Source organism: Phodopus roborovskii, unplaced genomic scaffold (genome assembly GCF_943737965.1).
Source record: "Phodopus roborovskii unplaced genomic scaffold, PHOROB, whole genome shotgun sequence".
NCBI classification, from domain to species: domain Eukaryota; kingdom Metazoa; phylum Chordata; class Mammalia; order Rodentia; family Cricetidae; genus Phodopus; species Phodopus roborovskii.
The window spans coordinates 3,696,310-3,840,488 of NW_026126434.1; the positions used below are offsets into that span (position 1 = coordinate 3,696,310).

The 144,179-nt window shown below is 45.1% G+C and overlaps 1 protein-coding gene and 1 non-coding gene across 2 annotated transcripts; one reads left to right on the forward strand and one right to left on the reverse strand.

The window, feature by feature from the left end:
- Positions 1–16,897: 16,897 nt before the first annotated feature.
- On the reverse strand, positions 16,898–94,234 carry LOC127223886 (protein-cysteine N-palmitoyltransferase HHAT-like). Its single transcript, XM_051186578.1, has 6 exons — positions 94,133–94,234; positions 82,780–82,974; positions 81,634–81,849; positions 72,564–72,735; positions 51,484–51,634; positions 16,898–16,937 (listed from the first exon to the last, which is right to left on the reverse strand). Exons 2-6 carry the CDS (start codon positions 82,954–82,956, stop codon positions 16,898–16,900), a joined length of 756 nt encoding a protein of 251 aa, XP_051042535.1. The 5' UTR covers positions 82,957–82,974; positions 94,133–94,234.
- A 1,621-nt stretch (positions 94,235–95,855) lies between these two features.
- Positions 95,856–95,973, forward strand: LOC127224426 (U5 spliceosomal RNA). The gene has a single exon (XR_007834705.1). It is a non-coding gene; the product is annotated as a U5 spliceosomal RNA (small nuclear RNA).
- The last annotated feature ends 48,206 nt before the right edge of the window (positions 95,974–144,179 follow it).

Below are 144,179 nucleotides of genomic sequence, written 5' to 3' on the forward strand. Positions count from 1 at the left end.
AATTTAGTGAAATGAAATTATCAAATTCTTGTTTTTCCTTCTAGAAAGAGACAAAGATATCAGAAGTCCATAAACCATCCAATTCAATCTCCTCATTGGCATGACAGCAGGGCCCTCTCAGAGAAGCCAGGTTTTAAACAGTGATTGTGTAGGTGGACTCATTGATCTTCACAATTATGAGAACATTGTGCATAAATGGTAAGACCCTGTCTGATAAGCTCACAGGTTAGAACGAGGTAGATGTCATCTGTCAACCTCACCTAACTACAGACACTCCCAGTCACAGAAGCCCTTCTCCAGACAAGCCAGAGAGCAGTGCCCAGGGATGGAATCTTTTCAGACATGCCTGCTTTCCTTGGGATGACACCCCAAGGAATGTGGCACCTGAAGCAGCCATACGCACATGACTGTGTGCAAGCCATGGAAGGGACAGCCAAGCTTCTTGATGCCACCATCTCTGCCTCATCCAACTGCTGTTCATAATCATGCCAAAAGGCACAATCTGGGGACCCTGGGAGGGCTAAGAAGTGAGGCTCTAGCAGCCATCATTGAAGACATCCACCTTTTCTTGGAGAAGTCCTAGTTTATCAGCTCCAACTCCCAGTGCCATAATAGCAAACAGATTCAGTTCAGCTTCTTGAGTGTCAAGGATGGCTCTGTGGTCTGTCACTTCAGTTGCTACTCTCCTTTTTAAATTATTATTTAAATATTTTTCACACAATATATTTTGATCCTATTCTTTCCCCTCCACCAACAACGCCCGGCTCCTCCCCACCTCCCTACCCACACAGGTTCATGTTTTCTCTCTCCAGAAGAAAAAGAAGAGCAACCAAAAAAAGCAAAAAACAAAACAGACAAGCTAAAAAGAAGAAAATTAATAAGACAAAAATAACCAAAGCTAAAAGTGTCCCCCTTTAAAAAAAAAAAAAAAAAAGAAAGAAAGAAAGAAAGAAAAGGCAAGCAAACAAACAGAAAACATGGAGTACATTTTATGTCTGCCAACTATTTCTGGGCATGAGGCCTGCCCTGCGGTATGGTTGATATGCCAGTGACATTTCTACTGGAGAAAAGTAGTTTTCCCTCTTTCCCAGCAGGTATCTATTACAAATGGCTTCTTGGTTAGAGATGGGGCTTTGTGTCCACTTCACCTTTTAATGCTGGCATTTTCAAAGTTATTTGACTTAAACAAAGTGTGATCCTGGGAGCCATGGCCTGTTAGACAGGAAGATGGCAAGCTTCAGGGAGGAAGGACCCAGCCAACTAGATTAATAATAATAATAATAATAATAATAATAATAATAATAATATGAGAAGAGGGAGAGGAATAGGAAGAATGAGGAAGAGGAGATGAAGAAGAGAAGGCGAAGAAGAAGAGAAGGAGGAGGAGAAGGAGAAGGAGAAGAATAAGAAGAAGAAAGTCAGCCTAGATATTCTGGCTCAGCAAATAAAAGTCAACCCGAAGTCCCACTGGTTGACTAAACACAGTCTTTAGCTATCTCTCATATGCCCACTAGCTACCTTCTTCCCTCTGCCTTCTATAAGAGATACAGAGGACTTGGATGAAGGCACGACTGTTTGTTTTCCTCTTTAATGACTATATGGAGCTCTCTAGAAGCCCCCACCATTCTATTCTACCGCTAGCCTTCATGGTACTCTGCCTGTAGCCAGTCCACAGTACAGGAGGAAACTCTGGTCTGGGATCTGGAGAAGACCACAGTGCTAATGAGAACTGGTCCAAGTGGGTGAAGATGCAAGAATCCTACAGTTACTCTCTGGCTACAGAGCCAGAGATAAATTGTAAAGCATTTTACAGTAAGTAACAAAAGCCTAGAAACCAGAAGTAACATGTCCAAGAACAAAGGCAGCCTAGAAAAGTCAGTCTAGACTCTCCAGCTTGTGAACATTGGGTGAAAACATAAACACTACAAGACCTAGAGATGAGTTAGATCAAGCCTTCTCTCCAACACCTAGCAACCCTAGAGCAAAGGGAGATAATGCATGTTTGCGTCTCGTTCCCACAGAATCATCGCCCGTGTAATCAGATGAGCTTCCTCAGCTAAATGTTTTCCAGCTCATTATTTCTGCTTTGAAATGATTTAAAGGTTTAGAAATAATTACCTATTTTAATTTCCAAAATGGGTTTCACTGCAATTGGCTCAGTATTAACAAACACATACAAACTGAACTCTGTGAAAATGACTACAAGTAACCTTTCAATTAGAGACAGATACCAGGGGCTCTCAGGTTCTGAGTGGTTCTATTTTAAATGGCCCGGTCCAAACGAAGTCAGACCCAGGGCTAATTGCTCTTTCATTCTATCTGCTTCATTTTGTAGGTCTGGCCTTCCCTGGGGATCCCATTGATAGCATCCTAGGGACCCTACTAAAGGTGCAGAACCTGCTCAGGACTCCATCTTTTCCATAGAGACCAACAGCCCCTGTCACTGACTGGGAGTCAAAGACCACACACAGAACATGACTCACTATGGTCACATCTGCAAAACATGGCTAAATGTCTATGCAGTCAGAACCTGAGAGCAGACTACTGTCCTAGAAGCACATGACACTACAGACTGATGGACAGGAGACCAATAACAGAAGCCATCACTTAGGGAACCCTCCTGGGTATTCATGCACTTTACCAAAGTTTGCAATGATCTGCATAGTGGTGTGCACACGTAACACCAGCGGTTGGGAAGTGATCTCCAATTGACAACAGCTCACAAAGGAAACTTTAGTTTTTCCAAAGTACTCTCAGGCTATGCTAACCACACTTAAGGGCAGGCCCCATGACCAGCAGTAGATAGACAACACAAAATGAACTCAAATGTATTTCTTTTTTGGAGATTTTGTTTAGGTCTTTTTTTTTAACCATACTGGTCTTGTCCTTGTATATCATGGTTTCCAATTTTGTGATTTCTATGGTTTTTATGTATGTATCTTTATGTCTATGTGAATATGTGATGCTTCTCATGCTTTGTTTCTTTTTTGTTGTTGTTGTTCATTTTGCTTTATTCTTGTTTTATTTTACCTCTTTGTTTTCCTAAGAGAGAAAGGACACGGCATGGAGTTGGAAGGGTGGGGGTGGGGAGGATCTGGAGAGAAGATGAGGGAAGGGAAACCATGATCAGAATATATTGCATTAAAAAATTATTTTCAATTAAAAGAAATGAGGAAGTGGAGACAAAATGATCAAGAGTTCAAGGCCAGCCTCAGCTACATAGTGAGCTCCAAGCTATCCTGGGTTACATAAAACACTGTCCCAAACAAACAAAAACAACCAAAGCTTGACATGACCAATAGCAAAACCAAGGTTCAGACCTGTGTGTGGTAGTCTGAGGATTCAAAGTGTTTCAACTCCACAGCCCATGTGTCTACCTGGTAGGCTCTTCCCTCTTTGGTAGCTTGAGTCAGCATCCACTCCTCAGTGTGTCTCACCTCTCTCTTAAACAATGCTAGGACATCTGAAGCCCACAGCCTCTGTCTAGACTAAAGAGCCTCCATATCTTTGGTCTGACAAATACTTCTGAATACAGATATTCTAGAGTAACAGACACCACTAAATGTCATAGTTCATATATGATTGGGTACATGAAGTTTTATCAGCCCACATCTGCTTCTCTAATGCTTTAATGCAGTGTTCCATAAAAGCTTCTGAAGCCAAAGTTCACTAGTGGAGTGTTTTAGACGATAAAATCCATTGCCAATTTCTGTGGACCCAGGAGCAGCACATTCTTATCTAAGAAGTACAGGAATCTCATTCTCCCATGCTCTGGTATAAGCACCATTCTCCCACACCCCAGTGTGAGCATTGTCCTCCCAGACCCCAGTGTGGTCATCCTCCTCCTACACCCCAGTGTGAGCACCATCCTCCCACACCCAGGTGAAAATACTGTAATCACACACCCATGTAAAAACACCGTCCTCCCAAACTCTGATGTGAACACAACACAAAGCAAGGCTCCATCCACTGTGGTTATCACTCAAGCTCAGGCAAACTGTTCTAGTGTGTCCCCCATTTTCCATCTTGAAGACTGGGCAGTACACACACACACACACACACACACACACACACACACACACACACACACACAGAGAGAGAGAGAGAGAGAGAGAGAGAGAGAGAGAGACAGAGAGAGAGAGCCCTTTTGTCAAATTACCTGTACTATTAAAGGAAATTCCTAGCACTTAGGCATTTACTAACATACTTATTTCCTAGGAACTTGTAACTTGTCAATTGTGCTCACACTAAGAGAATTGTTACCGCTTTTCCTTGTGCTATGGACAAAGCAGCATGGGTGAGTGTTTGCCCATCTCTGTCATAAAGACTATCATAATCTGCATGCGATTTTACATAGCTTGAGTTTTTCCAAGTTTGACTGTCACTGAGCATCTGGCAGAGCAGAGTGACATACTGCACCACCTCATGTATATATTTACAGTCACACATTATCCAGGAGCTTTCAGTTAAAGGCAACAGAATCTGCTCTGGCCAACAAAAAGCAAAAGGGGGCAGGGAGTAAGGAACCTCAGCTCACAGAACATCTGGGTGAGGATGAGCAGCAGCTGGGCTGTGACATAATCATTCTGCCAGATGGCTCCAGTAGACCCAACTCTGGGCAAAGCTCCCATGAGCACTTGGGCTCCTATTGCAAATCCCTGCCGCCATGCTTGCCACATCAAAGCTGCATGTCTATTCATTCCTGTGTCAAAGTCAGGTCCCTGGGACACCCTCTGGTGAATCTAATGCATTCCTCTGTTGTGGTTAAATGTATGGTGCCCTTTGCTCTTTCACCGTGGGCTTTGAATATGCTTTTCCTATACCTGCCATCCTAATAGTCCTCCCCAAGGCCTGCCCCAGCCCCAGCCCCAGCTCCAGCTCTAGCTCCATCTCTTAGCCAGCTGCCCTATGACATAGATGCTAGGACCTTTATAGTCACCTGACAAAGTAGGAACAAGAGAAAAGAAGGGAGCAGTCGTGAGGGTTTGTCAGAGAGCAAAGGATGTGTCCTGAGACAGCTGGGGGAGGGTTAGTTCCATCTCCAGATGGCAGCTGCATCATGGTGTGAAGGCAGGCAGTAACTAGAGCCAGCTTTGTGTTTGCTTTTAATGTTCCTACGAGTGGATTGAAGGAAGCCCCAGGGATAAGGAAGAAACTACAGGTAAGATTCACATTAGAGGACAAGTGAAAGATGAAAAGGGCCCGGGTTAGGTGTTCCCAACAGAATGAAGAAAACAGGGGGATATGAATAACAAACATTGGGAGAAATGCAGTAACTACAGATACAACGGGAGTGGTAGTTTGTGATGGTTAACACTGATGGTCATTCTGGTGTGGTCTAATATAACCCAGATAAAAAACTGCAGGCCGTGTCTGTGAGGGAATCTCTGCATTGGGTTAACTGAGGGAGAAATGACCCCCTCTCTATGGGCTGCCCCTTTCCCCAGAATGAAATCTTGGACTCAATAAAGGGAGGAAGTGAGCCGAGCACCAGCATTCATCATTCTCTGCTTCCTGACTGAGGGTACAAGGTGACGCATGACAACCATCCTGCAGTCATGACTTGCCCTGCCAGGGTGGATTGTATCTCCTCAAACTATGAGATGAAATAAGCCTCTCTTTCTTGGGTTGCTTTTTTTAAGCAATTTGTCATGGTAACAAGAAAAGTAACTATGTAAGTTGCTAGAATAATCCCAAGGTGCAGCTTTGGTGTGTGTTCTTGAGCTAGAGTTGTTGAAAGAGGAAAGGATGGGATTGGGGAAGTTGGAGGGTCTGTGTAGGCATGTGGGGTGATTCCCAAGTGGTCAGTCAGGGTATGAATGGCTGCTGCATGAGGCACAGAACCTCAGCATCTCTGGGGGATGTAGCAGCCTGCTTTGCCACCTGAGACTGAGAGTCAGCAGTGATGACACACAAGTCTTATCTACTGCCCAATAGAATAGGCAATAGTTGCTATGGCTATAGAGCACTTAAAATGCAGCTTCACATCTGAGATTCAGAGTTTGCCCTGCTAAGAGAGGAACCATCAACTGGGCATCCATCTGTGACCAGATATGGAAGAGGTCCACCCCAACACCAGGCAATTGACTCTCCAGGACCCGGCCTCTAATTCGGTTCTGAAACTAGACACCCAGAGGTAGTGTATCCACAGGCTTGGGGCTGGGTCCCACAGGGCAGGCCCCACATCTGAGACTACAGACAAGCTGCTGCCTGATTGACTAGTGATTCTGAGCGACCAGCTAAATGCTAACAATTCCCAAGACACACACACATGTCTCAGTTGATTTTCCAATGTGACTCAGGATCAGGGAAGTACTTACATATGTTTACTGGTTCACTGTAGGGCTCTAGGGAAAGGCTCCATAGACAAATCACAGTGGGTGGGGCTGAGAACTGGTAAGCCTTTTCTGGATACTCCACCTCCTAGGTACCCCCTCACAGTGCCCATTCTTAACATAGAAAGCCCCCGAAAAAACACTTTTCCTCTGGGCTCTCATACACGTGTCACAGCTGCCATGAACAACAAAATTCCTCCTTTTCTTCCTTCCTGCCTGCCTGGTTTGGGGGTGGAGATGGCAAGATGAGCCTAGATAGCCCAACCCTCTATACTCATGGCTGGTTCCCCTGGCAACCGGTCCCCATCCCAAAAGACTGTCTGTGGGTCTATTAAGCTCTGCCTCATTAGAGTGAAAGAAGCTTCTAAAGGATTCAGGGACTGAGTCCTACTCCTAATGCCCAGGGAGTTACAGAGATCTCAGCAGATCCATATAGGGACTGAGCTCAAAGATAAAACCTTAGAGCAAAGATCCTCCTGGTGTCTGAATCTCTAAAGGCTTTAAGACCTTCATGCTAGGAGCCAGGAGCAGAAACCAAGTATCTATTCCATATTCTACCACAATATCATAGTAGCTTTACTGAATTGTAATGAACTTGAATTTAAATAGCCACAAGGGATTAAGAGCCAGTGTACTGGCTGGCACAGTTCTGGACAGATGCTAATATTAGACATACCGGCACCACTCACCAGAGGCTGATCAGAAGGGACCTTACAGTTCTCTCATTTCACAAATAAGAAAATTCAGGCCCAAGTAGAAGTAATTTGTACAAAACCACCACAGCAAAGAGATGTCATGCAGCCCTGAGCAGGCTTCCATGCCTGACCTCGTGCCCTTTCCATCTCACAGGAAGATCTTGAGCTGGTGCAAGAAATCGCTGCAGTTCTGGTGTGTGGGATCAATGCAGCTGATGGGCAAAGCCTGCCGAAGATCGTGTGCTCCCCCTACTGAACACATCATCCCCTGCCCATCAGGTAAGCAACTAGTTATCTTTGCTATAAATAATAGAATGCACTCCAGCTAGACCTCAAAAGGAGCTCATTAAGGAAGCCCAAGTAGCTTGTGCAACCTCCAAGAGCACCTCACATACAGCTAGGAGACAATGCAGTCAGGAACTGTTCACTTATAACCCCACCACAGCTCAATGGTGCCCTTTCAGGACTGAAACTGGGCTTAGACCCAGTGGATCCCAACCATGCTGGGCTAGATGTGGGGCTCCAGTCCAGTACCTCTACTCTTAATAAAGTGGGTGTCACACTTGCCTCTCGGGCTACACACTGGGTGCCACCTCTACCAATACATGACTGTTCAGAGTCTTAAGTATCAAGATTGGGGCTCTAAGATCTATGGTGTGCAGAAAGACAGAATATGTCTGGCTTCTGCCTTACATTGTGACTCTCCAAAGACACAAAAAGCCTCAGACATAGGAAGCAATTAAAAGAAGGTGACTCCAGTGACACTCAACAAACGACCGATCCAACAAACAAGCCATCTTCACTGGCTTGGTGCCAGGGATCTTAGAGCCTCACTTACTAAGGGCATCTCCCACTCCAACCCCTGCATTTAAAAAGCACCTCTGCATTGCAAGTATTTCCATCAGTATAGTAGGAGCTATTTTTAACTTACTAGCATGTACACTTACCTTCAGCAATGTAAAGTTTCTTTTGGTTTGTGTCACCTTTAATCTATATTTTCTAATTAACAAATCCAAATAAGTACAGTCATAAAGGTAAAGCCACAACAAAACTCAAGCAATGTTTTCCTCAAAAGCAACAGCAGCAGAAGTGGAATGAGCAACGGGTCATAGAATCATCCAAGAACCAATATCACTGATATGTGGGCTGTGATCAAGGTCCTTCCACCCAACAAAGGAATGAAAGGCATTGCAAGGTATGTGCAGTGTCTGAGCCTGGGACCAGAAAGGCAGTCCTGGCACGAACTGAGATGGAAGACATCAGGCAAAGATTGAGGGCAAGCCAGAAGTAAATGGTTTCTGATAGCTCAGGGAGAAAGCCTGGCCCATGCTCAGGCCTCTGCATTCCAGCATGGCTGACATCTAAAGTGAGAGGGCAGGTGGCTACCTGGGCCATCAACAGAGGCCAAGAAGGAGTGTCGAGCCAGGGAAGGAGCTGGAACCCAGGCTTGCTGAGAGGTCAGGAGACAGGACTTTGTTCTCTTGCTATGATAACAAAGTCCACTGTGTGTCCAAGCCCAGGCACTAGGGTAGCTGTCCATGTCCTAGAACGTGCTTCTGTAGTCCACTGTCAGTCAACTGTCTCACATGAGTGTTGATAAGTCTTTACTCCTATGCAAGTAAGCAGGGCAGTGAGACAGCCGTCCTGTGTGACTGCTGCACAGCCCCAAGTAGCTTCAGGGAAGCTGCTACCTCCTTAAGGGGCAGGCACCAGTTCGACACAGCAGCACCAGCTCCTGGGAGGGAGACAGAACTTCTCACAAAGTCTGTCAGACTGATTTTGGAAAACTGCATGTCAGACCAGGCCCTTCCCTTCCTCAACACCCTCCACCTCCAAAGCTCCTCTGGCATTTTTGTTTTGTTTTGCTAGTTGTTTTGGAAAAGAATCTCCCTCACATAGTCCAAGCTTAACCTTGAACTTACTGTTCCCCTACTTCAGCCTTAACAATGTTGGGATCACAGGTACACACCACCAGACCCAGTTTGGTGTTTAAAGTGGTTCCCCAAGCCTTATCACTCCAGCCACACTTTCTTCCTCCAGATCAGGGTAGACTCCAGGTTCTTCCATTCCCATCCTATTCCCAAGTTCAGTCCTTTCCTATATAGGGCTTTGGGGTGACCTTCCCTCTGCCTGGAGTGGTTGAATCCAGACCACCTCCTGCCTATACTCTTCCTTGCCCATCTCATAGCCTAAGGGCTACCCATTGCCCCAGGGAGGACTCAGGGTGTTCAGGCCTGTGCCCTCCAACATGTCCTTGTTACATTGTTGCTTGCTTGCCTACTTAGTGTAGATTCCCCATTTTCAAGGTTTTATTGGTGTAAAAGCTTTCACATGAATTCTACCCTCTCAATAGCTTATAACACAGAGCTGTTAACTAAAAGGTCCTTGGTTGCAAAGCAGATCTCTAGCACTCAACTCATCATGTAGCACTGAGCATTCTACCTGCTGGTCAGTAACATGTAGTTCTGGCTTCTGCTGGCCCCGGCAACCACTGTACACTGTCTGCTTCTGAGAGTCTAATTCATATTCTCCATATTGAGCCACAGGGCACCACTGTGCCTTGTCTCAGTGGCAGCCCCTGGATCGCCTCTGTTGCAACATATTGCTGAGTATTTGCTGTATGGAATGGTACTAAGATGGGGCAGCTGTCTGTCTTGTCCCAACCTCTCCCATGGTTACACAAATAATCAAACTGAAAATAAATAACTGCTTAACACTTTTATAGTTTTTAAAGCTAAAATGTATCCAAACCATTTTGGGGAACTTGTAGACATTGGGCATTGAGGGGACTGGAGAATATACAGATAAGTGAGACCTCACTCGATATCTAGGAGGATATGTGACATGTACACACACACACACACACACACACACACACACACACACACACACACACACACACCACTACCTATATTTAAAAGTATAGATTTTTGAGCACAAAAGTCACCAAGGCATTAACATTGACCCCTGCTCCACCCAGCTCTGTAGGATCTAAGGTGTGCTGAGGGTTCTGGGGTCAGAAAGTTGTGCAATCAATGCCCACAGGGACATGGAGAGAGGCTGAATGGAGGAGTCATATAAGATGGGTCAGAGTGGAACAGGATAGAGACACTTACACCAGTGACTCTCTAGCAGGAAAAGAAAAACCAGCCTTTGCCAAGTCACACTGCCTCCAGGCACAGGACTGAGTGACTTGCATACAATCAGCTCTCAGTATTCTCAATGTTATGCAAAACTGCCCCCCCAAATGCCACAATCAAGAGATGTTCTAGACCCCTATATAATGGCGTAGTGATTGCACATGGCTTTTGAACACCCACACCTTCTGTCCCCTCTGCCTGTGCCCAGCACTGATCCAGAGAGCTGCAAAGATATAAACACTGTTTTAATAACACCATGTTCTACACCATTATTTAAAAACATTTACTAACACTAAAAAAGAAGGTGTTACGTTTGCAAAGTAAAAGCGAAATTAAATCCAGTAACCAAGCAAGTGTTTTCCCTCTGAGTTGTCATCTCCATGTGTGTTAGAAATAGATACGCACAGCTTTTACTTCACATTACCCCCTGGATCTTACCGCAGGGATGAAACTCCACCTTTCTACTTAACCTCCCTCTTGGTTTCCATCTGGGAACCCAAAGGAGTCCCAAGAGACCTCTGAACATGGTGGCCATCTCCCATCTTCTCATCCTTTACCCTGAATGAATCCTTCACTTGACCACCAACTTCTTAAATATGCAAGGGAGACTCTTCCCGACACTTTGGACATCACACAATCACAAACAAACTCACAATGATGGTGAGCAGACATCTTCATCAACACCATGACCCCACAATGAACTACAGTAGCTCACTGTGTAACTGACACCGACTATCTTAAAAGGGGAGGGACTGTTGCTGGCACAGTGACCTATACCTGTAGTCCCAGCTACTCAGTACATGGAGGCAAGAGGATCACTTGAGGCCAGAGTTGAAAGGCCAGCCTGGGCGAAGAAGCAAGACCTGTGTTTATGGTGCGAGCCTCAGACATTGCTGTGACTCCAAGTCAAGCCCCAGTTTGGCTTTTGAGTCCAATTCCTAAGGTAAAGAACTAGAGGGATGAACCAGTCAGCAAGGGAAATCAAGGTGTTAGCTGGTTCAGTTTGACAGTCCCTGCCCTTTCAGGACTTTGAGATACCACATACATACCGAAAATGCTGGGGCAAAAAAAAGATAGAATAGAATGAGAAGCAAACAGCCTCCTGGCCTACCTTCGCTCCATCAGAACAAATCACATTTTCAGAAGGGTGAAGTGTGTTTTCATAGAAATGTCTACACTTGTACAGGATCGAATCTGCACTAAACACCATGTGGTAAGCAGAATCTGTCCACATATGTGAAGAATCTCTCTAGTTTTGTTAGTTATTGTGAAAAAAAATCCTGACAAAAACAATACAGGAGGGGGAGGGACTTAGTGAGAGTCCTTCATGAAAGGGAAGTCAAGGCAGGAATATAAGCAGTTAGTCACACCACATCCATAGCCAAGAGCTGAGAGAATAAAACCAGCCTTGCTCAATCACCTAGGGAATGGCGCTGCCCACAATGGACTGGGTCTTCCTGTATCAATCAACAATTAAGACAGCTCACAGCCCCTGCTGCCCCTGCCCCACCCCTGTCTCCACCCCTATCCCTGTCCCCACTCCACTCCTGCCCCATACAATTCCTCAAAGGGGGTCTTTTCTCAGGTTGTGGGAAGTTGACAAGTAAAAACTAACCACCATGGGAACTTGCTTTCTAAAGGCCATATCAATTCTACAAACCTTCTCAAAAGCTCTAGAACCATCCTGGATGCTCACAGCCTTTCCCATCCATCTAAGTACAACCCAAGGCAGTATTCTCACTTTGTACTTTTCGGAGTCCTAACAAGATATCAAGTAAGGGCTTGGATGTGGCAAACACAGTATTTCAGAGAATTGCAGAAATTTTGGTTAAAAACAATTTATTTCACTATTGAGGGGAGAAAAGATACCTACTCAAAATGCACATTTGAAATGGATTAAAAAGTTAAATATATGCAACATTTAAAATGAGGAAAGACAGTTTTAATGATTTTATATTTATAATCATTTAAGCAATTTTTAAAAATCACACAAAAAAAAGTGAAATTGAAACTGTTAACGACAAGGGTAATCCAGGTTTTCTTTTAGAGGATTGTGATGCTCTGTTTTAAAAACTGTCTCCCCATGAAAAGATCAAAGAAGGGGACAGCATGCTACTAATTAGTTACTATGACAACACACCTGACAAAAAGTCTCAGAAACAAGGAAGAGTTTATTTAGTCTCATACTTGGAAGTCACACCCGTCACGGCAGGATGGCGAGGTACTGGGGATATGGGTACTGGGGACATAGCATTAGCTTTTAGAAATAGTAAGAAATGAGTGTAGGTGCTTACCTCTTATCCTCCTTTTTATTCAGGCTAGGGTCCCACACCATAAGAGGGTGCTGCCCACATGCAGGGTTAAACCCATCCCTCCACCTAGAGGTGTGCCTCCAAGGTGACTACATCCAATCAAATTTCCAATGAAAACCCATAAGTCCATCCCTTGTCACCTGAATACCCCATGTCACTTTCAACCATAATATTCCACTCCTAGTCCTCTAAGGTTTATGGCCACCAATAATGAAACATTTATTTCATTTTTAAGAGTCCCCCAAACAAGAATTTCTAACATTTTCAATGTTCTAAGGGTCAAAGTCTCTTCCACAACTCAAGGCAGAATCTTAATTCAGAGCCTTTATATAATTAAAGAACAAATTACATATACAATGCCATGAAATTCATTCCTATTCCAAAAGGGAGAAGTGAAGGTTGGCGAGGAAAACCAGACCAAAGCAAAAACAAACCCAAAAGCAAATAGTCAAACGCTGCAGCTCCCTTCCAGCACAGACCAACTCTAAAGATCTAAGGGCCATATGACCAGGTCCACCACAGCAATGTCCCCACCTGTCAGCATTGGATCTCTGTATTTGATAATTTTCATAGTATGACAATAAAAAATACCTGATGAAATGAAAGGAAGGAAGGACTTAACTCTGGCTAATGGTTTGAGTGTATAGTCCATCCTGGCAGGGAAGCTTTGGTGGCAGGAGTGTGAGGCAGCTGTGCACACTGTACCCAATTTGGAAGCAGAAAGAAATGGATACTAGAGCCCAGAACCCATGCCCAGGAGGTAGCACCACACACATTCAGTGTGGATGTACCCTCCTCAGAAAGACATCCCTGATGACCACAGATGTGTCTCCTAAGTGTTTCCAAATCCCATCAGTGAAGAGGGCAATGAATAAGTAGTGTGTATCATTTGCCTTGAAGGGGTGAGCTATAATCCAGAACTGAGGAACATATCTGTAGTCACAGCTAGTTGGGACCCGAGGCAGAAGGATTGCTTCCATCCACAGATTCACAGGCAGCCCAGACAACATGACGAGATCCGCAGGGCTGGAAGAGGGCAGGAAAGGGGTCTATCTATAATTCTAGGTGAGACAAAACTGCAAGGCTAAAATATTTTAAATACAAATCTTTTTTACTTTCTTGCCAAAGCTAAATTTAAACATGCCAGTCTATTATCCATAATGAGACAAAAGCAATCTATTCTATGATTTTTTTTTTTTGGCCAACCCAGTCAATTTTCCTTTTTCTTTTGTATCGACACATGACGCATGAAAAATTCCAGCCAGTGTCTTCTGAGGTTCTCTGATGAGTGGTTGTTCCTGACTCAAAAAAGTCTTTGATTTTTTGTAAGACGAAGAAGAATGGAGCCCATTGCTTTCCTGCAGTCGTCATAAAACACCAGACAGAAATACTCACATCTCCCATGTGGCTGCCCCTTCCTGCCTGAGCCCTGTGCTGCACACACTTGCATCAACAAGGAAGCTAGTCCTTCAGCTTTGAGATCACAGAGTGGGCTCCGGGGAAACTTACATCACTCCAGGGAAGGCAACATTACCGCCATCAACGTCAAAGCCACACTGACTAATCAGGCAGGCTGCACTTTCTTTTATGCCCGCACTGAGCATCTGAGAGAACCTGACAACCCAGAGAACACCCCTGGTGCTTGCTGGAGCCAGCAAATAGCTCTTGGAACAAAAACAAACAGTAGTAGTGCCAATCCCTTTTACACATCTTTTTACACATATTTTCCCTCAGAAAGAATCTTTAAGTGTATGCTCTCTCTCTTCTAGATTTCCTTCGGGGCCGTATTTACAGAAAAAACGTCACCCCTCTCTGGTGCACTGCAGGGCTATAGACCACTGTGAGACGTACCCAGCTGCTCTACAGCCTCTGTGTCTGGCTTTAGCATCATTGGCATTGGTCCACTGAAACAGATCTTACCAGTTCATCCAACCTTGAACATCCTTGGTTTCTCATGCTTAACCTCCTAAGCTAGGAGAATGCAAGTTGAGGGATGCCATGTAGTAACAATCTCATGTAGTGGATGATGAAGACACCTGCTCACAGAGACTGAGGTACTGACAAGAAGGACAGCTGTCACTCATTCCATAACCATAAGAAACACATGTTATTTGATCTGGCTTGTAATATGAATAATAAAAACCCAGAGACAGATATTGGGGTCCCAGCTGAAGATCAGAGAAGCAAAGTAGCCAGCCAGTAGCTCTTACCTCTACCAAGGCTGAAATGGAGATCCTGTCCTCCCTGTGACTGGAAACATAAGACCCTTTGCTTCTTCCTTATATACCTCTCTTGTGCTGGGATTAAAGGCATGAGCTCTGTTATTCTTTTAGACTGATTCATTCTTGTGTAACCCTGGGTGGTCTTGAACTTGCAGAGATCCATACCTGATCCTCCCTTGCATTTCATTCATTTACTCCCACCACAAATGCTTGTTGAAGGTTAGTCCCATACAAGTTTCTTGACTTGAATATTAGTAAATAATTAAGATTTGACCCCTGCCCTGAACAAAGGTACTAGAGAAAATAAGTACCAACTTGTGTCTACCACAAGGCATGTAGGAACAGTTCCTTGACAGTACAAAACACCAAAACATCAAGTACAAACTCCACAGTAGGCTGGAGGTATAGGTCAGCAGTGAGTGTCACCTAGCAAGACCCTGGGTTCCATGTCCAGATGAAGGTGAGGGGTTGCTATTCTGGATGTCTTCCCAGACAGCTTTTTATAATCCACTTAGATCTGCAATTCTCCTGTCTCTCTGGTTCATTATCCTTCCTGCTACACTGTTCTGACCCTTGTCCTATTTCAGGTTCACAAACTATCTTTTATATTTACCATCTTGGAGAAAATCAAGACATTCCACATTCCTAAACATGGGGCAGACTGAAGAAATTTCAATGTGCAACCTCCAAGGAAGGCTTGAAAAAGAAGCTTGATCCCTTCTGGATACTGCCATATGCAGCCTGGCATAGAGGTTCAATACAGGTGACATTTCCCATCAGCGTCTTAGCAGTAGGGAAGAGGTCCTGCCTTGTGGCAAGCTACCACATGATAGAAACAGAAGCCACAATGACTAGAGTTTAACAAACTTTTGGAATCAATTCACATGAGCCACATATTTATAGAAACACAACTCTCCAGTTGGTGGTTGGTTCCCTTGAAAGCTTTCATCTACAGTGGTTCCTTCAGTAATCATTCCCTCATACATTTTTGACAGACATTTAAGTTATTTTTTAACATTATTAGAGCAATGATGCTCACTATGAAAAACGTGGAAAACACAGAAAAGTTATTTTTTTGAGATTCATTATTTTATATGTATGAATATTTTGCCTGCCTGCCTGTATGTGTGTGTACACCATGTGTGTGCCTGGTGCCCACAGAAGCCAGAAGAAGGCTTTGGATCCAAGGCTTTGGAAGGAATTGAAGTTACAGATGGTTGTGAGCCACCATGTGAGTGCTGGTAATCAAACCCAGGACCTCTGCAAGAGCAACAAGTGTTCTTAAACCACTGAGCCATCTCTCTAGTCCCACAAAGTTGATTTTCAAAATCATATACCTTTTATAAGCATTGCTACTATTCTGATATATTTATTTCCAACTAGTTTGTTTAATTTCATAGCTAGGTGAAATTAATATGCTCCATAACACAACTCTGGTAAAAAACCACCAATAAACTAAGTTATAAATTGCTGTCTATAATCTCAATTATGTACTAAGTCATACTCCATGACTGTAAAACAAGATATATTTAGTTTAAAAGATTAAACTGAATGGGAGAGCATTGGTCAATTAGACTACTGAATGTCTAACATAGAGCTAATTTTTTCTATTTACCTTCCCATTGGCCTAATAGATGGAAGTGAGACCTTGGTAAATGTAATGGCTAATTCTGGTTGTCAACTTGATAGTCGTGAGAAGACTTATCAGATCAGCCTTGGGGGTATCTATAGAACATTTTCTTGATTGCTGATTGCCATAGGAATACTTAGCCTATAATGGTCAGTACCATCCTTGACAGATCACCCTGAGCTGATAAGAAATCTAAATGAACAAGGCAGAAGAAGCAAGCCAGGAAGCTGTGTTCCTCCTTGGTCTCTGTTTGGTTCCTGCCTCAGCTTCCTTTGGTGGTGGGACTGCAAGCTTAAATAAACCCTTTCCTTCCCCAAGTTTCTTTTGGTCAGTGTTTTATCACAGCAATGTAAAGCAAACTAAGACAGTTAACTATCACTTCCGATGTAACCAGATCTGAGTGATTATTTATGTGGGGTTGTGGAGAATGCACACATAGTGTTAGCAATGTTTTCTTGGCAAGTAACTCAACTACTAATTCATTCATCTGCTATGGTTTTCCCCTGAGCATTCTTCCATAATAGATGCACTATTCAGTGAGAGCTAAAACAAAAGGCACTGGCTTACCTGATTAAGAAATTGTGTAGTCCAACATCAAAATACCTGTTTAAAAGAAAGAAAACAGGCCTATGAATAAAACATGTTTACAGCCACAGTGGACTTGATAATTTACATTCCAAGCACTGTGAGGATGTAGCTACCCTTGGGTACTAGAAGTATGGCCCTGCAGCAGCAGCAGAGGCTTGGGCCACACCTCCAACGTCCCCCACATGGTTCTAATGCACAGGTGCCTGCAAACCTGAGCTTTCTCTAGAATAAAGCCCAAGCGATAGATGCTCATGTACGCTCCACACTGCATCAGGAAGGTCCTTTGATGACACTAGCTACCTGCAATGTTCATACCCAAAACTAAAAATGAACTGTGTTTGAAAAGCCCAGCGCCACACAGAGGAAGGGAGGAGGGGTTAGCACTGCCTTCTAAGTCCAACCCTGTTGTCTTTCCTGCCACTTTCCACCTGCAAGCACCCTGTCCTACAGTTGGTCTGCCCAGTCTGTAGAAGCACTTTCCTGTGCTACAGCCTCATATAGGCCCTCCATGAGCCCTGGACAAAGCCTTCCCCAGGCCACTCAGCTGCTGAGTCTATATGAACTCCCCTGCCTCAGTTTCTTTAATGGTCATGTTTCTTGACTCTGAACTACCGGGACTAAGACAGAGCCTTGCTCTTCCTTTGCCTGCTGTAGAGATGTTGGGGTGCCCATGCTGTCTACAGCAAAGGATGCCTGATGCCATAGACTATGAGACTATCCTCCTGGATACAGGACGATGCCCCCCCCAAAGCAAGGAGCAAAACTGCTTAGGATCTCACTGTTTCTAGGTCCTGCCTTTGCCCATGCATGCAACCAGCAGACCCGGCACCGTAGGCCACCTGACCGACAGCTAGGGATGACCAATACTATACATGATTTCTGTGTGCTACCTTCCACCCACAAGGGTCTTCTGTGCACATAGCTGCCCGTTTACAGACTGGGCTCAGGGTAGTTGAGAAGAGAGAAACTCAAGGTCAAAATACAGACAGCATCAGTCACCACATCATTCCCTGAAACAATTACAACTTTCAGGAAGACTAAGATTCAAGAAATACAAATGCCACCGACTCTTAAGACATGTCTTCACATGACCAAGAATAGCTATGAAAACAGCCCAGCACAAAGTTGTGATCCTGCCTAAAACATTATGAGGGCTTTGTTTTTGTAACTTGATTGTAGTTCCTCAGAATGAACTTTGCAAATGACTGGGACAGTATTATGCCACAATATCAAAAGATTGGAGCTGTGTGACAGTGGCCTACGCCTTTATTCCCAGCACTTGGGAGGCAGAGGCAAGCAGATCTTTGTGAGTTCCAGGACAGCTAGAGCTGTTACACAGAAAAATCATGTCTGGAAAAATCAAAAAGAAAAAAAAGATTGGAAGTGCTGTGAAGGGAGGTCTGCCTGTAGGGACACTGACTCATTTCATTTGATTTGACATTGCCACTGGGTCTTTTCTATAATTATATTGAAGGCAAATTTCACATAAGCAAATTTCCTCACCACAGGGCCTGGAAGGTCAGCCCAGCATTCATGAGCACTGACTGTTCTTGCAGGGGACCAGAGTTTGAATTCCAGAACCCATAAAGTGGCTCACAACTGTAATTCCAGTTCCAGGGGATCTGACACCCTCTTCCAGCCTCTACAGGATGAGGCACACATGTGATACAAATACATACATGCTGGGAAAACACTCCTCATACACATACAATTGTAAAGTGTTTCTTAAAACTTAAAAACCCACACCGCAAATACTGAGTGTAAACTTACAAGCCTAGAGGAAGAAATGCCTGCAGAGAAAGGCCTCCCACTGGGCTGCCTGTAGCAAATATAGCAGATAACTCTTTCGTCTCTAAAGATTCTACAGCCCTCACCAGCAGCACCACCACCTAGAGACCCATCAACTATTCAGACCTGTGAGCCTGGGCTGGGGCATTCCACATTTGAATCACGACACTTTCTGTATATCTAGAATGTGGTGAGTACTGTGTTTGTAGCTCAGCTGTTCACACCATAACTGCTAAGGCCGAGCGCGGGCCCTGTTTATAACTGAAGGAACTATTGCTCAGAGGGGTCAAGTAATCCACCCTGAGCCCACGGTGAGGATTATCCACAGCTGGGAGTCAAACAGAACCTCGAGAGAAACACATGATCGTCAAGCTCTTCCCAAGCAGCTCCTGAAGGCAGTGCTGGCTCATGGCTTCTCAGTGTTAATAGATGGACAGAAGGATAGACAGACAGACAGATATAGATAGACAGACATTTTTGCAGACCATCTTGCCTCATCTCAACCTGCCCCTGACCTCTGCTTCTCCCAATGCAGCTGCCCTGCTCCAGATGGCCTCAGTTGCTCTGAACACACCTGTTCTACAGGTGCCCCAGCAGCCCCCAAAGACATAGCCTCTCACTGTTTGTCACTGGGAAGCACTGTTCGTTTCATAAACTGATCCCTCCTCTTCTCCACCTGATTTTGGCTTCTCTCAACACAGCTGCCCTGCTTCAGGCACCCTCAGTTCCTCTAAGCACAAATGCCCAGCAGGTGCCAGCAGCTCCCTGGGGAGTAGCACGGCACCTGGTACACAAATGTCCTGTTTTCACAGGCATGTCTCTCTAGATATCTCAGTAGGAGAAGCATGCTCTACACAAAGGACCTAAGACATCTCACAATGCAGCCCAGAAAGAGGGCCTGGCTCAGGGCCCAAGCAAGCAGAGCAGCAGGCAAGCTGTAGGGTAGGGGTGGCACGGTGGGTCAGTGCTGGACAGCGGGATCAGGGAGAACTCAGCCATGACCTGGCCAGCTCTGGACGGCCTCTCACACACTGCCAGATTCTACTATGTTTCTTTGTGTCACCATTCACTCACTCAATACTGTATCCATGCCTTCTATGTGACAGGAACTGACCTGAGCCCTGACCATAGGCAAGGGTGAAACAAGGTCTCCAGTTCTCATGGCTCTCACAGTCTGGCTGTAGGAGATAAACAACAGGGGTGTGAACAAAAATTCTACTGGGGACAAAATATAAACAAGGTGCCAGCATAGTGTGGCCCTATAGCTGTGGCCTTTTTTTGAGGAGCAAATAGATTTTAGTTTCTGTTTTTTGTTTTTGCACGATCAGAAAGGGGCAGACATGCAGGGATCCAAAGAGGAAAGTTCCAGTCTGGAGTGTGTCCAAGGACAGCAAGGCCCAAGCTGGGATGGTTACGTGGCTGGAGCTTGGTGGTAAGGGGAAATGAGACATGGCGAGGTTGAAGAGAGAAGTATACACCAGACCTGAAGGGGCCAGGTGTACCAAAGAGCTTGGATTTTATCTGAGCACTGACAGGAAGCAGTAGAGGGCTTTCAAAGACAAGCAGGTGTGGTCCTTAGAATAGAATGTAATTGGCCCCAGTAAGCTCATAGGGAGTGGCACTATTAGGAAGCATGGCCTTATTGGAGAAAGTATGTCACTATAGGGATGGTATTTGACATTTCCTATGTTCTAGATACCACGCAATTCATAGATCATTTCCTGTTGCCTGTAAGATATAGGTAGGACTCTCAGCTCCTTCTCCAGCACCATGTCTGTCTGCACACCGCCATGTCCCTCCATGATAATAATGAACTGAGCCTCTGACCTGTAAGTTGCCGAATCAATTAAATGTTTTCCTTTATAAGAGTTGCCATAGTCATGGTGGCTCTTCACAACAATAAAAACCTTAACTAAGACAATAGGCTTGTTTATTTTATTTCATGCTTTGTGAAGACAAGGAGCTGGTACACTTCAATATGTCAATTAAAAGGATCGAATTGATTATCAGAAGGATCGAATTGATTATCAGGAAGAAACTAGATAGAGGGTAAGAAAGGAGACCACAGGAGTCATTTCAGTCCAGGAGAGCGATGACTGTCACTTCCCCATAGAGGAGTGTGAGGACAGCTGAGGGCAAATGAAGGCAGACGGAATGGCTGAAGAACAGCTCTGAGCGACCCGGATTGCTTCACACCAGGAACACAGGTCTCTAGCTTCCTGTGGGTCCCCACAACAAGGCTTGGTGGCCTGTGTCCAGACCAAGAGAACAAAATGGCCAAGCTGAACTTGGAAAATGGTTCACCTACTGCCAGAGCTATAAATCACAAAGACTATTCCTTTTTATAATTAACTTGGGGTGATAACAGAACAAAATCTACCATCTTTGCCGTGTTTGAGCAAACACATCCACACTGGAGCAGAGGTCAGGAGGCCATTCTCAGCAACAGAAGGGCTTGTGCTGTGAAGCCACTGGCTTCAACCCAAGCAACAAACCCAGTCCCCAAAAACACACTGCCAAAGCTGTGCAGCCATCACCTCCTCTGCCTTCAGCGCTCCATCTTCCCAACTGAGACTCCGTTCCTACCAAACTATCTGTTCTCCTCCTAATCCCTGGCAATCACTGTTCTTCCTGTCTCCTCAAATCTGACTGTTCTTGTTCCCCCATATACATGGAGAAGATCAGATATATCCCTTCTTGGTGTCCTGTCCCAGGGAAGAGTAGTCCACCAACTAAGATCCTCACCTCCTCTCCCTCTACCTGTACCAGGGGCTCATTTCCATTAAGCACTTTGTCCTGAGTGTTCAAAAATTCAAAATCAAATACATTATAATACAGAGCAAACTCTGAGAGGCAAAATTTGTCTTAAAAGGGAATATTCTAGAAAGCTGTGGCATATATCCTAATGAGGCAGCAAGTTTCTGGTCACCAGCTCAAGCATAGGGAACAAAGGACTAACAGGGGTGACCTCAGAGTCTTCCTGAGCCAGGTGTGGTGGCAGGGGCAGGAGGATCATAAGCTCCAGCCCAGCTTGAACTACACAGAGTACAAGACCAGACTGAGCTACAAAGTAAAAACATGTGCTAACAAGGTTGCTCAGCTGGCAAAGTCGCTTGCTACCAAGTCTGAAGACTCCAGTTCCACCCCTGATTCCTACATAGTAGAAGAAAAGAACCAATTCTTGTACATTGCTCTCTGATCTCTACACCTGTGCTGATCTCCCCTAGTTAAGTGCAATCATCTGACATTAAAAAAAAAAAAAAAAAAAAAAAAGATCAAGCACAGGTGGGGTAGCTCCCTAGCATGTGCAAGGCCATGGGTTCAATGGTTTGGGGCTCTCAGGAAGCATCTTCAGTTATGAGTCCTCGCTGGCTCCCACAGCCAGCAGCAGGACTTGGTTGGCTTCCCCAGCAGCAGGCCTACACATCCATGTCAACGGCTGAGTAGAGTGTGCCAGCTTTAACGGCTCCCTGTGATCTGGATGCTTACTCACAGCTGTGACTACTATTCTCATTGGAGCCTCGAAGGGCACACTAGCAAGGCCATGCATCCCAACAGCAGGGCTGCAGAAGCCACAGGGCACACTAGCAAGACCATGCATTCTGACAACAGGGCTGCAGATGCATCTCCCATCCCCCTTAGACGCCCCGCCCAGTAGAGAAAGGGTCTGACAGTGGGTTCACTGTTGAACCAGGCTGCCTGCCTGAAGGAGTTCTAATTCTTCCTCTCAGGTTGACCTTGGCTGTTTGGTATACTGAGAATTAAAACAGCAATGGACTTTGGCCATGCCACACAGTCGGCCTGGTGTGAATCGGAATAACTTCTGTTACCGTCACTCAGTCTGAAACACACAGACAGTACCAGGATCAGACGGCCAGCATTGGCCTCGGCCCCTCTGTTCACAACCTTCATGTCTTTTTCATTTCTTCATCCACTTATTCCACCAGTAGGCTGCCAAAGTTTGGCACCCATGCTCCTGCAAATGTGAAAACTGACAAGGAGCTGGGAATCGGCATTAAACACATCAAGACCCGATTCTGTTTACCTACACTGAAATCCTATTTCAGAGAACAGAAAGCCTGTGCTTCTCTGTCCCAACCTCTGATGAGGAAACTATAAAGAAAATAAAGGCAGGCTTCAGATGGCATCATATGCTAATTGGATCTGGTCATACATCTTGGCACAAAGACCTGAGTCTGATCCCCCTGGAACCCACATTTAAAATCCAGGCACAGGGGCTGGAGAGATGGCTTGGCAGAACACTGGCCACCCTCCCATAAGATCCAGGTTTGATTCTCAACACCCACACGGCAGCAAGCATGTTACTTTCTGTAACTCCAGTTCTAGGGCATCCAGTGCCTTCCTTTGGTCTCCAGGCACAAGGAAGACACATATGATGGCAAAACACTCATATGCAAGGAAGGAAGGAGGGAGGATGGAAGGAAGGAGTAAGAAGGTAGAGAAGGAAAATAGAAGCCACACGTGGCAGCACACACCCCTAATCCCAACACTAGGGAGGCAGAGACGGTTAACTTATGGTGCTTTCCGGCCAGTCAGTCCTGCCGAATCAATGAGTTCGAGGTACAATGAAAGATTTTTGTCTCAAAAATTAAGGTGGAGACTGGAGACATGGCTCAGCAGTTTAGAGCATTGACTGTTCTTTCAAAGGACCTGTGTTCAATTCCAGCATCTACATGGTGGCTCACAACTTTCTTTACCCAGTTCTAGGAGATCTGATGCCCTCTTCTGGCCTCTGTGGGAATTGCATGTATATGCTGCATAGATCCAGATAAAACACTCATTCATATACATAAAACTAATTAAGTGAAAACTAAGGTGGACAGTGATTGAGGGCACCTGATATTGACCTCTGACCTCCACATGCACTATGACAGACATGGACATGCACCCCCCCAATTCACACAAGTTACATGGTGGTTATTTGCTTTCTCTGCTTGTTTGCTTTGAAAGGGGACTTACATCTTATCCACTGCCCTCTAGGGAGACAACTGTCCCTTCCCAGCCTTCTGAGGGGCACAAGTAAGGTGGGCAGGTCCAGTTGATTCACTCTTCTTCCCAAAATGACGTCTTGAGTGCAGAGACAGCGGGGATGAAAAACCCTTTGAGGTTGATATACCCCAGTCATCGAAACTTGATATGAGTGGGATTCCACTTTGCCAACATGGTGAAAAAATAAATTCTAAATACAGCCTTGACTCCAAAACCACTAATACTACAATTAATATTTCAGTGGAGGCTTTTTTGTTTGTTTGTTTTTAAACAGGCACTGCCACATGCCTCTAAGAGACAGTGAAGAAAAGGGAGTCTGGTGTACCCATTCCACAGCTGAGGAAACTGATAGACTACCTAATAGCGTGTGGCTCGGGATAATCAATGCAAGCCACATAAACACTTAACAAATGAAGAGGAAATTGTCATAAGTGGCCCGGCATGAGTTCAGAGCATTTTTAAGATTTGCTTTATTTTTTAACGTGTGTGTGTGTGTGTGTGTGTGTGTGTGTGTGTGTGTGTGTGTGCACGCGCTCAAATGCATATGCCTACAATGTGAATACAGTGCTCAGAGAGGCAGAGGGAGGCATCAGATGACCCCCCCCAATCTAGAGTTATAAATTGCTTGATGTGGGTCCTGGGAACTAAATTCAGGTCCTCTGAAAGAACAGCAAGTTCTGTTGACCACTAAGTCATCTCTCTAGCCCCCATTTTGTTTAATGGCTTATGTATTATAAATTAATACATTAAGTATTAATATACTTCTAATGGTTGTGTTTATAATTTCCAGACTGAAACAGATTTTTCTTTTATTCTTAAGGAGAAACAATAGCTTGGGGAGTGAGGGGTAAAAATAACTATAGATCATACTAACTACTGGAACAGGATTAGAATTAGGGTTCCATCAAGTACCAACTGAGTGAGAAGAGCTTCACTTAAACAATAATTCAGCCAGGTATGATGTCACATGACTGTAATCTCTGCACTTGGGAGACTGAGGCTGGAGGATTATAAATTGCAGCCCAGCATGAGCTACACAGGAGACTGACAACTCTTTAATAAAATAAGGGTGTGAGTGAGTGAGAGTGAGAGAGAGAGAGAGAAAGGGAGGGAGAGAGAGAGAGAAAGGAGAGAGAGAGCATGTATGTGTGGGTACCTGCAGAGGCCAGAAGAGGGTGGAGCTGCAGCTATTGGCAGTTGTGAGCTTCTCATTATGGGTGCTGGGCACTAAACTCTGGTTGTCAGCATAAGCAGCAAGTGTTAACCTCTGAGCCATGTCTGCAGTCAATGTTAACAATGTCATATGCAGTAGCTCATGGAGAAGGGTGCAGAGGGAGTCAGGAGCACACCAGCATGCCAAGTGTTTGAGAGCATCTCACCTTCCTGGGGTGCACCTCAGGGGTGAGAGGGCCCTTCCCAAAGACCCTCTCAGCTGACTGCAGAGTAAGCTCTGCCAAGAACTGAATGCATTCATCTTCAGAATGCAGCTGGGGACTGAACTGAGAGCATCTGCAGATGTCTGACAGAGTTCCCCAGCTCTCACTGCAAGTGTGTAGGCAGCTGCTTCCTGCAGCTACCCCAGGCTTTCCCCCACCAGCCCCTCAAACCACCAGGGGTGCCTTCTGTTCCCTGGAGTTACTCCTCACCGCCCAGAAACCTACATTGTTTCTGACTTCCTGGCCCAACTCCACAACAATCCACAAAAGACAGCAGAGGAGCTGGGGCAAAAGAGAGGAGGGGGTAGCCAAAGATGAACATACAGGCACCAGGTGCTTAGGAAAGGGCAGAAGTTGGTGAGACTGGGTCTATGGACCAGAGTGAAAATAGAAGGAAAGCTTTCGAGTTTGACATCTAGAGTATCAGGCACTGTAGTAGACACTGCAGAAATAAATCAAATAAGTGGGTGTGCAAATCCCTAAGGCCCAGTCTACAGGAAGAAAAATAAACGATGTCCTGTGTCCAAATCAAGGTGACTGGCGGATGCAAATGAGGGATAAGGGCAGCATGCCCCAGGTGCTGGGAGAAAGCCACATGGAGCAGGGATGTGGGGAGGCCAGCAGGAAGGCTTGCCAGAAGAGGTGGCATCCTGGCTGGGTTTAGAAGGGTGAACGGAGGTTGACCTTCTGGTAGGAGGCTCTCCCCCAGGGAGAGCATGAAATCCACTGTAGTCATTCTGGAAACCAGCTGGGAACAGCCCCAAGGAAGGTCATTTAAGTTGGAATCTAAAGTGTGACAGGCAGGGGAGAGCCACTCCTGAGACAGAAAAGAAGGGGTAGATAATCTTCCTCCCCACCCCGCCCCTAGACGTCCTTACAGCATGCAGGCCCATGGAGACAGGAGCAGCAGAAAAATACACACAGTTCACCGATAGCTTCTCTGCCAAATCGCCTCAAATGTTTCCATAGAGAAATTGAGCTCTTCAACTTGAGCCTTTTCCTCCTTGGGGAAAATGGCATTGCAACATGGGGCCCTGGTATTTACTTATAAGTTCAAACAGGCCCAAAGTATCCAGCCTACAGAACAGAACAAAACAAACAAAAAAAAAAAAAAAAAATGAGGTCAGGCCTCCAGGACTGGGGTGTTGGGAGCCAGTCACAGGAACTCACAGAATAATCCTAACAGCCAAATATGTCCTGCCTGTGGGAGTGTTTGTTGTTGTTGTAGTAATTTTTGCTTTGGTTGGTTGGTTGGTTTGGTTTTTTGAGACAGGTTTCTCTGTGTAGCCTTGGCTGTCCTAGAACTCACTCTGTAAACCAGGCTGGCCTTGACCTCACAGAAATCCACCTGCTGGAAATCCAAGTGCTGGGATTGAAGACATGTGTCACCACCATCGCCTGGCTGGGGGAAACTCAGTTTTACTGATTTCAGTAGAAACACTAAGAAAATAGTATTTTAAATGCCTTACTCCACAGACCTTGTTCTTCTGGTGTAAATCCACTCCTGGGAACAAAGAACTTAATTTCCCCCATTTTCACTATAGTGAACATTCACTACAGGCCAGATACCACCAGGGGCTGGGGCAGATAACACTAGCTATGGGTACTGACAGCTTGGAATGGCCTTGCTGTACCAGGCAGCTGGTTTCAAGATCAACAAGCAAGGGGAGCCTTGGTTTAAGGCAGCAGGCAGGCGGGGGAGGGGTTTTCTGTGAAAGGAGTTCCACTGCAACTGCTGAGTGGTCCTCACACAAGACAGAAGTGAGGCCTTCTCAAAGTCCCATCACTTTACATTGAAAGCCGGTGGCCGCTTTGCCTTTGCCCTGTGTTCCCGCTGCTCCTTTTAACTGTGTGAGCAGAGACTTCCTGCTTGGGATCCATTAGGACTTGAAAGATAATTTGTTCTCTTTCAGTCACTCTAGAGAAAGGGATCATCAGGGAAGACAGATTGGCTTTGCACAGCGGGGGATATCAAATTATATTAACAATCATGCTGTAATTATTCTACAAGATTCCTTGAAGTAGGGCATACCTTTATGGATATAATAATCCCTATTCAAAGAATTTAAAAGTTTAATGATACCATTTAACCACAGGTAAAATTTCCTATAAGCCCATTCATTACTGAGGCTACACGCCCAAGCCCCATGGTAATGGCAAGTACAAGCCCTTTCTCTGTGTGTGTGTATGTGTGTGTGTGTGTGTGTGTGTGTGTGTGTGTGTGTGTGAGGCTGGGGGTTCTACAAGATATTTGGGCCCAGCCTCACACTTACTTGTAACAAATAGTCACAGATTTGAAGTGAGAGTGATCAACAACACTTGAGCTAGCACTCACCCCCAGTACTCACTCAAGCGCTCACACCAATGCTCACACCGGCACTCAGGCCTTTTGATTGCTGACACATTTAAGTTACATTTGCACATTGCCCCAGGCATAATCTATCATAGAAATGTTCAATGTACATCTATTGTGTGCATGCACATATATTTGTTATATAAGAAGAAATGGCTAATAGAGGTATACAACTGTAACAAATAAGAAAATGTCAATACATTAAATATCATTATGCATCTTTATGTTACATGTTTATATATTGTAATACATTTGCAAACACTGATTTTCATTTCACCAGCAGTACACCATGTCCTCCTAGCTGGCCCCTCCCTCCTAGCATGCCCTTGCCACTACCTTGCTGATTCTTGCCTGGCTCGGGAAGCAGAGCTCCCGGTCCTAGGCACACACGCCTTCGGCAGTCTCACTACCACTGTCCATGTGCCAAGGCTTCACCACAGGGGCCCTCCGGGCCTCTTGGATCTTTGTCTTCCTGCACTTGGGCACCTCTTCTTGGATGCCCACTGAACACTTAGGAATCCCCAATGAACTGCCTCATCCCCCCTTGGGTTTACTCCCTGTCCCTGTCCCAGGTGAAAGCAGCCACATCCTTCTGCAACTCAGGCCAGGAACCTGTACCTACCCATGGCTCCCCAACCCTCAAATCCAACTCACCAAAATATAAATAAATAAACAAACAAACAAAACACTGTAAGCTCTACCTAAAAACTAAACTCAGACTGCTGCCTTCCCAGAGTCTGGACTTTGATGGCTCTTTCTGCTCTTGGCAAGGCATTTTTCAATGAAGTTAGAATGATCTTTAAAATCCCGTGACCTTTCACTCTTCTACTAAAACCCTCTATGTCTCTCCATTTCACTCAGAGGAGCAACCCAAGTCTTCATCCTTGGCTAAAGAGCTCTATGTGCAAGGGCTCAAAGGCAGAAAAGGTTAAGGTTTGGACTTGGGCCATTAGAGAGCTCAAGAGGAGACTGACCATGCAGATCCTTCAAAGAATGTTGGCCTTGCCTGAATTAATGGGTGCATCTGAAGGGTCACCCTGAATCCCAAGTGTCTGTTTTAGTGAATGGCCAGTGAAGAGAACATACTTAGATGATACTAACCAGAATGGATAAGGGAGTGGGAGGGAAACCATTGGAGCCAGCGGCACAAGGAACAGACAAGTTAAATGTGAACAGTAGCTCAGAAACAACTCCTTCGGGTGGATTTCAATAGAGTTCTGGCTACAGCAATAGGCTCCTTGTAAGTCCTATGAGTACACTAGACTCCCCTGGTGTGCTCAGCACCCAGCACACTGAAAGTGTTTTCTGTAGGTAAACATGCTTCCATGTAACAGACCAGTTTAGCCCTTTCTTGATGGGAGATGTCATTATGTATATATGTTTCTCATACTGGCTAATGAATAAAGTACTGTTGGCCAATAATAAAGGAAGATAGGAGGGACTAGGAGACAAGAAGGAAAGAAGAAGTAGGAAGGAGGAGTCAAGATGGAGAGTCTGGAAAGACTAGGACACCAGCTGGCTGTCTGGTAAGAGAAGACCACATGGAAATACATAGAAATGGGTTAATACTTAAGACAGAACTAGTGGATAAGAAACAAGTACCTGGCCAACAGAATTATATCAAATACAGAGTCTCTGTGTGTTAATTGGGGCTGGCATGGCAGCGGGACAAGACCAGGCAGTGGGAGGAAAAACTGTACTCCTTACACTTTCTCCCATAGTCCAGATCTGTACGGTCAGTTCTATACCTCAACTGGACTAGGCTATGGAACCAGTCATTTAGGTGAGGCACAAGCTTGGAGGTTATGGCAAAGCTATTTTTAAATCATGGTTAACATCCAGAACAATGGACTTCAAACACCTCTGTGAGGCAGATACCCTAATGGCAAAGACAGATGACCAAGAGAGGAAGGAATTCTCTCTCCAAAACTACAATCAGACTCAAAACTTTGTCAGCTCTTCCCCTAAATCTTCAGCCTGCCCCAAAAACTTCACACTCACCAGGTCTTAAAATGTGTGCGGGCACACACACACACACACACACACACACACACACATACACACACACACATACACACACACACACACACACGAGAGAGAGACTGTAATTTGTATGAATTGTAACTACCAGGAGTACCACCCCCAAAGTTGGCTTGGTATGTAGAAAATACTGCTCCTCCCCAACATAGATCTGTGTGGACTCGGTCTAGATCCTACTACAGTATTACAGCACTTAATGGTGCATAAATAAATCATAGTCCTTCTTTTCAGTCAAGGACACTGTGTGTGTGTGTGTGTGTGTGTGTGTGTGTGTGTGTGTGTGTGTGTGTGTACACAAACAAACATGGATGGTTTTAAGACTCGGCTACATGATGGGATACTTAAACACACCTTCGCTGCTTTCCATTTCTTACATAGACCTTTGTTCCTCTGCTCCTTGAAATATGCTATTTTTGTCTTCTGCTATTTAAAAAAGCCACACTTTTTTTTCCAATTTCATATTTTCAATGTTTTTCTAAATTGAAAGGAAAAAAATCTCTGTGCTGGAACACTTTTCTTAGGGGAAATTCATCACAGTCTTTTTCATCATTGAGTCTACACTTGACGGAAATTAAGCTGTGGCACTCAGGTTAAATGCCACTGACCTCAATTTAAAGTTCCAGTACAATGCCACCAGCAAGCCAGAGGGCCCCTGATTCATTGTCCTCAAGACCATTATTTGTAAGTAATAGTCTCATTATGGGGTTTTGCCTGAGGACATGCAGGGATTTGGAGCCTAGGAAGGTTCCTATGGGGTTTGATTTGGCCAGAACGCCACTTCTAGAGTGAACATGATGATTCCTGGGCTGGCTTTTGTGATTCAGCTTTCTGGTCTGCACAGCTCTCGCCTTGGGAATTGTCCTAGGAGCCAAGTCTAAGAAAGGCAACTGCAGATGAAGCTGTCCAAGGAAGTCAGCAGGCCTGCCCCTCCCCTACAGGGCTATACTCACTGTTTCTGGAAGATTAGCTACTGGAGATGAAATGTCCCCTGAGATGCTCAGAAATAGCTTTTCCTTCTTTACAGCTTGAATTGATCCCTTATTTAACAAGTGGTTCTCAATCTGTGGGTCACAACCCCTTCAGGTTGAAATAACCATTTCATGGGGGCTGAATATCAGATATCCTGCATATCAGATATTTGTGTTACAATTCATACCAGTAGCAAAATTTACAGTTATGGAGTAGCAATGAAAATCATTTTATGGTTAGTGGTCATGAGGAACTGAATTAAAGGGTCACAGCATTAGGAAAGTTCAGAACCACTGCTCTAAGGCATCCCTGGGCCCTCACTCCAAGTTTGGTGGCTATGAGCCTATGGTACTGAGCCTGGTTAGCCATTGGAGAAGAAGGCTCAGATACCAAGTCTCACCTGATTCCAAGACCTGGTGATCAAACCTGAACTCTCTCTCAAGGACTCCTTGGAGTAAATGTGTTACTAAAATGGGCTTGCAGTAAGCTGATCTTCCTTCAGGACCTGGAGCTGCAACTAAATTAACACTTACACCCTTGCTTTGGACCATCAGGCTCTTGAGACAATCTCCCAAGGAAATGGGATGAACTGAATGTCCCTAGGAGCATTCAGACCACCTTGCAAGAAAGACTAGGGCTGAGATAATGGTGAATCAGTGATGGATGGGACCACACCATGACTAAACTACTGATTGACACACACTTTTACCTCAAGTCAAGACCCCCCCTAAGATGGACCTGAGGGGCAGCAGCACCAGTGAACCCTTCTTCTTCCTAATGTGGAAGCGTTGACTGAACCCCTTTCTCGCTTTTCACACTTGCCTGTCTCTTTAGCTGTACTAATTGAGGATGGGTGGCTGAGCCTACTTTGTTAGGGCTGCCAGGGTCCAGCAACAAAAACATCCCTAAGAACCAGGCCCCTGTGACAAGCCTGCTCAGCTGGTCTCTTAGTGACTTGCAGCCTTCACAGGGGAATGGCACTAGAGCCCCTCAGGGTTGTGACCTTGTGTGGGCATTCAAATCCCTCCTGTGGCCCTTGGCACTAGAAAGATCCACACTAAAGGAGTTTGTGCCACTCTCCTGGGTTCACAGATAGTCACATAGGAAGCCAGGTCATCACCACAGCTTTACAAATGTGCAGAACAAATACAGTTACTAGGGCAACACACAATACCAACTGCTACAGAGAAGGAAGGGGATGTTACAGAACGAAGACCTGGTCAAGGAGAACTGACAGACTACTTGGGGGGAGCCTAAAAACCAATACAGCGACAGAGCCTTTATCAACTCAAGCCAAGGAGGAAGAAAGTGGGATCCTAAAACTGGATCTGCTGCTTTTTCGTAAGGGTGTTGATCATATTTACCTAACCATTGTGTGTTCGGCCATAGAGAGTGTGAACAAAAACTCTCAAACAAAAACTGTGTCTGGCTGTGGACAAAAACTCCTAGGACTGATGGACTCTGAGACTGATGGACAGATTGGAATTTCACTTCTGTGGGAAGATGGAATTTTGTAGGTTGAGAGGCTAGTTACTTTATCTTGGATTAGTTTTAGCTTCCAGAACGGCCATCCCCTGACCCGCTTGTATCTGAACCAATGCCTCCTGATAATAAATAAAAACCTTTAGAAGCTATTAACTTAGCAGAACACTAGCTTCTACAAATCCAAGAGCTAAGAATGTCATTACATAGCATCTTGGGCCTTCAAATCACTCCCCCCATCCCATCGTACCCACCTCTCTGGTGTATAAAGTTGCCTTGATTTGTGGCTTTCTTTGTCCTATACAACTATAAAAACTTCATGAAATTGCTTCCACGTTGGAACATGGAATTTTGGGTAATACAAATCTGTGCTCCCAGGCTATGGTCATTCAAAATGGCTCCAGCATAAACATATACCCTTTAAGATGAGGGCTGTGTGGGGTTCAGCAGAGAGGTGCCCAGCTTCACTCTGATATCCAGTCTAGTTTTTCTCTTGCACTCGCTTCCCTTCATCAGAGCCAATCCCACCAACTGCCCACATTGAGCTCTTCAGGACCAGCAGGAAATATCATCTATCAACAGCAATAAAAACCTTTGCAAAACCACCTTAAAAATATAGCTCACATTACATTTAAATAAAGCTGTACCAGAAACGGGTAATAGAGGAATAATGGCGACCAGGCTGGATGGTCCACCAAAGGAAGAAGGTCTCTTGGCTGGGATTTTTCAGACCATTAAGTTTGCTGTGAACAATTCAGCCAAGTATAGTCCTTGCCATTCACCTTTTTTATGGAGGCTTCACTTTATTTCATTAAACCATATTTGAGAAGGAGATTCCTTCAGGCTTCCATATTGGCTTTGCTACTAAATCTCCGAATGGTTTACCTCAACTCATTTCATTCATTTATTCATTTAGTAAACAACAACTTACCCCCTTCCTGGGCATAGGGTATTGATTTGGCTCTTGTCACACACCAGTAAATAAAGTCGTATCCCCACTCTCGTGAGTCCAGTTCCAACAAAGAAAGACAGACAAGAAACAATGCAAACAAGGAGCTACAGCAGGTTCTGAGGGGAGGCAGGTGCTACCAAACGTAAGTGAGAATTCCTGGAAAGACACTATCTCCATGTGCTGATGAGTGGGTAAGAGCTTCAATGATTATGGAAAGTTTGTGATATTGATGATCCTAATATCCAAATATAATTTCTTCAGGGATATCTTTAGCACTCATCCCCTAGGGCCATTCCCTACCACTCTGATTAACAAAAATATTTTATTCTCCACCAATGGAATGGCGAAGAAGGCTACCACCAGATAACACCTGAGGTTGATCTGCCTGGCTGTACCCTGCTCCTCTAATATACTCACCAATGTATTTTACAATTCCCTTCATTCTGCCACAGCAAAACGTCATGAAACTGCTTCCACATTGGATGTAGAAACTGAGGTGACCTAGCTCTCTCTTCCCGAGCTTTGGTCACTAATATTTGGCTCCAGAAAAAAACTCTCTTATTCCCTTTGAGGGAAAAGCTGTGGTTTTTTTTTTTTGTGTGTGTGTGTGTGTGTGTGTGTGTGTGTGTGTGTGTGTGTGTGTGTGTCAACAACAATATCAGGGGAAGGGGGTAAGGACAGGAGAGGCAACTGTAAGACACTCAGAAAAGCCTCATCGCTGTCTGAGTTGAGACTTGAAGAAGATGGGGGGACCTTGCTGCAGGCAGATGGGAAGGGGACCACCAGGCAGGAGGAGCCAAGTGACCTTCAGAGGTGTCCCTTGTGCATTAGAACTTCTCCTGGGCTAAGACTCTTTGAGGGTAAAGGAGGGAAACTACTGTGCTTCCAGACCTCTGGTGTTTAGCTGGCCAATTTGAAGATACACAAAACAGATGAACAGGAGAAAAAAAATTATATGTATATATAAGAATCTCACAAAGGTATGAGACTCAATGGTGAGATGATTGGGATGTGTATACCACACTGAGTTGTAGATAAGACTCAGGTTCAGGGGTTTGGGAGGCAAATCAAGGAAAGGGAAGGGAAGGGAATGTATGGTGAATGCATATAGGAGACCAGTCGAGCAGATGGAAGTCTCAGATGACTGAACTCCACAGCTCTCTTTCTGGTACAGATGTCTTTACTGGGAAAAAAAATCCTTTATAAATGAGAACTTCTTGTGCAAAAGGAGAAATTTGCATCTTTTTTTAAAAGTCGGGAAGAAGTGAAACATATTCCCCAGGTTCACTGTGACTCAATTCCTTTTGTATCAAAATAACCAATTTGCCAAAGTGGCAAAATTTGGAATGGATGAGCTCTGGGCACTTTCTCCAATGTCATCCACATGGTTCCTTCCCTGTCTCCCCACTCCTCTCTGGTGATACCACAATCACTCGGGAATGAGCTTCCTGGTTGTCAGAGAAGATATGGACCAGGACATGCAGTGACTGCTTTCTCTTCCCTTCAGAACACCTCTGATCTTTGTAATTCTGAGAGTCATTCTCTGAAATCTATAAAGGAACTCAGATGCTCTCCCCTGGATGTACAGACACTGTGTTACCATCTCCATTGGGGGGAAAAACTCCAAGACCGTGTTTTTGTTCTCCGAAGGGGAAAACTCCTCTTGGTTGTTTTTTGTTAGTTTTCCTTATGATGCTTCTGGCATGGCCTTTCCAAGCCGTGCCCTCCCATTCTGAAAGTCCTGGGTGGAGCACTCATCCTTGTCCCACTGCTCTGATGGGATGACTTACCACTCCTACTACCTACCGCTGCTGCTGCTGCCGCTGCTGCTCCTGGCCTGCTTCTGCAGACTTGCTGTCTGCAGCACCTTGAGCCCCTGGGAGAGCAGAGGGGTGAGCACTTCCAGACTCACTCAGCTCACTCAGCCTCACTCCTCCTGTTGCCACAGAGAGTCTCTGCTGAGTCCCATGCTCCACACTACCCCACAGGTGTGCATTCAGCTGTTCCAGTCCCTTCCATCATCTCCTCCTCTCTGTCCCTCTGCACCAAGGTCTGGGTTTCTAAGGAGTAAACCCTGAAACCTCCAGTGACAGACATGAAGACCCCCAGGTGAAAGCAATTTTAAATAAGTTGAGAGAGACCGGGGACCTCATCACCTCACTTTGCACAGTCTTCAGAGGCAAGCTGCCTCTTCCTTGTTGAGGAGAGCAGATGCACCTTTCAAAGCCTTGGAACAATCAGGAAATCAAGATTTACTTCAGGCAGGGCTGAGGGGCCTGGGTGGGCAGCAGAGTTATTGGGGGGGGGGGAAATACTAGCTAGCCTGTTGCACAGGTCAAGCAAGAAGAGGACCAATAGACTTGATCTCAGCCTGAAGCAATGTCTTAGAGGTATGTCCTGATTCTAGCCCTTGACTCTCTAAAGTCAAAGCATCAAAAGGTACTTAAGCCCTAAGTGTAAATTCTGGGCACCACCTGCCTGAGGTACAAGAAATTCTCTCTCTCTCTCTCTCTCTCTCTCTCTCTCTCTCTCTCTCTCTCCTTCTCCCTTTCTCTCTCTCTCTCACACACACACACTCCTCATGAATTCTGTCTGTCCACTCCAATGGACATCTGCTTGGTCAGCTCTATCAAGCAAAGACCCAGAACTACAGATATCTGGGTACTGAGCAGGCACCCATCTCTAGGCATAGTCTCAGTTCTTAATTGTGTGCACCATCAGTTGCTGCACAACAACCCTCACAGCCGAATGGAGGAATGAGAAGCCGCCTGGAGTGCCCTCATCATGAGTGAGCAATAGCCTAAGGCACTCGTGGGGAGAATCAAAATATCCTGTTAACAGGAGATTTGTAAGCTCGTCTCCCTCACCGTGAGAATAGTGTCTGCATGTCACTATGTGATAGCAAACATGTTCACTAAAACCCAGATTATACTTCAATCATTAGGGATAATTTAGAGGGCTAAGAAATTATTTAATTAAACACACACACACACACACACACACACACACACACACACGAAAACTGGCTACTTAGCGGGACGCAGAACAGAACCCTTAGCATTGCTGGCAAATCCATTACTTGTCCTGCCGCTGTGACAAAATACCCAATAAAAGCAACTTAAGGATGGAGGAATTGTTTGGGTTTGCATTTCAAGAGAACAGTCCATGATAGGGGCTTAGGGTGGCTGTCACATTGCATCTACAGCCAGGAAGCAGAGAACAGTGAATTAGGTTTAGCTGGCCTTCTCCCTTTTACTCAGTCCATGGGATAGTGCCCTACAATTAAGGTGTGTCTTTCCATCTCAGTTAACCTCATCTAGACACTCTCACAGGCATGCCCATGGGCTTGTCTCCTAGAGGAAACTAGGTCCTGTTGATCACTAACAGGACAAATATGGGAGATCACTAATTCAAGATTTGTACTTCAGTTTCACCTTTATAGGATTTTAAACTGAAGAAAATCTTTTTTGTTGTTGTTGTTGTTGTTTGTTTGTTTGTTTTGTTTTTAAGACAGGGTTTCTCTGTATTGTTTTGAAGCTTGTCCTGGAACTTGTTCTGTAGACCAGGCTGGACTCGAACTCACAGAGATTCACCTGCCTCTGCCCCCCCCCCCCCAGTGCTGGGATTAAAGGTGTGTACCACCAACACCTGGCTATGAAGAAAGTCTTAAGGATATTAATTGCTATTCTCTCTTTCAGCATTAGAGGAAACCAAGGCCCCATGAGGTAACTTTCCAAATTGCCTTTTAAGAACAGAAGTCCATTCCACATGGAGAAGGGGCTGGGCCCTGCCCCAAATGATATGACAGACTCCCCATGGAAGGCCTCACCCTCAGGAAACAGGGGAGGATGGGAGTGTGCAGGAACTGGGATTGATATGTAAAACAAGCCTGTTTCAAATTTAAATAAAAACAATTATATTAAGAAAGAAAGAAAAGAAGGAAGGAAGGCAGGAAGGAAGGAAGGAAGGAAGGAAGGAAGGAAGGAAGGAAGGAAGGAAGATTGAATCAAAACTCTGACCAGAGCAGGTAGAGAATATGTCTGCCCACCTGCGCTCACAGAGGGGAGGGCTGGCTGTGGAGTAGCCAAGTTTCAGAATTTGGTGCTGTGTATCCTAAAAGAAGGAGTTTTGATGTCAAATGCTTGACCTGACACAGGTCCCAACCCACTTGTGCTTAGGAGAAGTCTTCCCCCTTCATTCTTTCTCCTTTACATCCATAGTCACCTGTTTTGTTTTGTTTTTTTCTTCCAGTTACTGCTCAACCTAAGTCAAGATACTCAAACTCAATAAGGAGCAGAAATGCAGAACCCTCATGCCACATTGTAACTTATATTTCTGCTCTGCACACAGACATCCCAGGACCCAAACTGTTATAAAGAAAAAAAAAGTAGAGTAATTGGTAGCCCAAGGTTTGTATTCACAAAAATCTCGCTCAAATAACACTTGAATGTGTCCACAGACCCAGAAGCCAGTATATCAATCCTTGGGTAAGAGGGGACAATTTGAGTACCAAAACCTTAGAGGAGTAATGAATTATAAACCACTGAAGACAGGAAGCAGGGCATCCAGATAAATAATGAAGCATACGGGGTGTAGGAGGCCTTGTTTACCACAGAACTCCAAGTACCAACTGGCAAGGGCCAAAGCTGGATAACATTTTGGAACTGAATAAAAATCAGCTCAGACAAGTTATTGTCACTGAAGACAAAACTATCTAAGGGAAATTTTAACAAAATATATCTACATGGCCTCTAAGTGTCTTCAATGGCTTGCTCTTTAGTTGTAAAACAAAAAAAAAGAAAAATTATGACAATGTGAATAAATCAGACCATAACTTTCCTGGATAATGAAAGCCAATACCACCAGTAAGGACAGGATACAGGGTGTCTCCAGTCTGATACCCTAAAAAGAATACACTTTTCTCATGTGTGATACTTCTGAATTGAAACAGTTCCTTCCCAGAGGGAGGATCCTTAAGACTTATAGATAAACAACTCATAAGTCTCGGGGAGTTCCTGACACCTACTAAATGCACAGGCTTTTCCTCCTCAGGGTTATGTAAACAGTAAGGACCACTAGGAAGAGAGGAGTCCCTGCAACCTGCCAAACTACCTACAAAGTTCCATAGCTTTAATGACTCATCTTCATCACCCATGCTGGCGTAGGCCTTTTAGTAATGCAGCTGGGTCTTTAAAGTCAATACTCCTGTGAGTAGCCCTTCTGTGCACATCTTTCCAGGAACAATCATACAACTTCTTATGATGTATCTCTGTTCAGATTCACAATCTAAACACATGTCCTTCAAAGAAGAGCTAAATTATCTTTTTTGAGAGAGAGCATGTATGCATGTAGGCTCTGGAGTTATAAATATTTGCATGCCACTTGGTGTGGGTACTGGAACACATGCTCCAGTCAATGGGGAGGTAAGCACTCAACTGCTTAGTCACATCTCCAGGCCTAAGAGCTGAACTCCTCAACATTGTACATGACAGAGGGCATAGAAGCCTTCTGAATGAGAGACCCTAAAGTTCAAATCCTGTATCAGTCTAGTTCTATACCCCTCCTAGAGAAATGAGTTCTAGGTGACTAATAGCTTATCACTCCTTGATGAATAATCCACAGGTGATAAGCTGATGTTCTCAGAACCCATCCTCCTCCATCAGCACCTTCCCCACAGTGAGTCTTGCAAAAACGAATAAAACTAATCTTCCATCAAAGATGAGATCATTAACCAGACATAGCCCTATGTCATGTCATCACTGGGCTATGCTTCTCAACCACGTGTGTGTGTGTGTGTGTGTGTGTGTGTGTGTGTGTGTGTGTGTGTACTCATGTCTGTGCACATATGCATGTGCATGTGCCTGTGTACATGTGTGTATGTGTGTGTGCGCACATGACCGTGTGTGTGTGTGTGTGTGTGTGTGTGTGCCTACACTGTGAATCCTAAATTTTGAACACAGCTTTTGCCACAGTTTATGGCAAAAAGTACTTACCTTACATGACTATTTTCCACCTTCATTGTTGAGTCTCTATTGCCCTTTCCAGCAGGCCTTTCAAAAATGTACATTAATAGTACATTGTATAGTAATCCAATAAAAACAACTTCCTTGGCTGAGATGGCCACAGCTTATTTTAACATGAGGTCTTGCTTAGTTCATTTAGAAAATAAAGTATATCAATTGACACCATTTCATCTGCTTTGTGATACAGACATTATTTATCTAGCTGATAGTCACTAAACCCAATTAGATCTTGATCTATTTTTCACACTACCCTTTCTTATCCTAAGGATACACAGCAGAAGCTGGAAGGAGCCACTAGGCATGGAATAGACACCTAGCAGCCTTGAGATGATAGGGTGTCCAGACACTTGCTTCATGGATGGGACAATCAGAGCCCAGCCACTGCCTGAGCTCATACAAGGCAGGTGCATGTTCTAAAAAGAACATATACTTTCTTGAACATTCTACATAGGTTGGCTAGAACTGTAGAGAGGTTGGAATGTTGCAAGTCCAAGACCTAATTGAAAATGATCTTGGGCTATCTTGGGCTCTTGAATAGTCACTGTCCTCCTATGTGGGTGACTTAATGGCCTTGTGACTATCATACCAGCTTCCATCAACCCCAAAGCTAAGTGTGTTCTCAGAAACACCTGACATCTATATCAGATATTTCTCCTCTTTGCTAAAGCCCACCATCTAACAGTGTATTTGAGAAACTGTTGATTTACAGCTTTCTTTGTTCTGTTTCTATTAAAATGTTACAAAATTGCTACCTCTTTGGAATGCAGCCTTTGGAATCTCTGTTCCCAGGCTTTGGTCATCACATTTGGTTCTAGAATAAATAATGTAATTTCCTATGAATTAAGAGCTGCATTTTCATGGACACTGGCCTTGGTAGAACCAGAGTTAGGATGCACCAGTCACTCTGTTCCCCTAAACAGATCAGGGGCATCACTAAACACACACCATTGGTGGCCTGTTTTCCAGTTTATGAGTCACTAAGAGGGCTTGAGTCATTCCATTCAATTGCCTGCAATCTAAACAGCCCCAACACCCTTCGTAATGTTAGGAATAAAGGCCTGTGGAATTGTGGCAAAATAACTGTAGAGGGATTCACAGAGAACCCTGGAACCAGAAGGTGGCTACTGTTACACCATAGCTACTTTTACTGCTGGTAAACCCACCAGAGCATCCAGAGCAGAATTGGTCAAACAGCCTATGACCCTAGTATCCACAAGCACTAAAGAGGCTATATTTACACTATGTGGCAGCTTTACAAAATAACCTCTGGCTTTGAATTAAACAGAAGCACGAATCTGCTTGAGTGGATGAGAACAGACAGGGTTGCACAAAAGCTGCTGCCGTGAGCATATTACACCTTTTAAGCAGTGAGAAATTCATTTAATAAATCGATTGAAGCCTGAAATCTAATTAAATCTAGAAGAGGCACTGGTCTGAAATGCTAATAAGTTCACACAGTACAGGCACAGTTCCTGCACATGCCTTTAATAACGTGTTGCTTGAAGTGTTTTCTGTATTCATTAAGGCAGCTCTGGGGCATGACCTGAATCATTTCCAAACTGAACTTCAGATGCAAACACCTTTGTGCAGGAGGCTTTCTGGACACCTTCTTCCCACGAAAGCGGAATGAGAGGACAAGTCTTAAGGACTGGACCACGATTTTAAGAAAAAGGGGAATCTGTAAGGAGACCCGTGTGCCTTTTATTCAGAAAAGCCATGAGTTAGTGTCACCTCATTGCTGGCACCCTTGGCTTGGAATCATTTAAGTGTTCATGCCTCATGACACAGTTAGGGCTTTCTGGAAATGTATGCTTTTACTCTTTCGCCCTAAACTAGAGGCCACCTTCAATCCTTTTAAGCATACATTTGTTTAACTGGGGGTGTGGGCAAGTGTTGTGGTGTATGTAAAGATCTGAAGACAACACGCAGGGGTCAGTACCTCCTTCCATCATGTGAGCACTGGGAATAGAACTCAGGTCATTGGGTGTTGTGAGTGGCTGTCCTCTAAGGCAAGGAGGGTTCCTTCCAGACTAACGTGGTTTGAACAAGCAAGACCACCTGAAGAAATAACAGCTGGGACAAAGCAGCCTTACAGACCACTACAGCAAGGATTTCTGCATCTTCTAGGATCCTCAAAACAGCACCCCATACCAACAGGAAGCAGTTTGGAAAGAACAATGTCCAAATTCCAAAATATTGTCTATAAATGTTTGTTTTCATTTAAATGGGGTTGGTTATAAATGGTTAATGATCACAACCAATCTCTTTTTAAAGATAAAAATGGGATTATGGTATAGAAATTTTGGAATGGATTTTCATTTACTGATACAATTTAAGGTCAATTTTGTGATATGTATATTTCTCCTCTTGTTTAGGTATTGTGTTTATACAGCTCATTTAGAAATGTAATGTATAATTTAGTACAGATTATAGGTAGTCACCTATAATAGTTAAACTTATGTTAGGATTTCTAGATATAGAGATATATTTGACATGGATAGATAGTCTTCAAACCTTTCAAAGACCTTCAGAAAATGGCATTTAAAATGGTTTAGGGTTTTTGGTGACTATGAGACACAACTGACAACTGACCAAACCAATTACCTCTGAGAGGAAAATGGGCAATCAAAGAAACTTGTTATGGAGTTTGCTTTGGATATAGCAAGGTGAGTCAGTTGGGCAAGAAACTGCTAAAGGGTGACTGCAAACCTTTCCTGGACTGTTTGACTGTTGCTGTATAAACTAGACATGCAGGACCCACAGGAAAGTGACTGCTGAACTTAAAAACAAGACGGACAGTCCTGAAGGGTTCCTGCTTTATGGAGGAATCTTCCAGACATTCTTCAGGACAGACACACACACAAAATGACTGAAAAGCTGCCAATACAGGTGGGATAGTTTGAAAATTCCTGCTTTGCTAAAAAGTCTGCCAGATACACTGTGTTATGGCCTATGGGCCAAAGATGGATGCACCAATTTACAAAAGAACTTTGGATGACTGTCCAGGTAGCAAGATATCTCTGTCATTTCTAGAGTTTATTATACTATCCTTCTGTGGTCTTTGATGGAGTTGAAGACAGATAGTTATGGTTATACTTTTCCTTAGTTAGGATTAAAGATAAGTTACATATAACTTTATAATCTCAAAGATAAGATAGATGACAGAATATTTTCTTTAATTCTTGATAATGTTGATGGACTAAATATAGTTAACTATAGTTCTTGCTTAATAACTGTTTTGCTATATTATAATATTACTATATTAAAGTTAAAACCCTTTTTATTTAGACAGAAAAGAGGAAATGATGGGGAAATATTCTTCTGTATATATGTTTGTCTTATTGGTTGATGAATAAAACACTGATCGGCCAGGCAGGAAGTGAGGAAGCATGGCAGATACTGCCACTAGCTAACCATAGAGGTATGAAGGTCTGTACAGACAGGCAGCAAGTGACATAGCTGGGCAGAATCAGAATATAAGCAGGAACAGGAAAGCACTCTCTTCTCTGCAGAGATGTAGCAGGCAAAGGAGATGCAGGTCTGGCATTCCCAGTAAGCCAAGACCACGTGGAAATACTTAGATTGATAGAATTGGGTTAATATTTAAGACAGAGCTAGCCAATAAGAAATGCTAGTAACTGACCAATAGCGTTATATCTAATACAGAGTTTCTGTGTGTTATTTGGGGCTAATGTGGCTATGGGACCAGGCTTGGGGAAAATGCTGTGTCTGATCAATAAAATCCACGCATAGCTCCAACTGAACATTTGTATTTGTGCAGTTACTCAAGCTCAGAGGCCAAAACCCTGAGTCTCTGGGCCTGTTTGATAGAAGGGCTCGCTGTGCTGTTAGCACACTCCACACTGGCACCCCATCTCTACTGCCCATTTTGATGTACTCTGGAAGATGACATCACTGTCCCCTGTGCATGTGTCCCCTAAGCATGACACGGGAAGTACTGTGTGGTGTTCCTAAGTACAAGAAGGCCATGGTGTATCTTGTCTAAGAAAAATGGTATCAGAGTTCCCTCAGGCCCAAGTTCCAGTGCTGTTGGATATGAGTCCAGTGTTAGTGAGGCAAAGTCATGCCGAGTTCTTTAAACATAACACAAACAAATGAATGATAGATGAAATGAGTGTTCACCTCAAAACTTCTAGAGCATGCCAAGCTGCACACCATACCAGGCATGTGAAACTGCAAACCATGCCAACATGCACACCATGACAGGCATGCCAAGCTACACACCATGCCAAGAAATAAGCAACAGTCCTAAGCGTGACAGAGACTCCATCCAATCTTTAGGCGACAGGTTAGCCACAGTTTAGAGTTCTTCCCAGAAGACAAAGTATTAACATTATTCCTTGGGAAGCAATTAGACAGGATCAGAGAGCTCTGCCGGTATCCAGGACTGTAACACTGAACACATATGCACACAGGTAGGTTGGTATAAAGATGGCAAGTGGCAAGCATGTTTGCAATAAGAACACAGACAAACACACCAAATCTAAACCAATCAGCAGTCTTAAGACCCAAAAAAGTGGCACCAACTAATGCTTTTGGGGACTAGAGAGATGTTTCAGAAGTTGAGAGCACATATGCTCTTGCAGAGGGCATGAGTTCAGTTCCCAAGCTCCCATGTCAGGCAGCTCACAATCTCCTGAAACTACAACTAGGGGATCCAACATTCTCTTCTGACCTATGCAGGTACCTGCATACATGTGACATACACTCACACAGACCTACACACACCATGTAAATAAAAATAATATGGATAAATAAAAATAATTTTACATTCATTCATAGTATAACAGAAAGAGGAAATATAATCATCCATAGTGATACAGAATGTATCGTGGATTTTATCTCTGAGAAAATTCATGATTCATCAAAAGTCTTTCTAACCAACGATATGACCTGGAATGTGTTACAGTGTCTGTGGTGATATCTTCATTTTTACTTGATAAAACTGTTACCCAGAATAAATCAGCTCATTCTAATGGGAATTTTTTTTTTATTGAAATCACTCATTTTGTATCTCATCAATTCCCAATTTTCTAGTCATGATATGGTTGTTCACAAATTCAGAATCAAACAAGGTCCAATCTTAAAGCACTTTTCTTAGCATTACAAAGAAAATGGATTCTACCTACAAGGGCTAAAACACGAGGCTCCTTTCCTAAGGAGTGTGTCACAAGACAAAGGTGCCCCTTGTCCACAATGGACAGTGGCACAGAGATGACGCCGAAGAAATTATCCAGCTATCTTCCCCTGTCCTCCCTGCTGCAGATCCCAGGAGACCCTGGAGAGACACAAATCTAAGAGAATATTTCCTTCTGACTCTGGTCTCTGAGATGCCAACCTGATAAGGCTTTCTACAGCCAGGACTGCTGTGGGGTGGCTGTGTGCAGAGAGACACAAAGGGGTAGAAAGGGTAAGGGGGATGTGGGAGGAGACACCTGTGGGAGACAAAGTTGTCTCTGTGCGGGCATCAGAGAAACCTCCTTCCAACCTCCATCTAGGAAGTTTCTAGATACCAGTTTCTAACGTAATGGGGGTAGCCCCCAACCCAGGCAGTGACTTGGGCTAATGTGGCAGCTCCTTCCTCCTACTCCTTAGTGTCTACAAACCAACGCTGTGCCAACAGCACCCCCTCCTCTGCCACTCTGCATACAGTTTCTAGGAAGCCCACCTCCTGTCACGGCCTCAGCAGTCCACAGAGATATGTGTTTCAGTCCCGCCTCACTGGAGACGCACGGGTGAAAGTGCTTATCGTTGTCTTGGCAGAACGTTAGCTACATATTTGCAGCCACCACTGTTATTATAACTAGAATCTGGCTGTTTCCACAGTACATGCTAGAAGAGCTGTACTCCAACACTGCATCCAGTTTCCTCATCTTAATTTGTAAGAGAATTAGATTTATTTCCTCAGCACTTCCCTTAGAAAAATTCCCAACCCCGAAGACAAGCAGCTGTCAGACTCCTCATGCATACAAAGTCTGAATGGAAAGTCTTGTCTTCCTTCAAGCTGGTAACTTCCTCCCTCATCTGCTATCATCTATGGCATAGCACAATGTCTGGTGAAATGATGACTGTAATTAAGGCAGGTGTATACACTCCTCCTCCTAGATTTCTTACAAGGTGCATTCATTCTCAATAAAATTGAAGGTAGACATAATATTTTGACGCACCACATAGAACACCTGATGAGGAAAATCAGGAGATAAGGAAGATTGAGAACCCATGGTGGTCATGCACGATGTGTTTCATATCGCACAGGTGTGAATCACAGCACACACAGAAAGACCAGTTACACACCAGATCAAAACACTGGGATCTTTGCTCTAAAGTTCCATTGGTCAGAATTTTAGAAAAGCATGATTATCTATTCAATTCATCATTTTTCCCACCACTGTGACAAGAAGAAAGGAGAGGGCTGTCTGATCTCATGTGGTTTGAGGAGCTAGACTCCATCATGGCAAGGAGGTATGGCAAAAAAAAAAAAAGTGGCGAGAGAAACGGCTCACATCTGCCACAGCACAGCAAGAGCATGAGATTGTTTGCTCACCTGGCAGATCAGGAGTGAGAACCACACAGAAAGCTATCACCCTGAAGGACAGCCCCCAGTGGCCTGCCTCCTCCAGGGAGATCCCGCCTCCTGAAGGTTCAATTCCCAAAGCGTCAGCATCTGCCAGAGATGTATCCAGACACATGCACCTGTGAGTTACATGCCTCATCCATCAGCAAGGATTTCCCAAGGGGAACCAGGACCCAAACACAGACAGCCTGGCTCCACACCTGTGTCCCTCAACACCATACTCCGGTGATGAGCAAGACTACTGGCCAATGCCCTCCATATGAAGAAGCCATGCTCCTTCTTGTTCTAGAAGCCTTCTATCAAAGAGCTTGTCCACAACTGGACACAGAAAAAATTTCATACAACAAAATTAGAAATGACAGTCTTTGAAGCAAAACAAACCAGGAAGCAAAACAAAACGGTGGCCAACTGCATATTTCCTTTCCACTTGGATCTATAGAAGTTTGTGTCCAGACAAAAAGAAAACGTGGTTTAAAATATGAAGAAAGAAAATGCATTTACTGAGTCTGTTGAAGGAGGACCAGAGAGGGAAGAGTTGGGTAAATGAAGCAAGACAGGTGATGAGCAGTGTCCATGGCTGGACACTGCAAATGTGTTTGTTAATAATAATAACACAATGCCTGGGGCAGACCTGAGACCACATGCTTCCATTTGAAACCTACATCTACATAGTGCTACCTCTTCTCCACATCTTCAACCACTCACCCTTCTAGGCTTTCTTTACTGGAAAAATAAAAAAGCAAAAGGCACAGTATAAACTTTAATCTATCTGTACCAATGACACTAAGCTAGTATTTTGGTGTTTGTTTGCCCTGTGTTCACTGCCTGAGTGTGTGTGGTCTCCATCACCCCTCCTAGCATCCTGCCAGAGCAAGTACTGCTATTGGTCCATCTTAATGCCTCAGAAAACTGAGGTGGAAGGAAGCTACTAACTTGCCAAGTCACATAATTAGCAGAATATGGTAGAACCATCCCCCTTCCATGTGACTGGGCTGGGGAACAAGGGACATCTGTGAGCTCATGACTTTGCCCCACTCTGCTGAATCCTGGCTTCTCCAGTTTGCAGCTGGATGGAGCTTTTGCTTAGCCAATTCCTTCGGTGCTAACTGTTCCAGCAGGAGGTAGAGCTCATGTTCATCATTGGCTTTGTCAGACTTGTCAGGCTTACAACAAACCCCCAATAAAAAAGGTAAAAAGTTATTACTTCCCAGGGGCCTACTACATTCTCATTTCCATCAATCATCACATTATCCTATGGGACAAGTTCTCACTTTAGAGGTAGAAGATTGGCCTAAAAAATGAAACAACTTGCCCAGAGCGTCACAGCTGCTGAAAAGCAAGCTCTTGGGGATCAGGGTCCCTCTGGATGGGGTGAGCCCTTGTGAACAAAGCCTGTTCTACCTTTCCTCTTTAGGTTTGTCTAGTCTTTGTGAGATCATGGCATCTGTCTCACCAACCCCATGCCTGACACCTGTTCTACCCAGAAGGTTAAGCTTTATTCAAAGGCAGGAGCTCAAAGAGCAGCAGTTCATTGCTGGTCTTATCATCTATTGCACAGCAAAACCAACTCCCTACCTAGAGAGCTAAATTCTTCTATTGACCTACCAGTCTAGGCAATTGATGCCCCACTGAGAGGAAGTACTTGGGCTCCTCCTTCAGCTACTCTTCCCAGACTAAAGATATGCTCACACAATCTAGCCCCCACCAACCACTATCCAGATTCCCCTGGGATAATGGATGATGCATGAATTTGCCTGCAAAGACCGGAAAGCATCATAACTCAAGCAGTGCGAGGGCAAGCTGCCTCAGATTCTTGAGATAACTGAAATTGACCCATAACTCACCAGCCACTGTGGGAATCCTATCACTTTGCACACTTCACCTCCATAGCTAGAAATCAAACCAGGGGACATGATCAGAATGCTAATTTGGAACCTCAGACACACAACACCATCGTTAATGACTCTTGGCAAAGGATACTCATTAGAGATCTTGGCTCATCTAAATTAAAACATGACACCTAGAGATTAAGCATAGAAATTTCAATTTCCGAGTCCAGTACAACCATAGAAAGCTCACACCATGGGATTGCAGCTGCTCCTTGGGGCTTTGCTACATTTGTAAATATTTAAATGAGATCCATGGAAAGGGAGGCCAGGGGAAGGAGTGAACAGACCCATCAGGTCCCAACTGGAGTTGTGGGCCATCAGAGGGAGCTGTAGTTCTTCATGGTCAATTTAAATTATCCTGTCAAGGAAGATCATCTCTCTGCTAATGGCCAGTCATGTGTTCTGTGATACAAAGCTCAGATTCCAATGACACGGCAGGCTGCTGACATCAGGGTCCTGCAATTGAAAGTGCACTGGGAGACAATACAGTCATCCAGCCTTGTGTTGGTAGTGTAGGTGCTGTGCTGATAACAATCTCATCATTGCTTCTAAACCTCACTCCGTATGTATTCCCAGAAGATTGGGAGATTTACTCAGTACCCTCCAGGAGACTGTTCCAAACCTGTCCCCTCTGCCATGGCCCAAAGCACATGTGAACCACCACCAGCTTTGCCCTCTGCTCTTCACTCAATTCTTCTTAGGCTCGTGAAGAGGGGGCCACTCATGTTCTGCAGCAGCACCCCAATTTCAGTGTAAAGTTGGATACTAGACATCACAACTTCACATCTGCCTTCCCTCAGAAGTACTCAGAAATCTAACATGAAACTCACAGAGCAAAACTGGGTGTGGTCATGTGTGTCTGCAACCCTAGTGCAGGGGAGGCAGAGGCAGGCAGATCCCCAGCCATCCTAGCCAATCAGTGACTTCCAGGTTCAGTGAGAGATTGTCTCAGAAGATAAGATGGTGGACAGCTGAGAAAGACACCCAACATTTACCTCCGGCCTCCACAGGAATGAACACACATGTACATTTATGCACTCACATGCACTACACAGGCACACACATACTACACACACACACACACACACACAACACTGAAAAACACCTCGCTGTGAGGAAGGAACAGTCTGCAAGTGACACAAAGATAATCAGTGTTTTTTATTCTTCTTTTCAATCAAAATGCCTCCTCTGAGCATTCTGCTGGGCCCCAGGGCTGAGTCCCTCCTGGATTATGAAATTCAGCTTGTTGAACGTGGAAAGGCCACCACGTACAAAGACAAGAGTGCTTCAAGTACAGCTAACAAACTGGAAAGAGACTTAAAAATATGGAGGAGCTGGGTGCAGAGGTGCATGTTAGTAACCCTAGCACCTGGGAGGCTGGATTTCTGACTTCAAAACAAGTCTAGGCTGCACAGCAGCACCTTGTCTCAAAAACAAAACAACAAAACCAAAACAGGACTGGGCAGATGGCTCTGCTGGCAAGACCCTCACTGCTCTTGCAGAGGAATCCACATCTGACCATGTGCAAACACCAGTGACTTTGTTCTGGTGGATCTAATGCGTATCACCTGCATACACACGGGACACACAAGCTCACAAAGGCACACACACACACAAACAGAGACAGAGGGAGAGAGAGAAAGAGAGAGAAATGTGCTTTAGTCAATAAATCCAGAAAAGCAAGAAAACTTGCATGCTGCAGAAGCTAGAATGGAAGCCTGTGTCTCTCCTAGAGGAGAATCTACTCATTTTTTTCATCAAATGCTCTTGTAGAGTGTTCCAAGGACTCACACTTTGGAGCCTCCATAGGGTAACCATTTGTTCCTGACCACAACAATGGCAGGTATGTTTTATCTGTCTCTGTAGTTTACATAAGTTGGGGATCTGTCTTGGGTAAAAAATAAGTTAAATGAGGGGGCTGGAGAGATGGCTCTTAAGTTGAGTGTATACTGTTCTTCTAGAGGACACAAATTCACTTCCCAGTGCTCACACCAGGTAGGTCAAACTACCTGTAACTCCAGCCCCGCTGTATCCAATGCCAGGTGTCTTCTGATCTCCAATGATGGGGGTGCCCTTCTGTATATTTGTTTCTGTTAACTGGTTGATTAATAAAAACACTGATTGTCCAGTAGCCAGGCAGGAAGTAAATGCAGGGCTATGAGATGAGGAGAATTCTGGGAAGAGGACTAAGAGAGAGATCGGGAGAGAGACATTCTCTGGTAAGATAAGACCACATGGAAATACTCAGATTAATAGAAATAGGTTAATAATTAAGAGAGAGCTAGTCAATAAGAAGCCTGAGCCATCAGCCAAACAGCCTATAATTAATATAAACATCAGTGTGTGGGGCTAAACAGCTGCGGGACCAGGTGGGACAGGAACCTCCATCTACACTCCAAGGACACCTATACTCATGTACACATAATTATATAAGATACAGACACACACACACACTCATACACACACAAGTGTGTGTGCACATGCACGCACATGCGTGCACGCACACAAACATACACACACTTTAAAATGTTTAAAAAAGACACTAAATTTTTTGATTAAATAAAACAAATACAGACAGCCATCTGTTTCACTATATGAAACACAGCCACCTTGTGGCAATTGGTGAGTTACTAACTATGGACAAGGAAACTGCCCTGGTTACCATGGTGACCACTCCAGCTGACCCTACAGAAGCCCCCATGAAAACGTCCTTTCCAAGCACATTAGTGCAGATGGCCACAACAGAGAGGGAGAGAAACCAAGCAGGGCTCCCACCAGATGCTTGTGACATATTCCCAAATCATCCCTGGTCCCCTCCACTGATTGAGGAAGCAACTCTTCTGAGTGGATCATAGGACAGTGGTTTCCAGTGATGTTCATCTCCACAGAAACTATCCATCCTTGCAAAGCCTCCCTCTGCCAACATTCTCCGGTCTTGCCATTAAAAAGGCCAACCTGGAGCTTGTTGAAATTACAAAGGAAACTCAATAGTCCTACTATAACTAAATGAAACGTCCAACCCAGTAGAGCAAGCCAGAACATGACTAAAATGTTCTTAAAGAAGCCCACACAACTGTGGAGAGCAACACTGGGCACGGTAACATTCACTGAGTTCTCCTGTTAGCTCTGTCTTGGGTCTTGGGTCTACAGAGATGAATGAGGCAGAACAGTAACTCTGAGGCAAGCAATAGAACCGAAACCCAGGTTCTAAATTGGCACTGACTCCCTCTGCTGAGCCAGTTTTCCACTGGGTCTGTGATTACCACAGCAATCCTGACCTTTGCTATATACTAGACATGCTCAGAAAAACACAGATGCAAGCAAGTCCCTCTGGGAGACAGCTGTCAAAAGTGACAAGGGACTTTGGGATCTTTAGGAACAAAAATTCCAGGCCAATCACAAGTTTGGGGGACAAAAAAAATCAGTAACAGTAAAAAGAACTCAAAGAAAATATCAGTCTATCATATGAAACCTTGCACAGAAACAATACAAAGTTGAGGGCTAACATTGGGAAATATCCAAGCTGTGGCTTGCCTTATCTCAGAAGAATTTTTGGAGGTAGATGTGTGCAGTGCTGGCCCAGGCTGTTACACTCAGCCCATTTTTAGTCAACAGAGTGTCTTACATGGTCACTTCTCAAGGAAAGCTATATAACATATCTGTGATGACATCTATTGTCAGCTTGACCAGCTGTCTTCCAAGCCTCAAGCCCCAAGCCCCAAGCCTAGGACTTCCATGTTGGTCTTTACACTTAAATCTTGGGTCCAAAATGAAGACTTTTCCCTTAAAATGCTTCGGTCAGAGTATTTTATCACAGCCATGAGACAAGTCTTGTGTGTGTCCTGCCTCACTTACCTCTGTAGCTGAATGATAACTCTGTGAGGGGACTGCCATCACATTAGCAGGATAAAGAATGTGTAGTACCAAATGTGGCTTTAGTTTAGGGGAAGAACAGTAGCCAAACTCTAATGCTAGCAAACCCACTGGACACACCCAAAAGACTCAAACAAACCATGAGACTGACCTCCACATCCCTGTAAAGCTGAACATGGTGCTCACACAGCGGGGGAGGGGTGGTGGTGTGAGTCCATCCAGGCGCATGAGGAGAGCTGGAGCACCAAAGAGCACCAAGTATTTCACATAGAAGAAGAGTACGTGGGCCAGGGCCAGTCCTCCTGGAAGGCAAAGGGACCCGTCAGCACACCAGTGAAAGACAGCAGTCTCCTGAGACTGTCCTGCTGCTCCACCAGTCCCTTCTTGACCTCCACAGTCTTGGACATTTGCGCTTGGTCCCTAGTTGACCCTGTTTGAGCAAAGTTAATGGCTGCAGCCCCGTTGGAGGAAGTGCGTCACTGAGGGCAGATTTGAGAGCGAAAAGCCATGTGTTTCTAATTCATTCTCCTCCCTGCTTGTGATCCAAGATGTGGGTCATGCCTGCCACCTACTTCCATGCTGTCCCCACCATCACTGACTCTAACCCTCTGGAATCATAAGCCCAAATAAACTCTTTCTTCTATAAGATGCCTTACTGTGGTGTTTTATCATGGCAACTGAAAAGTATCCAACAACTATGAGATCACCTTTATCACTATCACAGTCAAGAGGACCTCTTCACAAGTCACATTTTTAATTAAAAAGTAGAATTTTATGTATGTGTGTGTGCTTGTGTGTTTAAGCACATATGTGCCACAGTGGACATGAGGAAGCCAGAGAACAACTGGGAGATGGTCCTCTCTTCCCCTGGGAGATGGTCCTCTCTTCCCCTGGGAGATGGTTCTCTTTACCCCTGAGAGATGGTTCTCTCTTCCACTGGGAGCTCCAGAGATTGAACTCAAGGCATGAGGCTTGCCTGGTAAGTGCCTTTTCTAATTAAGCCACCTCGCCAAATGAAAGGCATGCTTTCACAGGTAATGGAGAAAAAAGTATTCAAAAATACCCATTTCACTTTAAAACTATGAGGATAGGGAACCCTTCACAAGTCCTGTATCCATCCAGAATCCAAAAGTCAGATCAGTGAGTGTCAATGAAGGCATCTTACATAACATGTAAGAATGTCCCCCAACACAGCCTCAAACAATTAAACATAGAACTTCCCAAAAATTCCGGTCTTTTGTCAAAAGAAATGCCAGTGTTTGTATACCGAGACATCCAGGCAGTCTTATTAGCATTTCTCTTAAACAGCCAAAAGACAGAAACAATCCAAATGTCCACGGACAAGCAGGTAGCTTATTGTGGACCAGACAATGAAACATTACTCTATGTTATAAAAAAGTGATATTCTCACCTAGAACTGAAGTCCCCAGAACAAAAGCCTTATCTATGTTAAAGTCTACAAGACTGAATGATTGACCATGAAATAATGAAGGAGAGTTGGAATGTTGCTGTTCCAGAGCCAAATTGTCTTACTACACTGTATAGTCTGTTGAATACCCATTCCTTGTCTGGCCTAACTTTTATTTTCAAATACCAGGTAAAACTGAGGAATATAATGACTTAATGGACCACTAGCTCCCACCAACCTAAAAAGCATCTGAGACCATAACAGAGATTTCTCTGGTTTGATATAACCTGCCTTCCTGATGCCCTCAACAGCACGTCCAGAAAAAACCTCATGATTTGTGGCTTTCTTGTATTCTGTGACTTTAAGGGTGGCTTGTTTTCCATGCGATGCAGAGCTGCTGTTAGAGCCACATACTCTATTGCCTAAGAGGTCAGCTCAAAAGCTGCTGTCAGTGCCTCTAAAGGCCACCTGGTCAGCCGCACCAGCCATCCTGCTGTGCCTTCTTACAGCAGGGATGTTTCTGGGTGCTGTGTGGACATCCTGATGCCATCTCTCTGGGCCTGGATGTCACATAAACATGCTGTTGCCATCTCTCTGGGTCTTCCAGCCATATTTGTTTTTGAAGTAAGTGAATGGTCTAAAGTGACCTTCCAGGAAACTCAAGAAAGGTGGGAACAGAACCCCAAGTCTTCTCTGGGGCTGCATCCACGAGCACCTCCTGAGCCTTATGTCACATGCAAGTCCCACGAAGCTTTCCTTCCAATTAGACACCAGGAGGTCACCTCAGGGCCTCATGTTTGTTTATTTATTTATTTCTTATCGTGTGTGTGTGTGTGTGTGTGTGTGTGTGTGTGTGTGTGTGTGTGTATCATTGCTGGTTTCATTTTTTTATTTATTTATTCATTTGTATGTATGTGTGCTTACATGTGCACATGGAAGTCGGAGGGTAACTCACAGGAGTCAGTTCTCTCCTTCCACCATGTAGATGCTGGGGATTAAACTCAGGTCATCAGGTTTGATGGCAAGTGTTCTTATCCATGAACCATCTGGATAACCTCACCTTACTTTTGAGACAGGTACTGTCAATGGGACCTGGGGCTTGCTAAGCAGATTGGGCTGGCTTGCCAGTAAGCCCCAGGGATTTGCACAGGAGGACCTTTACCTCCTCCCCAGCTATTCTTGTCACTTTGGGGAGATGTTGCTTGCTTATTGTGGGATTAATCCATTTAAAGTGTGTAATTCAAGAGGTTTCAGCATATTTACAATGTGTGCAACCACCATCTCTTGCCAATTATAGAATATTGTCTCACTTCAAAACAAAATCTTATCCATTGTCACAGGCAAGAGGACTCTGCTCCTCGGTTTTTGCTTCATGTTTACACTGAGCCAAATATGAATGAGTGCTACCTGGCAACACAGATTCAGACTGTCCCAGATGACATGTTCTTCCATGGAAATAGTTAGATGAACTTTTACAATCACAGAATACAAGAAAGTCACAAATCAAAGTGGGTCAAATGTGGAAGCAGTTATGTATTTCTCCCATGGCATGCACCTGCAACCCCAGCACACTGGAAGGAGAAGGAGGCAGATCCCCCGAAGCTCAGTGACCAGCCAGCCAGCACAGCCAAATCTGTGAGTTTCAGGTTCAGAGACAAACCCTCAACCTCCAAGGCCAACTAGCTTCCAGGAGAGTATAGGGCACATCCTAAAATGTTGTAAAGATCTGACACATCACATGTTCTCTTGATTGTTGAGCCTTGGAGACCCCACTGAGTAAACTCTAATCAGCATACATGCTGCAAATGGGATGTCAATACAGAGGGAACATCCTCAGTAGTTCCCAGCAGGGCTTTTGACTTTTGACTCATTGTCACCAGATAAATCGAGACTGAGTGACTCTTGAGGACCATATACTCAATCTGCCTTATCCATAAAAATAAAGTTGATTTTGGCTGCCAATCATTTATAACTTGATTTCCATGGTATCTAGTGTCCTTTTCTGGCTTCCTTCAGCACAAGGCACACTCATGGTATACTACATGCAGGCAAACACTCATACACTTAAAAACAAATTTTTAAACTTAAACAAATGGTGGCCTCCACAAGTATACACACCTGTCATTTAATGCATGCACCCTGAAAACATACTCATACACCTACATACAGCCAAATATACATGCACCAAAAAAAAAGCCAAGAAAAAAGTTAGCATGTGTGTGAATATACATACCCATTACATATATACTATATGTGATAGATAGTTTTGTGTCACTTGATATAAGCTACAGTCATCCTAGAGGAGGGCACTTCATTTGAGAAAATGCCTCCATGAGATTGGGCTGCAAGCAAGTCTCTGTAGAGCATTTTTTTAACTAGTGATTGATGGGGGAGGGCCCAAACATTATGTATGGGGATAACCCTGAACTATGGTCCTGGGTTCTGTAAGAAAGTAGGCTGAGCATATTGGTTTGAAGATAAAATTGAACACAAAGAAAGGTTTAGAGAACTACAAGACTGCTCCCAACTAACAATTTGAGCTTCTGTGGAAAGGCTACCATAAATGCCCTTCCCGGATAGTGAGATCAACAACTAACTTCTCCATGGAGAACTCAACTAATGCCTGTTGAAAACAGGATCAAACACCCATACATAAACACTGAGTCGAACTAGAACCCAGATGCAGATGGAGAGGACAAGACCATGCGGCAGAAACACATACAGACAGCTTACCTGAACAAGAAGGAGCTAAGGGCCACTAGACTGATAGCTGGGAAACCAGAATGGGACTGACTCAGGCTCCCCTGAATATGGGTCTCAGCCAGAAGGACTGAGCAGTCTAAGAGACCTCAGACAGTGGAGCCAGGATGTATCCCTGGTGCACAAAAGGACTTTGTGAACACATCCCCCATGGAGGGATAACTGCCTTAATCTAGAGACAGGAGAGAAGCCCTAGTCCCTAGTTCACATGACCTGTCAGATCTACATGACCCCAACTGGATGGCATTCCCCTACATATGGAATTGGGGTGGGGAGAATGGGAGGGGAGGGTGGTTAGAGTGCATGTGAGAGGGCAGAGAGGGTAAAAGGGAGGGAGGGAGGGATGGAGGGAGAGGGAACTGGGATCAACATGTAAAATAATAAATTAAATTTAAAAAATGCTTTGACTCTAAAATTTAAGTTGAAGGACAAGTTACTGGGGAAAAGGATTTCTATTTTTGTTTCCACAGAAAATGAAAAGATGTGGATTCCTTCCAGACTAATGTGGTTTGATCACGCCAGACCGCCTGAAACAGAGTACAGGGTGATCCTACATTCAAAACAGCTGGACAAAGCAGCCCTACAGACTACAGCCAGGATTTCTGAATCTTCTTTGATTCCCCCATGACAGCGCCCCTTACCAGCAGGAAGTAGTTTGGAAATAACGACGCCCAAATTACCAAATATTGTGTATAAATGTTTGTTTTCATTTAATTGGACTTTGTTATATAAAATAAAAAAAGAATATACCTTCAAAAAAAAAAAAAAGAAAGAAAGAAAGTAGGCTGAGCAAGCCATGAGGAACAAGCCAGTAAGCAGCATCCTCCATGGCCTCTGCACCAGCCCCTGCATCCACGTTGCTTCCTTATTTGAGCTCCTGCCCTGACTGCATTTGCTTATAAACTGTAATATGGAAGGGTAAGCAAAATAAACCATTTTCTCTCCAAATTGCTTTTGGTCATGGTGTTTCAACACATCAACAGAAACCCCAACCAAGACACTACATATTTGTCAAGAGGTAAGATATATGTGCTAGCTACACCATCTTAGAAACACTGAATGTGAGACACAGTGAAGATATCTGTGTCAGTGGATGAAATGGCAGCAGCACGGTGTTGCTCTGAGGCAGGCTCTGCTCAGGGACAGTCCAGAGCAGGGGTGGCAACATGTCCAAGCTTCCACAGCCAGAGATGACCAATCCGCAGAAGCACAAATGCCTGTGCTCAAGGCCACCCCCAGCTCTCAGAGACAGGATTCAGAGGAATGTCCTAGGTGGTTAGCAGGAGGCCAGAGCTCAGGAAGGATGGGATGTTTCTTGTCTCTGGGCCTGCCTTCATTTCTGACACTGGTTCATACAGGTGTCATTCTGATGCTCAGGAATTAAAATCAGTTGCTGAATATACACCTTTATGAGTCATCATTTGCACAAAATCTTCATCTTTATTGGTACTTTCACAAACAACAGGGCTAAGGATTTTGTGTGGGCGTTTAACATAACTGTGGCTGAATCTAACTAAAGATAATTGGGGTTTCTTTCTACTCCAGTATGGATGAAAAACACGAGCCACATGTATTTTTAGTCATGCAACACAAGATCTATTTACCTGTTGGTGAAATTTCTAATGGGTTAAGATAGGGAATTGTAGGGGGTGCTTGGTGGTACAAGCCTTTAACCCCAGCACTCAGGAGACAGAGGCAGAGGCAGGTAGAAGTCTGTGAGATTAAGGACAGCCTGGTCTACATAGCAAGTTCCAGACCAGCCAGGCCTGCCTAGTGAGGACCTATCTAAAAAAAGGAAAAGATGCAATGGGACTGGGATAATGGCTCTTCTGCTTCTATGTAGATGTGAGTACCTGGATTTGTATCCACAGCACCTACATAAATGCCTGCAGTGTGAGCCACCTGAGAGTTGGCGATAGTGGATCGCCAAGTCAAGCTGTCTAGCTAGAATATATAAATCAGTGAGCCTGGGGTTCCAGTGAAAGGCTGTGTTTCAACATATAAGGTATGCACACATGCAAACATAAAAAAATGTTTTAAACATATGAAAGGATGAACTAGGATTTTCCTAGGCATTTTACTAACTGGTTCACAGGCATCTAGGGGGAAGGACACAATGCTTTTCAAGCATTATAGTTGCAAATTTCTGTTGATTATTAAAAAATTGTGCTTACACCCATGGATTGACCCTCTGCCACTTCACTCTGGATTCACAGTATCTGCATGAATGACATACCTGCTTTCCCTTGACCTAAAAATTAGCCTCCTCTTGTCATAGTTGGTCCAAGACTTCCTGTCAACCCTAAGGATTCTGCCAGATTCTCTTGGGCATACAACTATTAAGAAAGCAACATGCAAATATAAATTGTACTCAATTGTAGTTTAATAAGGATAAGGAGAAACAAACTGAGTAGATGTTTATTTAAGGAGAAATAACTTAAAATATAGACAGGAGTTGTCACCAAGTTCAAAAATACAGAATCTGGGTGTATTCTAATAGTTGTATTATTACTAGGCTTGTATCTAAAAGATCACCTCAATTATTAGCAAGACTTATCATTGCTGTTTCTCTAACCTTATTCATTTTCCTTTTAAAGTCCATATATAGGCTTGGATTCAAGCCTATTCATATTCAGCATATTCAGCAAGAGTGTGGAGGAGTGCTGGGCCACCAGTTACAGACTATGAGAGACAGACTAGAGGGCAAATCAGGGAGGTCCAGACTTGGAGGGTTCACGGCCACTTTTATCACTGTAAACTAGATATTTCTCTCCCACCCACCAGTTCCCAAATAACAACTCAGAGGCTTAATTGTAATTACAAGCTGTTTGGCCTATTAGCTCAGGCTTATTATTAACTAGCTCTTGCAATTAAATTAACCCATTTTTATTAGTCTATTTTATCACATGGTTCATGGCTTATTACTTCCTTGGCAACTTCTGGCAACTCTCTAACTCTGCCCTTCTCCCTTTATCCCTGCTTGGATTTCCTGCCTGGCTCTATTCTGTCTGTCTATTGGGCAAATCAGCTTCTTTATTAACCAATGGCAATAAAACACATTCACAGCATCACAGCATCATTTCTGCCTTCATGCCTGGCCTCTCCTCTTCTTAGCAAAATCCATCTTGTCCTGCAGAGCCCAGCTGACCTTGTCTAATTCATTTAACACCATTACTGAGCACTGACTCCCTGCTGTGCTTGTAGAAACACAGCAGTGAGTCAGGAAGCATGGTGCCTGCCTGTAGAGCATTATAGGACTATAAAATAGAGCAATATGAGAACTCACATCACCTGGCTTTGTGCCATGTGCCAGGCCTGGTTCTAGATTCCTGATACACATGAATGTATGTCATGCCTTCCTGGGGCTTACACCTACCAAGAGTCACCAGGAAATGGACATGGAAGTGAATTCTACACAGAAGCTAAGGGAGGTGTGGCACAGAATGTTTCTCAACAAGGGTGGCAGCACCTCCCCCAGCTGCCTCTTCTGTGATACGACCTAGTAAGTTGGAGCAAGTCACTGGGCCAATGACGGACACAGAAGAGTACCTTGCTAGAAGTTAGGTGTGTAACTCCAAAGCTAGTACTTTAAAAGGTCAGACCAGCTGCTAGCATTACTAATAGGTGGCTTTAGGAGATAAGAGGAGGTTAGGTCATTGGGCATACTCTAGACGGGGTATTGAGACCCCGGGCCCTCTCCTCTCTTCCTCTTCCTCTTCCTCCTACTCTCTCTCTCTCCTTCTCATTCTGTTCCCATTCCTTCTCACACAGTTTCTCATTGCCCAGTCACCAGGAACTGAGTACCTTCCTCTGCCACGCACTTCCTCACCATGGCTCCAAATACAATGGGGCCATGCAACCATAGAAGCAGAACAAGCCCTTCTTGTTTCAAGAAGACTGCCTCGGGTATTTTATTATAGTAGCTAAAAGATGACTGGCACTGTTTCAAATCCAATTATAGCCTTCAGTTGGTCTGGTTGTTCACTTCCTGTCCCTTAAAAATGTTCATTCACAAGGCAGCTCCGCTTGCATAGCTCACATAGGGAGACATGTGAAGATGTTCTGGTGGGCAGCACCAGCTGAGTTTCTAGGCAACAGCAGCCTCTGTTGTGTGAGAGCCATCCTGGATGTCCTGCAGGCTCAGCTGATGTCTGGCTGCACCAAGAGAGAAGCCAGAACTACTGAGAGGAGCCCAATCAAGGGACAGATTGGCCAAGGGGAGGAAACCATTGTTTTGAGCTAGGAAGTTCTGAGATAGTAAACTCATATCAGCCATTGGGGCCACAGACAAGAGAAAATGTGACAAGAAAAGTCCACAGAGGACGAGGAAAGGTGGCTCTAAAATGTGGAGGTGGCAGGGTATACCTTTTTAACCGTGGGTCAGGGTAGTCTTGAGGAAGATGGAATTGCTTCAGTGAGCACTTGCACGGGGTTAAAGGACATCTGCACAGCCTGCTGCCTCCTCGGGGTTAAAGGACATCTGCACAGCCTGCTGCCTCCTCTCAGGCTCTCACTACACTTATCACAGTATGTTCTGCCACACACTATAAGAAGCGACTAAGAACACCTTTCTGTGACTGTCACATCAGCCCGTAGTTATACATGCATATGCACAGTCGTTCAAGTAAATCAGAAACTCCTTCAAATCAGAAGCAATGCCTCGTACCCTCCGCATCCCCAGAGCCTAACATCTGACAGATAGCTCACTTCACAAATGCTACCTTGGGAAGTGAGTCACTTACAGGATAAGACCTTCCTGTCCTGCACCTCTGGGAACTATATTGACAGCATACCATCACTCAAAGCATTGAGCGCCTACTGAATCTCAGACCTGCTGCCACACTACTTCTCTGTGGGCTTGGTACTTTGCATTCTCAGTGAAAAGAATACAAGCGGGAAGCACAAATTCAACAGAAGCCCTGCAGCCATCACTCAGTGTATTCCTGTGGCCTGGCAGCAGGCTGCCACCAACTGCCAGGACTGCCAACTCAGCCTGTCCAGGAAAGAATATGGCTTCCCACACCCTCTCCACAAGAAGCAGGGCTGATTTCAAGATGGCAGAAGGTAATTGCTAAGTTCTACAGAGGAGAATGCTGACCCAGAAAGGACTCGGCTCAGCTCCTGGGGGTACAGTTCTTCTCAAACCACACACCTGTGTACTGGGCCTCTCTTTTTAGAATTACCTACTATGATTTTAACTGTCATAAGCAGTTAGAGACCAGCTTTCGGCTCTAATGTGTCCCCCTCCCTCTCCCTCCCTTTCTCTCTTCCTTTCATCTCTTCCTCTCCCTGCCTCTCTTCCACTCTCCCTGCCTTTTCCTCTCTCCCTCCCTTCCTGCATCCTCCCCTCCCTCTGCCCCTCTGCCCCTCTGTTCCTCCTTCCTCCCTGTTTGGGCATGCACATGCCACAGTACACACCTGAAGGTCAAAGAGGAATCTTAACTGTTGGTCCTTGCATCTTACCTTGTTTAAGGCAAGGTTTCTATTTGCCATGGCATACACCAGGCCACCCAGCCTGTGAGCTCCTAGGGATCCTCCTGCCTCTGCCTCCCTTCTCTTAATGGGAGTGTGGCACTAAAGTGTGGAGCTTTATGTGTGCCCTAGAGATTTTAACCCGGGTCTTCACACTTGCTGCAGCAAATGTCTCACCCGAGGAACCATCCCCCATCCCTGTAGGCCTAAAACAAGCTGTTGGAGATCTGCCCTGGGTTTAAGAACAGGAGGAAGGCAAGGGCAGGCCCACTCCACTGTACTACCCTGAGTCTCTCTCAGCCTCGTGGAAGTACTTCCCATCTACCCTTGCACTGGTTAGTTTTTGTCCACTCAACACAAACTAGAGTCCCCTGGGAAGAGGGAACCTCAATTGAGGTGTTGCTTCCATCAGATTGGTCTGTGCATATGTCTGTGAGATATTTTCATGGTTAATAATTGATGTAGGAGGGCCCATCCCACTGTGGGCAGAGCTACCCCTGGGTCAATGGTCCTGTCATGTATAAGAGAGAAAGATGAGCAAGCTGCCACCAGACAAGAGGGGCCTACCACATCTCAACTGCCCACTACTAAACTCAGGCCCAACCCCTGGTAGACATAGAGCTTGTGCCTGTACAAAACAGACCAAAGGACAGGGCATTAAGCCACAGGAGGCTACTATATGTAGAAAAAAGAAAATGCATACACAGAGAAACAATTTGGAGGTCCTCACCCCAAGCTAGCCTCAAAGAATACTCGATAAACACAGGTGTAAGAGAAACAAGGGAGATGCAGGTCCAGGAAAGCACCTACAGAACAGCTAGCTACACCCTTGGTGATTTGAGTCAAGTTCACAGCTCAACAAAGCCAGAACACTCACTGACCATTCACCTAGAAGAAACGGATTCTCAGAGAGGATAAACAGGACCTCAGCCACCCAGGACCATAATCTCAGAAGCCTGTCAGCCACCTCAAAGGAAGATCTCAGGCAAGGTCAAGGTCAGCTGGGCCTCAGGAAGTCCCTCCAGAACAGGACTTCAGCATCTAACCCTACCTGGCCTGCTCTCTCTCTCCCCAGGAGAGTGACAGGAGACGGTGATGAAACTGGAGCCAGGCAGCTGAAAACCAAATCACTCCCAGGTAAATTGTCTTCTGCCAAGATACCTCCAACCCTCCAGCTAATTACCTCAGGGTCAAAAAGAGCAAGATGAACTCTGAGGAGTGTTACCTCCCAAGGAGCTCACTCTTTGAACACTTTAAATGTGAGAAAATTGAGTTTAATAATGTTTCCTCTTTTAAGATTTAAGCGACCAATTTCTCTTTCCAAAAAAGGAGAGAGCCACTCTTTAGAACAGTGAGTCCTATTTGCTTGTCCCCCTTTATCAATTACTTTTATCACTATACATCACACCGAAGATGAAAACTGTGTCCAACAAAAAACAAGGAAGGCTTGACCAAACTTTCCTTACGCACAACATGTTCTAAAAGCATCTTAACACGGGAAAATATGAACACAAACGAGAACCCTGGGTAGTAAAACAGAACAGGCATGCTAAATTAAGAGTCTACGGAAATAAGCACGACTCCCCATCTTCATCATGATACCATTACCTTCTCCTGACATTGCCTCATATCTGATCCAGAACATACCCATTAAGAAGACCCCACAGAGGGCCGGGGAGGAGGTTCCGTGGTTTAGAATGTGTCGCTCTTGCAGAGGACCCAGGTGCAGTTTCCCATATCAGGGAGTTCTGACACCATCTTCTGTCCTCCAGGTACTGCACACACTTGGCACAAATATAGACAAGCAGGCACATGCACACAAATTTAGAAGGAGAAGGAGGAAGAAGAGGAAGAAGAAGGGGTCCCTCTCCCCAATAGAACCAATTGCTATTGTTTTTCTAAAAGGACATATGATCAGCCTCATGTTCCTATCATAGGTTACTCAGCCTCCACCCAGAGGTTTCTTTTTTTATGATAATATTTTTTATTTAAATTTGAAACAAGCTTGTTTTACATGTCAATCCCAGTTCCCTCCCACTCCCCCTCCACCCCCATCCCATTCCCTTTCTACTCCCCAGGAGGGGACCTTCAAAGTCTGTCACATCTTTTGGAGCAGGGCCTAGGCCCTCCCCCATGCATCTAGGTTGAGGGAGTATCCCTCTATGTGGAATGGGCTCCCAAAGTCCATTCATACACTAGGGATAGATACTGAGGCCCCCCACTACCGGAGGCCCCCATAGACTGCCCAGTCCTCTTAACTGACACCCATGTTCAGAGGGATTCAGTGGGTCCTATGTTGGTTTCCCATGAGCTCCCCCTTGTTCAGGTCAGCTGTTTCTGTGGGTTTCTCCCCTTTGCTCATCACTTCTCCTCTCTACAACTGGATTCCAGGAGTTTGGCTCAGTGTTTAGTTGTGCCATCCAGAGGTTTCTTATTGAAGAAGGCAGAGTTGGCAAAGAGACTCACAGCAGCGGAAACCCTGAGAAAAAAGGCAGAACTCTGGGCTCTAAATGAGATATCTGTATCACCCCTTCTGAGGTTTGAAGAACACCATGGGGGGAGAGGGGAAAAAGAATCAAAGAGCTGGGGGAGGATGCATTGTGAAAAGATGTCTCCTGGACGCGACATGGCCACTGTACGTGGAACTCACTGTGGTTGTGGTTACCCTCACAAGACCTGCACAAGACTGAACCCATCAACAGTCCAACGTAGGTGGGGCTCACAGGCTCCATTCCTCCTTAAGGGGCAGTTAATGGCTGCTGGGAGATGGGGTATCCTTTTCTTCAGTTGTGTAGCCACTGATGCCCCAGGAAACAGATCCCTCCCCATGCTCATGCAAGCAACCCCAGTTAAAACCAGTGCCACAGGCACAGAAGACATGAAGGTGTGAGGGTGACTAGTTGGAAGGAAGGATGAGGGAGAGAAATGGGGATCCAAATGATTAAAATTCACTGCCAAATCATTCTTTAAATTTTAATTAAATAAAAAAAAGGTCCCACAGGATAACAGGCCATACACCCAGCCAAGCCATACTCAAGGCAATAATATGGATAAGAAGAGAATTTTACATAGGACCAAGTACTCTGAGACTCCGAAAAGGTAAATTTCCAACTGGAGGGTGAATCACTTTACCTAAGAGAATTGATATGCAAAATATGTGTGAAAAGAACTGAAAATTAGCAAAACTAAAGAACTTTATTGTGTAACCCTCAAGGAAGTAAGAATTCTTCCATAAAAGGAAATATTGTCTCTCCAACATTGATGACTTCAGATTCCCATGTCAATTCTGCCCATTTTATGCATCTAAGAAGTTATCTGTAATCCGGGTCTCTAGGGCCCGGATAAATGAAAATCATGATAGAAGCAGATCCCCAGCCAAGCACTGGGCCTATCTCTTAGAGTTCAGTTGAAGAGGGAGGAGGAATCATATGAACAAAGGGGGGGGGGGTCAAGATCTTAACACGCAGAGACAGCTGACCTGAGCTCCTGGGAGCTCACAGACTCTAACCCAACAGCTAGGGAGCCTACATGGGACCAACCTAGACCCTCTGGGGGTGACAGTTGTATAGCTTGATCTGTTTGTGGGGACCGTAGTAGTAGGACCAGGATCTGTCCCTGGCGCACGAGCTGGGTATTTGGAAACCATTTCCAATGGTGGGATGCCTTGCTCAGCCTTGATGCAATGGGGAGGGGTTGGTCCTGCCTCAACTTAATTTGCCATGCTTTGCTGACTCCCATGGGAGGCTTTATCCTTTTTGAGGAGTGGATAGGAAGGAGGGTAAGAAAGGAAGTGGGGGAATGGAAGGTGAGGAGAGGAGGGAGGGGAAACTGTGGTTGGCATGTAAAATGAATTTAAAATTTTAATTTAAAAAATCATGATATCTTGAGGGCTGTTGGGGGAAGGGGTCATGGTAGCAGGGAACAGTTGGTGCAGGCAGAACCTGATACCCCTTCCAGTGCTACACCAAGTGGCATCTCTCCCGATCTGCAAGCATGCACTCTGAAATCAACCTCACACCACATGGAATATATGTAACTGAACAGTCACGCTCCGCAGCGGTGAATCCCAGAGTGCCTCCAGGTTCACACTGCATTAACTTTAAATAACATTTGGATTTGGATTCTAAATCAAGGAAGGAATTTATAAAAATTATTTTTTTCTGCCAAATCTTAACAAGTCCTGAAATATTTAATATTTCAAAAAGACAGAAGAGGGAAAGGGCCCTGTGTGCTATCTGCTATATATGTGTATTCTCATTTTTTCAAAACAAGTATTTGGTGTCAAATGTCTTCCTTTCTCCTCTTTGAGATGTTACAGAGTTAGAAAAAGCAAGTGGATGTTTTTGAAGCATCCTATTTCCATTTAGACAGACACACAGACAGTATCTCAACCTAAACCCTGAACTACAAAACCCTGGACCAGGAACCCTTAGGAGATGGGTGTCCACACATCACTCTGACCTATGTGCAGTTAAGGCTTTCAAGAGACCCCAGTACACTCCAGGTATTGTTCCCCTCTATCACTGAAAATTGAGCTCCCCTTGCCCACTGCCAAAGCTCCTTTCTCACTAGGCCCCTCCCATCTTCTTTGCCTGGATGTAGCGTGCATTCGGCATGAAGACATACTGTTCAATAACAAGCTAAGGAAACTGGGTCTCTGAGTTCTCCTCAGGAAAAGTCACAAGTTGCCCCCTTTACTCTCCTTAATCCTGTGCTCTGCCACATGCCCTAGCCAGTCTTCCAAGAGGCTAGAGTTACAAAGACAGTGGGCTTATCTTCTGGAGACACTGCTGGGGTATTACCGACACTGACCCTCAGGACAAGGGAGAGACTACAATGAAAGAAAGAAAACACCTGGAAGTTACCACTGTTACAGCTGAGATAAGAATCAGTGACCAATTCTACGAGGTACCTTTAACTTTAAAAAAAAAAAAACAAACACTATGAAGACCATTGACTCCTCTAGAACTGGGGTTACAGATGCTTGTGAGCTACCACACTGGGGCTGGAGCCACACCTGGGACCTCTACAGGAGCAGCAAATGTCCTTAGCTACTGAACCATCTCTCCAGAGAGTTTTGAAGGATAATTTAGCTGGATAAATAATAACCTACACAGAGTATATAAACATGAAGGCCACAGCTCAGCATGGCTAGGGTAGCAGGTTCAGAAGTGGTAACGGGAGAGATGTGATAACCTGATATACTTACAGAGACTGCCCTAAGAAATCAGGAAGATTTTTGTGTTTTAGAAAGAACAGTCAGGTAATGGTGGCGTACGCCTTTAATCTCAGCACTCGGGAGGCAGAGGCAGATGGATCTCTGTGAGTTCTACAAAAGCTAGTTCTAGGACAGGCTCCAAAGCAATACAAAGAAACCCTATCTTAGGGAGGAAAAAGAAGACCAGTCTATAAAAAAACAGGGGAGGGTAGGACACACAGTAAGAGCTGGTGTATGGAGGAGGAGAAACCAGATCTGACCCCTGATTTTAGCTTGTATGTGTGATCATCCAAACCTTTACCAAAGTCTGTGCCACACGCATTTGAGCAGTCCTCTACCTGGAGCAGTTAACTGTGTGTGTCATTCCTGATACATATGCCCAAACTGGTAAAATGGCTGACTACCACACAACAGTCAGGAGAGCTAGCAGGATGAGCCCACAACAGAACCAAGGTGAGAGACAGAGAGAGCCACCACACAGACACCTGAGCAGAGCACTGGGCAGCAGTGTCAGAGCCCCCACCTAGAAGCAAAGGGACTGGGAGCCCTCACTGCTGATACCAGGGACAGCCAAGTCTACGATCTCTATGTAAAAATGTGTTCCACTTGAAATCTATAGAATTAAGAAAATTTTAAAAATATATTTTACTAGAGAATTGTTGATTTTACAGGGGCATTTCATGAAAAGGAGTTCAAAGTCATAACCTAAGGATGTTCAGGACATCTTGAAGCTGGAATGAGAATGGATACTCTTTTCTCTGGTTCAAAAATCAACAAATACAAAAATATAAACACAAGTACACATGTACATATGCTCATATACATGTATACACACATGTACACTCATAAACATGCATGCATTGGCATGTGCACTCATACACATGCATACACACACGCACATACACTCATATGCATACATATACACTTACACACCCCACCACCACAACCACAACCACAAATACCACCCCCATACCAACATACTTTGTTAATTTCTAATGTTACCTGATTTCTAGACATTTTCATCTAAAGATTAGCAAGCTTCTACTGCCACCTCCTGGCTCTTTCTAGTATGTCTTATCCTGAACAGCTAATAAATGTAACCTATCCCTCCTTCTCTCCTTGGCCCCCCTCTCTCCCTCTTCTGTCTCTCTCTCTTTCTATACTTCCTACCCCCTTCTCTTTCCCTCTCTCAATCAGGAAAGAACTGAGCTAAACACTACTAACCCCCCAGATGAAGCTGTGCTACTTGACTGGAGCTGCTGGCCAAGGGATTGACACCAGCCAGGACTACCAGGACCCTGGAGGCAGACCCATATGGGTGACAGATACACAAGAACCTAGCTTGGGGAGCACTTGTAACAGCAAAATGCAAACCCTTCTCCCCATAGTGCCAGGGTTAGATGCATGCAGCCATACCAGGTGTTTTATGAGTGCTGGAGATCCAAAATTCAGAGCCCCCTGCTTGCACTACCACCAGCTTTTAACAGCAAATGTAATGTGTCACTGTTCACACTTAACAAATATGTGCGGAGTCAACCAGCTCACTACTGTTGGAGGCGCTGGGAGTGCCGTGGTGAATAAGTCTGCAGAGGCTCCTTCTGTGTGGAGCTCATATGTGTGGTGGGAGACAGAGATGCCAGGAAAAGGGGAGGCTATTTCTGTTTGGGTCACAAGGAAAGTCTCTCCGGGTAAGTGGCATTTAAACTTTAATGGGAATGACAAGAAGTCAAAAACAGCAATGATGGTGAAAGGCAAGGACGTTCCAACCTGAAAGAACAGCTAAAGAAAGCACCAGGAGAGAGACCATGCTTGCTGTGTCTAAAGACAAAGCCCTGTGTGCTGCAGCACCAGGGCAAGGTGAACATCTGGGAGACGACAGAGAGACAGACAGCGAAATGAAAGAACATGGCCTTTGGCTTAGGAAGCACCATCTGCTCAAGAAGCAATGGGAAGCTGCCCAGCTACGGGAAACACACTGCTTTCCAATGAGGTCACACCATTCTAGAACAGGCTTTACCCAGAATGCTAACATCCAAGTCAGCCCATTCCTCATAGTACGCTGTGATTTGAGTCTTTTTTATTCTGCATTTTTCTATAAAAAGCCATGTATTTGAAAGATTTCAAATATAATTTAGCTCTAAGAAGGGAACAGTCCATCCCATCTGAGCACACAGAGTATAAGTGATGGGTTCATAACCTGCATAGCAAAGCTAATAGGATTTCTGCAAGGCTGTCACAAAGCCCTTGGTGTCTGGTGGGGTGGCTCAGTTCAGAAGGAAGTGGGGGAGACAGCCAGAGCTGTCCTCCTGGCAGAGCCATACCCTGGGGCTTTGGGCCAGCTTGTCCTTCCCACCAATTACCAGTAATAAAGGCACCTAACTGCAATGCACTCCAGATGTAGACCCTGTATCCAGAGGAAAATGAGGTTTGAGACAAGAAGCAGGGAGAGAGACTCAAAACAGACAAGGGGATATGAAAATTCTCAGTTTCCCAAGCAGAAATCTTTGCATTTAAGGGATGGGATAGGACTAAGGAGAAAGTTTATAGCTTAAAGCCTTGCAGTTGGAGGGTATACAAATTAGTCCAACCACTCTGGAAATCAGTATGGAGAATCCTCAAAAACTAAAAAGATGTGTATCATACAACCCAACTATACCACTCCCTGGCATACACCTAAGGAGCTCAACATCATACCCCACAGATACTTGCTTAGCAATGTTCACAGTTTCCCTAGTCACAATAGCCAGGAAATGGGAACAACATAAATACCCTTCAACAGATGAATGGATAATGAAAATGTGGCACAATGGAATACTAGTCAGCTATAAGTAAAAATGAAATTATGCAGAAAATAACTGCACAGAATCTAACTCTGGTTATCAGTACAGGTGCATATATTGGTAATTCAATTTTACTTCATACAGTGGTGGTGGCAGCTGGGAGCTGGAAGCTTTGCCTGTCTTGGGCATGTTTGGAATCCCCAACACCACAGCCACCCAGGTGTATGTGACAAAGTTCCGGATGCTCTTCAGAAAATCATAGAGGAGTAATAGAATGAGTTCAGGCAGTAAGAATGCTGGTGGGTTTGTCAGGTGTAAAAGGGTGTTGATGAGGTTATTCTCTGGGCCCCGGGGAACAATAAGAGTCTTCATGCCAATGTAAAGACCAAGGTAAAGTTGTCATGCTTTTCAAATGAACCACATGGTTGAACTACAGGGATGTGAGTGAAACACAACTTGACCTTACCTGAGTGGGATTACACTGTTTGACATTGCACAGTTATGAACAGAACTACTTTAGGGGATCTTAGGGAGGGAAGATTTATTTCATACATAGTTTCAGAAGCTTTGGTGTCTAGCCATTTGGCCCCCTGCATTTCGATAGAAGCCACAAGTATATAATTCATATTCATCAGATTTTCAAAACTAAAAGCCAAAATCAAGTGTCAATGAGATAAAACAGTAGAAACTCAAACTCTGTGCAGGGAAGCAAAAAGTATCTTAGCCAGAAAACTGATTTGGTATTAGTATGCAAGTGTGAGTATACACACCACACAGGAGCCAGCCATTCCTGTCTAGGCACATGCATGAGAACAGGCTCTCACGTGCCCTGGAAGGACTCAGCCAGCAGACTAGTTCCTGGCCAACATCTAATAATATGAAACAGAACATCAGAACACATTTTTAGTGGAATAGAGGATTGCCTTGTGAATTTACCACCTCCACATACATCACAGAGAGAGAGAGACAGAGACAGAGACAGAGAGACAGAGAGCAGTGATGCAAAACGTTTTCCTTATTGTGGATCAAGTGCCAGAGTTTAACATTGCTGCCCTACATGGAAACTCATACATGTGAACTCCAGGAGACTCAGAAATGCAAATATGGCATAGCAAACCCTGGGAAAACTCAAAGCACACACACACACTCACCTGTGGAAAAGACACACATGACATCTGGACTCACTGGAAAGATGTCCACCAGCAAAAGCAGATGATGAACCGACCACAGCATGGTGCTGTGTTTTGAGAACTCTGGGTGCTGCATACTTGCTGGAGGAAGTATCTCACTGGGGGTGAGCATTGAGAGTGTACAATCTCCTACCACTTCTGTCCACTCCCTGCTTTGTAATTTTGAATCAAGATGTGGGTTCTTGGTTTCCTGTTCCTTCCTCTATTCCTGTCAATTGCTGCCCTGCCTCCCTAACATGAAAGACCCCTCAGGAACCATAAGCCAAAATAAACTGTTGTCTGTGAGTTGCCTTGGTCATAGTGTTTTACCTCAGCAACAGAGAAGTAAATGCTACAGTGTATCAATACGGATGTGTCTTAGAAACATTCCCAAGTCTAGGAAACATTCCCAAGACTAGGAAACATTCCCAAGCCAAAAGACCACACCCTAGAGCACCAAATTGTAAATCTGCTTAGATGACAACATTTTAAAATATGCAATTGCTCGGACTTAACTATGGTCCAAGTACACACACGTACACACACACACACACACACACACACACACACACACACAGGTTATCTTTGAAAAAGCTAGTGGAGAAGTCAATGGGTTCTGGGCACAAAGCACTTCCAAAGTTCTAGTTAGTTCTTCAGCCAGATAAGGATGCTCACTGGCTGAACCTGAATCACTGAATCTGCTCCTTCCCCTTGTTGCTCTTAGGTGTGAATGGCATATGTGACAACTTTTCTTTGCTATTTAAGCCCAATTTTGAGTTGTTTTCCACCATTTGTACTTAAGCTGAAGCAGGCTCAGTAACAGGGATCTGCCTCTACACCAACCTTCAGTCCTATCCTGTTGGTCTCCTCGTATGGTTAAAACTTAACAGTATTAGTGACCTCCAGCTACAAACGTGTTTGCAAGAGGAGCCTAAAACAAGGGCACCCTGGCTTCATCAGAACATGGTGGGCATGTGCTGAAACATTACACTGTACTTCATAGATGTGTGCAATTGGGACATGTTGTTAAAAACAATTCTTATGAATCCCCATACCAAAGAAAATGCTGTTGGGATCTGTGCAAATGTCATTCGAGGTTTTAAATCTACTCAGAAAGAAAAAACTATTATTAAAAACAACTCATTGTTTTCTGGGTCCTGTGAGGCTCCTGTCTCAGAGACATTTTGACTTAAGCACATGTGACAAGGACAATAGAGATTCTGAAAACAATCTATAAATCACCCAACATATAAGAAGACAGGCTTATACATTTGCTGCCAAGAGCTTAATTTGCCTAGAGTAACACACACACACACACACACACACACAGAGAGAGAGAGAGAGAGAGAGAGAGAGGCACATAGAGACACATGCACATGTGCACAAACACACTCTTACATGCACACACATGCACACACTCCTGTGGTCTGGAAGTCAGACAGCAGATGAACACAGGAGTTCCCCAAAGGAACAAAGCAGGACAAGTGAGAAGGAAGATGACGATCAGGTCAGAGTGTGTGATCCCTGCTGTTAGGGGTTGAGGAATAAGGGACAATGGTTTTCTCACAGACAAACCCTATAACTGGGGACAGTGTTCTGGGGGAAAATAAGACCCCCATCCCACCTTGCTGCAGGATAGAGAAAGATGTAAACAAGCCAAAGAGATCAACAGAGAAAAGCAGGTGCATGTGTGTGCGCGCACACACACACACACACACACACACACCATCTACTGCATCTATAGGACATGTGCACACCACATGCACACACATACACCATCTACTGTGTTTACTGGACATGTGCAAACCACATGCACATGCACACACACACACACACACACACACACACACACACACACACCATTTACTATATCTAACAGGATGAATCATGAGGCCCACCATCTTACTGAACCCTCTAAGTAGCTCTACAAGGGCAAGCCTTGTTTTTGAGAAGAAGGTGTTCAGACAGATGTGTCACTAAAAGCTGCCCACCCTTGGCTGGGAGAGCTGGGATACAAGCCTATACCTCCACAACTCTGAAGTTCACAGGAAAAGGAAGTGTGCAGCCTGACTAGTTCTCAGAGCACCATCCCACAGAACAGCTTCCTGTGCCAGCCAGCAACCCCACTCTCTCCTGCTACATGCAATGCTGCCTCTAGTAAAGATGTAGGTCCAGCCATACTTGGTCGGTTCCAGCCCAAGGAGAGGGTCACTCACTAGTAACTCTCAGTTCACATGGCACAGCCCTCCCCCTATCAACTACACCAAGCAGCCCACACAAACCTTGGCCACTAGAGGAATAAGGTTAAACAATAAAGCAGGTTGACTCTGGGCCACTGCACCCCAAACACCCACAGGACAGTGTTTCTTGAGAGCCAACTGCTGTTTCTGGTCCTGCTGATGGCATTTCAGCTCCCACAGTTACCTAGGGTCCAGCAGGAAACACTCTCCAGGAGGGATATGCTGTTGTAGAGGGCATGCATGTACATGAGGTGGACCATCAGTTCAGCCAGCCACCACCAGCACAGCAGGCGGCCCAAGCCCTTGGCCAGAATGCCAAGACTGTGCTTTGAAGAGCTGAGCTCTGGCTGCTGCATCTGAAGAGGGAACAACAGAGAAGGGAGTATTAGACAGTGCTTGATCCCAAGCTGTGCAGGACTCTCTCCCGTGATGTTTCTGAAATGGTTTGTACAAATTATCCGTGCTGTTTCTACTGACAGGCCACTGGAGTTTGCTTGCATTAAGGACACTCAGTTTTCCCGGGAAAGAAAGTCATTCCAATTGGGAACTGCCCCCAGAACAAGAACAGGTGTGGCAACATGGTATCCTACAGCCAAGAACAATGCCAAATTCTGCACCATTCTATCCCAGCTTTGACCCAAGGTAGCCCAGGCTGGACCAGGATTTCAGATGCTCTGCCTCTTGAAACTGTCTCTCTTTGGGTCCTGGTCCCCCTGGCTGTTCCCACTCATCACCTCACTCATGCCTGAGCTGTTAGTCAGTCTAAGGAAATGCTAGACGCAGGAGAGGAGAGCTGGGGATGGAGTGTGAGTGACATGGAATAATTAAGGATGTCTGTCAGTCCACAGTTTTAAAAAAGCAGAATAAATACTCAGAGGAGACTGCTGTCTCACTCAGTAGTAATAGGCAGGATTCTAGCACCAACCACACAACTCCATGATCAATCCCCTGGGTCTTGGTTACCTCAAAATAAAGTAAAAACTATGGTGTTAGTGGCACATTTAAAGTGTTAACACCTACATGGCTTCCCCTTGTTTCCTCAAGGAGCTCCAGAACAAACCCAGTGTTACATGGAGCCCCACACTGAATGTGAGGTAGGTGTCTCCATTGTCTATGGACAGAAACACAGAGGGTGGCTACCCTAAACAACCAGAATCCCAGACCTTGGGGTTCTGGAAATTCCCAGACTCTGTACCACCTGAGCATCCCAGACTCTGAACCACCTGAGCATCTCAGACTCTACCGCCTGAGCATCCCAGACTCTGTACCACCTCAGCATCCCAGTCCCTGCTCAAAAGCCACTGGAATCTTGAAGCATTTCAGAATTTTGAATTAGAGTTGGTGTGAGGTTGAAGCCATCAGAGAACCCCTTCTACCGTGGTGACTTAGCCATGGGGTAACTTTACTGTGGGGGTAACCTCACTGTGGGGTCACCTCACTGTGTATTCCCACCAAGGCAGTAAGAATCCAAGCCAAGGGAACTAAGAAAACATGAGGAGACACCAAGCCCCCACTAGATGGACCACTTGTGTGGTGCCACATGCTGGTAGTATCATCTAGAAGCGAGCTGTCTAGATGAAAATGCTAGCAACTTAAGAGCTGTGTTGGCAGATAGCAATTCTCACACACCTGAATCTGTCCAGTTTCTAACAGGTGCTGAGTTTACAGTCCGCAGCCCAGGTCCCCAGAAACCCAGCCTGCATATGGGGTTCCAGGACCTTGCTGGTGTACTTGACAAACAGAGACAACAGATGGACAATGGCAGAAAATTCACTTTCCCAGCTTGCCTCTCAGCAAAAGGTCAATGTGGAGGCCCTCCTCAATGACCCCAAGCCACAGGCAGTTCACAATGACAGGAATACCTATAATCAAACATGAGGTCCACCTGGTAGCTGGCTGGCTTCTTGATAATGGCATAACTACTTCCCAGGAACCTAACTAAACCTTCACTACTGCTTTTCTGAGGGATATGTCTGTGCCACCACTGCCAAGGAAGACAGAGCGCCTCCTACAGTGCTCCCTGTAATGAACATGTCTCCATACTTGGAGCCATAGAAACACAGGTTCCTTAACTGCACAGGTGCACCAGGAAAAGGGTCCTCACCCAAGTCCTGTCAATTCACTCTTACCTAAAAAAGAAAAGGGGAGGGCTGCTTGGGGCTGGGGACTTTTGCTCAGTGAGTAAAACTCATGTGAAATAAGCAGGGGGATCCAAGTTTAGTCCAGAGCCCAAATAAAAATCTGGCATGGTCACTTAATCACTGAGGAGGCAGACAGGAGGATCCATCCCTGGCCAGCCTAGCCTAGCCTACATGACAAGCTGTTGACAAGAGAGTAATGCCTCCTGTCATGAACATACTCACATGCATGTACATGCACACACAGACACATGCACATGTGTGCGTATGCACACACACACACTCCCAGACACACACACACTCACAGACATACTCACACACACACACTCACAGACACTCACAGACACACTCACACACACAGTCACAGACACTCACACACACACTCACAACACACTCAAAGACACACTCACACACTCACAGACACACTCACAGACACACTCACACACACACTCACACACACTCACACACAGACTCACACACACACTCACAGACTCTCACACACACTCACAGACTCTCACACACACTCACAGACACACACACACTCACAGACACACTCACACACACAGTCACAGACACTCTCACACACACACACTCACACACACACTCACACACACTGTCACACACACACGAGCAGTCATTTGCCTTTCTGGAAGGTTGTGCATCCTGATGGTCCACCATCAGCACAGGGATCTTTTATTCAAAGTCATTTGTCCCTTGTCTTGCAGCAGGAGGGAGAGACTGCCGCACAGTGCTCACCCTCAGAGCTGCATGGAAAGAAAGCATTCCATCTGAGCCATTTCCAATTGAGGGCACTGTCAATCTTGAGATCATTGGAAACCACCATGGTGGGAATTTCAAGCCCAGACACCACTGGAAAACACTCATTAATCCGTCTGACAACTGTATTTTAAAACGCATTATGATTTAAAATCTCATTTCATGCAAATTGCATAAAAGGGAATGTTACCTTTCTCCCTCAAAGACAACTCTGAAGACTGAAGATGACAGTTGTCAAAGATGAAAGGTTCTTGTCCTTCCCGCAGGAGTCACATGTATGTCTGAAAGCAACGGCGGCCTTTCCCGGGACCAGTGTCCTCATTGATCCCTCTGCAGGGCTTCTGCCTACAGGGTCCAGGGTCCATGCATCCCTGGACCCAAGCTGTATTCCTTCAGAGTTGGGACGGCTTCTCTGTATCGTCCAAGTCCCTAGCCTACTCTGTGAAAAGCTTCTTACTCAACCCAGCATTAGTGGCTGAAGCCAGCCACCTGCAGCAAGGCCAGTGATGTTCACTGTTCTCGCCCAGGAAGTCTACCAAGCTGGCAGCTCATGCTGTATCACAAACCAGTACCTGGTCTAGACAGCTAGAGCCTCCAGACCCTCATACCCGCCAGATACTCTTTTCTCTTTAGCCTCTGCCACAGCAAGTCAGCGTGACAAGGTTGTGTCTTCTTCTCTTTTTCTATTTTCAAAGCAATAACTCAAAATTCACTATATAGCCAAGAATGTTCTTGTGTGTATGTGCATGTGTGTGTGTGCACACATAAAGCCACAGGCAAATGCTTAGTGTCTTCCTCTATCACTGTTTACCTCATCTTTTTGAGTCAGAGCCTCTCACTGCCTCTGGAGCTACTATTTTGGCTACACCCTTCTGGCAAGCACCCAAGACTCACCTGCCCCACCCCCCACCCCAGCAGTGGGGTTACATGGGTGCACTGGCTTATCCATCTTTTGTGTGGTGTGGGGATTCAAACCTAGGCCCCTGTGCTTATACATCAAGCACCTTACTAACTACTGAACTATCTTCCCAGCCCTTGATCTTGAATTTCTGATCATCTTGTCTCTGCCTCCCAGGCTGGGATTCCAGGGCCAAGTACACACCCTAACAACTGCACCTCAGCACCAGTTCCGACGCTCCTGCCTTTACTCCATCTACCTAGCCTGCCTTCCACATGCCTGTCTTTGTCTCCATCTACTATGTAAGGCGATACAAAGTCCCTCTCAGCGGTAAAAGATTACATGAATTAGAAGCTGTAGTGCTGACTTCACCTTTTCTCTACAATCAGTCATTCAGGTAGTCTCCAGACCCAGAGGCTCCTGACTCTCAGCACTTCTGAGACACCAACACCTATCTTCTGCCCTACCATGCCAGCCACTCTCTGCCAGGCCCACCCTGCTTACAGTGATTGTCTGGTCCCGTCCAACAGCCCGGCACAATGGCTTCTGACTAGTTACAACAGTAATGGCAATAGTGAGTATGATAGTATCCATTCATCAAGCCTCATCACTTCATGGGACCATAGGCTCCCCACAACAATCCTGGCTTTGCTGACCTCCCCATCCCACAAAAAGAGCAGCTCACCAAAACAGAACAGGGATTTGAAGCCCTCCACACTGAGGATACCATTTGTACACTGTCTCCAACGGGTGGGAAATGCAGCCTTGGTCAGGAAGTCCCAAGGTGTCCCACTCAGCCTTTCTGTCACCCTATCCAGTCTCCACGGCAGAGTCCATCTGCTCAAGGAAGACTCTGAGTCCTCAGATTTCCAGCAAAGCAAATCAGCATGCCACCCTTCTTTGCCCAGGCTCTACTGGACTCTGCCTCATGGTAGTTCAGATCTTAACTCCCCAGAAGTATATCAGGGAAGCAGCTGACACCTGGGTTCCTGAAATGCCACAGGCCAGAAATGGTCTTCCAGATAAGGCTGGGTAGTAAGTAAAGTGTCTTGTATGGTGGATGAATATTTCACATGTTCTACAGTACAGAGGACACCTCTTCCACAGTTCCCTCATGTGTATATGTTAAAATATGTGCTAAAACTTGGAGTAACATGTAATCTGCCGAGGTGCTGTTCCTCTTTCATTTTATTTATTGTCCCCCTTTTTTTTAACTTAAATTTGAAACAAGGTTGTTTTACATGTCAATCCCAGTTCGCTCACCCTCCCATCTCCCCTATAACCCCTACCAAACCCCAGGCCATCCCCTTTCTGCTCCCTAGGAAAGATGAGAGGCCTTCCATGGGGAGTATTCAAAGTCTGTCACATCATTTGGGGCAGGGCCCAGGCCCTTCCCCATGTGTCTAGGCTGAGGGAGTATCCCTCTACATGGGATGGGCACCCAAAGTCCATTCCTATACTAGGGATAAATACTGATCCATTACTAAAGGCTACATAGACTGCCCATGCCTCCTAACACACCCACATTCAGGGGGTCTGGGTCAGTCCTATGCTGGTTTCCCAGCTATCAGACTGGGGTGCATGAGCTCCCCCTTGTTCAGGTCAGCTGATTCTGTGGGTTTCTCCAGTCTGGTCTTGACTCCTTTGCTCATCACTCCTCCCTCTCTGTAATTCTCACCTGTATCTTGCTTGTCTCTTCTGCATTCTTTTCCATGTGAGATGCTGCTGCCCCCTGGTGGTGAAACGTCCTGCTGCTTACTCACACAGCATTCCAGAGTTCTTCCATTATTGATCATCCTCCTCTCCACCCAGTCTTTCCCTCTTATTTCCTCATTACAGAGGAGGAGAACACCCAAGAATCCCTCAGCAAATACAGAAATTACATGGCTTTTTGTACTTTGTGTGTATAATGTGTGTGATATGTGTGTGTTCCTGTAGAACATGCTTTGGCAGAGGACAATCTCAGGTGTCTGTCCTTGCCTTCAGCTTGAGACAGGGTCTCATGCTCACTTTTGGGTACACAGGTCTAGCTGGGTCACGAACTTCCAAGGAGTCCACCAAGCCTTGGCATTAAAGATGTGCAATATATGTCCGTCTTTGTCTGGGCTCAGGGGATCTGAGCTCAGGTCTCACATTTGCAAAGCAAGTGTTCTGCCCACTGGGCAACCTCCCCTAGACCCTGCCTGGCTTTTTATTCAGTATATTCAATATTTTCCTGTGGCTTGCTGAGCATTTTATTTTTCTGAGATGGCTTTAATGAATATAGGCAGACCATAAAAGGGTTTGATTTGCCCTTCCAAAGTCCCTACTCTCGGCAACTAAAACATATCAGAAAGAAATAAGACCCAAGTAGATCCTGAGCCCCTATAGGAGAGCCCAGTTGTCCTCAGGGGAATGGCAGTCTTTCGCTAAGGATTTGGGTTAACCACGGCCTCAAAGTCTACTCCCGAAGACCAGGCATGGGACCTGACTACATGCTGTTCCTATTGGCCCCTCAAGGCTGCAGTTGGAAAAGAGGGGATGAGAAATACGAAGAATGGCTTTGCATCTCAACAAAGTGCAACTCCCACTGGGCAAAGCTCCCCATACATATGACGCAGTTGGGGAGAGTCTCTTTCCTCTGAGTGGCTTTAGCCTACTTCCCCAAGAATTACTATCCATCCCGCGGGAGGGATGGGGCAGAGGTTTAGTTCAAAAGTTATTGGCTGGAAAATTGGGAAGGAGCCAAGTTCACAATGTCAAGGAAACTGCGAGAGGCAGGATGTGGAAGGTCTGAGTGTGCCAATCCTGTGCCAGCAGTGCCTCCACCCAACTCCTCAGACAAACCCGGGACAGTGGCTCTCAGCCTCCCCAAGCACGAGAGTCACCCTTTGGGGCACCTGGCAAGCCACAGAATTGAGCCTCAACCCAAAGACTTAGTCAGTCATAGGCCTGGGGGTAGAGCCTGAGAATTCACATCTGATAGTGCTGATGCTGCAGACCAGCAACCATACTCTGAGGTCAGCTGCCATCTCTAATCCACCTGTCTTTTACACAGTTATCTAAAACACAATCTCAAATGCAGATCTAAAATCACCTCATAACCAAAGAATGATCCTAGGGAGCCAAGCTGAAGTGTGGGGACCACAAAGCAAGCCTACCTTAGCCGGGAACGCAAAGATGTCTGCAGGGAAAAGGCCTGTCCTTTCACCGGCAAGTCTACAATGTTGCTATTGCTATCACGTAAACAGACTTCCAAATGAATGTGTGGCTCTTGAGTTTTAGGATGAAGTATAAACAGCTTGCAAGAACCTTCATTTATCCTCACCAGGCATCTTTCACATTGTCATAGAAACAGCAACACCTCTGGCCCTGTGCTCTAAACTGCTTCCAGATGTGTACATGCACATGTGTGTTATATGTGAGTGCATGCATTGTGTGCTGTGTGTGAGTGCATGAATGTGAGCTATATGAATGCAAGCAATGTGCTGTGTGTGTATGCTGTATGTATACATGCATAGGTATGCTAAGCATATGCAGGCATGTGTGTATACATGTGTGTCATATGAGGGTATAAGTAGGCATTGTGTGTACACATGTGCATCCATGTGTTGTGTATATGTCTGTATTACATTGAAGTGTCTTGTGTGTCTGTATGTTGTAATGTATTACATGCATTGTTGTGTATACATGCATGTTTATGTGTGTCTGTACATATTTTCTTCTTCAAGATGGCTGTGTTTTGGTGGAGGCAATGACCTTTGGAAACCACTGTTTTAGGTACTAACACATGGGTTAAACTCCCTTAAGTATGTCCCAGGAGATTAGCTGGGGTCAGGCGAGAAGTCTAAGTAGAAGGACAAAGGTGGCTTGACCTGATTTCTAAGACAAGAATGCTATGCAGAGAAGGCACAGGCAGAGTGAGAACACCCATCACCTTCAACATGCTTCAATTAGATTTTTTTTCTCACCTTGGCCTCCAGAACAATTGAGTGCACATCAGGGCTACTTCATGAGCACTCAGAGTAAGAGAGCACACAATCTGCTGAGCAGCAGGCATGCCATCTGTCTTCCTACTTCTTCAAGTGAAATGTCACAATCCAGCTTCCTCCTCCATGGCCTTCTCTGCAGTGGCTATCAGTAGCTATCGGTGGCTATCAGTAGCTATCGGTGTCTATCAATGGCTGTCTGTGGCTACCACCCAAACCTCACAGTAGCCAGGTATGAACCAAGTGGACACTGCCCCCTGAAAATCACCCCACCTTTAGACTGAGATTACTTCAAAGCCTAGGCAAGTGTGTGCTCAGATCCACAGCACACCTAAGTTGAAAGACAAACGATGCACAGACAAACACAGTCAACAGTCCAGGTCTTGGCCTTCAGTAGAACGTCTTTCCAACACACAGCGGCCCTCTCAGCACTGACAGCAATAAAGTTAAAACATTGGTCAACGCTGAAAGCGCTGAAGGTGCCATGTCTTGTAACATGCTCAGTCATGGCTTCACTCTTTATGTGAATCGAATAATCCAGCTCATTAGTATGTGATTTTGCTTCAGTCTTTAATAAATGGTGAAACTGGATGTACACCAAATAATGATTTTAAAATAAATGTCTTTAAGATTCATTAGCAGTAATAGTTTGATATGCCTATATCATTTCTACACACCCGGGTTCAAGTAAAAATTCATCTGGCAAGATAGGCTTGCAGAAGTATCTTTAGGGCCATTTCAAGATTGTTATAAAATTCACTCAGTGAACTCTAGCCATCAAATCAAACAGCAACTTTTAAACTCAAACCCTGAGCCTGTGAAATGGCTCAGTGGGTAGAGATGCTTGCACACAAGCTTCACACACTAAGTTCAATGCCCAGATCCTGAAGGTGACAGGGGTGAACCAGTTTCCTATAGTTGTCCTCTGACTTCCACACACATGTTGTAGCTGATGTGTGCCTGCGCACGCGCGCGCGCACACACACACACACACACACACACACACACACACACGAACAAAAATTTAAAGCCAATTCTAATGCAATCCAGTTCAAAGACACTAACTTAGAACTCACATCCCAAGGCATGATGCAGAAAAATATTTAAGTCTTTGTTTTCCATTATTACACCATTCAGTTTCTTAAAAACCCGCAACTCATAATATAGGATAGCCTGGAACCTAAGCAAGGTATTCTGGGAAGTATGGCACAAGAGGATGTCACATTCTAAAAGCCATTTTCTACTCCATATTCATGATGACACAAGAAAGGCAGCCATTGCCAGAAACACCACCAATTCTTTACCCATTAGACTTTGAGTGATTTCTGGTTGTACATTTAGAAGCTTTTTACTGTTCCTAAATTTTTGGTGAATCCCACACTCAGTATGCAACCCCATTTTGGGGGTCACAACTCACTATCTAAAAGGTAGAAACCTATACAACACCAGCCCTGCCCCCCCAGATGACTCTACCTGTTTGAAGAACTCCGGGAAGTTGATGATGGGCCCATTGTGGAAGACAGGATAATAGAAGACATAGGCCAGTAACCACAGGAAGGAACAGGAGGTGCTCTGGGCAGGCGGGGGCTGTCGGCACAGCTCCAGGCTAAAGCTGGTGTAGTACAGGCAGCGAACAGTCAGTGTGAACTGTAGCAGGTAGTATTCATTTTCTGTCTTGTACCACCGCCTCTGCAAAAGCAACAATGGAGGGCAGCCGCTGAGTGAGGGCCAAGGCAGCATTAACCCACACAGGAGCTGGCTGGGGACCCCTGACTTTGGCTTCCCTGGGGACAGAGCAATGAAAGAGAGTCGAGTACAAAGCAATGTCAATTAAAATCCCACCAGCAACCAAAGCAGTGTGTGCTGCTGTGTAGCTGGGTGGTAGAGCAGGTGCCTTGCAAATCTGGGACCCTAGGTCCAGCCCTTAGCACCAAAAGAAATACTTTATGGTAGTATATACAAGCTTCAGAATCAGGACAGAGTTTTAATTTGGTCCCTATGGGACTTGGCAGGCTGTACACATAATTAACCACTCAACAGCTATATAGACTGTCTCTTGCCCAATGTCCACCTCCCCCAAACACACAGCTGACAGACAATTGTGTCTGTCAAGATGTCATCCCATTATCTGTGACCTTGAGGCAAAACACTGTGCTTTCACTTTCTATACAAAGTGCTTCTGTGATTATCTGTATCGGTGGCTAGTTAATAAGCCTGTCCTGTCAACTGAAAATAAAGACACTGGTCTGACTGTCTTAGGGCCACTGTAGACGTTGTGTGTCATAAGGAAGATGAGTGAAAATGGCCCCTACAAACCATACAGCACTCAACAGTCAGGGTTAAGCATCTAGATAGTGGAGAACTCTGTTGCTATCTCTTTGGTCCTATGACATCTGTCATCCTCCATTAACATCCAAACTGGGAGAAAAGGTGACCCTGGACAACCTGACAGGGCTCAGACATAAAACTCAGACTGATGAACAGATGCAGTGACCGGAATGTCCACTAGGCGGAGCCCCATGGAGAGGCTACTGTTGTTCTGAGAGTGAAGACCACATATGGACTGGATCAGAGCCTTCCCCTGCCCTGTGGTAAGGTGCATAGGAGGCAGACACTTACCTTAACTTCCTCCACACTTTGCACCCTCAGGGTGAAGAGCAGGAAGAGAGAACACAGCCAGGACAAGAGCACTGACCGGAACTGGGCCACACAGAAGGCGATGGTGGTGTGGAGAAAGACCATGGCCATGCCTGGAAGCCCCAGCACACACCAGCAGGCCCACATTCCATAGACCATGATGATCCAGGCTCTGTGCTGTAGAAGGGTGTCCCAAAGAGAAGAACAGGAGGTGAGTTCATGAGTATGGCTAGGAAAGCAGCTGTGTGGATGAGGGCAAACTTTTATGACCAGTAACCAAACCCTGTTCTCACTGCCCTGCCAGGTCCACCAGGAATCGAGCAGTCACTCTCTTGCCTTCAGAGCCTCTTGGACCATATCCCAAAAGAGTCAGATGCTCAGCTGTGTTCTGAACAGACATAGGGGGCCTCACCAGCTGGGAAGACCACATCCCCACACCCTGCAGACAAGGCCCTTCAGAAACCTGAATGAGAATGACTTCTGGGAGCCTTAGAAAAACCCAGGATGTCTATGCCAAGGCTTTCTGATGTCTTAGAGTTAAAGTCAAATATCTAACTACATATTTTTGAAGTATCCAACTGGTGCATGTGCTACTGAGGACACCCATTGGATGCAACCCAAGCAAAAGTCATAACACACTTGAGGATCATTAGGCTTGGTTGTTTTGGTTTTTTGTTTGTTTGTTTATTTTGTTTTTCTTGTTTCTCTTCATAACCCAATTTTGCAGTCCTTGAGTGTAAACTTTTTAGATGACAGCATGACCCAGATGAAGCCAAAGGTTGAACACCATTAGCATATTATTCACAATCAAATTTATGTCACAGAAAAAAATGTATCTTCTCAACTTTTTGTGATGTCAAGTTCTTTAACTGATTGACATGTTCTTCACATTTCAAGAGAATCTGAATAGTATTCTGTTTAGTTGGCAAGTAACTTAGTTGTTTCACTGATTAACCAGACAGTGGGTTAACAGATCTTTGCTGTCATGGTGCCTCTGTCTACATCCAAGTGCTAAATCCTCTTTTTAAAACTGCAATAGGAGCCTGGTATTGGTGGCACACACCTTTAGTCTCAGCACTTGGGAGGCACAGGCAGGTGAATCTCTGTGAGTTCGAGCCTAGTCTACAGAGCTAGTTCCAGAACAGCCTCCAAAGCAATACAAAGCAATACAAAGAAATCTTGTCTCAATAAACCTAGAAAACAAAATTCTTTCTGAGCTGGAGAGATGGATCAGTGGTTAAGAAAACTGGCTATTCTTCCAGAGGTCCTGAGTTCAATTCCCAGCAACCACATGGTGGCTCACAACCATCTGTAATGAGATCTGTATAAATAAATAAATAAATCTTTAAAAAAAAAAAACAAACTGCATTAGGTCTGGAGAGATGACTCAGTGAATAAGAACACTTACTGTGCAAGCATGGCAACCTAAGCTCAGATACCCAGAAGCCACCAAAGCCACACATGCATCTGGAACCCCAGCATCCTATGGAGAGGTGAGAGGCAGAGGCAGAGGCAGAGGCAGAGGCAGAGGAAGCTTGAAGGCCAGCTAGCCTGAAGCGCATAGCAGTGAACAAAAAACCCTGTCCCAGGTAGAACCCGAGGTACAACAAAGGTTGTCCTGTAACTTCTACACATCCCTAGTGACACAAAAGTGTCTGTACTCCTACACACAGACACACATACATCAGATGTATATAAACCCCTACAAAGATAAATAATTTTTCAAACTGCAATAAAGGACCAGCAAGATGGTTCAGTAAAACTGCTTGTCACCAATGTTGCGAGTCTTGTGACATGAGTTTTATGCCAGCGTGAAGGTGGAAGAAAATAACCAACTCTACAAAGTTGTGCTCTGACCACACATGCCCACACTTGGCACAAACATACACAATAAAAAAAGACTGCCATGAAGAGATGAGCATATCTCAATAGGAGAGAGCTTGCCTGGCATGTGCCAGGCCTTTGATGTGGTCCTTAGCTCTACCAAAAATCAAGAAAAGAAAAAAGCAGTAAGGGGTTTTTCCATTTCATTTTATATGTACAGTCTCTTTTGCCTGCATGTATACATACATGTGCACCATGTGTGTAGTGCCCACAGGAGATGGTGGAGTTACAGACTGTTGTGAGCTACTGAGAACTGGGTCCTCTTAACTACTGAGTCATCTCTCCAGCCCTCAGGTTTTAATATTAAATGTCCATGTGTTGGCACAGTTTGAAGCTTTGCATCTCCACAAACTACCTGCATGATCTTCCGCAAGCTGCATAAGCTCTCTGCAGCGCAGCTGTTTGCATATAAAACTGGAGCAGTGACTATTTCACAAGGTCACTGTGCATGTGAGCCACATTTAATACACATATGCAAAGTAAGGGCTCCTTCTGAGCTGTGTCTATAGTTCAGTTGACAGAGGGCTTGGCCGCCATACATGAGGCTCTGTCTTCTGGTGAAAGGGGTGAGCTGAACCTGGTGGCCTGTGGCCTGCCCTCGCAGCATCTCAGGAGGTGAAAACAGGAGGATCACAAACTGAACATCTAACTGGGCAACTTAGTGAGACTGTCTAAAAACAAAACAGTACTGAGAGCATAGCTTAGTGGACAGGGATTACCTGACACACATGCGGTCAGAGGTTCAGTTCCCAGTATGGCCAGAGAGGCAGGCAGGCAGATAGACAGACAGACAGACAGGGACAGGGACAGAGACAGAGACAGAGAGAACCGGGTACAGGACAGGCCTGGAGTGTAGCTTGCCCATCTTGTCCTAGGTGTGGGCCTCTCTAAACAGTCGCCCACACACTCCTCTTCCTATATTACAACCCAAGAGAACTTCTGAAATGTGAGACAAAGTCAGCCACTTTTGCATTCCAAGAAAACCAGAGAAATGTAGTGTTCATTTTTGTGGTTTTTTTTCCATCTTGCTAACCACAGAAAACAGCCACATAAATTCACCTCAGACTTTCCCCAACTCTCCCACCTCTGGGTAGAGTCCAATTTCCAGAAACAAGGTTGCCAAAGACTGATTTTGGTGTAGCACATGGTTTTAACAAGTCGGGGGAAAGGTTCTTTTCAACACAACTTACAGTGTGTGCTATGGAGCCTGTGCACTCATGTCTACTACACACATATGCAGTACACACAGTCACACTTTGAGTGATGCTATTTGATCTGCTTGGGGAAAGCCTGTTTGCTGAGCTTCATTTGAAAATCACCACAGACAGAAGCTGCTGCTCCAAGTTGGAACTGAAAGAGGCTTCGGCAATACTTAGCAGCACTGTCCAGGGAGTCCATGATGGATTTGACAGCAGCCACAACAGCTATTTTGTGTGCAGACTAACACACCCCACTCCCCTCCTGCAGAAAGACAACACTGGGTGATGTCCTGAGACAGCATGGAAACACTCTTACTCTGACTTCAGATTCCCAAACTTTCACACTGCCCTCACCCTCCCAACCACACACATCAAGATGCAAAGTAGAAGTGTTGACTAACACACCCTCTTGCTGTGCAGAACTTATGTGTGAACCAGAATGCAACTAAAATACTCACGCTCAAATTTAAAATGTTAAATGGCATTGGAATCCCCACCTACCCCAAACATCATTAAAACCCAGATACAGCATGGCCAGCCCTGAATTGACACCAGGACAGGCCCATAGTCCCTTCCACACACAGGCTGAGATCTGGAATTGGTGGTACAGAGAAGGGTCCAGAGTGGCAGGTTCATAAGAAGAGGATTAAGCAACCCCACACAAATCTCTGATGTGCTTATGTGTGGCTCAAGCACTTGTCTATCTCCTACATATGAAGTCTATCACATAAACTGTTTTAAGTTTTCAAAAATAATAAACACACACACACACACACACACACACACACACTGTTTTATCCTGAAACAATGCTTCTAACTTGTCATTAAATAGACCAGAAAATTCTTTTCTAAGTTCTCAAGGATCTGAGCAGATACACAGGGCTTTGGCCACATACATTCTATGTCAGTCTCTGGTTTCTTAAAAGGTCAATTTATTTTTATGTACATGAATCTCTGCTTGAATGTATGACTATGTGCCATGTACATGCCTAGTGCCTGGAGAGGCCACAAGACAGTGTTGGATCCCCTGGAAATGGAGTTACAGGTGGTTGTGGACACTAAAAACTGAACCTAGGTCCTCTGCAAGAGCAGCAAGTACTCTTAACCACTGATCTGTCTCTCCAGACCCCTGACTCAGGTTGTTAAAGCCCACTATCTTGGGGTTTCTATTGCTGTGATAAAACACCATGACTAAAGTAACTTGGGTAGGAAAGGGTTTATTAGTCTTACAAGTCTATATCATTGTACATCACTGAAGGAAGTCAAGACAGGAACTCAAGCAGAGCAGGAACCTGGAGGCAGGAACTGATGTAGAGGGCATGGAGGGATGCTGCTTACTGGCTTGATCCTCCTGGCTTGCTCAGCCTGATTTCTTATAGAAGTCAGGACCACTGGCCCAGGGATGGCTCTATTCACAATGGGCTGGGCCATCTCCCATCAATCACTAGTTAAGAAAATGCCCTACAGACTTGTGTACAGCCAGATCTTATGGAGGCATTTTCACCCCTCCGATGAGGTTAGCTTGTGTCAGGTTGACTTAAAATTACCCAGCACACCCACCTAGAAGTCAAAGTGGCCCAGTTCACTTAAATGAGAATCAAGTGAGAACTATGGTTGGTAATTATTGATCTCTAGGAAAGAAAGCACAAGAATCCAAACCCTTCCCCAAAGCTTCCATCACCTCCCATGACACCCCCCAAATGTCCACACATACATCTGGGCTTCTGTAGCTCTAGGTTGACACCCATCTACTTAACAACCAAGGAAATAGAGGGGAAAAAGAAAATCAACCTCATTATTGAGCTACAAAGCTTCTAATTTAGAACTTGAATTTTAAGCAAATACACTTTTACACATTTTTCCTTTTGTGACTATATGTGTGTGCATACATGTTTGTGGGTATACATGCATATGTATACATGTGTGTTTGGAAGGTCAGTCTTGGGTGTGTCATTCCTTAGGTGCCATCTACCTTTGTTTATTTTTTTATATTTTTAGTATTTTATGTCATTTATTATTATTGATGTGTATATGTGTGTGTGTATGTGCACACACGTGCGTGTGTGCACATACATGCAGATATGTTCATGCTAGGTTGCTTGTGTAGAGGTGAGAGGTAACTTATGGGAGTTAGTTTTCTCCTTCTACCATGTGGATCCCAAGGATCAAACTCAGGTCATCAGACTTGGAGGCAAGTACAGCTGAGACATCTCATTGGCTCACCACTTATTTTTTGAGACAGAGCCTCTCTGAGACTGGCCTGGAACCTGCCAAGCAGGCTAGGCTGACCAGCCAGTGAGTCCTAGGAACCCCCTGTCTCCCTCACCCACAAAATCCAGATTTTTAAAGTAGGTTCTGTGAATCTAACTCGGGTCCTCAGGCATGTTCAGGGACACTGAGTTGTATCCTCAGGCTTGCACTGTGTTTTTCTAATTGGGATTTTTATTAAGATAGTCATAGGTTCATGTGCACTCATAATAAATGACAAAGACAGGTGCCTTTTGTATTTCACTCAGTTTCCCCCAAAAGTAGCCTTTTTACAAAACCAAACAACATTATCATAACCAGGACATGGATATAACTACAATCCACCAAACTTACTGATTTCTCCAGTTTTGTGCCTACCTTCTACACAATTCTACCACACATGTAGGTTCCATGTCCACCATAACAAACATCTAGAACATCCACACCCATTTCATGCTCCCCTTACCATTCCTGCCTCCCATCCATTAATCTCTTCTCCATTTCCATAAAGAAATCATATGGCATGCTGCCAAAGACTCGACTAAGTTGCTGTGGCATCACCATTTTCACTCTCATCGAAGCATTTTCCATGGTCTCACCATTCTCACACTTGTATTACAGGGTTTTCCATGGTATGGACAGTCACAGTTTGCTTAATCGTGTCCCAGCTGAAGGTCATCTCTGATGTTTGCAAGTTAGGGTTATTTCAAGTAAATCAGATAAACACATCTCTCTGTACTGGGTTTTGGTGTTAAAAATCACTTCTTGTTTCCCAGGAATGAATGTATGCCCAATGGAGCACTAGCTGGCGGCATGCCAGTTGCATGTCTAGCAGTACAAACAGCTTTCTGGTCTGCCTTTGTTCATCACCAACAGGGGTTCATGTTCCGCACCCCAATAGTATCTCTGCGGTTCCCAAGTTTCAGCAGAGCCTTTCTGGAAAGTACTATCTCATTGTGCTCCAGCAATGGGAATAAGAGCCCAAGGGATGTGATGCTTGGTCAGATCAGCTGAAAGAACTCTATGGGAGCAAACATGATCCAAGGCTTTCAGTTTTTTGATGGATGAAAAGTAAAATGGGAAATTTCCAAAAGTTCAAGATGTTACAAAAAACAAACAAACAAAGACTTACTTAACAGAGCTGAAGCCAGACTGAGATCACCATGGCCTTTTGATTGGATGCAGTACACATCACAGAAAATGGAGGCATGCAGACACCATGCCACATTCCACTGCAACTTGGGCCACTGATCTACTTCTCAGAATGGACCATGACCAGTTTCCCAGCTGGTCATGTAAGCTAAAATCATTTCTTGTTCAAATTGCATGAGTGTAAAACCAGAATCTATCATGGTACCTAACACAAATACTAAATGACAGAATAAATTGTTGAGTGGGAGAAAGGAAAGGGTGGATAGGTGGGTGGATAGGTAGATGTTGATGGGTGAATCAGTGGGTGGGAAAGTGGGTGGCTGGATATGAGTGAATTGATAGATGTATGTATGGATGAGTTGGATAAGTGAATAAATTTGGGTTAGTAGTTAGTGTGTATAGTTGGGTAAAAATGATTGGAGAAGGAGTGTGGAGATTGGCAGGTGAATGGACAGTTGTAGAAGATGGATCAATGAGTGGATGGTGGGTATGATATGGGTATGTGGATGGTAGTGAGTGGGTGGATAAATAAATAGGGTTGTTGGATGGGTAGCTGAGTAAATGGATAGATGAGTAGACAGATTAATGAAATGGATAAGGTGGGTGGATGGATGGGTGGATAGATAGATGGGTGGTGGAGAGGTAAACACATAACGAACAATAGATGAATGTGGTAGTATATAGATGGGTGGATGGGTAAGCTTCCCAAAGTATTCAGATTTAACTTGACAGAAGACAAATGTGAAAGTCTGCTGTACGGAGTAAGGTTTTTCCTCCCGTTGCCAGTCTTATCCCGCCACCCCGCCAGCCCCATATAACGCACAGAGACTCTGTATTTGATATTATGCTTTGGCCAGTTACTTGTTTCTTATCGGCTAGCTCTGTCTTAAGTATTAACCCATTTCTATGTATTTCCACGTGGTCTTACTGAGAGCGGAGGAATGGCGGTTCTGTTCTCTCCAGACTCTCCATGTTGACTCCTCCTTACTACTTCCTCTTTCCTCCTTGTCTCCTAATCCCTCCTATCTTCCTTTCCTATTGGCCAACAGTGCTTTATTCATTAACCAAAATGAGAAACATATATACATAATGGCATCTCCCATCAGTCTACCATCTTCCACGCCTCATACTCTACCTTACTCTTTAAAGATTTATTTATGTATTTTATGTATATGAATGCTCTGTCTACGTGTACATCTGCATACCAGAAGATGGCATTGGATCCCATCACAGATGGGTGTAATCCACCATGTTGGTGCTGGGGATTGAACTCAGGACCTCTGAAAGAGCAGTCAGTGCTCTTAATTTCTGAGCCATCACTTCAGTACTCTCCACCTTACTCTTTAGAGAGGCTTTCTTCCCCGCCAGTGCAGACAACGGCATCACTTCCAGCTCATGACCTGTCACCTGCTTCCACTCATACCCACTGGTCCACAGAAGCCCAGCAGCAGCCTCAGAGAAGATGCCCCTAACAGAAGGTACTGTCTGTCACCTCTGTCACACTGGAGATGACACTAACTAACCATGAGACCTGTGCCCAGGCTAGAATCAGCACCAAAGACAAAGCCAGAGTTGCCCTCCTTTCTTCTGAAGTCTATATACTCCAAACCTTCACAGCAGTCAGGACCCTTCGAAAACACTCTGGCAATGGCCCCTTTCACACCACTCTGTGTCTGCTTCAGGTACTTGTGCTTCAGGTACTAAGTGGTAGCCAGATGTGCCTCAGATGCCCTTGTTTGCTTGTCTGTAAGGAGGAACGAGAGCCCAGCGTTTGGGTCAGTACTCCCACTGCTACTGGATCAGAACACATCTGGCAAGAAACCACTCAGTGAAGCACTGTTTGAGAAGAAAAGGACATGGCTTATTATGTTTTATTTCAACTGCAGCTAAGTACTGAAATAAATAAATATTAAATTAAGTAAGAAAAGTATATACATAAATAAAGTCTCCCCAGAAGAAGAAAAAGCAATCTGCCACAATCTGAGTCCAGACAGAAGCACCCCACCCAGCTCTTCGTGGGAGTAATTGGCAGTGGGCTTTTATCCAGGGAGCTTCATCTCATTAGACCAGCTTTAATGGAGGGAGTGAAGCCTGTTCCAGGAGAAACATCAGTGCACGAGGTTTTATTTATATGTACATCTGACACTCCTCAGGAAGAGGCCACTCACCCCATGAAGGGCCAACCCCAGAGGGCCAGTTCCTCAGCCCTGTGCACACTCTGCAGTGAAGACCTGAGCCATGGGGCCACGACTAACCATGGCATTCTCAAGCCAGACCACACCAACAAAAACACGGCCAGCCTTCTCAGAGCTCCTACAGGGACATTTTAGTTCTGAGGGCAGAGCACACGGTGTCTGGGGTGGTGGAGAAGCACAGAGGCATGAGAGAATAGAGGCAAATGTGACCTACTCCCACAACATCCAATCATAACAGACCCATAGCCAGAGCACAGCCATTACTCAACCTCCTTGGGTCTCCTCACAAAGCTTGGAAGAAACCCAGAGAGGGGCTGACCTGAAGGAAAGGTATTTAATCTCAGCTGTATTTATTATTAGTTTACATGACCACAGGAAGGGAGAAGGGGAAAGGGGGCAGGGAAGGAGAAGGCGGAGGAAGAGGAGGGAGAACTCAGCTCCTAGAAGTAGCCTTGCCCTCATTGGGAGGTGGTGGCCACCCTGGGTGGAGGTGGGAAACATTCTTTAGGAGTCAGAGCTGTGACCAGAAGCCAACCGACGCCTGCCCCATTCCATCCCCACCTCCCACCCCCTCCCACCCCCACTGCACTGCCCAGCTTCAAAATGCCCCAGAGGGCAGCAAAGTAAACGCAGCTGCAGCCCAAATCTTTCCACCCTGAAAAAACACCAAAAACAACTCTGCCAATGAAGGCCTTGAGGAACACTTGGTCCAGGTGGTGAGAGGCTGGGACTAATGAGGCCAAGGTTGCAGTCCAGACTCACAGAAAGGCCAAACAGGCATACAAAGAAGCACTGTGGCCCAGCCCCAAGGAGACCTGCCAGCCAGCTGCCTCACACACAGCCCAGCCTCGGTCACACAAGGGTGAGACACACAGGGAGATGACTCAGCTCTCACTCTGCCTCCTCCCCAGCACAGGATCTGTTCTGCAGATTTAGCTGAGTCTGCCTGCCTGCCCAGACCTGAGAGCACACCACACAGGAAGCTGTACAAGATAGTTCCACTTCCCAGGCCAGAACTGCAAGGCTTTTCCCGGGAGGGCTCTGACTCCAAGATGGCCAGCACACTACTCCTTGCCCTCTGCACTTACTGCAGACAGGATAGCCACCACCATGCCAGGCATGGCTCAGTGATCAACACTGCTTCATTTCTGGCTTTCCAGTTAGCTGAGCACACGCCCCCACACACACCATGAAAGCAATCCAGCTCCAAACAATCCAGTTCTATGCCCTGACCAGCCTGAAAGGAGCAGTTCAGAAGCACACAGTCACAAGCCCAGACTCACCTGGATCCTGCAGGACTGGAACCTGTCAGCACACAAATACAGGTACAAATACATCTCTGCCACTAAGCCACCTCCCAACCTGCCTCAATTCTTCCTTGAATACCACATAGAAAACTCCCAGGAGCAAATACCAGAGGACAAGGGCAGCTGCCACCAGGTCCTCCTCTCTGCCCACCTGCAGGCATCACTGCTTAGCAATCCAGTCCCCAGAGGCCATCTCCACTGCAGACCCGAGGAGACACAGGCTGGGAGGCCAGAAGTGACTGCCTCCTCTCAGATGACTCTAGTTTGTGTCAAGTTGACATAAAACTAACCACTACAACTGCAAACTACCATGTGGGTGCTGGAAACAGAACCCAGGTCCTCTGGAAGAGCAGCCAGTACTCGTAACTGCTGAGCTGTCTCTCCAGCCCCATTTGTCTCCACTTCTTTTTTTTTTTTTATTTACACCTTTTTTATTAATTTATTTTTTACATTCCAATCCCAGCTCCCATCCCCTCCTTCCCTCCCACTTTCCCCACTACCTCTGCCTCCCATCTGCTCCTCAGAGAGGGTAAGGCCTCCCACAGAAAGTCTACTAAGTCTGTCCCATCATCTAGTTGAAGCAGGACCAAGACACCTCCCCACCCCCACACTGTGTCTAGGCTGGGCAAGGTATCTCTCCATATAGAATGGACTCCACTAAGTCAGTCTGTGCATTGGTGTTAGATCTTGGACCCACTGCCAGTGGCCTCATATGTTTTCCCAGTCACACCATTGTCACCTATATTAAGGGAGTCTAGTTCAGTCTTATGCAGATTCCCCATTTGTCAGACCAGACTCAGGGATCTCTCACTAGCTCAGGTCAGCTGATTCTGTGGGTTTCCCCTTCATGGTCTTGATTCCTTTGTTCATATTATTGCTCATATTATCCCCCACTTCAATTATACTCCAGGAGCTTGGCCCAATGATAAGTTGTGGATTACTGCACCTGCTTCCATCTGTTTCTGGAAGAGGTTTCAAGCTTCTCTGGGGTTGTCAATTGTAGGCTGGGTATCTTTTGCTTTATGTCTGGTATCCACTTGTCTCCACTTCTTAGCAATAATCTCTTCTGAAATGTGAGGCCATACACATTCTCCCAAGCAAGCAAGTCTTCACTAGACCATTCCATTAGGAATGAAGGTTTGTTCATTCTGAAACCTTCGTATTCAGTGGTTTTAGGAGATAATTTGGAGGAAGTCAATGAAGGGCAAGATAGAAAGACACCTTCAACTGAAGTATCACTTTACCTAATACTGTCCCCAGGCTTCCCCACTGATACGAAGTTTCCTGATTCATGGCTCAGGCCTCTTCATCAAACCCAAAGCTTAAAAGCACATGACAAATGGACTCGTACCTTCTTCGCCAGCAGTATGGCCAATTGAGACACAGCTGCATGGCCAAGTAAGAGCCACACCAGGCTCCGCCTCCCCCATTCCAGCCAGAAGTTCCACTCAAAGTCAGTCGAGTCCTAGAAGGAAATAACAAGAGGTGGCATTATCAGAGGGACCTGGCCATGTGTGTGACCAGGAGAAAAGGCATTACCAGAGGGACCATGCCATGTGTGTGACCAGGAGACACACACACACACACTTCCCACTGACCATGTTTTCTCCAAGGCATTTGGAGAGAATTGTTAAGTCTAAGTCACAAATGAGACTGATATAAAAGTTGGGAATCACGACCCAAACTATGTAATTTAAGACAGCTGTGGGTCTTATAGCAGTAGCAAAATTACAGTTATGAGTAGCAATGAAAATTTTATGGTTGGGGGCACCACATCATGAGGAACTGCAATAAAGGGTCACAACATAAAGAAGTTTGAGAACCATTGCTCTAGGGGGTTGCTCTAGGGGACACAGGCAAAGGATCCAATGCTTACAGACTTCCTCAGCTACATGGTGAACTTGGGGCCAGCCTGGACTACATGAGATCCTGTCTCAAAAAAAAAAAAAAAAAAAAAAAAGGTAGACGCACAATGACTACAGATCATATTGCACAAACCCATGCCTCCCCTACAAAATGTGCTCTTAAGTCTGGAAGTGGTGATGCTGCATAGTTTTAGTCCTAGAACTTGGGAGACAGGCAGAGCTCTGTTGAGTTCGAGGCCAGCCTGGTCTACAGAGTGAGCTCCAGGACAGCCAAGGCTACACAAAGAAACCCTGTTGAGTGGGCGGGGGTGGGGGTGGGGGGAGAGCGCTGTTGATTCACACATATCATGTCAGCTCTCCAGAATATCAAAGAAACAGTGTGTGTCCCTGTAACATGGAGAAATTAAACATTTCCAGTCCTTGGGGACTGTCCCTCGGGCCCTTATATCCAGAGAATTTGGTTTCTGCTCAGAAAGTCATCTGACCTTCACAAAAGTGAGTTTAAAGTCCCACATGGTGATACATGCCTGTAATTTCAGCACCTGGGAGGCTGAGGCAAGAAGAGTTAGAGGCCAGCCTTGGCTAGAGAGTGAGTCTGTGAGTTTGAGGAAGGAAAGTCAAAAGTAGTTCTTCAAGCTTCTCTACCTAGGGTGCAACTGTTAAACGAGCTGCACATACCCACATGGATCTGACTGGGTTCCCCGTTTACAGAATTCTCCTCTATAGGGATGTGAACTCCCCAGTAAGGTTTGTTATTGTTGCTGCAACTTCGTGTAGGCATATAATTACTCTGAAATAAGTAGGCTTTATAGAAAAGAAACAGAAATCATACTTAAAGTCCTCATAAACACAAGAAATGCAAGCAAGTTCCTGCGACTGAACCAGTAAATCCAGACCTCCCTCCGCTCCGCCCCCTTAAGGTGGCTGTGTGGTTTGCTGTGAACCAGGTATTTGAGGAACCTCAAAGCCCGGTAAGACGTCTCATTTGCATACCCATAATTCCTTGCACGCAATAGAATCTTTGAAGATATATATATATATATATATGTATGTGTATATATGTATATATATTTCACTCAACATCTCCAGCTAAAACAACTTGGTTTACTTTATAAACAATGCAGTGTAAAGTTTCTGGGACTGAGAAAGTCACCGTCACTGTACTAGGAGCTGCTGTTACTAGTGGACACTGCTAAACCTCATCAATTCATGCTCTGGTTTCTCTTCAGACCGTATAAATCTTTCGCCTTTTACTAAAGATTTCCGTGGAGAGGAACAAACCTGAGTACATATCAAATTTTTTGAGGTCTTGCCTTTTGGCAAGGCTAACCATGTGGTTTTAATGTAAGGTTTTTATACCTACTCTCCTTATGTAAGTGTTAGTATAAGTCTTTATTCAGGAACTGCTTTGTCTTTACATGTCCAAGTGTATCCTGGAGTGTTTTAATACCTCTAAATGTCCTAGTCCTACTGGGCTTCTGGGACATGTGGTGACAGTTTGTCTGTATCTCTGCTCTCAAATATTCATACGCTAAATAAACGGAGATCTAAATGTCAATGCACACCTGTAACTTCAACACTATTGAAAGTGGCCTCAGCATTTCTGCAAGTCTGGGGCTACCCTGGGTAAAGTAATAGAAAAAAGTAGCTGGAACACATTCCTCCCAGTGCCAATATCAATGAAGAGGAAAAGCAAAAACTTTCACTTTGTTAAACACATAAGCTAATTTTAAGATGTAGCTTGTCCATCCTCTACTCCTCTTGGTAGGAGTCCTCCCTGGCCAGCCCAAGTTTAGGGGTTCCCCTAACAGACTCTGTCTACAGCACAGTGTGGAAGCTTAGCAACCAGAGAGAGTATGGGCTGACATTAGAGGGGCAGTAGACATGGCTACTTCTAAAATCTTCATGGTGTACCTCCATTACAGCTACCATCTTGGAGGTTTGATACAGGGTATATACACAGCCAAGCTACACCACCCTCCCACCTCCCATCCTTGAATGCTGGGGTCACAGCCGTGTATCATCATGTGCAGTCCTAAGATCTGCTTAAGGTCAACATTTGCTTGGCATCTGTTGTAGATTTTAGCAGGGGAGATATCCAACAAGGGGCCCAGGTGCTAAGGACAAGTGTTCACCTCTTTTGTCTTCTGGAAACTTACCAGGCCTCAAATTTTTGTCTCTAACTCTAGGACTCCAAGCCACCTACATGATATGCAATGTGACATTTAGTATACTCGGTATACTAAAGAGTTAGATGGCCGTCAGGTGACTCCATGGGGTGACTCTGAGCATTGAGAACTTCACCAAGGCCAGGGTTGCCTACACACATGTGCCCCCAATGCAGGCCATTATGAGAGCTATCAGGAACCAAACCCTGGGCCTTGGCAGGACCTAATGAAACAATGGGAACCAGGAAGGCTGTGGTGGCAAAGCTTCTTCGTCTAGAAATAGCAATGGACCACAGGGCTGAGCTTGGTCCTGACAACAAAGCCTGTGTTCCCTTCAAAATCTGTCAGCCCCTGACCCTGAGTTCATTTCCTTACACTTCTCTTCAGTTGAGTCATCTGCTCAAACATAGGTCTAATTATTTCTGCCTCTGGCAAACAATTCTGTATTATGTGAAATGCCTGTGATGCTGTTGTAAGAGATACAGTGATGCGGTATCCACAGTGACCCACAGGGCTACCTCCCAACTACTCAGATCCCACAGGGAGAAAAATTGCCCAGTTGCCTCATCTTTTAAGCAGCATAAGCTACTGATCCTATATTCTTAAAGAGCTGTCATGAGATGGAACCATCTAGAAAATGGGATGCAGATACAAGTCCAATTTACAACCAATTTATCAGGGCTTGTGTATCTGGGTGAACATGTGTGTATAAGTATGGGGAAATGTGTGTGTGTGTGTGTGTGTGTGTGTGTGTGTGTGTGTGTGTGTGTACACCATAGCACATATGTAAAGGTCAGACAATGAGGACAAATCGTAGGAGCCAGTTTTTGTTTTTTGCTTTGTTTTGGTTTTGGGGGGATTGTTTTGGTTTGGTTTGTTTGTTTGTTTGTTTTTGTTATTTTTGTTTTGTTTTGTTTTGCTTTGTGTGGGTTCTAGGGCTTGGACTAAGGTAATTAGGCTTGGCAGCAAGTACCTTTACATGCTGAGCCGTCTCACCAGCCCTACACTCGGCTCTTTTCTAACTGCCCCAGGTCCTCAGTCCTATATGACAAGCGCTTTACTGGTTGAGCCATTTTCATGGAAATGTCCAGGGGGTAGAACAACAAATGCCAGAAAGCACACCCCACACAGGGCCAGGCAAACACCAGCCTGGCATCTAATACATGGCCTCTGTACAGCCAGAGTGGAAGCTGGGTACAGGCCTCAGGACAGGGTAGACAGTGGCCCTTTGGAAATGACTGCCTCCAAACACTTGCTAGGAAGTAGGGAATTCAGAAGATGAAGTGCCATTTATGGTCCCCAACCAGACCACGAGAGCAGCTGGTCTCAGTAAGGGAAAACTATATACAGGGAGTAAGGGTGAAGTGTCTGGTGACATTCTTTTAACACTGAAACACTTCAGCACTTTGAGCACTTAGACACTGAAAACAGATGACTCCACCATTTAGATGTGGCTTTGGCTTGAATCCCACCATCAACTTGCCCTGAATCTTCCACCACCTAAGTCAACATTGATACGGGGTCCTGTTAGGGAAGGAGGTGGTGCTTTGAATAAGAATGGCCTCCACAATCTTATATATCTGAATGCTTAGTCATCATAAGTGGCGATATTTAAGAAGGATTAGGAGGAGTAGCCTTGTTGGAGGGAGTGTGTCCCTGGGGCTGGGCTTTGAGGTTTCAGAAACCCATGCCAAGCACAGAGTCTTTCTCTCTGCCTATGGATCAGGATGTAGAACTCTCAGCTACTTCTCCAGCACCGAGAATGCTTGTGTGCCACCATGCTGCTCCCTTGCCATGATGGACTGAACCTCTGAACCAGTAAGCAAGCCCCTAATTAAATGCCTTCCTTTATAAGAACTGCTTTGGTCATGGAGTCTCTTCACAGCAATAGAACACTGACTAAGACAGATGCTCTGATGGGAGCAAAGTGGAAACATGACATCGCTCCAGGGTAAGAGGAGGAGCTGGTACCCAAGCACTTCCAAAAAAGAAAAAGATAACATCTAGTCTGAGGCTTTGTCAAACACAACATGCTCTACCTTCTCAACAGTAAGGACACACAGCTCCAAATTGCCACCGAGCACTCTTCATCACACAAGGCAAGGCAAAACACTGGCATGTTTTAAACATCAGAAAGCTAGTCACTATCCACTCTGTACCTTCTTCAATCCTCCAAATAGAGTGTCCCTCTCCAGCTCAAATTCTTGGTCCAGTTCATCTTCATGCTCTGATAAGAAAACAAAATTTTTCTCCATTAATCACATCTTAACTAAATTGGGTATAAATAGCAGAAGTACCCAAAGAAGTCAAAATATGTCCTGCAAAACATTTCCATAATTCTTTCCCTATGTTGTGACCTGTGTTCCAGAAAATGCAAGGTAGGCTAATTGAACTCTCTCTTTCACCTTGGATAAAGGCCACAAAGGGAAAGAAAGATCATGACAGAAAAGTGATCAGCATAGGGAGTCAGGGAAGGTTGCAAGCCTCACTGTATAGAAACAGGCTGTTCAAACAACAGGATGTGAGCTCTCTGCAGGCAAGGTGTCCTCACAGAGTCCTGAGGGCTGCTCACCTCATGAACAGATATCCAATGGCAGGCTCTCAGCATCCATTCTTTCTTGGGCAACTCAATTTTGCAGCTTTAATCTTTTAGATAATCGTACACTGCTGGGGAATGGCTCTTGTCCGTAATCCCAACACTTGTAGGCTGTACAGGTATGGATATTTTTACATAGACCATGACTCAAAACTGGCATGGCATTACAGCGCTGTATGATAGGAGCTAACAAGGTGTTATAAAATAGAATCGAGTCAGGATAGTAAGCATGCCCGTAGATAACCAGTACTGTGGGGCTACTGCAAATACATACATAAACATGCATACAACAAAGCTGAGACCTTATCTCCAAACAACAGCCACAGACAAAGGGAGAAGGTGTCTTCCATGATAGCAATGAAGACTGAGGTGTCACTCTGAGCCTTGTATTTACAGCAACCCCTACCTGAGCCTCCTGAGTGTTGATGTCACAGATATGAGCCACCACCCAGATGACTAAAATTAGCCAAAAGTAAAGAACAGATGCTGAGAACCTGCTACAAGACACCAGCCCAGAAGAGGAACAGCCCTCGGGACTCTGAGGACAGACACCTTCCCTTCAGGGAGGCCACACCTCACTCTTGACAGCCTGCTTCTGTGACCCAAATGCAGTTAAACAAGTTCTGCCTGGAACTTTTCCATGCCACTGAAATGGAGACTGGGGAGTCTCCCACCCAATACCACTGGGAACCAATCTGGAAATCCCCCACATCACTGAGGACAGAGCCTGGGCGCTCCCCATGCCACTGGGGACCTGTAGCCAAACCAACTCTCTACCAAGGTCCAGTTCCATTTCCCAGAACACACCCCAAGGACATTAGAAACAGAGCACTTTTCACCAAAGAGCCCTGGTTATCAGTCAGCTGTTCATTCTCACCCATTACAAAAAGCTACATCGGTTCCCAACTACCTTCTAAAGGGTAGATTTGCACTTTAATTGCTGCCAATGAGCAGCAATTTGCTTTAGTCATTTACTTACAACCACTAACTCCACTAACTAACCTTCCACTTTCACCCTACAGATTCTGTAGTAGTTCTGGAGTAGGGTCCTTAGAGGTCACTACACACACACACACACACACACACACACACACACACACACACACACAAAGAGAGAGAGAGAGAGAGAGAGAGAGAGAGAGAGAGAGAGAGAGAGCATGCCCTGCTATTTCTATGCATTTGAAAAACTCCAGTCAGCTTCCACTGGCCCTTATTTCCCTAAGAGAACATGGCAGACTGTGGCAATAAATGGGAACATGGGAACAGAAAAGATGGGCTTCTAGCTGAAGAACTTAATGGAAAGCCACACCCAAATATTCATAAGCAGATTATGTTATAGCAGAGAGGCACATGTAAAAATGGGTTTTCCATGACATCTAAAGCAGGGGCTTTCTCCCTCCTCCAGTTTCCTCTCAGAGAATGAGAGTGAGACTCACAAATAACCCAATAAAAGCAGGTGAGAGCTGTAAATAGGATGCAGAATAGCAAACTGCAGGAAGACCTCTCAATGAGGCCACTCCTCCCAAACTCTGAACTTTTAAGGCCAATTTCAGATGGAGCCCTGTTGGGGGAGGGGTACGTTGCCAGCACAAATCACAGATTGGGGGCAGGGACAGGACCAAGAAGCTGGGGCCCCAACACTTGAGGTTGCCCAATTAGTACTGTACCTAAAGCCTTTCTGCAAGGCTTATTAAACATACTCTGTAGACAGGACTGGGGAGATGGCTCCATTAGTAAAGTGCTTGCTGAGCAAGCATGAAGATATAAGTTCAAATCCCCAGGACCCAGCACTGGAGAGGTGAAAACAGGAGGATCTTTGAGGCTGCAGACCAGCTTAGCCTAATCAGCAAGCTCCAGGTTCAGTGAGAGATACTGTCTCAAAATAATAAGATAGACTGAAAATAAGGAAGAAACTCCACATTATTTGCTGTTTTCTCAACCACCATGTTGCTATACTGGACATAATGTCCCCAGACCATCATCTATCCCAAGGACCAGAAACAATACAGAAGGAGACACCTAGCCTAAAAAGGGCTAGGCTAAAGATCTGGCATCCCTGTGGGAAAGGAATGAGTGATAAGGATGGGTCAAGTGCATAAGAGGTTGCTTGGCATCTAGCACACTGGGAGCCTTGACTGACACTGTGAGAACAATGGGAAACAGACAGTCAATACTTGCCAACCTACAGGCAAAGCACTTAAGTCCCATCACTGGACTCTGTTAAACAATGGCCCCTTGGTGGCCCCACCTACCCTCAGCAAGCTCCAGGGACAGGACACTTTGCCTTTTCCCCTCACCATGGAATGAGCTCTCTAGAGTCACCAGCCTGGTTACAAACAATTAATCATAACAGGAAGTAATCGCCTCCTCACCAAGCCCTTTTCCTGTTAGGTTGGTGCATTGCATGAACCAAGTAAAAGAAAAAGTCCACATACAAGGGCTGCTGTGTGCTCTCAGTCTGAGGTTAGCAATGGCTGCACCCACAGGGCAAACTCAGTGGGGGAGTGAAATGAAAGCATAGGGCAAGTGTGTATGACTACAGCAGCAGTCTACTCTGGAGACAACTACTACTTTTTTAAAAAAATCAAAGAAATCAGAGGTGGCAAGTCAAACAGAAACTTTGCACCATGAAAATGGCTCTTTAGATCCCCCGGTGTTAATGTTTGTGTAAAGAGACTTTAACAATAGATCACTGACTGGTGAAGAAAGGAAAACAGGTGGAGTGAAAACTCAAATCAACAGAAACCATAATTCCAAATATGCAAATGTAACAGCCACTTGTGCAGAAGGACATGCTTGGGGACTGTGGGGTCAGAAGGATCCAACATGGCTACTGTTCACTAGGAAAATGGCTAACAGAAAACCTGCTAAGTTTAGCTAAGTCCAAACTCTGTCCCTCGAGGAAGAAAGTAAACCTGCTAAGGGATAACTCTGAACATTTTCTTCAGATAGGGAAATGAGGTGTGTGCAGCAGCTGAACATTCTAAGAAACTGACACATGACTGTAGTTGACACATTTGAAAAGCTCTGTGACCTGGAAAGGTATTATCATCAAACTGCCTTAAAAAGAAAAATGGGAACATGCTAATAACCCAGAATTTTGGAACTTTTTGATCAGTCTACTTTGGAGGAGTCTTGGGCTTCTGAAAGCTGACAAGAGAGTAAAACCAAGCAGACAGAGATTTCAGGTACTAGTTACAGTTAGTTCACAAGGGAGGAGGCACCCATTGTACATAGAGGCAGAATGTCATGTCAAAATTTCCAAGGCTAGAACTGCAGTCTGAAGGGGAGGGGGAGGTACTTCAAAATCAGGGTCCAAGGATGATTGACAGGTCAGTAAAATGCACAAACAACAGTCTGCAGGTCAAACACTATCCAGACCATGTCGCAATCCAGTGGGGAATGGTTAGTGGTGTTCAGTGAATGTTTATGGGGAGGGTTGAATACACCCTCTATCAAGCACATCTGAGATGGATGATTGACTTGTAGGGCGAATCACAGAACACTGTGATAAGAAATGTTCATTGGCAACCTGGAACTATTTATCAAGCACTAAGCCTTTAGGAGGCAGAGGCAGAGAGATCTCTGAGTTGGAGGCTACCCTAGTCTACAGAGCAAGTTTTAGGTCAGTAAGGATTACCTAATGAGATACTGTCTCACAAAATAATAACAATAAAATAAAAGAGCCAGATATGTGATCCCAGAAGTTGGAGGGACGGAGGAGACTGAGGCAGGAGAATTATCGGAAGTTCTAGGCCAGCCTGGGCTATATAGAAAAATCCTGTCTCAAAAACACAAAATATCAGCTGGAGATGTACCTCATTCCATACACTGCTTGCAAACATGAAGTCCTGGGCTCAATCCCCAGAAAAAAAATAAAAATAAAAATAGGCATGGTGGTACAAACCGACCTGTCATCCCAGCACTTAGGAAATAGAGACAAAAGGATCAGGAGCTCAAAGTCATATATAGCAAGTCTGAGGCCATTCAGGGCTGTAGGAGACCTTGTTTCCAACAAACAAAACTTAAATATTGTTTTAGATTTTTAAAGTAAGTGTGTGTAAATGGGCGTGGTCAGTGCTACAGAAGGACTACCTCACTACAGTGTGTGTGTGTGTGTGTGTGTGTGTGTGTGTGTGTGTGTGTGTGTAAGTACATGAGTTTATGTGCATGCAGGTTTCCTTGGAAGCCAAAAGAGGTCTTTGGGTCCCTGCAACTGGAGTTACAAGCAGTTGCAAGCCACCCAAGGGCCCACACCTGGGCCCTCTGATAGAGAAACACTTTTAACCACTGAGGCACAGCACCAGTCAATAATTTTCTTTTTGAAATATGCAGAACAGTGTAGTTTTACTTTATATTTCCTACTCTGGAAACCTCCTGGGGAAAGCAGTCTGACATAATACAAAGATACAAACACATTCCTTAGGAAACAAATGAGCTAAAACCCCCAACCCATGAAGTTGATACAAAAAGGAACAAAGCAGTCAGACATAATACAAAGATACAAACACATTCCTTAGGAAACAAATGAGCTAAAACCACCAACCCATGAAGTCGTTACAAAAAGGAACAAAGCAACCCAAGAAACAAGGAAGACAGAATTAATAATTCAGAAATCTATGTACTGGAAAACACGAGGGAGCCACGGAGTGATCTCACAAAGCCAAAAGCTAGGAAGATTCATGGGCACTCCAGCATAACTGATCAAAGAAAGAAAACGACACTGGACAGAACAAGAGAAGACAGAAATAAAATATACAGTAAGGTGAGGGCAGGAGCAGAGAATAAGGGAGAGGAGCAGTGAAAGTCAAAATTTTGAATTTGAAGAGAAGAAAAAGATAAAAGAGACAAACAGTAAGACTACACAGAATGACATACTAAACTAAAACACTACATAAAATGGACAGGTTCCTAGAGCACTACAGTTAGTATGGGCACAAGAACCAGAAAACCTAAGTGTGAATAGCTGGGAATACAGTCAGAAGAGGAAGCCCATCCAGTGCTTGCACAGGTGGCTGGCTGCCTTCTGCACTCACAGTGGTCACTAATGACCGCTGTGGTCTTCAGAAAGGTTTACATTCAGAAAAATAGAGCCATAAAAACAGATGGCCTGCTCTAGAGAAAAGCATTTGTGCAAGGCTCATTAATCTAGCCTCAGCATGCATGGTAGGCCACGCACAGTGCAACTCTGAGAGGAGGCAGGAAGATGGCCATGAGTTTGAGGCTGGTTTGAACTATACAGTGAGGCTTTGCCCAGAAACAAAGAGTAATTTGAGGTGCATGGTGGAGAATCCTTTTCTTGCATACCAGGTAAATGCTCCCACCTCTCTTGAATCTGAAGGTTCAAAGCTGAACATGGGCAATTCCTTTAAAAAAATAAAACTACCACATGTGCCACAGGACCAGCAATGGCACTGGTACACAAGTAAGATAGCAACCCATCAGCATAAAAACCTTCACAGCACTGTTTATAGTGGCTTCATGTGCAGCTGCCAACTACAATGTCCTTTGGTGGCCAATGGATAATTCAAATGTAGTGTGTCCAGACAGTAGAATATTATTATTAGTGCTCAAAAGAAGTGAGTTATAACCTAACACCTGGGTTTGATCCCCAGAACTGCATGAGCAGGGCGTGGTAGCCCATACCTCTAATCTCAACACTCAGGAATGGAGGCAGGAGGATCAGAAGTTCATGGTCATCCTCAGCTACATAAAAAATTTCAAAGCCATTCTAATGCTGCATAAGACCTGTCTCCAGAAGGAGAGAAGAAAGGGAAGGAGGGGGAAAAAATGAACTGTTAGACTGTGAAGGGAATATAAGTTCCCTCAGTGTGTCTCCCTAGATGAAGAAGCCATGCTAAAAAGACTATAAACTATGGAACTACAGTTATATGGCATTCTAGGAAAAGCAAACCATGGAGACAGTAATAAGATCAGAGGTTTGGTGAATGAGTTGGCAGGACAGGGCATTTTTGAGGGGACAAACTGCCATGTCATATTCTAATGATGGACATACATACATCAATCACTATACACTTCTCAAATCCACAAAGTATACAGTATCTGAGTTGGAGCTCCAATATAGACTGAGGACATTTGCCAACAATGCTATGCCAAACAGACTCAACTGGACAAATGCATCCCTGTGGTACTGGACATTGACAGAAAGGGGCACATACTAAAACTCCAGCATTTGGGAATTCTGTACATGCTATTCAGCTTTTCCACAAACCTGAAACTACTAAAAAAATAAAAGCCTTTCCAGAAGAGGAAATTTTCACACAAGAGTAAGCTATTTTTAAAAAAAAATGGCAGTTATTATTTTTAGACCACAAAACTTCAAGATAGCTTATCATGTAGCAAAAGGCAAGTAAGACAGCCATCTAGAGAAGAGACTGACTTGCTGGCAAAATGTAGCCATCTAAGGAAGACACTAGCTCACTGACAGAACCTAGCCTTGCTTTCCTCTGCTCCAACAGAGCGCCTTGGTGTGCTGGGTAAATGCCCCCCCCACCAAGACAACCTCTCTCTCAATTATTGAGGCCCCGGACTAGTGCTAATAAATGAAATGTGAACAAATATGATAGAAACAATCTATGGGTCATACTTTCAAAAGGAGAGGGTAGCTTCACTTTCTCATCCATCTTTCCTGCTGGGCAAAAGGCAAACATAAGAGCTACAGCTAGAGCAATGACCTCACATGAGGCAGGGCCACCTCTAAGGACCTCGGAGTCACTGTCAGAGGAACAGGGCATCTAGACTCCACGTAACCCAGGGTGATGTGGGATGCCCTTCTGTATGCTGTGAATATGTTTTATTGCAAGTGGTTAATAAGGAAGCTGATTTGGCTGATAGATAGGCAGATCAGAGCCAGGTCGGAAATTCAAGTAGAGATACAGGGAGAAGAAGGGTAGAATGAGTGAGACGAGCAGCCACCAGGAAAGCAAGATGTAAGGTGACAAGCCACAAACCACATGGCAAAGCATAGATAAGAAATATGGGTTAAGTTAGTTGCAACAGCTAGTTAATAATAAGCCTGAGATAACAGGCCAAACAGTTTGCAATTACTATTAAACCTCTGAGTGATTATTTTATAAGCGAGTGAGGGACTGGTGGGTGGGACAGAAATCCTCTGGCTACACCAGGAACCTGCTTGTCTTGGGTGTAGGTACTGCTGCTGCCAAACCTGACTCCTGAGTAACACTCCATTTCACTAAAGAGTCTGTGAGACAAGGGGGAAAGGACCCCAAGTGAAGCCAGACTTGGAGCTCCTTCTGCACTCTCTGAAAGCTCAAGGCTCCAGGAAAAAACAAAGCTTCTTATCCAGTCTCCACCAAAGATCAGTTCTCAATTCCCTTGAATGGCCAACATGGAGAATGGACAACAAAGTGAACCTCAGTGAGCTACAGGGGTGGGATAGGCTTCCCAGAACCTATCTGCTATTGTATTTTATTATGATCCTGGGATTGAACCTAGGACCTGACAAATGCTAAGCTTACTATTGAGTGCTTACAGCTCAGTCCCCTGTCCTTAACCTTCTAAGTGATGTATCAGCTTTCCCCACTATCCCCTGCCCCCCCCCAAAAAACAACAACAAAAAAACCCCAAAAACTGTAGAAATGGCTCAGTGGTTAAGAGCACTGGCTGCTTTTCCAGATGACCTGGGTTCAACCATTTACAACTCCAGTTCCAGGGGACCCAACACATTGTTCTGGCCTCCATGGGTACAAAACACTCACACACATAAAATAAAACTTTAAAAGTACTTTTTAAAAGGACAGAGCCCAAAGCTCTTAGTGAACTTTAACAGCTGTCATACTCCAACATCTGCTCTTCAAGCTGAGGTTGGATCTCCCTATGACCCATCACTCTGCACCCCAGTTCTGCCAAATGTTTTGTGGTCCTCCAGCCATGCTGATGTCTCTCATTCCATGGCAGATCAAAGCTTATCTACATCCTACAAGCCCATCTCTGTCCAGGGTCCTCAGCATCCTTTGCTATCTGGCTAGCTCCTTATCCTCCTCTTTAAAATTATATTTATTATATTTGTGTGTATGTGCATGCATGTATACATTGTGATGTGCCATGGAGTCAGTTCTCTCCTTCCACCTTTCTGTGAGAGCTGGGGACCAAACCCAGGTGATCAGCCAAGCCAGGCAAGTGCTTTACCCACAGAACCATCTTCCCAGCCCACTTCCCGTTCCTCCTAAAGACCAGCTCAGCAGCCCTGTGTGGTAGCTCCTCCTGTAATCCCATTACTTAAGAGGTCAAAGCAGGAAGACTGCTGTGAGTTAAAAGCCAATCTGGGCTACCAAAGGATTTCATGACTAGTGAGGGTAACTTAAAAAGATCCTACCTGAAAATAAAAAGCAAAAAAGAGTGATGGGGAGGTGGCCTGGAGGTAGGATGCTTCTAGCATGTCATACAACACCCTGGGTTCAGTTCCCAATACAGTAAAAAGTTAAACCATGGAAGTGGAATATGGGAGTGCTACATTTCTGTAGCTACTCAGAAGGCTGGAGTGGGAAATCCTGGAATGTGAGACTAGTCTGGACAACACAGCAAGATAACAGAAACAAAGAGAAAGAAGAAACAGAATGCTGGGAATGGCTAACACCCCAGACCTCCTCATGTGTCTGAGATAAGCCTGCAAAAGAAGCTATTGAAAGAAAAACAGGAGTTTACATTGTATCAAATGTTCTACTGTTGTCATGGCCTGGGAACACTGCTCAGCCACAGGTCAGGTACACAGAGGTTCTTGCTACCACCACTAAGAAAAGCAGCAGCTTTGGAGAAGACACGCCACCAGCTCTTGGAAAAGACCAGGAGAAATGATCAAGGACTCTGCCATGGATTCAAAGTGCACATATCTGGGAAGCAGAGCCCAGCATAGGTCACATTGCCACTATAATGTCCCCCTGAATCCTCCACCTTGAACATTCCTACACCGCTTCTTTCTTGATGGATCATCAGAAAGCCTTGGAGTCTTACCCCTGGAGACTTTGTAAACTTCGTAGAAAGAGTAGAAGTGGAAGCCCAGGGAAGCAAGCAGGCAAAAAGCCAGTTCCCACTGGGGCAGCACTGCTGAAGTCATTGGTTCCCAGTGTAGTGTGGAAAGTCTCTAGGACAGAAACAGACAAGGTGTCACTGGACATTGGCCTCTTGATGTCAATTGAGTTAGATGGCACTCCCAAGTACATTCTTTTTCAAGATGACACTGACATAATCCCAACCTAACAAACCCCCATTCCCATTGACCTTACCCCTTCCTACATCCAACACACACACACACACACACACACACACACACACACACACACACCACACCACATGAACACATGCACGCACACACATACACACTCCCCATTTACCTGGGTCCTTCCCTCCATGCATCACAGAATACATCAAAGAATTCCCTTTTTCTGTGTGGCACACTTGTCTCCTCTTGTGAAAAAGCAAACAAACAAATAAATAAAATGGACTATGATTTCCAAGGCCCTAGCACTGAGCAATTTGCCTGGGATGTAGCATAAGGGGTGACTACATCCATGAATGCCAATGCCTTTGAAAGCCCAAGTAACAGCAAAGCACAGATAACCTCCCCCTCCTTCTCCTTCTCTTCTTCCTATTTCTCCTCCTCTTCCTTCTCCTCCTCCTCTTCCTTCTCCTCCTCTTCCTCTTCCCCCTCCTTCTCCTCCTCTTCCTGTTCCTTCTCCTCTACCTTCTCCTACTACTACTTTTCCTCCTCTTCCTCCTCCTTCTCCTCCTCATATTCCTCCTTCTCTTCCTTCTCCTTCTCTTCCTTCTCCTCCTCTTCCTCCTTCTCCTCTTTCTCCTATTCCTCCTCTCTTCTTCTCCTCACCTCTTTCTTGATTCTCCTACACATTCTCAGCTTTTCTCACAACAGAACTGGATTTTTGTCTAGATACATACACACTGAATTCCACACATGCCACCATGTTTATCTTCCTCATGAGTAAGGGATGGTGAGGCTTCGGTAACCTCCTCTTTTCCTCCCTTTCATGCTTACCAAAATTGGGACAGTCCCCTTGAACCAAGAAGTTCATGGAAAACAATGTAGAAGGCACTCTAGCCCATGACTCCACAGACTACCTCACCCCAAAGATACCCTGACCACACCTAGCTGAATTGTCACAAAAAAACAGACTTCTTGACTGTCAAGTCTCCACTGGTCCATTGCTTTCTGTCGTGGTGGCTAAGTCTACATTCCAGGTAACAGAAAGCTGAGTCCTAAATTATGCAAATTAGGGCTGGAGAGATGACTAAGAGGTCAAGAGCACTCCCAGCAACCATTTGTAATGAGATCTAATGCCCTCTTCTGGCCTGTAGGCATACATGCAGGCATGCAGGTAGACAGAACACTGTATACAAAATAACTAAATATATCTTTTTTTTTTAATTCTGCAAATTAAATTACCCCAAGTGTCACCAAGCAACAAAGCATTAACTAAATTTATGCCCTTTTACGAAAACATCTTAAACACATGCTGTGGTAAACACCAAATTTTTAAGTCTCATGCAAACATCTAGAACAGTAATGCTAGAACCAGCATTTCATTCTCCAAGTCTGTTTCCCTGATAGTGTAGTAAGGCAGAGAGTGCAGAAGAAGGAAGCATTTTACAGATGATGGGTGTGAGCCTGGCCTAAAGACAAATACTCTGTCTTCACACATTTGAGGTCACAGCCATGGAAGCAAGTGGTAAAGCCATAATGATCAAGTTCTGGGGTGAATGATGCCAAAGTCCCCATCTCAGTCAAGTGGGATAAGAAAGTGAGCAAGGCAATAGCTATGTGGGTTGTCTGGATTTAATACATCACAAAGGATACTCCACCCAAATAGCACATTGTACATCACACTGTGTCCTAGACCAAACCCAGGTCAACCCCTGCTTCTTCCCACCGTCAAGATCAGTCTCATGTAGTCTAGCACATAGAATCCCTTTTCCTCAGAGCCTGACTTGGAACCTGCTACACACAACTTCCTTTCAGCAAGGACAAGGAAAGGCAATCTGGGCCTTCATAAATCACGAGGACAGAGCCACAAACATGGGGGGAAATTAAGTTCTACCAACAAATTAGTCCAGGCCTCTGCAGTGGGCTGGGGATCAAACACGAATTGCTAAGTTCAAAGCTACAGGACCAGGATCCCAACCCACAATGTTATTGACAAGAGCATGAAGCCGAAGGTAGGAGAAATAGAAAGGAAATTGATTTGATATTACATATCGGAAAGAAGAAAACTAAGGTTGATAGTGTTTTAAAAGTATCTGAGGTTCATAAAATTAAAGGGTCCCACACCCATAGGAAAAAAAATCTTAGCCACAAAATGTTGAGAACTCTGACAACAATGTTCCTGTGCTGGAATAGTTTCCAGTCTCATCGCTTTGTCTTAAGGCCTAATTCACAGATGCCATCCCACAAACCCTCACAACTATTTTCCTCCTTTCCAGGAGAAAAAGGTTCCACTGTGTGTTCATCTGTATGCCTGAGTAACTGTGTGTACACTCTCATGTAGAGGCCAGAGGCAGAAATGGTTATCTTCCTCAATTACTCTCCTTATTCTTTTGAGACAGGGTCTCTTGCTAAACCTAGAGCTCACACAATCTGGCTAACTCACAGTGAGCTCCCGGAACCTCTGCTTCCACTTCCACAGTGCCTGAATTATAGGCACATACCACTGTGCCTGGCTTTTTCTTTAAAACACAGGTGTTGGAGGTGTAGACTCAGGGCCTCAGGCTTGTATGCAAGCATTTCACTAAATGAACCATTTCCCTTCCAGCGTCTAACACTGTTTTTCAGTGGTGCTCATCTGACAAGAGCATTTTGCATAGTAATTGGGATGAAAATGCTGTCACAGGTGTTAATTCTCACCATAATTACAGTCTTGAGAGTGTCATCTTCTACTATAAAGGAAACCAAGGCCCAGAAAGGCTAGGAGATCTGCCCAGAGTCACACAGCTGAGCAGCAGAGATGACTCAGACATACTGCCTGGATTGTCTCTCTAACTTTCCCTCAGCAGCCTCGCTTTTCCACAGGTAGTAAGTAGGTTCTTATTTTTCCTCAAAAATCTATACAGAAATGCTAAATGATGGTATAAGCTATCTAAATGTAAATAAACTTACATGTAGGTATAATTTTAGATACTTCTGAAGGAAACCTGAAAGCCAACTAGATGTGATTAAAATATACGCGAGTGTCTACCTTGCCCATATTCCTCCAGAGGCTTGCTATAGAGAGCTGAGTAAGCTCTGCTAACTCATGTGTCTGAGAGTTGACCACAGAGAGGAAGGCTGAGTAGAGTGGAATTTCAGGAAAGATGAGCACTCCAAAAGTCACAGTAATAAAGTGGGGAGAATGTACACCACAGGGACAACCACAGCTTGGAGGAAAGTAAGGCATTGGGGCAACTGGGGGCCTCTGCTTCTTCTGAGATCCAACTGGATAGAACAGTAGTCTTGTTTGCAGAATATAGATTACATGATTCCCTCTCCCTAGAAAACAAAGTCCAGACTCATGGGGATCCCTCCAAGGCCCACCAACAGGTCTGACTCTTCTGGACACATCCTAAAAAGGGAGCCCCTCCTCCAAACCTAGTGCCACCAGGACATACAGGGGGTGGCTGACTGGAGGTGACACCAGGACTCAGCAGAAAGTCTTTTGACATAAACTGGGGACTTCTAACTTTGCAGCTCCCTCCACCATGCGCTGGCTTTGGATGGGGTCCTACATAAGGACAGTATGGTGGTTGTTTTCATCACCCTGGGGCTAGAGTCATTGCAAAGCTCAGCAGGTGGTGGAGGGCAGATGCTGCTTACCTATGTCCAGCTTCCTGTGTTAGCACACGCTGGATGCCCCAATCCTCCCACTTGTGGGTACTGGTCCCTCAGCAGAGTAAAGCTGGAGTTGCAGGCAGTTGTAAGGCATGCTGGGAACCCAACTACAATCCTCTAGAAAAGCAATGTTTGCTCTTAACCACTGAGCCATCTCTCAAGCCCCTCGAGGGAGCTGTTTTTTAATCCAATTGTTATAAACTTTTAAAAAAAATCAAACCAGAAGAAAATTAATCCAAAAGCAAAATTTTATGTTCGGTCCTCAATTTAGCATTCCCTGACTTCCATGTCACCCCAATCCTATCATCAAACAACCCTAAGTCTTTTTATATGAGCATTAAAGACCAACAAAAGGGAATCAACTTTACAAGTCCCTAATTCAACAAAAAATACAGATCTGATATTGCATTTTCCCCCTTGACAGTTCTCAACCTATCTTGAGGCCTTTTAACCACCAATAATATGCCCTCTATACTTCAGACCTCCCCAGATTAGGGAAATCTGAATGAGCCAAATTTCTCTTACAATAGAACACTTTACATATTTTCCTATTAAAGCACACCTTTTAAAAATGCAGGCTTTTAAGACATGGATTTGCTGTTGAGGTCAGGCTGCACTCTGCCCTAACTTACTCCATATTGTTTAAAACTATTTTTCCCCCCAGGATGTTGTCTTGTTCTGTGAAACTCTGTTTTATAAGCAACTTTGATTCCATTAGAGAAGGGCGACCCTGACCCCTTGTTGTGCCCATAAATGCCACCATTTGACCAGCACTTGGCACAGACTGATAACATAGCATATTAAAATCATGTCAGGAAACACACATCTGACAGAGACAAGGGTGCAACCCTTCACCTGGGCCCCAAGAAGAAGAGGTCATCCAATATTTCAACACAAATGGCCCCACCAACCTGTCATCTCACCAACTGGAGTATACACTAAGGAATCTGTTGTCCCAGAGGCTTCAGCTTGGTTCTGTCCACCTATTTATGTGGCCTACTCAGATTGCTGTCTATCCACCCATTTGTCCATCCATCCATCCTCCCACTGGGCTTTGGTTTTTTTTTTTTTTTTTTTTAATATAGGGTCTCTCCATGTACCCTTACCTTGCCTGGAGCTTGCTATGTAAACTAGACTAGACTGCCCTGAGACACACAGAGATCCTCTTGCCTCTGCCTTCAGAGTGCTAGGATTAAAGGCGTGCCATAGCACAGTCAGCCCAAAATTGGATTCTAATCTGGACTGAAAAAGAAATGACTTATCTTCCATTATTTAAAATTCCCTCCCTTAAAAGGTATTTTTGTTTAGTTTTTTGTTTGTTTGTTTGTTTGTTTTAAGACCATGCCTCCAATTACCAGGCAGCCTCCAATGATGTAACTGAATGACCAATTATCTCCAGGGCTGGACTTAGAGACACATGCCACTATGCCCTTTTTATACAATGTGGAGGATGCCACCCAGGGCAGAGAGTATGTTTGGCAGGCACTCTACCCACTGAGCCACAACCACAGCCCCTTGCCAAAAGTTTGTATTGTTCATAGGCAGAAGATTTATCGAAGATATTTTCCCCTTCATTCCATAGTTGGGCTTTAACTGATTCATTCCTTTTTGAACAAAGCTACCTTCCCTGAGTAAACCCAAGCCACCATGGACTGCTGTCCTTTTTATAGATTGCCAGCTCGATTTATCGCCACATTGTTTCAAATCTTTTGTATCTTTTTTACTGACTTTTGCTCCCACAGTTTCTAGTAATTTCCTTGTCAAGTTTCACAATGATGCTAATGTGGCCTCATAAATAACCAAGCAGTAGCCCCTCTTCCTTTTTCCTTATTTTTGTAATGTTTGGCGGATTTCACCGCAGAGCTAGCTGAGCTTGCAAACTTTGCAGTTTCTCAGAACTACTCAACTCTTCTGGTTCTCATGTCTTTTTATTTGAAAGCCTGAATTTTCAAATGCATCAGCATGATGTGATTCACTAGTGCATCTTCGGGTCCTCTCAGGGTCTGGACTAAGCCTCAATAATCCTTTTCCTTCCCTGCCACTACCGTTGAGGTTGGGTAAGGAATGTCCCCCAGGCTTCGCTATTTGAACTCGAGGTGCCGGACTGGTGGTGCCAACTGGTGACCCTTTTTGAGGTTGGAGAACCTTTAGGAGGTAGAGTTTGGCGCATCACTGAGTGCAGCAGGCATTGAGGTTTACAGCCCTGCCACACTTCCTGTTCATTTTCTGCTTCCTGACTATGAGTATAATGTGACCAACAGCCTCCAGTGTCCCTCCCCATTGATGGGACAAACACCTAGACCTGCACCAGGAATAAACCCTCCTCCCTGGAGCTGTTTCTTGTGGGGCGATTTGGTCAGAATGAGGAAAAAGTAGCTGAAGCAACTAGTGATGCCCTGAAACACAGGACAACTGCTCTTCATTGTAACTTGCTGCATTGAGAGTTATTTGTGAAGTAGATGAGGACCACCCCATCTCATCAGTGAGCGCCTTCCAGGGAGGTTAGCCGAGGGGAAAAAAAAACCCCACCTGAATGTGGGTAGCCTAGGTAGACTAAAACAAGAAAGCTACCTGAGGGCCCATGCTTGCCCTCTCTGCTTCTTGGCCACCATGATAGGAACTGCTCTGCTGCAGCATACTCTCACAGCCAGGATGGACTGAAACCCCTGAGACCATGAGCCAAATGACTCCCTCCTCCCCAAGTGGTTTCTGATAAGTATTTTAGTCACAGTGACAAAACACTCTTACACACACATGCTCACCACCACTGAAGGGAGGGAGGCTACAATCAGTCATAAACACATCCACTCTGAGTGGGATAGTCTGTGTCACCCACAAAAGGAGCACAAGCGGGGATGGGGAGAGTTGGAAGGGTGTGTGTGTGTTTGTGTGTGTGTGTGTGTGTGTGTGTGTGTACAACCCAGCAGGTCCCTCTAGGAAGCTTTTCCTCCTAAAACAACTGTGAACTTGAGCTGATGAGACATTTAAGACTAACAGACATCAGAATGCAGAGTGGAAAAAAATGCTTCAGCCACAGGGGTCCAAATCTATGCACTTGGCAGCTGAGGCAAGAGGGTTCCAAGTTCCAGGCCAGCCTGAGTTACACCATGAGACAATGTCCCAAAAACAAAGCCATTAACAACAAAAAACAAATGGAACCTAGAAAGAAAACCTCCTCTCACCAAGTTGTCACTTGAGGTTACAGCTCTCTACTCTCAGAGTGTGCATTGGTAGAACTCAGGGGGCTGTAAACTCTCACACATATGTCTTTTCTATCTTCTACACACCAAATTTCTTAGAAGAAAAGTCATTTTATTAAAATGTATTTATTTATTATATATACAGTGTTCTGCCTACATCTATGCCTACATATCAGAAGAGGGTACCAGGTCTCATTACAGATAGTTGTGAGCCACCATGTGCTTGCTGGGAATTGAACTCAGGACCTGTGAAACAGCATCTAGTGCTCTTAACCACTGAGCAGTCTCTTTAGCACGTACATCTCTATTTTCATGAGTCACTAGATGGAAAAAAATCAGTCTTTAATTTTATTTTGTTGTTGTTGTTTTGTTTTGTTTTGTTTTTTTCAAGACTGAGTTTGTCTGTGTAGCCCTGACTGTCCTGGAACTTGCTCTGTAGACCAGACTGACCTTGAACTCAAGAGATCCACCTGCCTCTGCCTCCTGAGTGCTGGGGAATATGGACTGTAAACTCACAGCGAGTCTGGGGAAACATGCTAGAGCAGAGACTCAACACAGTCATACAACCGCCACCCTAAGTCTGCCAAGAATGGCTGATGGAGGTGTGGGTCATTCTCAAAGGAAAGAGGTTAACTGCTTCAGATGACGTTTTGTTACTGGAGGCCGCTAGTAAAGTATTGAGTTTTAATAACATTTTGATAATTGTCTCAATATCATTTATAATCCCTATATCTTTATGTCTTATACTTATTTTTAAATTTTCTGTTTTGTTTTTTTGAGGCAGGGTCTCATGTAGCAGTGGCTGGTCTTGACCTCTTGATCCCCCTGGCCCCATGCAGCACCATCCAGAGACCTTTTCACACTTTTTAACCAGACTCCCAAAGTGTCCATGGCAAGAACCACGGATTTTATTTTCCCCAGGCTGGGAAGTGCAGCAGCATCACATGCCACACACCTGACTCTGGGCCACAATGACTGGTGCCCATCACCAGGATATCCTGCCAACAGCCAACCGGGACCTTTACCTCACCCTAGGTCTAGTTTTCTCCTCCAAAAGGAAGCAAAGTAAAGAACAGGTAAAGCCTTTGTGCCCCCAAGAAGGGACCAAACCTCAGCGCTCCCTCGCACAGGGTTGACGGCCTTGGACCCTCTATACTCCTCTAGGGAGGAGAAAGAACACAGCCTATCTCTATAGGCTGCTACCAGACCAACACGTCCTCTTAAATTATTAGCTGCACCTCTCAGGTCAGAACTGTCTTTAGCTAACACTTAATCCATGCGGAGGGAAAAATGGAATGTGAAGAACACAAACAGGGAACGGAACAGAAGCCCGGAGTGAAAGCTCCCACCCTTTCAAAGGCCTAAGAATGAAGACTGCAAGGGCCAATCCCCACAAATGGAAGGCCCTGATTCAAAAGCCAGCAACACAGTGCCTCTCTCTGCAAACACAGAGGTTCTGGAAGGTGTTTCCGAACAGGTGAGGGAAACTAAGTCCAGAGAGTAGAAAGTGAAAGAAATCTCTTAAGTTTGGAACAGGCTTAGAGACCCAAATTCAGATCCAGGATGCACAGAAAATGCCCCAAGGCCTGTAATCCCTGTGGTCTCCAGGAGCCCAGCCTGCGCGCGCGCGCCCGCGCGCGCGCACACACACACACACACACGCACACGCACACGCACACACACACACACACACGAGAAATCTTTGCACTAGGCCGGGCCCGGGCTCAACCGCCCTGTCCTGCACCAAGCAGCAGAGTTTGAGGGTCCCCTGGCTCCGCGCCTTTGTGTCCCCGCCTTAGGGCGCGAGGACACGGGAAGCGGAAGCGCCGCTGCGTTTCTCCCCACGTCAGCGGCGAGCCTCCCAAGACCTGCTGCGGCACCCCGGCCAGCCCCCTGCCTCGGCGCTGGTGAAGTAGTGGGGGGGGGTCTGCAGTGCCCCCCTCCAGCTCCACGCGAGCACTCCCGCCTGCCCTACGCTCAGGCCTGCCGCCACCCCTCCGCGCGCGCCCTCGCCGCCCACGCACCCACCTCCGGCCCTACGCACACGCCCTTGATTCCCCACGCGCGCCCCGCGCCGGGCCAGGCTTGTCTAGCGCGGGTGAAGTCACCTGAGTCGCAGCCGGCGGAGCTGGGCGCGCGGGGAAGTAGGCGTCCCCCACCCTCACCCCCCGCGGCCGGGGAAGGACTCGCGAGCGCAGCGCGGGTCGGAGGCCGTGGGGGTGAGCGCCTGGCTCTGAAATGCCGCGCCCGGGTTCTCGAACATGGGATTGGCCGGCGCTCTGCACATTTACCGTAGCAAAATCACCCAGATCCCGCCAGAACCTCAGGAGACTGGATTTTTCTCGTCCCAAAAGTATTGAGTTGGGGGTGTGTGCGGCCTGCCCTGCAGCAGGACGATGACTAGGCGGTGAATGGGTTTTAGCAGTCATGGGCAGTAGAGTCCGGGCGGGGGTTGGGGGGAATCTCTGGACGTCCTGGCTTTGCACTCCGTGAGACCTAAAACCGTTTTCAGTTCCACCTTCAACAGCACCAACTACAACAGCTGTACCAGGAGTGCCAGGTTGCACAAATAAAAACCGCAGGGTGCTCGGTTAACACTGAGTTCACACCAAGGGCACCAACGGCAGATACTTTCTTGGTTATTATATGGCCTGTGTCATATGGGGACACACTTCTACATTTTATAAGTTCCCGAGAGCTGGGGAGCTGGGAAAATGTGGCTCAGTGGGGGAGATGCTTGCTCTGCAAGTATGAGGATCCGAGCTTAATCCCCACACCCAAGTAAAGAGTGGCTGTAACCACATCCTTGAAAGTAGGGGAGCCCCAGACCCTGGCCGGCCAGCTTAGCCTAAACAAGAAGCCTCCAGTTCCAGCTAGAGACCCTGCACCCAGGAAACGGTGAGGAAAGAGGAAGATGAGGGAGTTTTGCTCTGCTTGCTTCAAGATCACTCAGCATGCATATAATACACACGTCCTGTTTATCTGTAATAACTGGGTGTCTTGGTGTCTGGCCACTGTAGTAAATCCCAGGGTTTGGCAAAGAAGGTGGCAAAGTGTGAACTCCGCTCAGGGAGAGTCAGGCCAAGGTGGGGCGGGGTGAGAGAGACACTCCTGTGTTTATAAATGACCTCTGTGGCTATTAAAGTGGGTCCATCATCATTTATACACAGTTCCATTTACAAGAGCACAATGATAATCTGAAGACACAAAGTAAAGACAGGTTTGGATACAAGTAAATCAGAAACATTGCTTTAAGAGAAAATGCCCTAGATTTAAGCACTGCCAGAGACATAGTTCAGTGGTGGGTCCTTGCCTCACCTGCAGAAGACCCCCCCAACCCCCCAAAAAAGAAAAGACTAAGCAACGAACTGAAGAATGTGCTTGCAGGATTATTTGACGTGTTTCTTTTCATTACACATAGATTCAATGCAGTTGATGAAACATTAGAATTCAGTTGCAGGCAGAGACTTGAGTGCAGCAATGCATTATGGTAAAATTATGTTATATTCTAAGAGACTGCAAACTTTGCTGGGCCTCACAGCCTAAGCTAATACTATACACTGAGGTCCCTTAAGACTGATAACCTACGGACTGTTTGTTTAAACTGCCTTTAAGAGAACAATGTAGCAATCAGCTTCACTTGCCTTGGCTTTCCCATGTAATCAACGTTTACAATCTAAGCCCATGCTTACCTTAAATTATGTGCCCTTCCATACCATGATCTAGAGTAATGTCTGTGTATTCTAGTAATTGTGTGCTGAAAATGGCAGAAACGAGATGGAAAGCAATCCTGTAAAATGAATATTCACCCATAAGTATTGAACACAACTTTCGGATGTTGTTTATTTACTCTTTGTTATCTGGGTCAGCTGGAGCCAGTGACCTAATCGCTTGTAAAATCTGTTAAAGATTTCTGCATAGTGTTCCCCATTCCTTCCCTGTGTGATTCCTTTTGTGCTGTTCAATAAATACAGAGCAAAGCCCTTTGTTAGGTACAAACATACCGACACAGTCACATGACAGCCTTCAGGCAGGCACAGAGTCAGACTCATAAAACAGAGGACAGAAGACATAGGGAGCATGAAGTAGAGAGTTCAGATCTGGTTAAATGACACCAAGGAGAAGAGCTTTGGTCTCATTCCCTAATGGGACACTGAATCGGTGACCTGATGATTTTTAGGCCTGTGTTCAAATGGTCTGCATCTTGGCGACCCAGGTGGGGAATCTTTAATGCCTGTAATTCATGTATTTGCATGGATAGTCCACTGAGAAATAAAGAGAGGAAGAAAGTCAAATCAGGAGACAAAGATTCTGCAAGGCCCAAAGAAGTGCATTATAAACCAGCCAGGTAACCAGGAGGACCCCAAGTTCAAAACCCGGGCTACGAAGTGAGTTCAAGGCCAGCCTGTACAATTTATGAAACTGTGTCTCAAAATTTAAAAGTAATCTGACTGTGTATGAGAGACTTTAAATTTCCAATTATGTCCTCTTAGGAACTGCTGTTCAAATGCATTTCCAGGTGTGATTTTCTCCACTGATCAGCACTGGAAATAACCCAGTGTTTTAGCACATTTCTACCTGTTCGATTATTTCCATTAAATTTCATTTTATTTTGCTCTTGAGATTCCTTTCATTTTTCATTAGTTCTCACTATGGAAATTTAAGTCTTCTAACAAAAAATTGGCAAAAACTCAAAAGTAAAAAACATAAGTAAAAAGGGGCTGAGAATACAGCTATAGACCCCTTTCCTCATGTATGTGAAAATTCAACAGGAAAGTGCTTGCCTAGCATGTGCCAGGTTCAATCCCCAATATTACAAGAAAACAAAGCTGAAACAAGTAAATAAATAATGTTAAAGGTTGGTGAATGTGCAGTCTGACAGTATCTACTAGGAACTGCCAGATGTTTTAGCTCTTTTCATCAAGTACCTGAAAGAAACTATTTCAAGTAGCTTTCAGAATCAGAATTTCAGTCCATAGTCACTCAAGGACTTTGTTCTGTGTAGCGAGACAGCATGGCAGGGTAGGAAGCATGTGGTAGAACAAATTGGAAAACCTCATGGTAGACAGGAGGCACTGGGGGTAGGAAGGGGCAGAGAAGGGAACAAAGCATGATAGGGACCCAAGGACATGTCCCTGTGGCGGACTTCTGCATGCTAGACCCCATGGACTAAGGTTTTAAGCAGCCTGGGATCAAACCTTAAACACGTGAGCGTGTGGGGCCAATTCCTACACAAAGCAGGAATGGGTGAGCAATATCCATCCGCAAATGTGCTAGAATGAGTGGAGATCCTTAAGACACTTTAACCTACTTGCTGTTGGTTTTATTTATAGGAATAAATATAATGGGAATATCCTTTCATTTAGAAAATACTTTTCAGCTTGATTGAAATGTAATTGCTAAAACTGTATTATCTAAAGTGTACAACTTGGAGTCTTGACATGGACACATTATGCAATGATTACCACAGTCAAGCTAATTAACATCTCTCATCTGACGGTAACCATTGTGTGTGCATGCGCAAGCGAGTGTGTGTGTGTGTGTGTGTGTGTGTGTGTGATACTTAAGATCCATCCTCAGTAAATTCCAAGTCCACACTATTTTTCATTGGTTTATTTGTTTTATTTCACTTTCTTGAGACCCAGGCTGACTTCAAACTCTTTGAGCTCTTGATTGTAGTGAGATATTCACTTCATCCGTACATGTGGCACAGACTATGCCCATTGGGTGGGGACAGGGCAAATGCTACCTAGGGGAACTAAATCTGAGGAGGGAGCTCCCAGAGCTCTCTTACTTGCAGCACGGGGACAGGAGAACATCCGGAGGCATCCTTGGGACCAGGAACCTGCTGGTGTTCATGTATCTGTGTTGTAAGTTATTTCTCCATGAATAAACATCTATTTGGCCTATTTGTTTCTCCTGGTCCTTATTAAACCTCAATAGTTGATCCTCCTGTCTCCACCTCCTGAGTGTTAAGGTTATAGGCTCACACCACCACACCTGGATAACATGAACTACAGTAACCTGGTGAGACGGTTTATCTTTAATTGTCCAGTTGCTCTATTCTGTCACTTGCTGTTGGCCCCAAGACCTACACATCATTAGAGACTGACCTGACTGGGGTGACCAGGGGATGAAGAAATGGCAGACACATAGACACCCGCACAGGAAAACTGGTATTGAGAGTACCATGCACTCTAATGGAGACACCAGCAGATCCAGAACTCTGTTTATTATCCACCACTAAGTAAGGTGGGAGGTTTATTGTGTAAGCAGAATGAGAAGGCAGATTAGCTCATTTGGGTAGGGGGTCTCTGTAAGGAGCATTCTCAGGCTGTAAATATTCTGGAGGAGGAAGCTGTGGGTGATGGTGTCTGCATTAATCAGTTATAGCTAAAGCGTTATCCTCCCTCAACATTCAGTCGGACCATAGAAAGGCTTTGCTATTCATCCATGCCTGTCCTGGAAAAGGCTTTGCCACTCCCAATGGTCTGAGACACCAGCAGTGGCATGGCCCCTCTCATGCCAATGATGCATGTTCACTCAGGACTTCACCCCTCCCACAGCTTCACCCCACCCACAGCTGTCTCCTGTGTTTTTCTCTTGTGTATTCCAGCACTTCCCACTCTGTGAATGTCTCTTGTTTGCACATTTATCATTTATGTCAGCACTAATCAAACTACTGGCAAGACAATGCATTAGTGGATTATAAGACAGTTAATGGGCCACAGCTAGGCTCAATTTTTAACAAGATGAAAGGGAAGGAAACAGGCTACTGGACTTTTATTAAGAATGATGACTACTGTTGGAAATGGTGCATCTGGTTACAATGGACCAGATAAGAGAGATAATGGATGGTTAGAATGGATTTGATTGACTGATAGAAGTTGATCTATATTCTGAAGGCAGACAGTCCATCTGGAGTAGGATGTCCATACAGCTACCACCATTGTAACACAGTTGACAGTTGATATTTTGCATTAACTCTACTCATATCTCATTAAAAGACACTAGTTTGAAAAGATGTCCTCCATTTAGTTAAATAAACTCGACTCTCCTTTTAATAGATTTTCTCCTTATTGTTAGAAGGAAGGAAGTAAAACTGGAGAAATGCAGCTACCAAGATGTCTCAGCAAGTAAAGGTGCTAGCCAGCCGCCTGAATGGCTGTGTGGAAGGAGACTGACTTCTGCAAGCTGTCCTCTGACATGTACTCACACCTGCCCCCTTCACACATGATAACACATAAATGTTTAAAAGTTAGAGAAATGCAGGCCGGGCAGTGGTGGTGCACACCTTTAATCCCATCACTCGGGAGGCAGAGGCAGGCTACCCTAAGAATTTGAGGCCAAGGCTACACAATGAAAACCTGTTTCAAGGGGGGAAAAAATAGAGAAAAGGTCAAATTCAACTGTCCACTATCTGGAACTACAAACAAGGGGAAATCTGAAATAACACTGATTGACCTTTAGGACCACACACATATACTTGGCAAGGTTCTACCACTGAGATAAATTCTCAGCCTTTGCTGGACTGTTTTTTGTTATTGTTGTTGTTGTTTGAGATAGAATCTCTCTCACTCTAAATAAAGTCCTGGCTAGCCTAGAACTAACAATCCTCCTGCCCCAGCCTCTGAATTGTGGGGATTACAGATATATACACCTTCTCATTTTCTCTGTTTGCTTTATTATGTGTGAGCAAAGCCATATATCATCCAACAAAAATCATTTTTATATTAGGCTATTTCTACAAACTGATATTTGCAAGAGCAAAAGTGAACAAACAAAAGGTGTGCATGGCGACCATAACAGAATGAAGGCTGAGACTTAAGACCTCATGTTCCACTTCAAACCCAGCAACAGCAAGGCTGCCTCCACGGAGTCCTGCCCACATCACTGTGTGCCCAGGTCTGGCCCTAGCAACATGCTTCAGGAACTCCTTAAGTTTGTTCATCTTCTTAGCTCACTGGATGTGCTGTGTGGCCAAATTCAAAGTTCTTTATGCCATTCTATACACTGGCTATACAAAGACAATTACTTCAGCAAGGTTCCCAGGGTCTGCTGTGTCCACCCTCACTTGTCCACTTTGTTTCTGGGACTATGGTTCCATCTGGGCCAAAAACTGTGTCCACCAGAGAGGCCTCCAAGTAGAGCATAGGAGTGTAGGCAGGACTGAGCAGCCACTATTGGGGGGCGGGGAGTGGCTGGTGTCTGTCCTAACAGTAAACTGCACACTTCATGGGGAGGCTGGTGTCTGTCTGTTCTGGCAGGATACTGCACACTTCATGTGGTGGCTGTCTGTCCTGCCAGGATGCTACACACTTTGTACTGGGCTGCTCACAATGCCCACAGACATCATTAAATAAAACAATAAAGGACCAAACTTCACGGGCTTGACTTCTGAGTTGTTCTGTGAACTATTGATGAGTTTTTGTTGCATAAGATTCAGAAAAAGAAAAGATGGCTTGCTCAGTTGTCAGAAAATCGCTCTCCTAACATGAGAAGAACTGGCACAGATGGCTTTTAATGCTAAATCAGCTGATAAAGTAGAATTTGCAATTATGCAGGATAATACTGCTCCTAGTCAAATCATGCCCTCACAGCCATGCTTGCATCTGGGTGAAAATCAATGTGGACTTTTGAGGCCCCACCCCCAAAGAGCCAAGATACTGTAGTTATTCAACCCTTCTAGTGTTTACAAAAGGATGAGATGTATGTGTGTATGCGTGTGTGTGTGTGTGTGTGTGCATATGTGAGAGTGTATGTGAGTGAATTGGGGGAAAGAGTGTGCCTGAGTGTGTGTGAGCGTGTGTATATATATGTGGGTGGATGGAATGGGTGAGTGCAGCTGAATATGAAGGTGTGAGTATGTATGTGAGAGTGTTTACATGTGTGTTTAAGTGGATAAGCATGGAGGTGAGAGCATCTGAATGTGTGAGCATGTGAGTGTGTGAGTGGAGGGGGTGTCTGTGTGTCTTTGAGTGTCTATTCCAATATATGTATGCATGTCAGTGAGTATGTAAGTGTACATATATGTATGTGTGATTGGTTGGTTGCTTGGTTTGGTTTGGTTGGTTTGGGCTGATTGACTATAATTTGCTAGTTGTGTTTGGTTTGGTTGTTTGGTTGTTTGGTCTGATGCTATGTTCTGATACATAGTATCAGAATTTGGGCCACTGCTGTGACTACACCTGGCCATGAGTTTCAGAACCTTCTGGAAGCAGTCTGCCAGGGGGCTTTGGAGAAGTTCAGAGAAGAGGGCTAGGGGAGCGTTAGAACCTGTGTGTGTGACTCCTTGGTGATTCCAGTGAGAGCTCAGAGCAGCTGGAGGTGAAGGTGGAGGGCGTGACACAGCTGCTGGATTGAACAAGAGCAAAGACTCTACTGCTAACTGGGCCTTGGGCCGGATATTGTGCTACATTGTCAGACAGTCCTTGTCTACACTTTACCCATGCCCAAGACTTTGTGGGACACTGACCTTAACGGTGATGGGCTAGTTTATCTGAGAAAGGAACTTTAAGGGTGCCCAACATTTGGTTGTTGGCATAGGTATTTCTGGCTGCTTTTCACCATTATGAAAAATGTCAGCAAAAATCAGATGGGAGCCAAGTTTGATAGCAACATCTGCCATCCCCACACTTGGGAGGCAGAGGGATTACCCCGAGATTCTGAGGCCAGACTGAGCTACAAAGTGAATTTTAGACTACCTCAATTACAGTATTTGACCCTATCTCAAGAAAGAAAAAAAGAAAGGAAGGATGGGAAAGGAAGGAAGAGATGGAGGGAGGGATGCAGGGAGGAAGGGAGGGAGGGGGAGGGAGGAAGGAAAGGGGAAGCAGAAAGGGAGGGGACGAGCTATCCAGACACCCAGACAGCACTGCAGCTGAGGTTCAAGTGGGTCTCTGGTGTACAGTTCCTGCTGACAAAAGACACTGGAATGGTCCCTGTGGTGCCGGTTTCCCAGGCCTATCAAGTATTAAAGTTAAGGAATCATGGAGGCTCCCACTGAGATTTCAATGGGATGCCTAGGAACCTCAGTATGCAGCAGAGGCAGAGTCCTTTCCAGAAGCCCTTGTGAGAGCAATGCATGAAGCCCTGACCGTGGAGCCAATGCTGCATGAGACCTGAGCCATTAGAGATGGCAGAGTGTGAAGCACCCACCTCGTGAGGCTGCAGGAGGCAAGTGAGCGCCATACAGGGGCTATAGGATCTCACATTTGTCCTGCCAGCTTCGGTCTTGCTTTGGTCTGATGCTTCCTTCCTACCCACCATTTCTCCCTCTTGGGATAAAAATGTTCCTCCCTGCTCCTGCCCTATCTCTGCATGTTCAAAGCACATAACTTGTTCTTTGGTTTTGAAGGGTGATTTAGTCGCTATTCTATTGCTGTGGAGAGACACCATGAATGACAAAGGCAACAGTTATGAAAGCATTTAATTGGGGCTGGCTTACAGTGTCAGAGGCTTAGTCCATGATCATCATGGTGGGGAGTGTGGTGTCCTGTGGGTTTTCCATTTTCTGTGAGCATCTGTCAGTTGCTAGGAATTGGGAGGGTCTCCTAGTGACCCTGGGGAAAGGTAACAGACTGTGGGTGACCTTGAGCTCTAGGCCAGAGGAGCCAGAGCTGGGGCTTTCTGAGAGTGGCAGAGGGCTTCAGCAAGCCCAGCTATTGGCCTGCTCACAGACATCATCACTTTTTCAAACTGGTGGCTAGCAGCTGTGTCCTTAGAAGACTACTGAGCTCTCTCCAAGCTGGAAAGATCTTGTCATCACTCCTTTTACTCTCAATTCACCATCAGAACTACCGTGAGAACATAGAGTGTGTGCAACCATGGACAGAGTTTTTCTCTTTGTTCTCCAAACTCACTACCATGTCCTTCTATAATATCCCACACACACTGTGCCCATCCAGGAAGTAGTAATGCTGAGGAGAAAGTAAAATATGCTGAATGTCTGAATGGATTTATTTTAAACACATAGTAGAGATAACAGCTTGAAAGACAAAGCTTCCCTTTTATTCCCAAAGCTGTGCATTTTGAGAAAGAATAAAACAAGTGTATATCTGTTTCCAAATGTTTGGTACAGTCCCCATACCCACCCTCCTGGACCCAGTAAACTTACAATTAGGAAGACAATGGTTTGCAAACTGTGTACTACTCTTGGGACATCGAGTTGGCTTATTGGGATAAAAACCTCAGTTTAAAAAGGAAAATATAATGGGATGAAACAAGGTAGTTAATATTGCCTCCTGAGAGCTGTCTGTTTGTGCTACCATCATGTTCTCAGCCATGATGAAAATGGTTTCTACTATGATCATAGTCAGGCATGTTTGAACATCACAAGGGCTCAGTAGCAGAGGACATGTGTGTCTCTCCTCTCATAGCGTGCCCAGGAGAAGCACAGCTACGGTAAATCCCTGTTGCTGGACAGGAGTAGCCACAGCCTGCACTGATGGCAGAGCTGATCTTATAAGGAAATACTGGAGGAATTTCTGTGGCCACAAAATGGGCGATGTACAAGGCTCCAAAGAAACAAATAGACTGGAAGTCGGAAAAAGAGAGGGGAAGACTGGAAACTGAGGGGCTGTGAGAAGCAGGAGTCAAGCTGGGAATGGAGAATTCCAGCACGATTCACACTTGGCTATGAGCATTGCTAACACACAGCAGTATTCCTTCCATTATAGAGATACCTTGTGTTCAGTATCAGTGAAGCCTGCCTAAGGCCTAAGCTGAATGGCTTCCCAGTACAGATTTATTCCTTTCCAAGATAACTTCCTCACAGTCTGATATATAAGACTAAACTTGTTTACAGAAAAAAAATTGACTTGCCCTGTAATCTGTGACCCAAGGTTTTACCTTTTCAGCTATAATCTTACCCTGTGCCTAGGAACCACCCTGTGACTTCATTTATGTTCTTTATTAACCCTTACAATGTGACTACAGAAGTCACTTTAATCCCAGGCAGAGGCAGGTGGATCTCTGTGAGTTCAAAGCCAGCTAGAGCTATGTTGTAAAAACCCTGCCTTAAAGCTGGAGTCAGAAAGATGACTCAGTGGGTAAAGGTGCCCATTACAACCCACATTCCTCTTCATTGTTTTGTTTGCTTGGTTGGTTGGTTTGTTTGTGTTTGTTTGTTTTTCAGGACAGTATTTCACTGTGTTGTGCAGCCCTGGCTGTACTGGAAATCACTCTGCATATGCGGCTGGCCTTGATCTCACAGAGATTCATCTGCCTCTGCCTCCCAAGTGCTGGGATTAAAGGTGTGCCTCACCACAGCCTGGTCTACATTCCACTTTATTTAAATCCCTTACCTGGAGGAGTTCTGTGGCAATGGATTTTTTTCAGCCACTCTACCTTGGATAGACCTGTTTTCTTTGTTCTCGATCAATAAGGGCAGGGGATAGAAATTAGCTAGAAAAAAGGGGGCAGGAACCCCAAAACTGAACCATCACACTCTTACCCTTGGTCAGAAGCAGGAAATGCCCTCCGTTCTGTCCTGGGAAGAGAATAGAAATGACAGAAGGGCAGGCATTCAGGTGCCTCATCCCTCCTGTCCTAGCTTCTACAGGAAGTTGTGCAGGAGGTGAGGTTGATCCCTAGGGTCAGCACTGGATCTCTAGATTTTCATGGGCCACACTATTCCCCAACTCCATCCTGTCTCCTAAAGACATTTAGAGACCCTTGAGTGGAAGCAGAGCAGTAGTCTGGTGGGTTGTGGAGGGTGGACACTTGGGCTCTGTCCAGGCCCATTAAGGAAAAGTGCTTCCCACCAGTGAGAAGGACAGAAACTACCTCTGAGGGAGGTTAGAAACAATGCATCTGATATGTTGCTAAGGTTAAAACTATAAATCATTATTTCCTCCCTTAAGACTTAATTCGGGGATGGCAGGTTGGCTCAGCAGGTTAAGGGACTTGCCATCAGGTCTGACAAGCCGAGTTCAACCCTCTGAACATACAAGGAAAGAGCCAGGTGCCCAAGTTGTCTCTGACCTCTGTTTACATGCTGTGACACTTGTGCAAGCACTGGTGTGCACACATACAAAATAAACACATAGATGTTATAATTTTTTAAAAGAGTTCATTCAGCCAGGCCTGTTGAACACCTGGACCTCTTGGCCACCTTTTGGGAAGGCTAACCCATTTAAAGCCATTCTCCTGAAATGGAAGGGTTATTAATGCTTTAATGAAATCATGTACTTTTCCTTCCTGGGATCCCACCTTTGGTGCAGTCACTTGGCATAGCTTCCATCAGGCAGGACTGTGCACCCTAACTCAGAAAAGGCAGACTTTCCTTCTTATCTTTCTCTTTTCCTTTTGGATACTAACCAAAGCTTAGGTTTTCTTTCCCTGAAGGGCTGGGATTCCTCACTTTTTGAAACTACCCTCCCTGTTTCCACCATGTAGCTGGCTTTCTTTCCTTCTTTCTTTCTTTCTTTCTTTCTTTCTTTCTTTCTTCCTTCCTTCCTTCCTTCCTGTCTGTCTGTCTTTCTTCCTTTCTTTCTCTTTTCCTCTTATTCTTTTTCTCCTCCTCCTTCTTCTCCATCTTCCTTCTCTGGGAAGCTGCCAAGGTTTACAGCTTACCTGTTGTCTTAGGGTCTTATTGCTGTGAAGAAACACCATGGCTATGGCAACTCTCATAAAGAAAATCATTTAATTGGGGCTGGCTTACAGTTCATAGTTTTAGTCTATTATTATCGTGGCAGGAAGATGGCAGCATTCAGGCAGACATGGTGCTGGAGAGGTAGCTGAGAATCCTACATCACCATCTGCAGGCATTAGACATGAACTCTATGACACACTGGGTGTAGCCTGAACACAGGAGACTTTGTAGCCCAGCCCACTCCCACAGTGACACACTTCTTCCAACAAGGCCTTACTTCCTAATAGTGCCACTTTCTATGAGTCTATGGGGGGGGCTCATTTTCATTCAAATCACCACACTTTCATATTATTTCTTTATCAAACACTGATAACAAAAATTATCCTTAGCTTCCTTCTAAACGTGTTTTTAAATTCTTTTATTAACCAGAGTAAGAACCAGAAAGGAAACCCTAACTTCCCACTGTAACACAATCATCCCGGTTCTTGCTCTCATGGTATCAGCAGGAGTCAGGGGCTCCTCTAGAATAGCAGTGCTGGGGTCTTGTAACAGGATGTAACCTGAATGTTTCTGGCCCTTCAAGTCCCACCACCTTGCTTCAGCCCCAAATGAACAAACACACAGAGACATATATTAATTATGAAACTGTTGGCTGATGAGTAGGGCTTCTTAGTGGCTAGTTCTGCCTTAATTATTAACTCATTTCTATCAATATATGTATTGCCAGGAGGCTGTGGTTTACCTAGTAATGCCTGGCATGGTGTTACTCCTCCGGCAGCATTGAGACTCTGTCTGGCAGGCTAACTCTGTCTACCTTTCCCAGAAGCATCCTCCTCTCCTAGCTCCACCTATCTTCCTGCCTGACCAATCAGTGTTTTATTTGTCACCAAATAAGAGAAACATACACAGAATAACATCTACCATCAACAGGAGACTTGACAGAGACAGGTGGGCAGGAGTTGTAGCAGAGAGAGGATGTTAGAAAATAGCACACTTCTAAGGAAGGGAAACAGGATAGAGCACAGAAAAATATTTCAGTAGCTCATGATACATGGGGTGTAGGATTTCCAGCTCGTTGCACATCATGATCATTCACACACATACACTCCTGTTACATGGAGCTCTACACACAACTTCTTTCTTGGCTATCTCATTAGCATCTTAAAAACTACACCAAGGGGTAATCTGTTTAGAATATGTGCCTAGTTCCCCTTCAGATGTTCTGGGGATCATGTGAGCCTGCTGGGTGCCTGGTTCAGGTCACCGCAATCATTTATAAGAGACCCCTGTCTTCCTCTTTGCCAGTGGGCTTTTCCCCTGTAAGGAGCTCTCACCATTCTACACAGGGACTTGGATGAAGAGATCAGAACTGAGGCAAAAAAAAAAAAAAATCTCTCAAATTCTGACTTTTCATGGAAAACAAGGGCTCTGCCCACACTGGTATTCACTCCTACATTCCCACACTACCCTTGATGTCAACAGCAACTCTGTAAAGGAAGCTGTGACATCTCTTCCTTCCGGTGATCCTGGGTTGTCCAGCCTTGCTCTGAGAAACCTTCAGCACAGACTTCTAAGAAGACCTCAGTCAGAGCTGGCCACATCTAAGTCACCCTCCTTTTTCCTGCCTTGAGGAAGCCCTGCTTGACATTCCCTCCAATTCCCTTAGAAGCAGAAGGGCCTGCAGGGTCGAAGAAACACCACTAGGTGGCTACCCAAGACCTTGTTTGTTTCTGTAGATGCTTAGCTGGTGGCACAGACCAAGCTGTCATAGGCAGGGTGTGTGTTTGTGTGTCTGCGTGTCTATGTGGGTGTGCGTACATACACACTTTGGAGGAAGCTGTCCAATAGGGAAAATGAGGACATATACAAAAATGAAGCTGTCATAATAAACCTATTATTTTATACAATTAGTATATGTTTCAAAAAAAGAAAGGAAAAAATGATGCCAAAATGCCTGAGTAAATTCAAGCAAGTTAAGCTATGGTCAGTGTGTCCTTCTATGCCCTGAGGCGGGAAGGAGCATAGAGCCACAGGGGGCAAGATCCCCTTGGTAGTGTTCGTTATTTCAGCTCATTAGGTAGTTATTAGCAAAGAAACTGAAGTGCTGATCTGCTCGCACCTCTGCCTACTGGAGATAAATCAGAAACGGATGTTTCTAGAAATCTGAACTCCTAGAAGCTGACTCATCTTCATCTTCATTCATAATCAGAAACGTACTGAGTGCCTACTCAGGCCACACCTGGGCAAGGGGCTGAGGACACAGCTGTGAGCCACAGTGACAATCCCCCACCACCACCAGTGCTCTCACAGAACTGGCATTTTAGATAAATTGATATTCACAGAGAAAAATGTGTACAACTTTTCCATTGGGAACCCGATCTGTGTTTCCATGGCAACGCTCTTCCTTTGCCCAGCCCTCACATGTAGAAGTGTGGAGTAATAAGATTGGCTTTATCCACCACAATTAGATGCTACACAGGTTTCCTGGAGTGGGGCTGTGGTGGAATTTTCAATCCTTTCATCTCTACTCACCCTCTTCCTCTTGGTCATGTGAAGCCAAGAAAGACATTCCATCTACAGTATGTGAGCTTCTCCTGGAACAGAGGGCCCAGTGGCCACACTGAAAACCAGAGGCTTAAATACAACATTGGGTAATACTAAAGAAAAGTATCCCAAATCAATGCCACCAAGAAGACTGTCAAAATGCTCAGAAATTAAAGGTGTGGCTTTTCTAAGCATTGACAGCTTCCTCTCTTTCTCCCACCAAGCCAAACATGACACAATGTAAGCTGACTTTCAGACTTCCCACAGGGAGAAGTAGACATTCTAAACTCAAGTGCAGAAATCACAGATGGGGCTAGAAGGTGTCTAGTTTGTGCTGCAGGAAAGTGGATGCACACTCAGCTAGGAGACAGGCTGCTTGTGTGGAAGTTCAGGCCACCACAGCTGAAAGGGAAGCCAGCATCTCTGCAAAGAGAGGCTCTTGCCCAACATCCTGGAGCCTTGCAGACACAGCCCTGGATTATAATAGTGTCTGTCTCATCTGTTCCTACAGCATTAGAGAAGTGCTTCTTGTCTTCTTTATTTGAGTTTTCTAGATTTTTTTCCCTGACCTGTCCTGATTACATGCTGCTAAGTACCACACAGGAACACAGGTAATGGCATGATGGGGCCTGTTTGCAAGAGTCAGTGTAGATGTAATTGTTAAGGATTTCAAGATTAAATAGTTCTTGATTATGGTGGGATCTGAATTCAATATCAAGAGTAGAATAGCAGAGGGACTGGCAGGGAATGAGCCAGAGAAACAGATTCTCCATGAAGACAAAGACTGGGTGGTTCGTCTACAAGCCATGAACCAAGGTGCTGGGTAGACCCCACCCCCACCCCAACTTTGGGCTTCTTGCCTCCAGAACTCTAAGTGACCAAGCATGTAGCACTGTGTTATGTCACCATAGGAAACTTATAAACATGCATTTCTCAGCTCTGGTTCTCTGGGGGAGTGGAGAGTTCACTGTCATGGAACACATCGGAGTTGTGGGAGACCGGGGCTGTTGACAAACATTTGCTCAAGGATAGTCCTCTCACAAGAAGTAAACATGTTGGGCTCAGCCATGGACCAGAAGCTATCCCTAGTGGTCCCCAGGAAGACCCAAAAGAAGACAGGGTGGGAACAGAACAAGTTTTCCCTGCCCTTGGAACAGAGTGTTTGTGACCAGCCTTTATTGGAGCTGTTTTCTTTCTGTAAAAGGAGAAGCTGTGTGGACACCCTTTACCTAAGTGACTTTACATGGTGCCTGGTGTCGTCATTTGAGAGAATTTAAGAGAGAAATGGAATTAAAGTAGCAGTCTGGGCTTTTAACAACATTTTTTGTGTGGTTGTTGGCAAATGTCCACAACAGGAAACAGCCATCCTCTCAGAAAGCTTATTGTGTTTATCGGTGCTACAGGAGTAAACACACAACTTTAATTCCTTCCCAAAATGAAGGAATAATGCATTTAAAAACAAAAATCAAGACTGGTCAGAGTAGCTGGAGGATCGGGGAAACGGCTTTAAGTGTGTGGGGGAGGGTGTGTGTGTGTGTGTGTGTGTGTTGGGGGGTGTTGTGTTGTGTTTCTTCATAGTTTTCCAAAAGCCCTAGTCAAGACTATCACTGGCTTTTGGTGACACGTCCATCCCACCAGTCAAAGGGATTGACATATTTGCTGAAACTACTTCACATTCTGAGTAGGTCTCCCCTTTGGGACTAATGGCTCCCGAGCTAGACTCCATCCAAGGGTAGCTTAAAGAAGCCAGAGGTGGGCTGGGGAGGGGCTCAGCTAGTGAAGTGCTCAGTGCACTAACAACAGGGCCTGAGGCTGGAGTCCCAGCATCCAGGTAAGAGGCTGTGCCCAACAGTATGAGTCTGTAGCCCAGAACAGGGGGCAGAGGCAGGAGGATCCCTGGGGGTGTAATAGGATCCATATTCTAGCAGTGTCATTGAGTCTCAGGTTCAATGGGAGCTGCAAAAAGTATGATGGAGAGGAAGACACTGGACAGTGGCAACTCTGGGGCATTGGGGAGGGTGCAGCAATGTCCTAAGAAAATCACAACAGCTGGTATCAAACATAGATAGAACAATGCCACTTGATGAACACCATCTGAACCCAAACTGAAGTTCAAATGTGTCAGTGAATGTAGCCACTCTTATGAATGGACAAGAATGGGCAAATCTCAGCCTCAGTTTATGTATCTTGATCTGGACATGCTGGCTTAAATGTTAGCACCCCTGAAGGTGTAGCTAGCAGATGAGATAAGGGAGAGATGCCATCAAAAGCCTTGTGGACAGAGGGCATTAGATGGAATCAGGCCAGAGAAGAACTTAGGGGAAGATGCATGTGGGTTGTGAGAACAAGGTCATCTTGCATAAGGGTATGAAAACTACCCTGCAGAGACTGGCTGGAGTGTTGCTGAAATAGATGGCCCACTCCACATGTGGCAAGAAGAACCTATAAATCATTGATTATTAAGGTTAAGATGATGCCTGGGGCAATGAGATATCTCAGACAGTAAGAGTCTGTAACCAGAGTTCAGTCCTTGGAAGCCACATGATAGAAGGCGAGGACCAACTCCTCAAGGCATCCTCTGGCCTTGACATCTGTGCACACACACACACACACACACACACACGCACACACATACAATAAATAAAATGTACATTTTAGTGAAAATTAACCCCCTCTGAACCCAAAAACATCCCTGAGTCCATGGCCCACACAAGTTAGTGCTCTACACTATGGCTTAAAGAAGCTAGGTGTATGTCCTCGGGGTTAGTATCACATACCACCTACAATGCTGCAGTTTTCAAATTGCACTGTATAGTCTATGGATTCTGAGGACACCTGGCTCAGCCATAAGGCTGCGGCCTCATCTATCTCCCATTAGTGATATCTTAGCAGTAAGGAAAAGGTCCTCACAGTTTAAGAAAAAGACCACTATTGCTCTGCTGTAGGCCTCCTTTGACTAAACCCAGACACTTGTTCACGGATTTTTACGAGAATCATATATTTATTTGTACAATTAGTCTAACTAGAAGATAATTTGAAGCTATAATAACTTTTTGTTAATGATTATACCAAAATAAATGATTTATTTCTCAAACGCCCTAAGAGCAACAAAGAGAAGAGCCCATCGGGAGGGCCAGTTATTTCTTTTGCATGTGTGGGAAATGAGCAAAAACAAATCTTGATGTAGGACGTTTGTATCAATTCTATGGAAAATCAACAAAATAGTGGAAGGCCATGTGTTTCAAAGTTATCGCTGGTGGTGTGGATCTCTTAACAGCTGCCAGCTCATTTTCCACAGCAACAAAACAATGGCCAGCTCATAAATTGAATTTCTGCAAGAATTTGATGAGTAGAAATTATTAGTGATCCCAAGAAAAGGGGTTTTTGAAAGATTAAACTCCGTTCATAAGTAACAGTCGTCTGAAGGCCATTAACAGTTGGGTGTTACTAACAAGTATTTTCTTCCAGGCGGAAGGACTCAATGAAAGAACAGTCAGATGAGTAACTGAGGTCTGTCTCTGTATCCAGTGATGGACTGTTTGTGTGACTGTATCTAACCAGACAGGCCTGCTCTGGGGTGCAGCATTCTTTTCCAGGCCCCAAAGCTACCCAGATTGACACCTTCGAAAAAGGCCTTGTTGTAAATCTCTCAAATCCTCAGTGACTTGAGCTAAGCTTCTGGGAGGCATGGTGCAGCCGGGAAAGCGATCTTCTAGAATGTTCTTGGGAAATTTTTACTTTGAAGATTTTGGGAGACAGATAGAGTTCTCTGAAAGCCTCCCTCCCCACTTGATAAGATTTCTTTGTTTTGTTTAGCATGGGTCAAGGCCATTAGAAACTATTCCAAAAGGGGGCTAGCATTACCAGAATTCCAGATGAGAGACATTTGCTCTAGAGACTAGTGCAAGTGCGGCTGCTAGAAAGCAAAGCAGCCTTTTCCCTCAAGCAACCACAGACAAGTCCAAGGGACACGCCGTCTTTTTCGAAGCCGGCAAAGCTATCCAAGAGGGTCTGATCAGAAGAGGCCAAGTGGGAACTGGGTTTCATGAGGTCTTGGCAGTCTCTGCGCTTGCTGCTAGGGGTAGACTGAACAGCTCACAGAAGCCAGCCAGCCCCTTGTGAGGCGTGAGACTGGGATTAGGCCCAAGTCCTGGGAATCTGAAGTGGCAACAGCCAGCTGGGTGGCTGGAACCCAGGCGAGGCCCATCTCAGTGCCAAGATAGGACAGCAGGGTCTGAGCAGACAGCCTGGCTACTCTTGCGCCTGGCAGCCAGCTGAAGGCTATGCTCACAGTGTTACTCAGACAAAGGCTAGCAGTAAGGGGATCCAGGCCTTCACAGCCCATTCTAACTGGAAAGGGCAAGGGGTGGGACAGGGCTCTGTGTGATCACATATCCAGGTCTATAAAAATCCTGATTTTTTTGAGTTGACCATAGCACTAAGGTGGGGAGGTTTATTAGTCTGAAGCCAGCCTGGGCTATGTCATAAGACCATACCTAAAAACAAAGAAAAAGAAAATCCAGATTTTAGGATGGCTGTCTGGGGTGTGGCCATTCACGGAAAAAGTGTGCTTGCTCTTACATGGTACCACCAAAGCCCCCAATTCATGAATCTTTGATCATGCAAAAAGCTCGACCCTATAGTCAGCTCCTCGAAAGAACAAATGCTCTTAAGAACCCTTGAGTCCTTGGGAAACACTTGAAGTCTCATTAGCTGTGTGTACCTCCCCATGCACACCATGGCTTTACTTCCTGTTCTTCACAAAGCCTGGGGACCAGGCCCAAAAAAACACTGAGAGTCTCCTCACAAAAACAAGTTCAGGTCCATGGTGATCACACTAGTTGTAAACACATAGAGAGTCACCATGGCCTCATTCTTGCATTCTGTCAGTCTGAGCAACAAGCATCCAGAAGCCGATCTAGGTCTGTGAGTAAAAGCAAGGACCTCTGGTGTCTGGAACCAGTTTCTACCACCTCACACAACCCCCTGGAAGATTAGCCAAACTCGCTTTCAGCATACTGCTTGCAGCTGTTTGGAATTGTGCGCTGCTACTCTGCCGAGAGTCAGTCTCGCTGGGTGCGCTGTACAGTAAACACATGAACCTCTGCCAGCACTGGCACCCGGCAGTGGTGAGATTTGCAAACGTGGTGAATTGCTATTTTATTCAATAAACAGAACTTACAATAGAAAAGTGATTTGGAAGTTACATCAAATTTGTTTATGCTATTACAGTGGGCTGGGGAAAGCCCTTATGCTCCGGGTAGGAAGGATTTCTGACTGGAAGGAGTAGGAGGGATTTCTGATGTACACACACAGAGAGTGGGACACTCTAGGACTGCTTTACTCAGGCACAGTGACGAATACCTACAATGTCAGCACTTAGGAAGTTGAAGGCAGGAGGATCTTGAGTTCAAGGCCAGCCTGAGCTGTATATTGAGATCTTGTCTTGATTTTTAAAAAGATTTCTTGGGGCAGGAGGGATGACTCAGTGGTTCAGATCACCAGCTGCCCTTCAAGAAGACCTGGGTTCAGTTTCCAGCTCTACACAGAGGTGACAACCAACCATAACTCCAGATCTAGGAGATCTGACACCCTCTTCTGGAATCTATGGGAATTGCATGCTCATGGTGCATAGGTATGCATGTACACAAAACACTCACACATGAAATAAAACTAAAAAAATCTTTTACGAAGACCTCTTTATCCAGAATTAGCTCCATAGTTTAAGTTACCAAATATGTATGTAGTGTCTCCTAGTCTCATATTGTGTATCAAATGCCATGCTCCTATTTTTAATGAATATATGTGTACGTGTGTACATATCTGGTGAAAATGTGTGACATGTGTGTACATGATGAATACATTGCATGCATATATGCATTGTGTGTATATATACATGTGCATATACACATGTGTGTGCATATGTGAACATGTGTGTGGCACGTGTGCACGTATATGTATATGCATGCATGTATGTTCATGTATGTGCATGTGTATGCATGTATGCATTAGTATACATTTGTATTTACACATAAGCATATGCATATATTCAACTGTATATGTACATGCATGTATGTACATATGCATATGTGTATATGTGTATGTTCATATATATATAGCGTATATGCCTGTGTGTTTCCTCATATTAGGACTCTACCTTCCCCATCAGCTCTCCAGGGACAGCTGGCTGGTCTTCTCCTTTGGACCTTTGTAGAGGTTCCAGTGGGTTCCAGAAGTGTCCCTTCTTAGAGGGACAGTAACCTGTCTCCTCCATCAGTGGAGAGCACCTCCACTAAATGGGGTTCCCTGGACCCCTGTGGGGGACTTCAGTGCAACAATGAGCACATGAAGAACATAGTGGGGAGGAAATTCTCCAAATCTGCCCATGTTAACAATAGCTGCACTTTGCCTTTTTTTCTGTCTGAGCAGATGGGTGTGGTCGTTAGGAGTCAGCAATGACTGCTCCCTTCAGTAAATAAGAGGTGCTATTTGTTGGAAAGGGAAATTGTAAGAGAAAGTGTCTCATTTCTGAGGCTTGAAAGCAGATAATCTCTGTAGTCTGGGTGTCTATTTACACTGCTTCTCAGCGATAAAGGGTAACATTACCTTAATAATCTGCTCATTTGAGGCGGTATGACACTTAAAGCATCAGAGAGAATGGCATTTACTCTGATGAGCCACTTTCCCCAAGATCGACACCATTCACCCAAAAGCACAGGACCCCATACCATTCACCCAAGAGAGGGTGTTCTTTCTTTTATTCTTTTCCCCTCATTTCTAAAAATACTTCCTGGTTCTGACATGTGATCAGAGGCACAGACACCCCACCCTACCCATCGGTGTAGCTCTAGACTTCGAGAGCAGCAAATTCTACAAGTTAAAAACCCAGCTAAGTAAGAAGCAGAAAATGGTTTTAGTAATTTGATCTCGGCAGCTCCAGAAACATCTTTGTGAAAAGCAAGCGGGTGAGCAGGCGAGCAGGCAGAGGCTAGGGACTGGGGAAGCTGCTTCTTCCCTTCTTTTCAGAGGCCTCTGGACACTTCTGACCTAAGCACTGAACTCTTTGAGACAACTGAAACATTTATTTTTAAAATGGCCTCTTTGACACCTGTTCAAAAGCTCTAGGAGGACAAGCCACGGCCCCTCCCACACCCACAGCCTCAGGGCATTGTTCCTGCCAGCTAGGGAACCTCTAGTCTCAACTTGTGCTTTAAAAGGATCTGAGGACAGACTCAGAGAAGAATGCTTTCATAGATGTAGCCAGAGGCATACAATGATTGGCTTTTTCATCAGCAGCTAGTGCCCACAATGCCAGCTGATGCCTGTCTGCCTGGGAAAGCTGAACCAAGTATTGAGGTGGGGACAGAGTCCGGAACTCTGTAAGCAGGAAGGCCATTGAGTTAGAAGCAGCTAGTTCAAAACCCAAGTGTTTGGACCGTTGAAGAAAGGGTAGAGTCTTTTTAGTTTTTGTGTGTTTTTAATCCTTTTTTTTTTTTTTCCTTTTTCTTTCTTTCCTTTATTTTTTTAAACCTGTTTTTTAAAAAGCGACCTAAGGGAGTAATCAAGAGTTGGGTATATAGCTCCCACTGTCATTAGAGTGTTTGTCTGGCATGCACAAAGCTCTACCTTTAATCTTCAAGTATTAATCCAGGTGTGATGGTATTTGACTACAATCCCAGCACCAGGCAAGTGGAGGCAGGAGGATCAGGACTTCAAGGTTAGCTTCAGATACATAGTAAGTCTGAGGATAGACTAAACTGTAAGAGACTTGTCTCAGGGCAAAAGGGGGCAGGCAAGGTCAGAGAAGGCATAGTCAACCTTCAGAGCCTACTTCTAAACAGCATGACTTTGCCAGCATAGAAAACACCACAGCTCAGTAGAGAACAGCCTTGCCTGTTCAGTGGCAGCCTCCACAGAGCCATGGGTCTCCTCCAGAAGCCCCACAGCTTAATACAAGTAGATCATGGTGGGAGTGTGGCTCAGTGGTATGGCTTTCGCCCTGGTTACATCTTGGCACCAAAGAAAAATATCATGAAACTAAAAATACTTGAAATGTATTTAAATTGTGGCTGAAACTCTGTGTGTTCAGCTATTTTGCTTGCCCTGTTGCTTTGGGCTTGGGGTGGGACAATACCACAGGCAGAGACAGGTTCCCCTTCTGGTGACTGAGAAGCAACAAAGAAGAGCATTGGACAGGATTCCACAGCCCAAGACTGGAAGGGGCAAGACCTGAACAGCCTGAGACAGGAAGGAGTAAGATCCAAACAGCTCTTCAAAGGCCCAGTAGACTAACAGTTTTCTTCCCAATGGGTCTTGAGCTGGTGACCAAGTCTTTAGCATTTTAGCCAGCAGAGGCCACTTATAAGAAATTCAGCATCTTTAGTGTGATCCTGTCTCACTCCTTCACTGTCTATGAAACATTAGCTAAATTACCTCCCAGAGCCTGAGCTCTCTCATTCCAGACAGTTCAGCCATGAGGCTTTTGAACTGGCAATTCCTAACTTGGTATTTAGGAATATTTTTCAGTTATACGTCAACTGGGGTCTTTGTTGTTAGGGAAACACTCTGGCCATCGGACGGCAAACTTACTGGAAATACATCTGACTCTGGAATCAGCCACTCAGAGTTATAAAGGACAACAATGAAAGCCCCTTAAAGGAAAATTGTTGCCTCTTAGTAATGGAATCTGCCTCTGTGGAGAGATGTATCTTATAAATCCTCCCTTAAGAATGAATCTAGCAGTTGGGTGGTAGTGGCAGAGACAGGTAGAACTCTGTGAGTTCAAGGCCAGCCTGAACTACAGAGTGAGTTCCAGGATAGCCAGGATGCACAGAGGGAACCTGTCTTGGGAAAAAAAAAAAAAAAGATTGAATCTAGGTGCTGGCGATGATGGCAACATTCATTTGTGTTTAATCCCAACACTTAAGAGCAGAAGAAGCCTGCTTGGTTTGGCATGGCAAACTGCAGGCCAGTTTCTACAGCAGAGTGACACCCTGTCTCAAAATCATCATCATCATCAACAACAACATAAACATCTCATCAACATCATCATCATCTCCAACATCATTGTCATCATCAAATCATCATCAACAACAACATTGTTATCATCAACATCATCATCAATATCATCATCTCCAACATCATTGTCATCATCAACATCACCATCATCCAGTTGAGCTAGCCAATCACCTGGCCAAGGGAACATACATCCTTCTGGAAGGTAGATCCACTTTAAGCCATGCTAAAGAGATAAATGGAATAAATATCCACTGAGTGGGATAATATATTTTCCTTTCCAGAATTCCTGCCCCAGGGCAGTCTGTTATAGAGCTGCTGGCTACAGCCTTGTAAGTCTGTCCACTTCTCTGAACTACTCAGAGAAGAGTAACTTCTCCCCTAACATTTGGGGTTCACACTCTCTCTCTATGTCCTCTCCCTACCATGGGGCTGCCTGTCTTTTCGCTGGTCTCCATGCTGTCCTAAACAGTTTGGGCTTTTCACCTTCTCATCTGAATCCTCCTCCTCTAAGATGCTGCTTAGATATATAGCTTGCCTGCCCTGGAGTTTTTCTTTTAAAGTTAAGTAAAATTGTCCTTGAGCATTGAGTCCATTCTTAAATTCTTCTATTAAGAGATGAAGTCTCTCAAGAGGGGCCCTGATTTATCCAGTGTTGTGTTTTAGGTACAGAGAACAGGGAGGATCTGAGAGATTCTGAGTGCAATTGTCCTTCAGACAATACAGCTGGTGTCTGAAATAAGACGCTTCAGTATCGCCACACAAGTTTTCCTAGTTGAGTGTCTTAGTTAAGTTCTTTATTGCTGTGAAGAGGCACCATGCCACAGCAACTCTTATAAAGGAAAATATTTAACTGGGGCTCACTTACATTTCAGAGATTCAGTCCATTATCATCATAGCAGGGAGCATGGAGATATGCAGGCAGACATGGTGCTGGAGCTGAGAGTTCTACCTATTGCAGACAACAGGAAGTTGACTGAGACACTGGGTAGTATCTTAAGCATAGGAAAACTCAAAGCCCACCTCTAGTGACACACTTCTCCCAACAAGGCCAACCCTATTCCAACACAACCACATCTCCTAATAGTGCCACTCCCTTTGGGGGCCATTTTCTTTGAAACCACTACAGTGAGGGAAGGTCTTAATGGCAAGGAAGCAAGCTTACTTAATATGTGATTTGTGTTAAGCCACCAAGACAGGGGACAGGGGTGCATGTAACTTAGTCTATGTGAGGGCATTCTTTCTCTGGGCATAGGAGTAGGAAGCTTAATGTGTAGTCTATATTATATGACAGTGGTCAGGGCTACCTATAACCTCCTGAGTAGCAAAGATAGTGTTCCCACCTGTTGGGGCCCATAAAGATGGCTCTGCTTCATCTTGGCTCAAGGTCAGAGAATTCAAAACTGTCCCTAGTAAGCCATAAGACCTAAAGGTCTGAGGCATAGCTATAGTAGGATGCTTAATCTTGGCCTTGGGTAGCTTATCTAAATAACAACAGATTTCATATGAGTTGTGGTTACTCTTGACCCTCAAGACCAGATAATGAGAAATTGAATCTAAGGTATAGTTACAGAAGAATTGGAGAATTGAGGAAGAAAGTCTGTTGTATACACGATAGCATGTTCCCCTTTTGGTTAAGCTATTTGGTTCAGTATTGCCCTCCTGACTCTATCCTGTGTCTCTGTGTTTCTCTTAGCATCTTTTTCTGCCCTTTCTCAATCAATACTGCCCCTCTCAGTTATGAACCAGGCAAGTCGGCTGGATCCAGCTGAAGTCCCACAAACACAGCTTCCCATACCCACCCAGCTTGCAACCCTCTCTGGTTAGGGCCTGCTTACTTAAAGGGCCTGGATTCTCAACAGACAGGGGGTTCCCAACCACACAAGACTAAGAACTGTGGTCTGGAACATTACTTCCAATCCAGTAGACACTGTATTAATCCCCTGGAGGCCCTGATAAGGAGCTTCCCAGATGTCCACCACTTTTTCAGTAGTGTGGTCCTGGAAGGCACCAGAGTCTTTCTGAGGAATGGTTCCCACCTGCCATTGCTACCTCAGGCCAACATCAGAGATTGTAGATACTGCTACACATACCCTTCCAGTGGGGAGGCTTGGAAATGTTCTCCTGAGTTGCCCAGAAGCCTCTGCCTAATGGAGTAAGGTTAGAACGGGTAGTGCCATGCTGTAACCCTGACTTCCCGTCTGTGTGATTGGACAGGGTGTTAGGGACAATAGATTTCAAGCCCTGCCTTTGCTCTCATTTCATTCTTGCTTTGTTCCCTCCTCCTGGAAGAAGGTAGCCACCAGTGCCTTCTAGAATTTTTTCAGTTTTATTTTTTTCAGCTAAAAAATAAAAGTATGTGTGTGGTCCACATGTATGCTTGGCACCTACAGAGGTCAGAAGAGGGCAGTAGATCCTGAGGAACTGGAGTTACAGATTATTGTGAGACACCACATTGATGCTAGGAATTGAACATAAGTCCTCTAGAAGAACAACAAGTGCTTCTGTTTTGGTTTTTGAATCAGGGTCTACTCTGTAAGCCCTCAACTGTCCTGGAACTCACTATATATACCAGGCTGGCCTTGAGCTCATGAAAATGCTGCTGCCTTGTCCTCAAAGTGCTGCAGTCAGCATCCACTTCTGAATTCATTTTAGGACGAGGTTTACTTCTATGGTGCAAAGGATCAAATCTAAGGGCGCACATGCTAGGTAAATGCTCAGTCACTGAGCTGCACATGCACGAACCTTCAGAGAGCATGTTTAACAGACAGAATGCCCTCAAATAATTATTTTAACCCCGTAAGTTCTTGTCCCTTCCTCGTCACCTTCTCTCTCCAGGCATCTGGCCTCTGCAAGAATGTGCTCAGAGAAACTTTGGTTTCACACACTGGGTATTTCCAGAGATGGGAAACATAGACCTTGTTGTCAAATGAAGAGCTGGCACTTGGCAAAACTCTGCCATGTTCACCCCTGGTTCCGAGGCTCCATGCCTGCCTCCCTGGTACAGTCCTTGCCAAGGAACAGGGTGTTGAGGAGGCTCTTCCTAAAGGGAGGAGCAGCTTTTCTGGGTTTTAATGAGATCGTTTATTGTCTCCTTGCTCTGACGAAGACAGTAAATGTGACGGGTGAAGTATAAAGAATAATTAGTCCCAGAGGTGAACCCATCCCCTACAGTCCATGTTTCCCCCTCAGCCTGTTGAAAAGTTGACTGCTTCCAGATGCTCCTGATTTCAACGGTGAGCCAAGCCGGTTCTTTTGAGCGGCAGACCTGTCAGGAAAAGCTGGCTTCTGAGAAGAGAGGCTTAGCGGGTTCCTGAAGGGTCTGTTGAGGAGGAAACAGGGCTGAGGTGAAGCCCTGCAGGCCTCGACCCCATGGGGAGGTAGAGGAAGGCCAGGTCAGCCCTAATTAGCTGTTAAGGAATTTGGCCGTCTGGAAGGAGACTGTGAGGAATGCTCTCCTCAATTCCTCTAGGCTTCCAACAGAGCCAGCCCAGTCAGGGACTTCCTGCTTCCCCAGAACTCTGCTCCATTACATCTGGAAGCGCTGGTGGAAACTGCACATC

Bases quoted from the DNA above. Each gene is read 5' to 3' on its own strand.
- LOC127223886 (XM_051186578.1), bottom strand. From the start codon at position 82,956: ATGGTCTATGGAATGTGGGCCTGCTGGTGTGTGCTGGGGCTTCCAGGC. The intron at 72,736-81,633 runs GTAGAGTCATCT...TTCCCTCTTCAG, and splicing joins TCCCGGAGTTCTTCAAACAG to ATGCAGCAGCCAGAGCTCAG. The intron at 51,635-72,563 runs GTAACTGTGGGA...TTTGCCTTCCAG, and splicing joins TGTTTCCTGCTGGACCCTAG to GAGGACTGGCCCTGGCCCAC.